Source organism: Symphalangus syndactylus, chromosome 3 (assembly GCF_028878055.3).
Source record: "Symphalangus syndactylus isolate Jambi chromosome 3, NHGRI_mSymSyn1-v2.1_pri, whole genome shotgun sequence".
Classification (NCBI taxonomy): Eukaryota; Metazoa; Chordata; class Mammalia; order Primates; family Hylobatidae; genus Symphalangus; species Symphalangus syndactylus.
The window spans coordinates 15,063,994-15,201,941 of record NC_072425.2 but is presented as its reverse complement, the minus strand read 5'-3'; the positions used below and the strand labels follow the sequence as shown (position 1 = coordinate 15,201,941).

At 54.7% G+C, this 137,948-nt stretch overlaps 4 protein-coding genes and 2 long non-coding RNA genes across 23 annotated transcripts; 3 read left to right on the top strand and 3 right to left on the bottom strand.

The window, feature by feature from the left end:
* Positions 1-16,598: 16,598 nt before the first annotated feature.
* On the bottom strand, positions 16,599-25,957 carry C3H9orf50 (chromosome 3 C9orf50 homolog). 4 transcript variants are annotated; one of them, XM_055270747.1, is made up of 8 exons: positions 25,855-25,957; positions 24,109-24,806; positions 23,781-23,871; positions 23,561-23,677; positions 19,553-19,716; positions 17,806-17,968; positions 17,479-17,623; positions 16,599-16,830 (listed from the first exon to the last, which is right to left on the bottom strand). In XM_055270747.1, the coding sequence occupies exons 2-8, from the start codon at positions 24,611-24,613 to the stop codon at positions 16,723-16,725; spliced, it is 1,293 nt and encodes a 430-aa protein (XP_055126722.1). In that variant the 5' UTR covers positions 24,614-24,806; positions 25,855-25,957; the 3' UTR covers positions 16,599-16,722. The 4 variants fall into 4 exon arrangements, with proteins under 4 accessions (XP_055126722.1, XP_055126723.1, XP_055126725.1 ...); XM_055270748.2 differs by having other exon boundaries at positions 19,553-19,713; XM_055270750.2 differs by lacking the exons at positions 16,599-16,830; positions 17,479-17,623 and adding an exon at positions 19,001-19,222 and having other exon boundaries at positions 17,914-17,968.
* On the top strand, positions 24,235-39,543 carry NTMT1 (N-terminal Xaa-Pro-Lys N-methyltransferase 1). Of its 9 annotated transcripts, XM_063636810.1 has the most exons (5): positions 29,760-31,982; positions 32,191-32,295; positions 36,587-36,802; positions 37,994-38,246; positions 39,151-39,543. In XM_063636810.1, exons 3-5 carry the CDS (start codon positions 36,641-36,643, stop codon positions 39,405-39,407), a joined length of 672 nt encoding a protein of 223 aa, XP_063492880.1. In that variant the 5' UTR covers positions 29,760-31,982; positions 32,191-32,295; positions 36,587-36,640; the 3' UTR covers positions 39,408-39,543. The 9 variants fall into 9 exon arrangements, with proteins under 9 accessions (XP_055126731.1, XP_055126735.1, XP_055126732.1 ...); XM_055270756.2 differs by lacking the exons at positions 29,760-31,982; positions 32,191-32,295 and adding an exon at positions 24,235-24,359; XM_055270760.2 differs by lacking the exons at positions 29,760-31,982; positions 32,191-32,295 and adding an exon at positions 26,286-26,302.
* On the bottom strand, positions 38,541-46,104 carry ASB6 (ankyrin repeat and SOCS box containing 6). 6 transcript variants are annotated; one of them, XM_055270752.2, is made up of 7 exons: positions 45,818-46,097; positions 44,475-44,656; positions 43,340-43,446; positions 43,140-43,248; positions 42,511-42,597; positions 41,687-42,395; positions 38,541-41,273 (listed from the first exon to the last, which is right to left on the bottom strand). In XM_055270752.2, the coding sequence occupies exons 1-6, from the start codon at positions 45,928-45,930 to the stop codon at positions 41,728-41,730; spliced, it is 1,266 nt and encodes a 421-aa protein (XP_055126727.1). In that variant the 5' UTR covers positions 45,931-46,097; the 3' UTR covers positions 38,541-41,273; positions 41,687-41,727. The 6 variants fall into 6 exon arrangements, with proteins under 6 accessions (XP_055126727.1, XP_055126726.1, XP_063492879.1 ...); XM_055270751.2 differs by having other exon boundaries at positions 38,541-42,395; positions 45,818-46,104; XM_063636809.1 differs by lacking the exon at positions 44,475-44,656 and having other exon boundaries at positions 45,818-46,092.
* Positions 46,105-46,142: 38 nt separating this feature from the next.
* LOC129478797 (uncharacterized) lies at positions 46,143-48,340 on the top strand. Its single transcript, XR_008656474.2, has 2 exons — positions 46,143-46,542; positions 47,963-48,340. It is a non-coding gene; the product is annotated as an uncharacterized lncRNA (long non-coding RNA).
* A 22,590-nt stretch (positions 48,341-70,930) lies between these two features.
* Positions 70,931-127,549, top strand: PRRX2 (paired related homeobox 2). Of its 2 annotated transcripts, none has more exons than XM_055270745.1 (4): positions 70,931-71,410; positions 124,306-124,493; positions 125,474-125,652; positions 127,092-127,549. In XM_055270745.1, exons 1-4 carry the CDS (start codon positions 71,152-71,154, stop codon positions 127,225-127,227), a joined length of 762 nt encoding a protein of 253 aa, XP_055126720.1. In that variant the 5' UTR covers positions 70,931-71,151; the 3' UTR covers positions 127,228-127,549. The 2 variants fall into 2 exon arrangements, with proteins under 2 accessions (XP_055126720.1, XP_063491989.1); XM_063635919.1 differs by having other exon boundaries at positions 71,041-71,410; positions 127,097-127,549.
* Positions 109,350-123,794, bottom strand: LOC134736160 (uncharacterized). The gene is made up of 3 exons (XR_010119958.1): positions 123,654-123,794; positions 115,146-115,251; positions 109,350-109,445 (listed from the first exon to the last, which is right to left on the bottom strand). It is a non-coding gene; the product is annotated as an uncharacterized lncRNA (long non-coding RNA).
* Positions 127,550-137,948: the final 10,399 nt, after the last annotated feature.

The following is a 137,948-nucleotide window of genomic DNA, read 5'->3' as shown; positions in this document are numbered from 1 at the left end:
TTATGCTCTGTTGAAGCTATGGGCAGGACAGTTTTGAGACATGGAAACTTGATACTTTTAAGATGGTGGAGACTTGTGCAGATGGCGGCACTCTTGTCCTATTAGACATAGCCTGTTGGGGGCCCCTCTCTCTTGGCTCCTCAGGGGCCAGCACGGCCACCTCAATCCCACCAGCTTCGAGACCTCGACTTCTCTGTGGGCCTCAGTGTCCTCATCTGCAACTTGGAACAAAAACTCTGTCCTCAGCCAGCAGCCCTGGGGAGCTGGGAGAAACCAGGCAATCAGCCCACCAGGTGGGCAGAGGAGAGGGTTCCAGGAGACAGCTGCAAAGCCTCCTGGGACTCTGAGAACAGAGAACCCTGGGGGTGGGGCTGGAGCTTTCTAGGGGCTGCCAGTGGTTGAGCTCAAGGGCCGAGGCAGCAGCTGGGGGCCCTCTGCAGTGAGGAGGAGGTCCCGGCTGGAGGTGGGGAGAGGGGTCACCCAGCTTTGCAATCTGATGGGCAGGGAGAAGAAAGAGGCTGTGGTGCGCCTGCATGGGTGCATTGGAAGCTATAAGGCTCCAGTGCGCAGGGCCGATGGGCTCTAGGACCCTGGAATTCTCTCAGCAGCCGCCCACACACTGACCAGTCCCCAAGGCTTATTAGTATTGTGATCGCTATTATCGAAGGACCCCCTCTCCCTGCTTCTGCGCCCACCCACAGCTGTCCAGACTGGGGGATGCGAGGATGCCCTCCAGGTGTCCACAGCTGGGGTTCTGGGCCAGGGATTACCAGAGTCTGAGCAGCCTTGGGGGACGCTGAGGCAGGGGGCCGGGGAGGAGGTCACCTGGGAAGAGGGTAGGGCAGGCGGTTTATGGGAGGCCCCACAGGAAGAGAGGACGCCCTTCCCTCCCATCCCCCGCAGGGAGGAGCTGAGGCTGGAGCCTGGGAGGGGAAGATGGTAAAGGCGCTCCTGGCAGAAGGAACAGCGTGTGCTAAGGCAGTAGCTGAGAACCAGTTCTGTCTGGCCAAGGGGCCGGGAGGGAGGAAGGAACGGGTGGCCCGCAGGGCACCCATGGCAGGGCCTTGAATGCCGGGACAACTCATTTCTCGCTCCTAGCGCGGGTCTGGGCCGCCCTTGGGCCCCTCGAGAGGGCGTCAGGCGGGACCCTTTGTCCCTCCCTCCGCCCCCTCCCCGTCACTCTCCCCCTTCTCCCCCTCCCGCCCCTCCCCTCCTCCTCCCCGCTCTCCCCGACCCTGTCCCGGGAAGGCTGGACCGGCCCGCGGCTTGCCCTTTCAAGTCGGCCTCCCGGAGTCTCCGGAGCCGTCCGAGCGCAGGGGCCGCTGGCGCGGACTTCAAAGCCCGTCGCCCCCAGCCAGATCCGGTTGCGGGAGGGGCGGGCGAGCTGGGGAGGAAGGCGGGTTTCGGCGGATTCCCCTTTCATCCCGCGGCTGCAGCCAGGCGCAGACCTCGGGGAGGCCCGGCGCGTCCCCGCTGGGCAAGTCCCTGCAGGGCAGCGACCGGGAACGGAGGGCTGGGGACGCCACGAGGCCGCGCCGCAGGGCGGGGGAGGCCTGAGCCCAGACTGGGGGCTTCGGACCCGCCTGCGCTGTGGGACCTCAGGCCAGCGCCTACCTGCCGCTGGGCCTCAGCTTTTCTAAATGCCCTACTCTCTGCCCAGGACTCCTCGGCACGGGACCTTTCTGGGGAGGGGCATTCGGGAACATTCAGTGGCCCTTGGACAGCTGAGATAGGAACAGGAAGCTAAGCTGGGAGCCCGGGCTCTCCTTGGGGTACCTGTCCGACCCCACCCATCCCACCGGAGAGGAACCGCTTCCTGCATCAGCCAAGCCCTGCCCGCAGTGTAACCCGTGGTCCAGCCTGGCCTTCTCTGGGCCTCAGCTTCCTAGAATGCTGAGGGGGTGGCGGCTGAATGCCCTCCCTCCGGGTTGAAATGTAGCGCATCCCTTCTTGACATCCTGTTTCCCAGTCCCTAAAGTAAGGGTGGAGGGAAATGGCTCTCCCTTTCTGGTGTAACCATAAGGAAGTGGCTGCCTGACATTCTGTAGCCATCCGCGTGCCCCATCCAAGCGCCACAGAGCCCTATGCGTAGATTAAGGACATCCTTTTTTTAGGCGAACAGCCTGAGGCAGAGGCGGTGTCACTTGCCCCAGGTCTCAGCTGGCAGGGAAACTAGGACCTGACACCAAGTTCCTTGGGCTTTCCTCCACCTTCCTGCCGATGGTCCCCACTGATTGCAAAACAGTCATAGGGGAGGTGAGTCCAGGCTGGGAATTTGGAAAGCAGACACTGACATAACGTGGGGTGCAGGCACAGGAGTAGTATCAGCCCCGCTTTACAGACCCAGAAACGGACACCGAGAGGTTGCGAGGCCAGCCAAGGGGCAGAGCTGGGTATCGACCCAGATTTTTGGGGCCCCAGAGACTTGAGGTTTAGCCACTGCCTCTGGGGTGAGAGGGGCAGGGCACTTACTGTGTGTCAGGTCCAGGCTGGGAAGCATCTTGATCAACACAAGAACCCCAGCTGGGAGGTGGTTTTGTAGGAAAGGGGTCCAGATCCAGACCACAAGAGAGAGTTCTTGGATCTCTCGCAAGAAAGAATTCAGGGTGAGTCCATAAAGTAAAAGCAAGTTTATTAAGAAAGTAAAGGAATAGGCCGAGCATGGTGGCTCACGCCTATAATCCCAGCACTTTAGGAGGCCAAGGTGTGCGGATCACGGGGTCAAGAGATCGAGATCATTCTGGCCAACGTGGTGAAACCGCATCTCTACTAAAAAATAAAAAAATTAGCTGGGCGTAGTGGTGCACACCTGTAGTCCCAGCTACTCAGGAGGCTGAGGCTGGAGAATAGCTTGAACCTGGGAGGCGGAGGTTGCGGTGAGCCAAGATCACACCACTGCACTCCAGCCTAGCAACAGAGTGAGACTCTGTCTCAAAGAAGAAAAAAAAAAAAAAGAAAGTAAAGGAATAGGCCAGGCACGGTGGCTCACCCCTGTAATCCCAGCACTTTGGGAGGCTGAGGTGGGCAGATCACCTGAGGTCGGGAGTTTGAGATCAGCCTGGCCAACATGGAGAAAGCCCATCTCTACTAAAAATACAAAAACTAGCCAGGCATGGTTGCATGTGCCTGTAATCCCAGCTACTCAGGAGGCTGAGGCAGGAGAATTGCTTGAACCCAGGAGGTGGAGGTTGCAGTGAGCTGAGATCGCACCACTGCACTCCAGCCTGGGCAACAGAGCAAGACTTTGTCTCAAAAGAATGACTACACCACAGAGCAGCGCTGAGGGCTGCCGGTTGCCCATTTTTATGGTTATTTCTTGATGATATGCTAAACAAGGGGTGGATTATTCATGTCTCCCCTTTTTATATATAGGGTAACTTCCTGTCATTGCCATGGCATTTGTAAACTGTCATGGCGCTGGTGGGAGTCTAGCAATGAGGTTGCCATCTTGGTTTTGGTGGGTTTTGGCCAACTTCTTAACTGCAACCTGTTTTATCAGCAAGGTCTTTATGGCCTGTATTTTGTGCCGACCTCCTATCCCATCCTGTGACTTAGAATGCCTTAACCGTCTGAGAATGCAGCAGCCCAGTAGGTCTCGGCCTCATTTTACCCAGCCCCATTCAAGATGGAACTGCCCTGGTTCAGACACCTCTGACAGTGATATGACCATTGCACAGGCCTGGGACTGAGACACAGAGAAGTGAATGGTGAGGCCAGGCACAGTGGCTCATGCCAGTAATCCCAGCACTTTGGGAGGCCGAGGCGGGTGGATCGCCTGAAGCCAGCGGTTCGAGACCACCCTAGGCAACATGGTGAAACCCCATCTCTACTAAAAATACAAAAATTAGGCCAGGTGCAGTGGTTCACGCCTGTAATCCCAGCACTTTGGGAGGCCAAAGCAGGTGAATCACCTGAGGTCAGGAGTTCAAGAGCAGCCTGGCCAACATGGTGAAACCCTGTCTCTAATGAAAATACAAAAATCAGCCAGTCATGGTGGCAGGCACCTGTAATCCCAGCTACTCTGGAGGCTGAGGCAAGAGAATCACTTGAACCGGGGAGGTGGAGGTTGCTGTGAGCCAAGATCGCGCCACTGCACTCCAGCCTGGGCGACAGAGCAAGACTCCATCTCAAAACAAACAAACAAAAAAATTAGCTGGGCATGGTGGCACGCCCCTGTAATCCCAGCTACTCTGGAGGCTGAGGCAGGAGAATCACTTGAACCAGGGAGGTGGTGGTTGCAGTGAGCTGAGATCACACCACTGCACTCCAGCCTGGCGACAGAGCGAGACTCCATCTCAAATAAAAAGTAAATGGTGGGCCCCAGTCTCACGAGAAGTGACTGAGTCAGAATTGGAACCCAGTCTGTCTGGCTCCTATGCCCCTGCACTTGATTTAGAGCTTTGCCCAAAGAGAGCTCTACTGCCTACCCACTCGCGCCAAACATTGCATGGTTCCAGAGCCCTGGAAGGGTGTCTCTGCGTGGGGCCTAATCTGTCAAGAGGGGGCAGTTTTAATGGGCCTCCAGCATGATGCTGAATGTACCCAGGCTGGTGGGCTGGGACAAGTGCCCAGGTATCTAGCAGATGCCACCCCAGCCCAGAGAATTAAAATTCCTCCCTGGAAAATCAGATAATCAAAGAAGTCAAATACCGTGAAATGAATGTGATCCTTGCCAGAAGGCCAGAGGGAACATCTGAGAAACATTGCATTGCAAGTGCAGGCACGGGACCCTCCCCCTTGCCGTATAGGCGGGGAAACTGAGGCACGGTATGTGGCAGGGAGATGTTCACAGATAGGATCCCCATCCCTTTGCGCAGCGTTCATTCAGGGCCTTCTCTGTGGCAGGCTCTGTGTTAGGGACCTGTCCAGTCTCTGCATTCTTGGAGCTCAGGGGCTACTGAGTATGGTCCATGTGTGCCAGCAATGCCACCACTGTTCTGTCATGATTGTGGTAAGTGCCACACAAGGAGAACTGTGGGGAGCTTGCTTCATTTGGGAGGGCTTCCCTGAGGAGGTGACATCTGAGACCTGATGTTAAGTGGGAACCCGTGAAGCTGGTAGAAGAGCATTCTGGGTAGAGAGGAGGGCATGTGCAAAGGCCCTGGGGTGTGAAGGAGTTTGGTTCAGGAGCTAAAGGAGAAGCCAGAGGCTTACTGTAGAGTGTGAGGGGAAGCATGGAGGGGGAAGAAGGAGAGAGGAGGGAGGAGGCAGAGGGGCCGGGGCCTTGGGGCTCAGAGGAGTCCCCAGGACTTCAGTGCTGGGGTGCCGGGGGGAGGGACAAGCAGGGGGAGTCAAGGCTGGCAACCAGGAATCCTGCTGGACGGACGTGCTCAGGGACACTCCAGGACTGCAAACCCCAGGAGAGTCCTGATTGGGAACAGGAGAGCAGAGGGAGCAGTCTCCAGTCTTGCTCTAAAGCCTGCTCTGTTCTCTCCTAAAAGAAAAAGGAGATCAAAAAGAAAATTTGCAAGTTAGATTTACCCTCAATTCTATTAAACCACCAAAAACAGTCAGAAAATAATATTAAGGTGGCTGGGCGTGGTGGCTCACGCTTTTAATCCCAGCACTTTGGGAGGCCGAGGCGGGCGGATCACGAGGTCAGGAGATCGAGACCACAGTGAAACCCCGTCTCTACTAAAAATACAAAAAATTAGCCGGGCGTGGTGGCGGGCGCCTATAGTCCCAGCTACTGGGAGAGGCTGAGGCAGGAGAATGCCGTGAACCCAGGAGGCAGAGCTTGCAGTGAGCCGAGATTGCTCCATTGCACTCCAGCCTGGGCGACAGAGCGAGACTCTGTCTCAAAAAAAAAAAAAAAAGAAAATAATATTAAGGTCTTTTTTTCTTTTTGAGACAGAGTCTTGCTCTGTCACCCAGGCTGGAGTGCAGTGGCATGATCTCGGCTCACTGCAGCCTCCGCCTCCCGGGTTCAAGCAATTCTCCTGCCTCAGCCTCCCAAGTAGCTGGGATTACAGGCGTGTGCCGCCACGCCCGGCTACTTTTTGTATTTTTAGTAGAGATGGGGTTTCACCATGTTGACCACACTGGTCTCAAACTCCTGACCTCAGGTGATCCGCCTGCCTTGGCCTCCCAAAGTGCTGGGATTACAGGCATGAGCCACCCTGCCCGGCCCATAATATTAGGGTCTTAACTCCACAGATGCTAGAAATTTCAGCCTAGAAGGCCCATGGAGGCCATTCCCTGTCCTCTCAGCATTGGGGATGGGGGAGGGGAGCCAAGAGGCTCTGGGTGAGAAGGTCTGGCCAGGTCTGTTCAGCCAGTGGGCCCCTCCCCATCCTTCTTGGGCAGGCCCCCAGGTAGATCCAGGGGTATCACCAGGTGTGGTCTGGTCCTTCTCAGAAATGCACTGTTTACAGGGATGGGGCTGTTCCTCTGGTAGGATGGACAGCTGCTTGGAGGAGGGAGGTGAACATCTTTTTTTTTTTTTTTTTTTTTTGAGAGGGAGTCTTGCTCAGTTGCCCAGGCTGGAGTGCAATGGCGCAATCTCAGTTCATTGCAACCTCCGCCTCCCGGGTTCAAGCGATCCTGTCACCTCAACCTCCCGAGTAGCTGGGATTACAGGCACGCGCCACCACGCTTGGCTAATTTTAAAAATATATTTTTAGTAGAGATGGGGTTTCACCATATTGGCCAGGCTGGTCTCGAACTCCTGAGCTCAAGTGATCTGCCCGCCTCAGTCTCCCAAAGTGCTGGGATTACAGGGGTGAGCCACTGAGCTGGCCAGGGGTGAGCAACTCTTATTCCTTGTCTGGGGAAGGAGGGAAAGAGAGTGGAGGGAGAGGAAGGACAGGGAGGAGGAGGGAATCAGAAGAGAAGAAAGCGGGAAGGAAGAGGAAAGAGAGAGGGAAAAACAGAGAAAAGAGGGGGAGAGAGGAGGCAAGCAGAAGGGAGGGAGAGAAGGGAGAAGAGAGGAAGGGGGAAGGGAAAACAGGGAGGAAGGAGGGAGGGAGACATGAGGGAGTTAAGGGGGAGGGAGGAAACAAGTGGAGAAAGCAAAGGAGAGAGAAGGGAGGGAGGAAGGAGGAGTAAGAAGGGAGGAAGAAGAAAATTAGGGGGTAGAAGGAAGGGGGCAAGAATGTGGAGGGAGGGGAGAAATGAGGGAGGAAGAGGGAGGACAGCGGAAAGGAGAGAAGAGGAGGGGGAGAATGAGGGAGGGGAGGAGAGGAGAGGGGAGAGGAAGAGGGAAGGGGGAGGAGGCTGTGCCGAGTGGCAGTCACTGGGAAGGGGTGTCCCCACTGTCTGTCACTTCCCTCATAATGGTATCAGCTCCTCCCCGCTGCTGGCCTTGGGCCAGGGATCTCCAGGTGGTGCCCACCTAATCCTCACAAAAGGAGTTGACCTCAGTCACCCAGCTCACCAGGCCCCAAGCCTGGGCAGTTCGCCTGAGGTCTTCCACCCCAGGCCCTCCCTGGGCCTAACCCACGGGTTGACTCAGTAGCCAGGTGCCGTGCGTGTCCATGCGTTCATGCATGTGCTCTGTGTGTGTGTGTGCGCGCCCGTGTGTGGTTAGGAGTGCAGACCTGGGCAGGACTGGCTGGGCTTGGATCCTGGCTTTGCCACTTTCTGGCTGTGTGACCTTGGGTGAGTGACCCAACCTCTCTGTGCCTCAAGTGTGAGGAGTAAATGAGTTAATCAGAGAAATCCCACAGGACAGTGCCTGAAATACAGTTAGTGTTCAACTTTATCTACTATGATTATTATTCCAAAAAGGCTGACCATGAGATTTCTTTAGGAATGGGCTCTAAACTGGAGGAAAGGGTTTGTGGATGGGTCTCAGAAGGTCCTAGAAGGGCCTAGAACTGGTTGTAAAGTTTTTGTGGTTGGGTGGGGTGTTTTTCTGGACAAAGCAGGTCCTCAGCTTACACTGTTCTCATGACCCCTCAGGTTGTGTCCCTTGCACCAGGGTGGTGGCACCTCCAGTACTTTGGAGGTTTTATCCCACACAACTTTTTATTGATTATTTTAATTAATTAGTTTATTTTTTAAAGAGATGGTTGTGGGGGGGTCTCACTTTGTTGATCAGTCTGGTCTCAAATTCCTGGCTTCAAGCGATCTTCCTGCCTTAGTCTCCCGAAGTGCCGGGGTTACAGGTGTGAGCCACACACAGCTTTTGAGGGGCTGTTGTCACCTGCCCCCGGCTAGTCAAGACAGGACCCAAGTTGTCCTGCAGACCCCACACATGGGGCCACACGTGCTCAGGTAAAGTGAGCCCCTTCACTTGGGAATTCTTTAAAGGCTGAGACAGCAACGTGCTTTGTAACTAAACCAGCGCCCTTCTCCAGGATGGGGAGGCACAAAACCAGATTTCAAAGGCGAGCTTTGGATAAACAAACACAATAAAAATAATGCTTCGAACCCAAATGCTGAACTGAGCAGCAACCCCAGGCATGTTCAGCCAGCTGATGCCCGTCCTCCCTGGCGACCAGACAGGCCCAGGGGGCATTCCAGGAGCCTCAGTGGTACAGCTGGAGCCTAGGAGACCAGGCACCCACATCAGCCCGGTCCTCTCAGCGAGCCACCTGGCCCCACCCCACCCTCCAGGCCTAGCTGGGACTCCCACCAGCTCCATCCTGTGGCTCTGTCAGGCTGAGAGGGTCCATTGCCCGAACCTCACCTGCTGAAGCTGGGGGCTTTCCCATCTGGTATCAGGGAGATTGTAAATCTGTGGTGAGGGGCAGTGCCCGCCTGGGGAACATGAGCCTGCTCCTGGGGGGGCCACTGCAGCTTGGTGAGTTCCAATCCTGGTTCTGCTGTGTGGCCTCAGGACAGTGGCTGCACCTTTCTGAGCCTCATGTAGAAATGGGGATCATCACAGTACCTCCTTGGCTCCCTCCTTGGCAGCCCTTGCAATTAGGGCAGGAGAGAAGCTGTGGGGAGGCCGAGGGGTTTTGGTGAGCACGCAGAAGGACATGGATTCCACTGTGCCAAGGCCAGGCTCTGCGCCTGGACCACCAGAACACCCACACTTGCTGTGGGACTCTCTGGGCTCCGGTTTCTCCATCTATACAATTCAGTGGCCTTGAGAGAGCCTTTTATGATTTCCTGCTTGGATTGTGAAGTGAGAAGCTAAGTGCAGATGAGTGTGTACAATACAGAATGCATGTGAAATCCACACGAAAATTTGAAAACCATGCAGGCGCACGCCTCCTTGTATATGCACAGAATACCTCTGGGAGGTACACAGGAAACTGGGTTACCCAGTGGGAGGGACCAGGGCTAGGTGAGAGGCCGGGGGACGGGCTTTCTTCCCACTGGTTTCTTGTTTGTGCCTTCCAAATGCTGTGCACAAGCATGCTATCTAGTCAATACACAGGTGTTTTTTTTGTTTTGTTTTGTTTTTTTGAGGTGGAGTCTCGCTCTGTTGCCCAGGCTGGAGTGCAGTGACGCAATATCGGCTCACTGTAACCGCTGCCTCCCGGGTTCACCCCATTCTCCTGCCTCAGCCTCCTGAGTAGCTGAGACTACAGGCGCCCACCACCACGCCCAGCTAACTTTTTGTATTTTTAGTAGAGACGGGGGTTTCACTGTGTTAGCCAGGATGGTCTCGATCTCCTGACCTCGTGATCTGCCTGTCTCAGCCTCCCAAAGTGCTGGGATTACAGGCGTGAGCCACCGTGCCTGGCAGTGTAGGAGTATTTTTAAAGGCCTCTCTGGTTGGGCGCAGTGGCTCACGCCTGTAATCCCAGCACTTTGGGAGGCTGAGGCAGGTGGATCACTTGAAGCCAGGAGTTCAAGACCAGCCTGGCCAACACGGTGAAACCCTGTCTCTACTAAAAATACAAAAATTTCCAGATGTGGTGGCACACGCTTGTAACCCCAGCTACTTGGGAGGCTGAAACAGGAGAATCGCTTGAACCCGGAAGGCAGAGGATGCAGTGAGCCGAAATGGCACCACTGCACTCTAGCCTGGGCAACAGTGCGAGACTCTGTCTCAAAAATAAAAATAAAAGTCATCTCAGAGCTTTGCTGCTCCTGACCTGCCTGAGGCTCGCCCAGCTCCCAGGGAGCTGCCCTGAGGGGTCCTGGGGATCCACGGCAGGGTTTTGGGGTCAAACAGGACAAAGCTTACTCCTGACTGTCATCTCCAGGGAGCTGCCCACCTGACCAGCCTCACTCCAGCCCCTCAGCCTCTCTGCCTGGCCGATTCTTCCAGGAGACCCTCTGCGACCCTCTCACAAGCCCTCCGCCCAGCCGTAGCTCAACATTGCCATAATTTAGTGTCTGTGTATGGGGTAGCTACAGTCTGTGGGGCCCAGGGCAAAATGAAAAGCAGGACCCCTCGTGCCTGATGTATTGCAAATTTCAAGATGGCAACCGCACAGCATGAAGCCTGTGCAGGGCCCTTCTAAGCCTGGGGCCCTGCACACCTGCAGGAGTCACACACCTGTGCAGCCGGCCCCATCTATGTCTCCCCAATCCAGACACGGGCTCCCCGGGACAGAGTTTGCCAGGATAGCCAGCCTGGACGCACTGGCTATGGCCCTGCCGTCCATGGCCTTGCTGGGCTAGTGGAAATCTAGGCCAGCTTCCTGGAGGAAGAAACCTCAGCCTCAGAGGAGGCAGCTGCTCTGTGCTCCCCTGCACAGCTGCCTGAACCTCCCTTTCTTATATGATTTCTTATCTGGAGCTCAGCTGTGTGACCCTGGTCAAGTTACTTAACCTCTCTGTGGGCTGGTTTCTTGATCTGCGGGATTGGGCCTACTCCCCAGAGACGTGCCCTCCTTCCAGGGGAGGTAAGCTTTAAGCACGGAAGTGTTTCGAGCAGCATCTGCAAATAGCACTTGCTCGATAGCGTTCGTCCTAATTCCTCTGCGATTTCCTGCTGGACTCTGAGCTCCATGAGGTCAGGGCCCGGGTTCATCTTGCTCTCACGGATTCCTGGTTGCCCTGATTAACGTGGCCAGATAACCAACATGACCAGAACAGCTGTGGGCTGTGTTAGAAGTTACTAGTTACTTGTGGCCGGCCTGGGGAGGTGACGTCCCCTAGAGAACATGCTTCAGGTCACTGAGATGGCTGGAAAGTGTATGAGCCAGGACGTTCCTATTGGAAGATTCTTTTGGGGTTTGCTGCGCTCTTCAGCCATGAGAGAAGTCTTCCCAGAGCCAGGCAGGGGGGCTCCCTGGGAGTTTGGGGCATCACTGAAGCCCCCTCAGCTGCCAGGTGCAGTAAATAAGCCAGGGCAACATTGGTGAGTGAGTCTTTAAGGGTGCCCGGGCTCCATGATGGCAGAGACAGAGGAGCTGCTCCAGGCTGCCTTGCTTGGGATCTGAGTCTGACTGGGAGGATCCAGAGCCCTAGAGACACCTGGCCCAGCCTGGTGAGTCCAATCCCTCCCAGACACCATCCAGCATCCAAAGCTGGCTCCGATGGGTCTAAACAGCAGTGAGCATCCCCCTTCTTGGTGCTGTTCATAGGGGAATGTTGAGGCTTGTGGGGCTGCCCAGAGGTGGTGTCACATGTCCCCATGGAAGGGTTTCACTGCCTCCAACAGGAAGGGGCAGACCATCTGTCACTTAGGGTGTATTTGGGAGGGAAGACAGAAGGACCCAGAGAGGCAGAAATGATGGGAGAGGGTGGGCAGGTGGTGGGGGTGGGGTCGAACAAATGGCCCTGATAAAGGCAGAGCAGCTGGAATGAGCGCTGGGCAGCCCCACACGGCTGGGAGGCAGGGTGTGTGGTGTAGTGTGTGTGTGTGTGTGTGTGTGTGTGGTGTGGTGTGTATGTGTGGTGTGGTGTGGTGTGGTGTGTGTGTGTGTGTGTGTGTCTATCTTGGCTAGGGGAACACCAGCCCTTCCCTCTGCCTGCTCAACAGCCCTCCCATGTCTGTTTCCTCCCCTGGTCCATGCTGAGAATTGCATCACCAGCCTTCCTGTGGGACCGGAAAGGCAGTAGCAGTCACTTGCCTTTCCCTGTGTTCCTCTGTGTTCTGACCACGCCCCCACCTGGCTGCTGTCAGAAAGCCCAGGTGTCCACCCCATGCCCTGCACAGAGGATTAAGGTCCTGCTCTCTGCTCCCAAGGCCTCTCATCCCAGCACTTGTCACTGCATCCTGGAACTGCCCAATTTGAGCGACGTTCCCCATGACTCTAGGCTCCCAGGGGCGGGGCTGCCCAGGCAGGTACCCACTCAGGGCCCAGCACGGGTGTGGTACTTGGCTGAGTCTCTTTGGGCTGCTTAACAGATGACCAGAGCCTAGACGGCTCCGAAGCAACAGAGTGTATTCCTCCCAGGCTGCAGGCTGGCAGTCCGAGACCAGGGCGCTGGCATGGTCAGGTTCCGGTGAGGGCCCTCCTCCGGGTTGCACACTGCTGGCCTCTTGCGGTATCCGCACAAGGAGGAAGGCGCAAGGCCTTTCTGGGGCCTCTTTTTCTTTTCTTTCTTTTTTTTTTTTTTTTTTAGACAAAATCTTGCTCTGTTGCCCAGGCTGGAGTGCAGTGGCATGATCTCGGCTCACTGCAACCTCCGCATCTTGGGTTCAAGTGATTCTCCTGCTTCAGCCTCCCCAGTAGCTAGGATTACAGGTGCCCACCACCATGCCTGGCTAAGTTTTGTATTTTTAGTAGAGATGGGTTTTTACCATGTTGGCCAGGCTGGTCTCGAACTCCTGACCTCAGGTGATCCACCCACCTCGGCCTCCTAAAGTGCTGGGATTACAGGCGTGAGTCACAGCGCCCGGCCTTGGGCCTCTTTTATAAAGGCAGGAATTCCACATGTGACGGTCCACCCTCATGACCTGATCACCCCTCAACGGCCCCACCTCCTCAAACCATCACATCAGACCTGGGGTTCCAGCATATTAATTTTGGGGGGACACGTTCAGTCCATAACAGAGCCGAATGAGCCGCCTGCAGAATGGCAATCGGCCCGTGGGGCAGCTCCCATCCCTGGAGCCCCACTTGGGCCTGGCTTCCCTTGGGCCTGCATCTACAGCGCTCCCTGGCTCCTGGCTCCTGCCTCCCTCCTCTCCCTCCCACCAGGCTCCTGCCTGGAGCCAGCGCCCTCTTCCCCACTCCAGTCGTGGGTCCTGCCCACCAGCCTTGAGGCTTCCAGCTCCTTCCGGACCCTGTGCACCTGCCTAGTTCCACTCTCTCCAAATAAACGCCTCTCCTTCCTTGACCTTGCCCTGATCCTCCCTGCTCCGAGGTGCCCCGTGTGCGGCAGGAAGAAGCAGCCTCCACAGGACTGCGTTCAGCGGGAGACGGGGCTTCCCCGTGAAGAGGTGCTGAGTGCGAATGCCCACTCCAACACCTGGTAACTGTGTGATCTTGAGAAAGAGTTGAGCCTCTCTGGGCCCTGGCTTCCCCAACAACCAAAGGCTTTCTACAGAGAGCGGCTTAGGAGAGAGCTCCTGTGTGTGCCGCCGAGGGCTCTGCTGGTGCAGGACATCTGTAGGACCAGTTCCAGCTCCAGTCGGCACCGCCAGCACGCCCAGGTGAGACCGCCTGAGCCCTCAGGGTTTCAGTGTCCTTATCAGCAAACGGGCTAAGGAGCCAGCTTGCAGGGGTGCAGAGGCGTGGGGAGGTGGGGACACCTAGAAAGGGGCAGTGACCTGCCTCTCCCAGCTCTGCCTTCTGCCTTGGGTCAGAGTCATTCCTCCCCCGCCACCCAACTAGACCGGGCTCCCACTCTCCCCTGCCCTGGCTGGTCACAGGACTGCCCATGGCCAATGGTGGGGGTGGGGGTGCGCCTGCCTCGATCCCAGCTGCTCAGATGGGTCTGAGTTGGGGGGAGCAGAGCTTTCCCGGCCTCCCCGACATGCTGCTTCCTGAAGCCCAGGAGGGGCAGCCGCCCACACCACAACTCCCCCAACCCCGCCAGCCCTGAGTGGAAATGCCCCATGGAAAAGGGCCCTGTTGGGGCCCCTGGGGAGGCCCCCAGTCTGGGGTCTCTGCCAAAGAGGGTGAGAGATGGGCCCCCGGAGGGCCCCCGGGGAACAGCTGGGAATGGGTCCATCCCCTGAGTGCCTCGCTCCCTCTCCTCCTCATCCCCTCCTTGGTCACCCCAAGTTCATGGTGGGGGACATGCTGGTGCACAGACAAGTGGCTACAGAGGGCCAGGGGGAGACGTCTGGGCCTCCAGGGCAGCAGGTGACCCCGAATGTGGGGGCTGCGGTTCTGGGAGACCCCGTGAGAGGCCGTGTATGTGTGAGGTAGGCCTGTGTGCACCGGCTGTTTGTAGGGCAGGAGTCCGTGTATGTGTGTGGTGTGTATGTCTGAAGGGGGTGTCTGTGGGGCCTTGTTTTGTCTGTGTACCGTGTGGGTGTGGCCCTGTGGTGTGCCTGTGTGTGTCTCGGGGTGCGTATCTCGGTGGTGGGTGTGAGTGCCAAAAGCGGCGGGACTGAAGCTTCCGTCCTCCGTCTGTGGTCTGCGGGGAGGGAGCGGGCAGCGCAGAGAGCGGACAGGAGCGCTGCGGGATCCCGGCGCCTTGCGGGCCGAGCCACAGGGGAGAGGTGGAGGGGAAAGCGGGGAGGAGGGAAGGGAGGGGGAGGGGAAAGGGGGAAGGGGAGGGATAAGCGGGAGGCGGGGGCCAGGTCTCCCTGCAGGCCCCGCCCAGACCCCCCACCGGCGTGGTGCCCCCGGCGCGAGCAAGGGCGTGGAGTCCGGGGTCGCGGGGGGGCCGCGGAGGCGTCGAGACCCGCCCCGGGCGCTCCACGCGGACTCCGGCTTCAGTGCTGGGCGCTGCCGCACGGCTGCAAGCCTAGCAATTTTGGGCTGAACAACAAAAGCGAGAGAGAGGGAAGTTGGGGGGCGGGGGCGGCGCGTTTCCCCCCACCCGCCAGGGCCGGCCGCGGGCTCGGAGCAGGTGCCAGGAGGTCGCGCGGCCGGAGCGGGGCTATGCGGAGCCAGCAGCGCGGAGGCGGAGGCGGGCGGGCGCGAGCGCCGCGCGAGGGGAAAAGTTTCCGACCCTGGAGCGAGAGGCTGAGAAGTTTCGGCCGCGCCAGGCGGCGCCAAAGCCAGGCCAACACTGCCCCCGTGTGGGCGCGGCGCGGCGCTGCAGCCGGCGCGGGGGCCGGGGCCCGCTGCGACCCTTGGGGGAAACTGAGGCTCAGAGAGGGCGAGGTGGGCTGGGCAAGGCCACCTGGAGGAGGGGCCGTAGAATCAGGCCTGCTGAGACCCGCAGGCTCTCCAGGAAATAGCCTGGGTCGGGGACGGGCCGTGAAAGTCCAGAAAGGGAGACAGAAGGGAGGGGACGTCCCAGGGACTGAATCCCACTCCTCGTCCTGGATGTGTCTCCACCCCCTTCCTTCCAGTTACCCCCAGAGTCCAGCAATCAGGTACCCAGTGGAGGGGCGGTGGCAGTGCTGTCTTCTTCCCATTCCCGCAGAGTTTGTCTAAACTAAGCCTAGCTCTATTGCCCTTCTTCTGGAGTCAGGGCGCCTCTCCCAAAACGCCCCCCCCACCCCATCCACAACCCATCCGGGCCCTAAGGACCCCCACCAGCCACCGCCCAGCCCAATCCCACCGTTTGCAGCCCATTCCTTTGCCATTAAACAAGGCGTCAGGGTGTGGATTCCCTGCTGTTTCCTCAGCGGCCAGGAGGTGGCGGGAAAGACCCGGATCCTGGGCAATGGCGCGGGGCTGGGGGCCACTGACAGCTTAAGGGAGAGACGCGGCGGCTCAAACTTTGTCCAGGGGGCTGGAACGCAGGTGTGGCAGGGGCAAACCTGGTGGGCAGGGGCTTGGCGGTGGCCTGGGGGTGCTGGGTCAGTCAGTGCCTGCCACCTTGTCTTTCACCACCTCCTGATGCAGATTTGAACATCCACCCCCTCATCCCCAGACTAGGAGAGAAACAGTGGGCCCCAACCCGTCCCACACAGGTGCTTTGCCTTCTGGGACCAGAGGGTGCCAACCCTGCTGGGGAAACGCATGAGACTAACACAGGGCTCTCTTCCTTAGGCTGGAGTCTGGACGCCCTCACTCCATAGTGGATGTCAGATGGAGGCTTGGAGCGGGAGGACAGAGGCTTGGAGTGGGGGTTCTCCACCCCTAGGCTGAGTTTCCAGCAGGTGCCTGCTTCGGGTATGGGCTGATCTAGGTCAACAGAGGCTTGGTCCCAAGTTTTTTGGGTTTCGTTGTTGTTGTTGTTGTTGTTTGTTTGTTTTGAGACAAGTTTGTTTTTTTTGAGACAAGTTCTCACAGTCTCACCCAGGCTGGAGTGCAGTGGCGGGATCACAGCTCACTGCAGCCTCAATCTCCTGGGCTCAAGCGATCTGCCTGCCTCAGCCTCCCAAGTACCTGGGGCTAGAGGCGTGGACCACCACGCTCAGCTATTTTTTTTTTTTTTTTAAGAGACAGGGTCTATGTTGCTCAGGCTGGTCTCAAACTCCTGGGCTCAAGCCATCCTCCCACCTCGGCCTTCCAAAGTGCTGGGATTACCGGCGGGGACCATCGTGCCCAGCATGTTCCCAGGTTTGAGGTATGTGGCGGGGTCTCCCACCTTCCAGAAGAGGGGTTCACTTGGTACAAGTCCTGAACCCCAGGGATGCCCTGTCCCCACCCCTCAGCCTCATCCTGGCTGTGTCTCCATCCCCTTCCTTCCAGGAACCCCCAGAGACCAGCAATCAGGTGCCCAGAAAGGCTTGTGGTGTGAGACCTACTGGCAGGTCCCAGCCACCTGGGATGTGCCTTTATTTGTGGGGCAAGGAAGGACGCTCCTCACTGCCTGGCCCCTGTGTGCCCCTGGCCTTGGCCTCGCGAGTGTTCACCTCTGATCTGGCTGCAGTGTTGCGGAGGTCAGGAGGAGCTGGTACCCCTTAGGGCGGCCTTGCTTCAGGACCGACTGCAGCACCCGGTTGGGCAGGAGGGACTCCTAGAGTGAGACAGAGGACCAGCTGGCTGCTACCAGGACCTCGGGGCAGGGGACTGGGCTGCCAGCGGGATTCTATGCTGAAGCCCTGTTGGGCAGGTAGTGCTGTCAGCCCCATTTTAAAAGATGAGGAAACAAATGCAAGGTTGAGCACAGTGGCTCATGCCTGTAATCCCAGCAGTTTGGGAGGCCGAGGTGGGCAGATCACCTGAGGTCAGGAGTTCAAGACCAGCCTGGCCAGCATAGTGAAACACCATCTCTACTAAAAATACAAAAATTAGCTGGGTGTGGTGGCGGGTGTCCCCATTGCAGAGGTTGCAGTGAGCCAAGATTGCACCACTGCACTCCAGCCTGGGCGACAGAGCAACACTCTGTCTCAAAAAAGCAAAGGGGGGGGGAGGGGAGGGAAGATGCAGAAAGGAACTGTGATCGGAACCCAGGCACCTGGCTTAGAGCCACCCCTTGACTGCTGCCCTTTGAGGGAGATGCAGGAACAAAGGGCGTGGCCACTGCAAGCGCCCACGGTGACTTGGCTTGCCGGGAGGGTCCACTCCCAGCCCCAGCCACCCCACCAAACAGGGCTGCTCCCGGGGCCAGCTGCCAGCAGGGGCTCACCAGCTTCTGGCTCTGAGAGCAAGACCATTTGCCCACCTGCTCCAGGTGGCCGTGGGGGTCCAAGAAGGCTCGGAGGCCGCTTCGCGGCCTCTGAGCAGCGGCCTTCTTCCATGAACAGAAGGGCAGGCTGCCGTTCACGGAGGTGTCCTCAGAAAGATAGCCCTGTGGCTTCTGGGTGGACCTGGGGAGACAGGACCCCATGAGCTTCCTGGGCTCTGAGTCCCCAGCCCACCCATGGCTGGCAGGGCCCTTGAGGACCCACACTGGCAACCCGCCTGCTGCTGGGTGGCGAGGTCTGTAGGCAAGGGGGGTGGGGAGCCCTGGCAATGTCCGAGAGTCCCATCCCCTTCCCCGGAGCCTCACAGGCCAGTGCAGTCCCAGGACGAGGAGCTGGTCAGGGTCTCCTCCTTGGCCCCAGGGTATAGGGCTTTGGGCAAACTCTCCAGCCGTTTTCCCACACTCCCAAACACCCGCTCTGACGCCACTGGCAAGGCGGCCTTCCGGTTCACAATGACGCTCTGTTGGACTGCAGGAGAGAGGGCAGGGTGAGATCTCTGCCCGGGAGGAGGGCACTGGTGCCCCCACCCTCTTTTCCTCCCTGTGGCAGGCAGGGCTGGTCAGGGCCCTGTCTCCATGGCAACCCCAGGCTCCCCAGCGCCTTCTGGCTGCCTCCAGAGAAGGCTTGGGTTTTAAAACCACCTGGCGTGACTGTTTCTGTTATACCCAAGCTGTGCCCCTGCGCACCCCCACTCACGCTGCAGCCGGAAGCGTGCCCCCTTTCTCGCAGTGGGGAGACCGCTTACCCCATCATAGAAATCCCAGAAACCACGCTGAGAGTGCTGAGGGCTTCAGGGAGGGCTGGCTCAGGGCTGGGGGCTCTTCCTGTCTAACAGCAGCCATATGAGGTGGTCCAAGGACCCTGAATTCCCCAATGGCTGCCCCAGGGTGGAAAGGGCTGGAAAGCAGCGGGCTGGAAAGCATCAGGCTGGCCCCCACGTCTCCTCGGCACCCTGCTGGCCTGGACACCATGATAGCTCGTTATGGCCAGTGGCTGACACGGAATCATCTCCTGTATGCACCAACTGCTATTCACGTGAAATTGTTTCTCCTGGGCTTGTCCTGGCCTTGGAATCCCAGGAGGGGCCCGGGGGCACTCTGGCTTCTATTTGTGGCTCTGTGTCACCCACACAAGCCCATTCTGCTTCTGGGGCCTTGGTTTCCCCACCAAACACACAGAAGTTGGGCAAAAATCACAGCTTCTAACTCCGGCTTCCTGTGATGCTAAGGGGATTGCATCAGATCCCTCCCAAATCAGCGAAGGTCCTAGGTTTGCAGGGCATCGCCTACAGCTAGACCTTGAGGCAGACATTTCCTGAAACTGCACATAGTAGGTGCTCAATAAACAGCTAGAGGACGTTGACTGTTGGGGGCCCTGGGGGCTGCTGGATCCTGAGAAGAGGCTGGGCACACAGAAAAAGGTGGAGCTTGGTCAAGGTTATACCAGAGTAAGAACAGGGACTTCTTGCCTGCTTCTCAAAACACACTTCAGAAAACTCACTGGGAACTGCAAAACGGACACCATTACATCCAGGGTCTGGTAGCTCTTAGCTTCCTTGCTGGACCAGGCAGTGCCAACTGTCTCCAGGAGAGAGAAAGTTTCCTCTTCCCGGCTTTTCTGGGCACCTCCTCAGGCAGGCTTCGAGGTCTGCCTTCATGGATGTCGAAGGAAGATGCATCCAATGGCATCTGGGCCTCCTCCAGCCACTGTAGGCTGTGGGGACTGGGGAGGGGAGCAAGTGTGGGCTCTGGAGGCTCTGGCGACGGGTTTCAAGGTGGGCAGATACAGCATATGGGAACCCCTTGGCAGCCAGCAGTCCAAAGTGCCGCCCGCATTGGAACACCTCCACTGGACTCTGGACCCTCTACTTGGTCTTTGAAGGTCAACCTGACATCCTCCAGGGAGGCTAGTTCAGGCACATCCTCTGCAGGATCACTGATCTCTTGGCCTTTGCAAGCCAGTCCCTCACTCTGGGGGCCCAGAGCTACAGCCTCTCTGCCCTCCTGGCTAGAACTTTCCGGAGTCTCGAGGCTCCCCATCCTGTCTGCTTACCTGAGCATCTGCGCTCCCAGTAGCGGAGCGTTGTGTCCTGCAGGGTCTCGTCAGCGAATCGCACCCGGAAAGGGCAACGCCGCCTGCAGGGCCTAGAGCCTTTCCCCAAGGGGTTGTGGGCCAGGGCAGCCTTGAGCTTGGGGACCTGTGCATCGTGGGGCCTGCTGAGAGAGGGGAGAGAGGCCTATGCTCAAAGCCCCCCGCTGTACCCCAGCACACACCCACCAGCCCCAGACTCGCTGTGAGATCCTGGACGAGTGCCCTACACTGGTCTGTAAGAATGGATAACGCCAATCACAGCAGCCAGCCTTAACGGAGCACTTCCTACCCGCCAGGCAGGCTCCAGCACGCACATACACCATCCCACCAAATGCACACAGCCCCCATGAAACGCTGTTATCATTCTCATTTTATAGTTGAGGAAACAGAGGCACAGAGACTATTCCAAGGTCATGCAGCTGTAAGGCATGGAGCAAAGACCTGCATCCTGGTTCCAGAGCTGGCACCCTCACATGTAAAGCAATTTGGCAGAGAGAATAAGAATGCCAGCCCAGGAGTCATGCAGTCCTGGGTTTCAGTCCTGACCCTTTTGAGCCTCAGTTTTCTTAGCTGTAAAATGGGAATCATTGTGCCCACTCTACAGGGTTGTGAAGAAAGGAAATGGGCTGGAGAAGCATCCAGCCCAGGGTCTGCAGGACCCAGAGCAAACATCACTAACTGGGAGCTGTTTTTGTTTTTGTTTTTGTTTTGTTTTTGTTTTGTTTTTGAGACAGATTCTCGCTCCGTCACCCAGGCTGGAGTGCAGTGGCGCCATCTCGGCTCACTGCAAGCTCCGCCTCCCAGGTTCACGCCATTCTCCTGCCTCAGCCTCCTGAGTAGCTGGGAATACAGGCGCCCGCCACCATGTCTGGCTAATTTTTGTATTTTTAGTAGAAACAGGGTTTCACCTTATTGGCCAGGCTGGTCTCGAACGCCTGACCTCAAGTGATCCACCCCCCTTGGCCTTCCTAAGTGCTGGGATTACAGGCGTGAGCCACCGCCAGCCTGCCTGAGCTGTTCTTATTGTAACTCTCTATCTCAATCATGCCCCATCCCAGCCACATGACCTTTGGCAGACTGTCTCCAAGTCTCCATTTGGCAGTTTTTTTTTCCCTTTAAATTATAGGCACAATAATACCATCCTCCTGGGTTTGGTGAGTATCAAATGATTTACATGAGGCATCGAGGACATGGCCTGGCACAGGGTTTGGCCTTAATCAAGGGTATCTGTTATATGTATATTTCATAGATAACATTGTTCCATTTATTGTTATTAATTTCAGCCTCAACCGGGTGTGGTGGCTCACGCCTGTAATCCCAGCACTTTGGGAGGCCAAGGCAGGCAGATCACAAAGTCAAGAGATCGAGACCATCCTGGCCAACATGGTGAAACCCTGTCTCTACCAAAAGTACAAAAAAATTAGCTGGGCACGGTGGCGTGCGCCTGTAGTTCCAGCTACTCAAGAGGCTGAGAATCACTTGAACCCAGGAGGTAGAGATTGCGGTGAGCCAAGATCGCGCCACTGCACTCCAGCCTAGCGACAGAGTGAGACTCCGTCTCAAAAAAAAAAAAAAAAAAATCAGCCTCAAGGACAAGGCTGCGGGAAGGCCTGCTTGACCCACCTATAGCTCTGTTACTGAGGAAGGTCATGGCTGACCGCTAGTATGCACATATTTATGTCTGCATCTGTTCATCTGACCACATCTGTATGTCTGTGTAGATGCGGAGGGAATGCTTTTCATCAGCCCCCAAAGAGCCAAGCAGTTGAGAGATGTCAGGACAGTGCCTGGGTACATGCCTTGGGACCTAGTCATCCAACAGTTGTCTGCTCAGGAACCCCTGCTCTCTGCTGGCTGCAGGGCCAGGCAAAGGCATAACCCAGCTCTGCCCGCCTGCCTGAAATCTCAGCATCTCCACTCGAGGGCCACAGGAGCCTGTTCTGAGGCACCCCAGTGTCCCCTGCAGGGGGCCTACCAGGGAATCTCACACACAGTAAGGTGCTCAAGTATTTGCTCTTGAATGTGAAAGTCTGTGTTTGTCTTTGCTTTTGCTCACATTTGAGAGAATGAATTCCATACTTTTATTTATTATGTCTTGTGAGAAGTCATGTGTATATTTGGCCTGATTGGTTGAAAGTTCTGAGGTTGGTAAATATGTTTCACTTTTTTTTTTGAGACAGGGTCTTGCTCTGTCACCCAGGCTGGAGTGCAGTGGCACGATCTTGGCTCACTGCAGCCTCAACCTCCCAGGCTCAAGCAATCCTTCCGCCTCAGCCTTCCGAGTAGCTGGAACCACAGGCATGCACCACCACGCCCAGCTATTTTTTTGTAATTTTTGTAGAGACAGGGTTTCACCATGTTACCAAGGCTGGTCTCAAACTCCTGGGCTCAAGCGATCCTCCTGCCTCAGCCTCCCAAAGCACTGGAATTATAGGCATGAGCCACCATGCTTGGCCATGTGTTCCATTTCTAGTTCCTACTCTGATCCATCAGGGGTATCTGCCTGGAGTACTGTGTGACGAAGGGTTATGAGGCTCAGTGGGGAAATATGATCCATTAGTTTTGTCTGCTGCAGGTATGAGATGAGGAAGAATGATATGTTTGTGATGTATTTACTCTCCCTGGTCTTTAAACTCATGGGCAGTGCCGTTCACCCTTCAACCCTGCTTAAGCCTGGAGGAATTTTAACCTGGAGGAACTGTTTCTGTCTTCTTTTCCCCCTGTGTTAAAACTATGGTGTCTAGGCCCAGGTAGGTTCCATTGCCTGGGCTCTTCTCTTACCTCCATCCCTTATTTTTCTCCCAATATTCAACATATAGTAAAACCTAATAAAAGTTAGAGTAAGAAATGGACAAATGATGGTGGGATGGGTAAAAAGATGGAAGCCTGGGTGGGTGGGTTGATGGGTGGATGGACTGATGGGTGAGTTAATGAAAGGGTCTGAATAGAACTGAACTATGAATGTATGGGTAGAGGGACAGATGCGTGGCTGGATGATTAACGTAGATGGGTATGTAGGTTTGTGGATGGCTTTATGACTGGATTAGCGATGGACAGTGTCCTGGGTTTACAAGTGGGTGGAAGGATTTGTAGATGTTTGATCATTGGATCAATGGATGGATGGACAGAAGTGTGGGAGTTTTATTTTTTATTATTTTATTTTATTTTTATTTGAGACGGAGTCTCACTCTGTTGCCCAGGCTGGAGTGCAATGGCACAATCTCTGCTCACTGCAAGCTCTGCCTCCTGGGTTCACGCCATTCTCTTGCCTCAGCCTCCTGAGTAGCTGGGACTACAGGTGCCCGCCACCACGCCTGGCTAATTTTTTGTTTTTTTGTATATTTTTAGTAGAGACGGGGTTTCACCGTGTTAGCCAGGATGGTCTCGATCTCCTAACCTCGTGATCCCGCCTGCCTCGGCCTCCCAAAGTGCTGGGATTACAGGCGTGAGCCACCGTGCCCTGCCGAAGTGTGGGAGTTTTAGATGGATGACTGGCTAGCTGGTTGGCCAGGTAGATGAATGGATCCACTGGACACCTGATTCATGGGTGGGTGGGTGAGTGAATGTATGGATGGATGGAGTCATGGGTTCGTGATAGATGAATGGGTAGACAGAAGGATGGATGGATAGATGGAGATTCATGAACAGGTTGTAGAAGACCTGGTTCATGGATAAGATGGATGCAAGGATGGATGGGTGAATGGGAAAATGAATATATGAATGGATTCATGGATGAATTATGTGTTGGTAGAAGACCTCATTAATCGATGGGTTGATTCATTGATGAACTGGCGAATGAATCTTCAATGGGTTCGTAGAAGATCTGATTCATGGACAGACGTATGTAAGGATGGATGAATGGGTAGATAGGTGGATAAATGAATACATTCCTGGGCGAAAGAGGAAAGAAAGGAGGAAAGAAATACCCCTTTCCTCCACTACCCTACCCTTATCCCGCCCATCACTCACTGGTTGGCCTTTCTGACAGTGGTGAATTGTGAGTGATCACCCTTCAGGGGCCCCAGAGTAGGTGTCTGCTGGAGCGAAATCTTCGTAAGACTATCCTGGAGTTGCGATGACTGGCCCCTTAAAGACAAACAGGCCACATCTGGCATGAGTGGCCAGGCTGTCCCGCCCTGGAAACATCGATGGCAACCCCGTCCCCACCAAGAAGCGGACTGACGCTTACCACACGTCTGGGAGGAACGAACAGCTGGGACACCGCGGAGACCCTGGGCAGTGCTCTAACACACCCCTTTGATGTTGCGGTGCTGGGGATGCTGGAGCCAGGAGGAAACAGTTGTGAGCCTTGGCGGGGGAACGGTCCTTCCTAGTCATATGGCCTCGGGGTGATGGCAGACCAGCCCTCAAGGACGGGTTGCGAGGGCTCTGAGATACTCAGCTAACATTAGCATCCTTCTAGCCTGGGTGGTGGGGGTGGTGGGTGCGGGGACACAGGGGACCACCCCCCACTGGCAATGACTCGGGCCCGCCCCCCGGGCCCCGCGGGGCCTCACTCAGTGGCTCCGGCTCCTCGGCGCACTTCTGGAGCTGGTGCAGGAACTCGCGGAACCTGCTGGGGAGGAGCTCTCCTAGGAAGGCGCCCAAGAAGTCGGGGTCCTCCCTGGCCACGCCCCTCCGGGGGTGCTCGCGCTCTCCAGGCCCGGGCTGCCTGGGCGCCGATTCCCGGGACGCGCCGGCCGACAGCAGGAGAGGCAGCAGCAGGGACCGCAGCAGCCCCCGCTTCCGCACGGCCCGCCGGGTCTCGGTGAGCAGGGCGGGCAGGCGCGGCGGGAGGAGTCCGACGCCCACCCCGGGCTCGGCGTCCCCTTCCGGCCACCACGCGGCGCCGCCCTCCGGGATCCTCGAGCTTTCGGAGCCCCGCGCGCCCAGGGCCGCTCGGAGCGCGGGCGGGGTCATCTTGGGCAGCCGCGGGTCGCTGCTGCGTCGGAAGTCGCCGTCGCCAGGGAGCCTCTTGGGCGCCATCTCCTGGGCCCCTGGGCGAGGTCGACGCCGGAACATGCTTGGCCCGGCACTCAGCTCACCGCACCCTCAGCGCGAGTGGGTGGGGGGCGCCGGGTGAGGTGGGGAAGGCATAGTCCAGCCCCAGGCCATAGTGCCCCGGGCGGGGCAGCGCGGTGCGGGGTGAACGCCACCGGCCCGGCGGACAGCGAGTGGCTTCAGGAAAGAGCTCCCAGAGCCTCTGTTTCCTCACCTGAAAAATGGTGACAGCAAGAGTAGCCAACTTTGGCGGTTGCTGTGACGTTTAAATGAGCAAGTACATGCCAGTCTTAGAACAGCAAGCTCGGAACAGTGCCAGGCACGCTGGCCAAGCTTACCCATAGACTAGCTGCCATTCTTAGTATTTAAAAGTTATTATTATTTAGGATTTAGTCCTAGCTCCACCACTTACTAGCTTTGTGACCTTGGCCAAGCCAATTAACTTCCCTCTGCCTTCCCTGGGGGCTCTGGTCTGCAGAATGGGGATAATAGCAGCACCTGCCTCTTTGCAGCCGTGAAATGGCATCACCGCTGGTAGAGAGAGCACTTAGCCTGCCTTGCAGTGTTCAAATCGTTTAAGCTGTTACCGTCATTAGCGCTCTACTGGGAATTAGGAAACCTGGAACCAGCTTGAGGGAAGAGAGACCTGACCAGCAGCCTCCCAGCCCTGGTGCTGCCTCAGAGACCCCTGGGTGGGGAGCCTGTTGAAAATACAGATGACTTACCCCCAGCCCCCATTCTGATTCAGTACGTCTCTGCTGGAGCCAAGACAGTTTTTTGTTGTTGTTGTTAAAGAGATGGGGTCTTGCTAAGACGGGGTCCCGCTGTCGCCCAGGCTGGAGTGCAATGGCACCATCATAGCTCACTGCAGCCTCAAATTCTTGGGCTCAAGTGATCCTCCTGCCTCAGCCTCCTGAGTAGCTGGGACTACAGGCACACACCACCACAGTTGGCTAATTTTTGTATATTTTGTAGAAATGGGGTAGAATTTTTTTGTATTTATGTTGTGCAGGCTGGTCTTGAATTCCTGGGCTCAAGTGATCCACCTGCCTTGGCCTCCCAAAGTGCTGGGATCACAGGCGTGAGTCCCCACTTCTGGCCAAGACACAGACTTTTAACAAACTCCCCCTTTGGGAGGCAGAGCCCCAGTCTTACTCCCAGCTCTGACACTGAGGGGTTTCTAAGCCTGCTTCCTCCCAACCACACCCCACTCCCAGATTGTTGTCAGCTCTGAGCTGGCTCTTGGGCAGTGTCACACTCACCCTGGTGGGCTTCTGGGCGGGGCCTGAGAAGGTCCTGTGAGTTTAGAGCTCTCTACAGGCAGGCTGTAGAGCCCATCTTCCCTGCCTGGTGCCTCTCCCAGCCCCTCCCGGCTGCCTCTGGGCTGCCTCAGGGTCATTGTGATCCGCCCCTCACCCCGGGCATCTGAGTAGCAATGGGCACTGAGGCCTGGGGACTAAGGGTGGGGCTATTGTGCCCTGGATGCCCTGGCCGCAGCTACCTGGGGCACTGGGACTCTGACCAGGGCAGCCAGGCCTACCCCTTCCAGATCTGGGAGGCTCAGGCTGGGTGGCTCTAGAAGTAGAACTTCCACCCCAAGACCAGGCGATCAGAATACAATGGACCTAGAAATGAACAGACCCTGCGAGGCACGGTGGCTCACGTCTGTAATCCCAGCACTTTGGGAGGCCGAGGTGGGCGGATCACGAGGTCAGGAGATCGAGACCATCCTGGCTAACACGGTGAAACTCCGTCTCTACTAAAAATACAAAAAATTAGCTGGTCGTGGTGGTGGGTGCCTGTAGTCCCAGCTACGTGGGAGGCTGAGGCAGGAGAATGGTGTGAACCCGGGAGGCGGAGCTTGCAGTGAGCCGAGACCGCAACACTGCACTCCAGCCTGGGATAGAGAGCGAGATTCCATCAAGAAAGGAAGGAAGGAGGGAGGGAAGGAGGGAGGGAAGGAGGGAGGGAGGGAAGGAAGGAAGGAAGGAAGGAAGGAAGGAAGGAAGGAAGGAAAGAAAGAAAGAAAGAAAGAAAGAAAGAAAGAAAGAAAGAAAGAAAGAAAGAAAGAAAGAAAATTAACAGACCCAGGCCGGGCGTGGTGGCTCACGCCTGTAATCCCAGCACTTTGGGAGGCCGAGGCAGGAGGATCATGAGGTCAGGAGATCAAGACCATTCTGGCTAACACGATGAAACCCCGTCTCTACCAAAAATACAAAGAATTAGCCGGGTGTGGTGGCGGGCGCCTGTAGTCCCAGCTACTCAGGAGGCTGAGGCAGGAGAATGGCGTGAACCCCCGAGGCAGAGCTTGCAGTGAGCCGAGATCGCGCCACTGCACTCCAGCCTGGGAGACAGCGAGACTCCGTCTCTCAAAAAAAAAAGAAAGCAAAAAACAGACCCACTTTCAAGTCCATGGTCCGCTGTTTTGCTGTGTGATCCTGGATAAGTATCTTCTTTCTCAGGACTCCCTGGGCCTTATCACTGAATGTTGGCTGGGAGAGGGCCGAGAGGAAGCTCATAGTATCGTGAAGCTGGGGTGGGAGACAAAGGTCATTTACATGAGTATTTCACTGGTGTGGCATAGTTTCATAATTTGAAAATGAAGAAACGACTTTGTAATTCAGATAACAGAGTGACTCACTAGAGGACACGTCACCAAAGATATATTCTATTTTCTGTCAATGCTTCTCACCAGGGATGGAGGGACATACTTTCCTGGAGAGCTACAATATTGAGTGGGGGAGGGAGATATTTTTGTATTTATTTAAAGGGTATGTGACTTTTTTTAATGGCTGAGAAACACCAGATTAACTAGATGGTTTCTTTTTTCTTTTTTTTTTTCTTTTTTTTTGGAGACGGAGTCGCGATCTCGGCTCACTGCAAGCTCCGCATCCCGGGTTCACCCCATTCTCCTGCCTCAGCCTCCCGAGTAGCTGGGATTACAGGTGCCTGCCACCACGCCCGGCTAATTTTTTTGTATTTTTAGTAGACACCGGGTTTCACCGTGTTAGCCAGGATGGTCTCCATCTCCTGACCTCATGATCCGCCTGCCTCGGCCTCCCAAAGTGCTGAGATTACAGGCGTGAGCCACTGCGCCTGGCCTAACTAGATGGTTTCTAAGGAGCCCTCCAGCCCTTGCACTCTGCAAACATTTATCAAGCAACTACTATGCGCTAGGCTTGGGAATTCAGAGATGCCAGAGGCTTTGAGGTCAGGGAGCTGGCCAGTCCTGGGAAGGCCTTGGAGCGTGGGTGTGGGGAGAAGGCTTGCTCTTCTGTTGACAGGAAATAAGACGGCTGGATTTTTAGGCATGCAGAGCTTGGATCAGAGCTGCCCCCTGGCGGAGGATTCCGGACACCCCCACCGATTGAAATTGCCCAGGATCAATCCCTTTGCTTAGAGACACACAAAATGAAGCCTGGGAGAGGGGCTCAGACCAGGGGTAGCAGTTGTGACCTAGAATAGTCTAGAGGGGATGCCAAATAATATGCACATACACACATCCTGCGGACTCAATGCAGAAGGGGCTTTTTAGCATCCCCTTTCTCCTGTAGCTTTCAGCACATTTAGAGCAAACACACTTTAAGCACCTTCTGTGTGCATCGCCCAGAGGAAGGAACACCAGGATAGTATTATTATTATTTTATTTATTTATTTTTGAGACAGAGTTTCGCTCTTGTCACCCAGGCTGGAAAGCAGTGGCGCGATCTAGGCTCACTGCAACCTCTGCCTCCCAGGTTCAGGCTGTTCTCCTGCCTCAGCCTCCGAGTAGCTGGGATTACAGGCATGCACCACCATGCCTGCCTAATTTTGTATTTTTAGTAGAGACAGGGTTTTGCCATGTTGGCCAGGCTGGTCTCAAATTCCTGACCTCAGGTGATCCACCTGCCTTGGCCTCCCAAAATGCTGGGATTACAGTCATGCACCACCGCACCCTGCCAACACAAGGATATTATTAATAGTATAGGAAAAATGAACTTAAGGTGAATATTGTCATTATAACAGCTTCCATTTCCTGAGAACCCACTGCAGGTGCTGAGCTGAAGGTCTGACATGCAATGTCCCACAAGTTTAACCCTCTCACAGCATCAGAAGTTCAGTAATTATTACGTTGCTCAACTTCTTCTTCTGGCAGGAGACTGAAGCTTGGAGATGTTAACAGGCTCTACCCACCCGCAAGCTCGCGTTTCCATCACTGCTGCCTCGGAGATAGCTCCAGAATTTCTTTGCACGGGAGGAGCCTAGGGAAGGGCCATGCTTTTGGAATGGAAACGTCATGGGCTTGTTTTGCTCATTTCAGTGGGAATCCCATGGCACTGCCAAGAGTATTTCTTTTTATTTTATTTGTTTTTGGGGGTCGGTATTATTTTAAGATGCTATTGGAGATGGGTGGATTTGAGGACCAATGGCTTCTTTTTCCCTTTTTACTCAAAGCCCGCACAACACTCGTTTTTAGAAGTCCGGCCTGCAGCCTCCAAACGAACTGTTGTACGTGCTGGGGACGGGGAGAGGGCGACGCTGCGGCTCTTTTCAGTTCGGGAGGTCCTTCTAGATTCCCAAAAGTCAATTTAGTCAAGTTTTGAGCTGTAACCTCTGTTGGGCGCGGTGGCTCACGCATGTAATCCCAGCAGTCTGGAAGGCCGAGGTGGAAGCCTCACTTGAGGCCAGGAGCTCAAGATCAGCCTGAGCAACAGGGTGAGACCCCGTCTCTAATTTTTTTTTAAAGAAGTCAAATTAGGCCGGGCGTGGTGGCTCACGCCTATAATCCCAACACTTCGGAAGGCAGAGGCGGGCGGATCACTTGAAATCAGGAGTTCGAGACCAGCCTGGCCAACATGGTGAAAACCCGTCTCTACTAAAAATACAAAAATTAGCTGGGTGTGGTAGCTCACGCCTGTAATCCCAGGTACTCTGGAGGCTGACGCAGGAGAATCGCTGGAACCTGGGAGGCGGAGGTTGCGGTGAGCCGAGATCGCGCCACTGCACTCCAGCCTGCTTGACAGAGCAGGATTCTGTCTCAAAAACAAAATAAATAAAATAAGTTAAATTACTTTTCAAAAGAAGTCAAGTTAAATCCTGAGCCCGCGGGGGGGAGGGGCGAGCTGAACTAGGGGGTGGGGCCAGTCATGGTCACGCCCCTAAACGCCCGGAAGTGATGTTAGCGGACAAAGGCAGCGCGCGCAGCGAGCTGTCGCGTCTGGTCGTGGTCTGGCGGAGCTGCGGTTGGCTTGTGGAGTCTCCGCCGCCGCCGCCGCCCTCCCTTCCTCTTCCCCATCTTCTTCTCTCGGTCCCGGGAGCCCCCACCCGGAGTGAGTAGCGCGAGGCGGTGCGAAGGGTGGGCAGCCGCCAGGAGAGGGGAGGCCGCGACCCCTAACTGCTTCGGCACCCTGAGGTTCCCCGGCTCGTCACGTGAGCCGGCGCGTGCGCGCGGGCCGGCACAGGCCCCACGTGCGCGTCCCCAAGAGGTCCACTGGCCGGACCTGGGCAGGGACTACGGAGCAGTCCATGGGTCGGGGTACAGGAGGAAAGTCAAGGCACTCAAAGCCCAGGCAGGGCACTCCCCCACCCCGGTCCCCAGACCGCAGCAAATCTCTTTCTCTGAGCCTGTTTACTTCCGAGAAACAGGGATATGGAGAGCGCCCACTCGGAGGATGGATGGGAGGAATTGGTAAAATGCCCAGTTCAGAGCCTGACACAGTTAAGTGCCCGTTGCACAGAAGTTGCTGTCGTATTTAACCTTGGGTCCCGCGCGAGCGCCAGCCCGACACAGGTGCAGCTCAAAAAAGACAGCCCGAGAGCCCTTGCGGCCAAGGTCAGCCTGTCTGCAGGGAGGCTGCCATATCGAAAAGCCCAGGCTTTGCTGCCCACCAACTGTGTGATCTCTCCCTCTGGACTTTGGTTTCTCCTCTGTACTATAAGTGATTGCCACAGCTGGTGTCAGAGACCCTGACAGCGGGGAGGAACAGTGTAACCGGTGGTTGTGGTGTGTAGAATTATTGCCCAGTGAGATGGGATGAGTTGGGAGGAACCAGGGCTAGTATAAGGAACCTGGATTCCCTCCTTAATTCTGTTCTCGGCTTCCTGTTTGTATGTTTAAAGACACATCACTTCCTTTAGTGTGCTGGTTTTTCTCTATGTAAACTGAGGACTGTGCGGGGGTTGGAAGTACGCATGGAGTGTTTTGGTGGAGGCCGGAAGCCCTAGGATCACAAGGATAGCATCTGAAAGATCTCGGTGGGGGTTCTGTGCTTAGGCAGAGGAAGCTCACTCCCCACTCTGGCTGATTTGCAGAGCTGTTTGAGTCTGCTGGATTGGCCACCCAGCATACCAGTAACAGTCCCCTAGGTGTGTCCAACAGTACAGCTTCTATGGCATTCTAAGGCAGTTTTCCCATTTGATCCTCATAGGGGGCAGAGTTGACAAGAATCTCATTTGACAGAGATTTCTAAGCTCAAGAGAGAGTATGTGCCTGGCACTGTGCCAAGCACTTTAAGCTTTTCGTATGCACTTTTAATCACAGCCTTTAAAGTCGGTATTACTGTTCCATTTTATAGATGAACTGAGGAATGGTGAGGTTTAATGTCTTAATCTGTGCTTACACAGCAGGTGTGCAGAGCCAAGATTCAGATCTGGTTCATCTGACTCCATCAGAGCCTTTGTTAGTTTTTAAATGTATCCCCTGTTTTGTCTTCTTCCCTCCCTTTCTCACTTCCTTCTTTTTCTTAGAGCACTCTGCCGTTTGCATGTGGCCTGCTGCTGTCCACAAAGATCCAGGGAGGATGGACTCTGTCCACTAGGCTGCTAGAGGGTGGAGGTAACTTTTAGGCAAGCTTTTCCGTAGAGACTTACGTGAGGAGGATGAGATGACTGCAAAAGTCTGCCGCTGACAGTTTCAGCACTATTTTCTTCCATGGGTTGTGGGAGAAGAGATGCAGTAGCCTGGGTCTGAACACCTTGGCGGGGAGGAGGAGGCAGCAGCCAGGTGACCGTGAAGCATGTAGGATCACATTTACTGGCTGAGCAGGCATTTACCAGGCATGAGGGGTTTCTCTTCCTCTCTGAGCTAGCCTAGGGTGCACACAAAGCCAGTGTGCTCCTGGCCGCCCCCGCCCCCGCCCCCCCGCAGGCCCTGCAGCCACAGATGGCATCTGTGCTCTGGAGCAGAGTGTAGCAGGACCTCCTGCTGTTGGCCGACCGACCTTGCTGTTCCCTCGGGCTCTTAGGGACCTCCTCCTGCCCCACTCCAATCTGGACACTGGGAGGCAGAATGTAGCCAGGACCCCAGGAATCCCGTTTATTAATGAATCAGCTGTTAGGGCAAAAGTCAAAGTCAGGCTTGCCATTTCCCGGCCAGGATGTGCCTCCCCTGGCTTGTTCCCAGAATTTGCGTGTAAGTGGAATTCTTTCTTTTTTTTTTTTTTTTTTTTTTTTGAGACGGAGTCTCGCTCTGTCGCCCAGGCTGGAGTGCAGTGGCGCAATCTCGGCTCACTGCAAGCTCCGCCTCCCGGGTTCACGCCATTCTCCTGCCTCAGCCTCTCCGAGTAGCTGGGACTACAGGCGCCCGCCACCACGCCCGGCTAATTTTTTTGTATTTTTAGTAGAGACGGGGTTTCACCATGGTCTCGATCTCCTGACCTCGTGATCCACCCGCCTCGGCCTCCCAAAGTGCTGGGATTACAAGCGTGAGCCACCGCGCCCGGCAAGTAAGTGGAATTCTTGTAAATTAGATTATTCAGGGGACCCTGACATTTAAAGGAATCATGTTACAAGGCTTTTGGTAAAGCACAGAATTATATTGTCGGTAGCAGCCTTCAGGCCTTCAGTATTTACCAGTTCTGAATGGTTGGACTTTTGTCTAGGATTTTCTTAGGAGTGGAAAATGGCTATAGCTGCACAAAGGCCATTCTTGCATTGTTTGGCAACCAATTAGTCAACGCCCACCTGGTATCAGGCACTGGGCTAGTGGTATACAAGGTAATGTCTCTACCCCCAGGAAGCTGCATGCTGGGAGAGGAGACGGATGGAGTCCAGCCTGGTACGTGTTTGCCCCCAGATTTATTCTGTTCATTTGACCAGAGGTGAACTTTCTGTTGAATATTTGTGTTTCATGGGATGCAAGAGAAGCATGGTGATCAATCTCAAATGTTGCCACTGCTCTCAGGAGCTCTCCGGCCAGGCGAGAGATAGAACTGAATACAAAACCTTCAGTTTGCCAAGTTGGGCGGTGAGAGGGAGACAGGCTTGCTCTCGCCGTGCTCCAGTCTGAATGGGAGTTGTGCCAGCATGGTGTGGAAGAGTAGTAGTTCGTTTTTTAAACTTTGTCTTTAATTTTCCCAGCCACCAGGTGTTTTTTGTTTTTTGAGACAGGGTCTCGCTCTGTTGTGCAGGCTGGATTCAAACTCCTGGGCTCAAGCAGTCTTCCCACCTCAGCCTCCCAAAGTGCTCAGGTTATAGGTTATAGGTTATAGAGTAGTTTTGAATGCCATCCTCTCTGAGTGACTGATGGAGGGCTGTGACGTGGTTGCTCTGGTGCCTGCTGGCAGAGGGGCAGACAGCCCACCTGACCTGGTCCTTACTCCATCAGACCATAGCAGCCACCAAACCCAGCTACATGGCGACATTCAGATTGGTGGCCCTTTTTCCTGTCAGCCACCCTGGCACATCTAGCAGTCTTGAGGATTGGCAGGTCTGGTGGGAAGAAGAATTCATTCTTCTTCTTCTTCTTTTTTTGACACAATGTCTCACTCTGTTGCCCAGGCTGGAATGCAGAGGTAGGATCATGGCTCACTGCAGCCTTGACCTCCCAGGCTCAAGTGATCCTCCCACCTCAGTCTCCCTAGTAGCTACTAGAATGTGTATATTTTTGATAGAGATGGGGTTTCTGAGCCGTGGGCTTCTTTCTCCTTCCAGCGCTGTTATTCCCAGTGCTGGGACACCAGTGTGGGAGCTTTGTGGTCAGCTTGCGGGGAGGCTGTTATGTGCAATATTTAGAACTAAGGTCCTCCCCAGCCTGTTACCCCAAAGGGCTCCCTGACTGGTGAAGTGATTGCTGCCTTTCTTCATTGTGGCCCAAACCCTTGTGCGTGAACAGTAAAGTGAGAGGTCAGTCTGCGAGCGGATTCAGGAATCTGAAGAGGGAAGCCAGGTGCAGTGGCGGATGCCTGTAATTGCAGCTACTTGGGAGGCTGAGCAGGGAGGATGTCTTGAGCCCAGGAGTTTGAGGCCAGCCTGGGCCACATAGTAAGACCCCATCTCAAAAAAACAAGAATCTGAAGAGAGGTTTAAGCAGGCTTCTCTCTAGGCACAGCCAAAGGGTTCTGCTAAGGGTGAAAAGACCCAATCACGGATCTAAGAAGAACCCCGTTGCATCCGTTAGAAGTATTCTTGAGCTGGCTGGCCGGGGTAGGCCTGCTGCTTCTGGAAAGTTCCTTCTCTTTCAGGACAGGTTCAGAATATAGTAGTGCAGAATATAGTTCTGGGGCCAATAACAAATTTGACCAATGAAAAATCTTGGCTGGGTGCAGTGGTTTCTGCCTGTAATCCAAACACCTTGGGAGGCCGAGGCAGGTGCATCGCTTGCAGCCAGGTGTTTGAGACCAGCCTGGGCAACATGGCAAAACTCCATCTCTACAGAAAATACAAAAGTTAGCCGGGTGTGGCGGTGAGTGCCTGCAGTCCCAGCTACCCTGGAGGCTGAGATGGGAGGATCACCTGAGCTGTACTCTAGTCTGGTGACAGTGAGACCCTTTCTCAAAAAAAAAGAAGAAAAGAAAATTCCCCAGCTTGTCTTGTGTTGAGTTTCCCTTCTCTTTCCTCATAGTTGCTTCCCGAAGGCCTCGTGCTCCTTCTCAGGGCGTTTTCCCGTTTCCCTCTGACCACTTCTCTTGAAGCCCTAGAGTGTTCCTGGGTCTTAGGGTTTTAAGCTTTGAGTTGTGTTTGAGGACTGTACCCGAGTTCCATATGTGGACTCTTCCGTGTTGACCCTGTAGCTCCAGGGGTCAGGCAGACAGTCTTGGACATACAATTTGTCAACTTTGGCGACAGGCATTTGCTAGAAGCCCCCTGCTCTCCTCGTGTGGAGGCAGCACCTGCGAGGCAGTGAGCTGCAGCTCCCACTCAGCTGCGCTTGTTCCACCGAGGGTATTTTCCCTTTACCATGGGTTTATCAGATGTAGCAGCTGCTGCTGCTGGGATTCCTACCTCCTACTGTTGCTGTTTGTCCTGTGACAACCAGCACGGCCACTGCCATTCTCACTCTGCCTCCATCAGGTTAGGCCTTGGCAGTGTGGGAAACACATCAGCCGAGAGTTGGTGCCCAGCATGCACTCGAGGCCGCCCTCATCCAGGCCCCATCTGCCTTTCCCAGCTTACCTTCTACACTGTCTTCCCCGGCTCCACTCTCCGCCCTCTGATGGCCCACGCTGTCCCACGGCTGCTCCCTCTGTCTGTGCCCCACCCCCTCCAGCACTCCCTGTCCTTGGCTGCCCAGCTTGGGCTGCCTCCTCCAGGCCGCTGCCCCTGTCTGCTGTTGGGAGAGGATTCCTCTGCCCTTTGAGTTTCCTCAGCACTTTATGGTTCTGTGAGAATCCTTATTTTTCTGCTGTGTATTTTCTTTCCCTTTGTTCTTTGTTTGTCCTCCTGGACTAGAGCTCTCTGAGGTCTTGGCAAGCCTCACAGTAGCTAGAACAGCCCTAAGTGTGGTGCGCCTTGGTGCACTGTGCCTATGGGAAGCTTATGGCAGGCTGGCCGCCCGTGGAGCGTGGAGCCGCCAAACTGTCATCCCTGTCCTGAAGGGCGAGGTGGGCCTGGGCTCTGCTGCCAGGACCCAGCTGAGGCTTTCTAGTTCCCTCTCCTTCTACCATGGCAACCATCTTCTCATCCCCCTGCCGTCTCCACCGCCGCCAGCAGTCTTCAGAAGCGCCAATCTTCCCGGGCCACTCTCTGTTGGGCCTCAGGGTGGTTCACTCATTGCTCTGTAGGATGCAGTCAAAACTGCTAGAGTTGACTGTGAGACCAGGAACTGGCAGCCGCGAGGACTGTCTGTCCTTCCCTCCAGGAGCAGTGCCATCACCCTCCACCTACTGCGCTTATTCTTGCCCATCCATCGGTTTCAACTTACGCGTCCCCTCCTCAGGGATGCCTTCCCTCGTCCCCGCACCCGAGTCCACTTCCTCCCTCCATGCTCTGCTGGCACTGGCGCTTCTCCTCTGCAGCCCTCCCTGCAGGTGTGGTTGTGTCTGTAGAATTGTTTTCTGCCTGGCTGTCTGCCTGGTTCACAGCCCGGTGCCTGGCACAGAGTCCCCACTCCTCGTTAACGGAGGACTGGACCCCACCGTGAGTTGTTGCTGTGCTCTGAGCCAGAGAAAGGGAGGCGTGGAAACTTCCCTGGCCCTCCAGGGACTGCTGGTGCTCTCTGCTTTGTGGTCGTTTTTTATTGATCAGGGTTTTCTGTGCGCAGAAGCCACTGAGTCAGGTGTCATATAGAGCATGTCAAGAACTTGAAGCCAGGCCAGGCACATTGGCTCACACCCGTAATCCCAGCACTTTGGGAGGCCAAGGTGGGAGAATCTCTTGAGGTCAGGAGTTCAAGACCAACCTTTGTAACGTAGTGAGACCCCATCTCTACAAAAAATAATCAGCCAGGCATGGTGGCACACAACGGTAGTCCTAGCTGCTCCGGAGGGTGAGGTGGGAGGGTCTCTTGAGCTCTGGAGTTGGAGGCTGCATTGAGCTATGATCACACCACTGCACTCCAGAAAAAATGAAAATGTAAAAGAACTTGAAGCCAGGACTTGGGGCGGGTGCTCTGAGTGCAGAAGACAGAAGATGCTGTTATCCAAGGGGTAGAAGCAGATTTGGGGACCCTGGACTTCTCTCTGCACTTAGCAGGATGTGTGACTCCTGTGTGAAGCCTGGTGTGAGGCTGGCCCTCTGTCCTGGGGGCCTTCCTGCCGGGTCCCTGGCCCGCTGACTCACACCCCCTTCCTTACCCAGGAGAGTCGCGGTTGCTGATCGTGGTGCTTGAGCAGAGCCGTGGTTGGTGACAGCATGACAAGCGAGGTGATAGAAGACGAGAAGCAATTCTATTCCAAGGCCAAGACCTACTGGAAACAAATCCCACCCACGGTGGACGGCATGCTTGGGGGGTATGGCCACATCTCCAGCATCGACATCAACAGCTCCCGGAAGTTTCTGCAGAGGTTTTTGAGGGTAGGCAGGTCTGGCGTGCACTCCAGGAGAGGTTGTGGCTCTGGTGGCACTGCCGAGTCCATGTGGGGTGCCACCTTTTACACATGTAACACTGCAGGGTCGTTGGCTATCTCTTGGTACCTACCCCAAAGCCTTGAGGAGCTGGGCTGGGTGGGCACAGTGGGGTAACTTCTAGATTGTGGACTTAGCCTCAAGGTTACCAGACAGGAGCCGGCTGTTAGGCAGAATTGAGGTGCCCAAATTGGGCAAACTTCTCTTCAACTGTTGGGTTTTGCCAGGGACGAAACCCTTGCTCTCCTGCCATGTCTACGGATGTTTGGGCTAAGGGTGTTGGCTATTCTGGATGTAGACTCCCAGTTACGTGCCATGGTTTCCACCCTCTGCTCCACCCCCAGCCTTTTCTGTACCAGGCTGGGACCCCCAGCCCTGGAGCCCCCACCTTCTTGTCTCATGGCTGGCACTGGAGGCTGCTGTTGGCCACCTGCACCATCCAGTGCCTCCCCTCCCTCCGCATTCCCTCTCCGCACCCTTGTTCACCCGTTGCCCCGCTTCCATTCTCCTCGTTCTTCTCTGCCGTTGTTTACCTGGAGACTCAGGAGAGATTAGTACACCTGTTTAAGTTATCACCTTTAAGTGGAAATTAGCTTTCATTTAGAAATGTGTGGCCCAGGGCAGGGGCAGTGGCTCACTCCTGTAATCCCAGCCCCTTGGGATGCCAAGGTGGGAGGATTGCTTGAGCCCAGGAGTCTGAGACCAGCCTGGGCAACAGACGGAGGCCCCGTCTCTACAAAAAATACAAAAAAAAAAAAAAGAGTTGGGCATGGTGGCGTATGCCTGTAGTCCCAGCTACTTGGGAGGCTGAGGTGGGAAGATGGAGGATGGCTTGAGCCCAGGAGTTGGAGGCTACAGTGAGCCATGATCCCACCACTGCATTCCAACCTGAACAGAATGAGATCCTGTCTCTACAAAAACTTTCAAAGATAAAGGAATGTGTGGCCCAGCAGTGTTTCCTCCCACGCTTATCCCCTCGACTCCGTACAAGCTGGCAGCCAGCACAGACCTCCCTACCAGTGCTCAGCTTGTGCGGAGTCCTGGAATCCTGACTTGATTCTAAGTCCTAGGGCTCGTGAGGAAGGGCCCCACGTGTGGCGACAGGGTCCCTCTGATAGGTTATATGCCTCTGCTTTTCAGGAAGGCCCGAACAAGACAGGAACATCCTGTGCCCTGGACTGTGGAGCTGGCATTGGAAGGATCACCAAGCGGCTGCTCCTGCCGCTGTTCAGAGAGGTGGATATGGTCGACATAACAGAGGACTTCCTGGTTCAAGCCAAGACCTACCTGGGGGAGGAGGGCAAGAGGGTGAGGAACTACTTCTGTTGTGGGCTCCAAGACTTCACCCCGGAGCCGGACTCTTACGACGTGATCTGGATCCAGTGGGTGATAGGTGAGCGTCCCGCTGCCCTTCCCTGCCCCCCTGTACGTCCCCTGCCACTCGGGTTCCCCATAAGTTGTCGGGACCAGGGCTTTGCACTCCTGCAGCAAGTGGACCAGTGAGGATTCCCCAGTCCACCCAGGCCCACCCCCACCTCGTACTTCCCAGGACCGAGGGACAGGCTCGGCCTAAAAGGCAGATTTCTTCCTTCTAGGTTTTGTTTCAGTTGAATACCTGCTACCATCCATTTGGGTGCAGTTTTTTGTTGAAAAAATTTTAATGGCCAATAACTTACTGCATTCAAAGTGAGAGTTTTATAAGGGTTTTATTTTTAATAAGATGAAAAGTTTAAGCTTTGTGTCTAGCCCTGCACCCTCTTAGCCTAACAGCACAACTCGAGCGCTGTGCCCTGGGCTGCTGACCTGGCGGCAGGCCACTAGCAGCAGTCAGCCACCTCCTGAGGCGGGCAGCACAGGCCTGCTGTGGACACTCTAGGTCTGGCCTTGTATTTGTGTGGTCTCAGAAGCCTTTGTGGGGACTTCTAGTGTAGGGAAGGCAGTCTGTCCGGGAGCTCCTGCGATGCCAAACTCTTAGCCCAGGTTCACTCCTCTGATCCAAGCCTGGCAGGGGTGGGGCATCATGATGTGTAGATATCAGGCAGGACTTGGAAGTCACCCCGTCAAGTTCAATTCTGGCTTAATGTGTGTCTTTAGGTAGATGACCTCTGAGCCAGTTTCCTATTCTATGAATTGGGGTTTAGTGAATCTCTCGGGACTGCTGAGAGCCAGTGAGGCCATGTGTGCACACAAAATGCTGGGCACAAATGAGGGGCTCAGCGGGGCTGAGAAATACATCCCATCCAGTGGCGACATCTGCTTGCATTGTGCCCTGGTAACCTTGCCTCTGCCCTCCCCAGGCCACCTCACCGATCAGCACCTGGCTGAGTTCCTGCGGCGCTGCAAGGGCAGCCTCCGCCCCAACGGTATCATCGTCATCAAAGACAACATGGCCCAGGAGGGCGTGATTCTGGACGACGTAGACAGCAGCGTGTGCCGGGACCTTGACGTGGTCCGCAGGATCATCTGCAGCGCAGGCCTCAGCCTCCTGGCCGAGGAGAGGCAGGAGAACCTCCCCGATGAGATCTACCATGTCTATAGCTTTGCCCTGAGATGAGCCGGGGCTGGCAGGAGAAACTGAGGAACCACAGTCCTGGTGGGGGGAGCCGGCAGCTGGGCAAGATCCAGGTGCCACACTGGCAGTTCGTGAGTGTCGAGGCACCACTAAATATAGCTGTCTGCCGTCCACTCATTATGCGGGCTCTTCTTCAAAAGGCAAGGTGGGACCCAGTGGGGAGGGTGCTGCTGAACCAGCGGTGAGGCAAGAGCCCAGGCCCTGCTCTCCTGCGAGATGGGATTGGGTGGAAGGGGCTCCAGGGCTCCGGGTGCTCCCCATGTGGGAATAGGGTGGTCACATCAGTAGCCGATTCCCTGGGCCTCCAGCCCGGCCTTCCAGCCATGGGCCTGGCTGCCTGAAGAGGAAGGAAACCACCTCCAACTTGGTTGTTGGGGACTTGAAGACTTCAGTGTGGTCTTTACCTGGGGGAGGGACAGAGCTGGGCTGGTGGAGCCCATGGGTGCCGCCTGATGGTGCTGTGTGGGGGGTGCTCACATGCCAAGTCCTGCTTGGCAATGGAGACCTGGGGCCCTTAAAGTGTTACAACAGCCTGCAGCAAGGGAAATGCCCCGTAGCCTCACTCTTCTCTGGGCTTGAGGCTGCTCCTTGGCAGGCATTTAAAGTAAAAAATAAAATGGGGCTGGGCGCGGTGGTTCACGCCTGTAATCCCAGCACTTTGGGAGGCCAAGGCGGGCAGATCACGAGGTCAGGAGATCGAGACCATCCTGGCTAACATGTGAAACCCCGTCTCTACTTAAAATACAAAAAAAAAAAAAAAAATTAGCCGGGCGTGATGGCAGGCGCCTGTAGTCCCAGCTACTCGGGAGGCTGAGGCAGGAGAATGGGGTGAGCCCAGGAGGTGGAGCTTGCAGTGAGCTGAGATTGCGCCACTGCACTCCAGCCTAGGTGACAGAGCAAGACTCTGTCTCAAAATAAAATAAAATAAAATGGGGGCCGGGCACAGTGGCTCATGCCTGTAATCCCAGCACTTTGAAAGTCCGAGGCAGGCGAATCACTTGAGGTCAGGAGTTTGAGACCAGCCTGACCAACATGGCGAAACCCCGTCTCTACTAAAATACAAAAATCAGCCAGGCATGGTGGTGGGCACCTATAATGCCAGCTACTCAGGAGGCCGAGGCAGGAGAACTGCTTGAACCTGGGAGGCAGAGGTCGCAGTGAGCCGAGATTGCACCATTGCACTCCAGCCTGGGTGACAGAGTGTCTCGAAAGAAAATAATAATAAAATGGGACCTCCACACTGTGGAGGCCCTTGCCAGTCTAGAGTGGTGCTTCTTTGCAGGGACTTGGAAACAACCCCCTAAACACAGCATCTCCTCACACCTGCCCCACCCCCTTCCTTACCGGCTGCTGTGGGAGCCTCTATCCTGGACTGTGGAGGGGTGGGGCGGAAATTTTATACAAGGACCTTGTTAAGGCCAAGAAAGTTTAATCTTATAATATAAATATATCATTTAGTAACCTCAGCTTATCCCCAGAGGTGTTTACACAATTCCCAATGACCAATGCAGCTTGGAAGGGACTGAGGCTCGCAGGTGGGTGGCACAGTCGGCTCATCGGTGGCTCCAAAGTGAGCCCCTCGCAATAGGAGACACTTCAGAGAGGTCTGTCCCCAGCCACGCACTCAGGATTGCTTTTTAGCAGAAGTCATGGTCGCTGAGGCCCTGGGTTTGGCAAAAACAGCTGCCAGCAGAGCACATTTCTGGTAGGTGGGGCCACGGCTGACCTGGCCCCAGAGCTACAGGAACAGGCAGAGGCCAGCTTGGCTTTCAACACCATGAAACAAGCCTGTGGGGCCCTTAGTGTCCTCTCCCGCAGAGCTCACCAGAAACACTTCTGTAACAGAACCTGGAAGGAAAAGGGGCAGGGGTGGGGCCTTGGTGGCACCGCACAGGACGTGCCCCAGGCTGCTTCTCCAGCTGCACTGCCACGTGCAGCCAACAAGAGCCCCGCAGCCCTGGGGATGCTGAGGCTTGGTCCTTCCCAGCTTCTGCAAATGCCCTGGCACTGCCCTCCAATTCAGAGGGTATAAACCTCAACCCAAGCCCTGTTCCTCTTTCCAGCATGGGGGGCACTTGGGAGTGCCGCTGGAGGGAAGGGGGCAGTCTCTCTGGAAGAACCAGAGCCGCACCCTTCACCACTGGGGTGATCACAGCCTCAGGCTCTACCTGGCTGCCTTTTCTCATGAAGGATCCCGTCTCATCTCCCAGATCAAAAAGACCCTCCTCTAAGGCTGCCCCAGGCTCTACCAACAGGCTGACCTGAGCTGCCCATGTCCCCCATTCCTGTAGCCTGAGACCTGTCAGATGTCATCTTCCATGGAGCCACTGTGCTCACTAAGGAGGTACCACTTCAGTCTGTCGGGCAGAGGCAGGGCTTTGACCTTCACATCCACAGGCCACGGCTGAAGGTAGCGCCGGATGGCCACACGGCACAGGTGCTTGAGGGGCGGGGGATAGCTCTCCAGTTGCCTCAAGGAGAAGTAGAGGGCCTGGATCTTTTCCGCCAGGCTGCCCACAGGGTGGATATCGAAGTTTTCGGGCAGCTGGAGTTTCTGAGAGTTGGTCACCATGAGATCCAGGACAGTCTCGGCTTTGCGCAGGAGGTCCGCATGGCTCTCGTCTTCCGTGCAGCCTGGGTGGGAACAGAGCCTCTCAAAGATGATGTGAAAGCCAGACCAGCAGGACGCACCGTGCAGGGAGCAGTTGTAGGCGGCTCCGGACTCCAGCAGGAAGCGCAGGAGAGGGAAGTGCAGTTTAAAGCTCTTGAGGCAGATGTGGGTGAGGGACTCGTGGGCTGGGCACTCGCTGGGGTCGGCCCCGTGTGCCAGCAGCAGCCGTGTGACTTGGAAGCAGAAGCGGTTGATCATCTGGGCCTCCTCTTTGTCCCCTCCCACGGTCTCACCAAGCAGGAAGATGATGCAGGTGAACACTGTGTCCCCATCTTTGGTGGTGGCCTTGACATCTGCCCCTAGAAGAGCCATAGAACAAGAGATGCTGGGAGAAGGCCTTCAACCCTGGCAAAGCAACAGCACACATTGAAGGGGCGGGTGAGAGGACGAGGCCTAGGAGCACGCCAGCCTCACCTCCTTCCAGTAAGAGCCGGATGTTCTCAGTATTGTGGATCTGCACCCCGTCGCTGCTGGCCAGAGCATGCAGCAGAGCAGTTTTTCCTAGGGAGGGAGGGAGAGCGAGGAGGAGCAGGAGGCCAGGAAGCCCAGGTCAGGGCAACCCAGAGGAGGTGGCAGAAATCCAGACACTCAAAGGATCAGAAGATGAACTTTCAGAGACAACTCTCAGCTCAGGTGAGGGCTGAGGGTGACGGGCTTCTGGCCATTCCTTTTCTACCCAGAGAACTGGGAGCGGAAAGGCCAGGAAAAGTAGGATTTTTCTGGACCCCGAGATGCTACCTGAGATGTCGGCTGGGCCTCTCCCAATGGGAAGCCATTGTTTCTTGGAAGCTAAGTGCACACATGCCCTATTTCTTCCTACAGAAGGCCCTTGAGGGCCAGCACGGGGACAATGACTGCACTGCCTCTCTAAAGCCTCTGAGCTCAGCAAGTCAGCAGAATCCCTGTGTGCCCAGCCATGCTGTGTCACCAGCCAGGGCCAACATCCAGCCTGCCCACCTAGCTGTTGTCCTGGGGCACCCTGGGTGTCCCCCACAAGGTGCCTGGGGGCCCGGCTGTCCTGCTTTCCTGCAGGAGGCACCCACCATGTTTGTCAGCAGCATTGACGTCAGCTCCAAGGTCCAGGAGGCGCTGCAGGCAGGGCAGGCGCTCGGGCTCCTCGCTGGCCAGGTCCAAGGGGCTACTCTCGTGGATCTGAGCCAAGCAAGCACAGCCAGGTTGGCTTGGGAAGCTGCTCAGGCCGCTGCTCAACCCCACTTCAAAGCAAGCTGGACCTGGCACTTACCCGGTCCCTCCGATTAATGTCGGCCCCATGATGCACCAGCAGCTCCACCATGTCCGGCTGGTTCCGCAGGACAGCGATGTGCAAGGCCGTGTAGTAGGTGACTGGGTCTGAAGGCGCAGACACCGCTCATGTGGGTCCTACCTATCCGCATTCTTATGGGGCCCCCGGACCCAGAGCCCAGCCCCCAACTCCCACCTGAAGTGTCCAGAAGCACAGGCCCAGCCTCCTGTCACCATCAAAGGTTAGGACAGAGCTGTCCTCACCAGATACTAGAGGGCCCTAAGGGTGTTCTAGTGGGCACGCTACTGAAGCTGTTGGGGGCTTTAGTTTCCTCTTCTATAAGAAGGGACCATAAAACGCGGCACACTCTCAGAATGGCTGGGAGGCCGCACTATGTAGCAGTTCTGGCTGCTCCTCTTTGTAGGCCTAGTGGTAGCAGCCAGGTTCTCCAAGCTGGTCTCCAAGTCACTGGCTTCAGAACCAGCCCTCCCGTCTCAGCTCCTTGACCCTCCAGGAGCCCAGCAGCCTCCAAGCCCGTCTTTGGATGGGGAAAGGAGATGTGCCTGGCTGTCTCAGGCCCCTATTAGGTTCACAAGGCAGCCCTGCCTGTCTCCTGACTAACCCTGCCCTCCCCGGGGTGAAAAACAGAGAAAGGAGCACGGCTCCATCTCCATCCCTGGCACTCAGGAGCCAGGAGCCAGGGTGTCCTGTGGTGATTTATGCCTAATGCAGCGTGTTTTCCCCTCTCCCTACAGCATGAGAAAAGAAACACAAATTGGCTCAGAGTAAGTGGCAGAAAATTACCTTCCCTTAGCTCTGGGCACAGTGCCAGCAGCCGCATTTTTGCATTAATGGAAGTGGGGATTAATCTGGGAGCTGGGAAAAGTTTGCTAATCAATCACATGGTAGAAGCTGCAACACTCGCTCTTGGAACAGAGGTGGGAAGAGCCATGTGAAAACCCGCAGGGGGTAGGAGGCCACCCAATGGGAGTTTCCTTAGTTGCAGCCACCCAGGAAATAAAGGGGGGGAAGTCACTCCTCAGAGGATGGTAGAAGCCAAGGCTGGGGACATGGGCGCCCACCCAGCGCCGGGCCACCTTTAAGCCACCTGCCCACCCGCGGGGCTCTCGCTGACCTTCAAAGCTGAGATTGGCCCCATGCCGCAAGAGAACGTCGGCCGCCCGCGTCAGCCCCAGCTCAGCCATCTTGAGCAGGGCGTTGCTCACGCCTTCCTGGTAAAAGGGAGAGTGGGCTTTCCTCTCCAGCAGCTCAGTGAGAACAAGGATTCGGCTCTCCTCACTGGCGACATAACTGGGCCTGGGACAGGAGAGAGGCTGAGGGTAGGCACAGCTGTGGGACCGGGTGACCGTGCAGCCTGTGGGTTCGTGGGCTTTAGTGTCCTGCTATAATCATCAGCAAGCAGGGCCCTGGCTCTCTGGGTCACAGGGGCTTGGGAGAAGCTCTGAAGTAGAGAAAGGGCCACGCTGCATCTCTTAAGACGGGAGCAGACTCGGATTTGCGGAGAATGGGCTGGGTCTGTCTGCGCTCTGCTCCCGCTTTGCCCAGAGTCTGGTCGCAGACTTGGGTACAAAGCCTCACACACCTGGGCTGCTGGGACTGAAGGGACCACCAGCCTGGAGGCCAAGAGCCCAGGCCCGACTTTGATGCTTCTTCCTCAGAAAGCCCTTCCATCCTCAAACCTGCAGGACCCCAGCCCCAGCAACCCCTGCAGCCAGGACAGCAACACAGCCTCCTCTCTCCCCTCACACTGAGACCTTTAGCTGATATTGATGAAGAAAGCCTACGTTCCCACCAGACTCCTTGGATGGAGAGACTCATCATTACCACGTGTTGGAAATTCCAACTGACAACCCCCTCAACACCTGAGCCCCTTCCCACTGCTCTCCCCTCCCTTCCACCTCGCGTGCCGCCGTACAATTACTTGTCAGTCTCTCCTCTGGAGCACACGCGCCAAGAAGGCGGGGATTTTGCTGAGCCACTGATGGACCCCAGGTGCCTAGTACCATGGGCAGTGAATGCGGATTCGCTCCCGACACCTTTCCTGCAAGTCCACGACAGACCAGCTCTTGTCTATAAAAACGCAAACTCTGCTACAAAAGCCCACCTTCACACTGCTCTGGGGTAACATCTGAGGCCTCACGGATTCCACACTGCTCCCCTGCCATGCCGGGGGCTGGCACAGAACAGGCAGGCGACAGGGTGGGGCTGAGGCGCAGGCCCTGCGGCACCCCGCGGGCCTCCGCCCTCGGGCCCTTCCCGCCCTTCGTCTCCGCCATGCAAGGGGCCGGAGTGGGGTCGGCGCGGGGCAGCGCGCACTCCGAGCCACGCAACCCCGGCTTCCGCCAGTCCCTTCCTCTCTCAAGGGGGACGCATCCACCCCGCCCGGCTTGTGGTGATAAAGTGGGACGCTGCGGGGTCGGAGCGGCCTCGGCCAGCTCACGGGAGGGGGTGAGTTACCGGTCCAGAGACTCCTGCCGCTCGGGGTCCTGGATCCCCAGGGAGCCCAGAATCGCATCCACCAGCGGCTGGTACTCGAAGATGATCCTCCGGAAGCCGTGCAGGAACGGCATCGCCGCCGGCCCCGCGCAGCAGGGCGGTCGCGCTTTCTGCCGAGGCCGAGATGCCCAGACGCCGACCGGAACGCTCCGGCGGCCGCAGACCCCACCTGCTCCACCAGTCCAGCCCCTGCGCCCGGCCGGGTCCGCTGCTCAGCCCAAGCCGCGCCCCCGCCGGAAGTGGCCCTCGTACTTCCTGCCCGCTCCGACTCAGGGTGGTCCACATGGCGACAGCGCCCCCTGTGGGCTCGGAGGACCTCGGCGCGTCCCGGGGCACGACCGCCCGGCCGACTCGGGCGATGTCCAGTGGGCGGCCCCAGCGGAGTGGGGCAGTCGGGGATCGAGCCAAGCCAGATCCGAGACTAAAGCGGGCCCGCCCCTTCCTGCCAGGGCCCGGCCCGGCTCGGCTTCGCCCTGCGATCCCGCCCGCGACCGCTGGGCGCCGTCCGAGTTCCGCCGGTCTTGCTCCCCGGCCCTGCCGCTGCCCCACTGGCGCTGGGCGCCCCTGAGAGCTAAGCTCATCAGACACTGCCCCTTCCGGCTCGGCCTGGCCCTCGCCTTCCCTGAAGAGGGGCCGGGCCACCTCTGTCACCACCCGGCCCGCTGACTGGAATGATGAGGACCAGGGTACTCTCACGTCCCGTCCTCAGTTTCTTATTCTCTGTCCCAGGGAGCACCTAGCCAGGACGGTTGCCAGCCCTCTCCACCTCTGCCTTGATGGACTCAATGAATCTTGTTTTTTGTTTGTTTGTTTGTTTGTTTGAGACGTAGTCTCGCTCTGTCGCCCAGGCTGGAGTGCAGTGGCACGATCTCGGCTCACTGCAACTTCCGCCTCCCGGGTTCAAGCGATTCTTCTCTCTCAGCCTCCCGAGTAGCTGGGAGTACAGGCGCTGGCCACCATGCCCAGCTAATTTTTGTATTTTTAGTAGAGACGGGGTTTCACCATTTTGGCCCGGCTAGTCTCGAACTCCTGACCTCGTGACCCTCCCACCTCAGCCTCCCAAAGTGCTAGGATTACAGGCATGAGCCACCGTGCCCGGCCCGAATCTTGTGTATTTTTTTTTTTTTTTTTTTTTGAGACGGAGTCTCGCTCTGTCACCCAGGCTGGAGTGCAGTGGCGCGATCTCGGCTCACTGCAAGCTCCGCCTCCCGGGTTCACGCCATTCTCCTGCCTCAGCCTCTCCAAGTAGCTGGGACTACAGGCGCCCGCCACCACGCCCAGCTAATTTTTTGTATTTTTAGTAGAGACGGGGTTTCACCATGGTCTCGATCTCCTGACCTCGTGATCCGCCCGCCTCAGCCTCCCAAAGTGCTGGGATTACAAGCGTGAGCCACCACGCCCGGCCTCTTGTGTATTTTTTAGAGACAGGGTCTCACTCTGTCTCCCAGGCTGGAGTGTATTGATCACGACTCACTGCAGCTTTGAACCCCTGGGCTCAGGCGATCCTCCTGCCTCAGCCTCCCGAGAAGCTGGGAACACAGGAGTGTGCTACTGCCTGTCTCTGAACTTGGATTTCCTCATCTGTAAAATGGGTAGAATCCCCAGCACTTTGGGAGGCCAAGGCAGGTGAATCACCTGAGGTCAGGAGTTTGAAAATGCAGACCGGCCTGGCCAATATGATGAAACCCTGTCTCTACTAAAAATACAAAAATTAGCCGGATGTGGTGGCGGGCGCCTGTAATCCCAGCTGCTCGGGAGGCTGAGGCAGGAGAATCACTTGAACTCGGGAGGTGAAGGTTGCAGTGAGTGGAGATCGCACCTCTGCACTCCAGCCTGGGCAATAAGAACGAAACTCTGTCTCAAAAAAAAAAAAAAAAAAGGTATAATCACACTCACCTGAGATGCTGGAGCCAGCGCACTGTAATTGTTGGTGGAAGTGGAATTCAGTGGCAAGGAACCAAAACCCTCTGGTTCAGGAAGGAGGGGCGGAGTGGGCAGCCGGGTTTAAGCCCCTTTAGGGCAACACCAGCTTGGGCTTCCTAGAAGCAGCTCCAGGCTGCAGAGTCCACGGCTGCCAGCACGTTTCTGCCTTGGTTCTCGCTGTAGGAAAGAAATTTCTCCCTGGGTGCAATCGGGAAATTCTGCTCACACGAAAATGGACATTTCCAGCTTGCCTTGGAAAAACCACTTTTCTGGAGTCGAGGCACCTCCCCTTGGGCCACACATTTGAGCCTCCTCTTTCATCTGGAGTCTGCGGGGGAGCCTTGATGCCTTTTTGGTTCTGGGAAGCTGACGACGAAGAGGGATTTCCTGCCCCAGCAGTCCACATCGCAGCGTTGGCCTCCTGGGCCTTGCTCTACCAAGTTGGGCCCCTCTCCCTGGAACCTGCCAGACAGCGAGAGTTGCCCAGCCCAGGAAAAAAACATTTAAAGGCGCATTTCAAGACAATCCGATGGGTCTTAGGAGTAAACATTTTTATATTTATTTATTTATTATTATTATTATTTTTCAGCTGGAGTCTCACTCTGTTGCCCAAGCTGGAGCACAATGGCAGGATCTCAGCTCACTGCAACCTCCAATCCCTGGGTTCAATCCTACCAGGTAGCTGGTATTACAGGCATGTGCCACCACGCCAGGCTAATTTTTGTATTTTTAGTAGAGACGGGGTTTCACCATGTTGGCCAGGCTGTTCTCGAACTCCTGACCTCAGGTGATCCACCCGCCTCAGCCTCCCAAAGTACTGGGCTTACAGACGTGAGCCCACCACGCCCAGCCAGATGAAACATTTTTAAATGGGCAGAGTAAGGCCCTCTATCATGAGCAAAACAAACTGTACAAGAAAACCCAAAGCATGTCCAGGTCCAGCAACGAGCCTCGACCAGCAAGGTTGAGGGTGCGGCAGCAGCAGCTGGTAACTGCTGGCTCTGGTTGTTAAAGCTGTTGTCAGATCCAATGACAGGCTCTCGGAAAACCGCCCCCAATGCCAGGCATTCAGAATGCCTCAGTTTGCTTCCTCTTCCAGTACCTAAAGGAGCAGGAAGGAGGGGTGGGGGTGGGCAGCTGGGTTCAAGACCCTTTACGGCAACACTAGCCTGGGCCTCCCAGAAGCGACTGCAGACCACGAGGGTCCACAGCTCCCGGCACATGTCTGCCTTGATTCTTGCTGAGGGAAAGAAGTATCTTCCCGAGGGAAATCGGGACATTTTGCTCACAGGGAAATGGAGATTTTCCAACTTGCCTTGTAAAAATCAGAAGGGCCCAAATTCTCACCAGACAGCGATTTGCATCTGGATGGGGCGCTTGCCCTGGGTGCACCTGCCTGGGCATGACTCTGAGGGTTTGGAAGCGTCTGCCCCTTCTTGAAGGGTCCCCCACCCTCTCAATGGATCGCAAAGCCCTGAACGGTACAGCCGCTCTCAGGCGACCCAGGTCTTAGCCCCTCTCTCGTTTGATCACACCACACATTTGATCACATGACACCATGCCCGTGTTGAGTCAGGCCTTGGTCTCCTCACCTATGTGATGGCCCTCAGCCCTCAGGAGATGGAGGCCTGACTTACCCAAGGGCACATGGCGAGTAACTGGGGGAGGTGCAGTCCCGTGGGGTCCCAGTGGAGCTGAGTGGGCTGACTTCGTCTGAGCCCTGCTTTTGCCCTAGGGCCGCTATAACAAGGTGCTACAAACCTGATGGCTTAAAACAACAGAAATTCACTCCTTTACAGTTCTGAAAGGTCAAATTCAAGGTGTGGGCAGGGCCACACTCCCTCCAAAGACTCCAGAGAAGGTCCCTTTCTTGCCTCTCTCACACCTGGTGACCACAGGGGTACCTCGGCTTGGGACAGCAGCACCCCAGTCTCCACCTTCCTCTGTCTCCACAGAGCCTTCTTCCTGCTGTCTGTGCCACTGTCCAAATCCCCCGCTCCCTTCTTTTTCTTTTTGTTTTGTTTTGTTTTGTTTTGTTTTTTGAGACAGAGTCTTGCTCCGTCGCCAGGCTGGAGTGCAGTGGTGCGATCTTGGCTCACTGCAATCTCTGCCTCATGGGTTCAAGTAATTCTCCTGCCTTAGCCTCCCGAGTAGCTGGGACTACAGGCGTGTGCCACCATGCCCAGCTAATTTTTTTTTTTTTTTTGTATTTTTAGTAGAAACAGGGTTTCACCATGTTGGCCAGGATGGTCTTGATCTCTTGACCTTGTAATCTGCCCGCCTCCGTCTCCCAAAGTGCTGGGATTATAGGCGTGAGCCACTGTGCCCAGCCTTCCCCCTCCTTTCTAAATGGGCATGGGTCACTGGATTTATAGGGCACACCCAAATCCATTATGGCCACATCTTAATTTGATTACATCTGCAAAACCCCTTTTTCTGAACAAGGTCACGTTCCAGGCACCAGGACTAGGACTGGAACATACCTTTTTGGGGAGCACACGTAAACCCACTGTCACGAGTGACCCTAGGCATGGCCCTTCTGGTCTCTGGGCCTCAGTTTCCTCACCTATAACCTGAGGGCCCTCCCAGCTCTGACAGTCTTGGAGCCAATGACGAACTCCTTGACGTGGCTGGTGGGCTCTGCCGACAGAGAAGGAGTGAGGGGGGCCATTATAGTAACAATAACACGAGTCTACTTGTATATACGGAGACCCTTGTACGTGCCAGGCACTAGATACGCTGAATGTTTGGTGCACTGATCTCCCTAAATCCTGTTAAGTAGGTGATATTGTTACACCATTTTACAAAGAAACGGGCTCAGAGAGGTTTGGGCGCTTGTCCCAGGCTGCACTGTGAGGTTGGGCCTCCAGCCCCGGTCGGTGCAATCTTTCCACGCTTCTGGCCTCCGAGACTTGAGTGTTCTCAGCTCCTCCAGCTCTGGGCTCACAAGTCTAGACATTCAGGAGGGGGAGCTGACCCCGCCCTCTCACAGCCCTAGGGCACCATCCCGTGGGGCCGGCCCTGCTGCCTGCTCGCCGCCGCCCAGGCTCCTAACTTTAGAGGGCTTTGTGCCCCCTGACCTCCCTCCTGTCAGCAAGGGCAGACTTGTTTCCTCCATCTGCCTCCCATTAGGGCTCTGTCACTCAGGGCCCCTGGTTCCAGCTCTCCGCTTCTCTCTCTTTTCCTTGTCACTGCCACTCACTGCCTGGCCAGCCCAGCCCCTTCCTGCCACCCACCTCCAGAGATCTTCAGCAGGATGGGGGTCCTGGGGACAAGGACCCAGAGCTCAGCTCTGTCCCTGCCTCCTACTCCTCAGGGAGTTTGGGAGTCACTCTGACTCGCCAATGTACAGAGGGGGATGACCTTAATATATAAAGAGCTGCTAAAAATCAACAACAAGAAGGCAAAAACACCAATAGAAACATGGGCAAAGGACATGCACAGGCAAGTCACAAAGGATGAAAAATGGTCAAAAAACAGGGATAGACGCTCAGCCTCTCCTGCGGTCCAACAATGATGGTAGCTGGTAACACGTGGGGTCCTTCTCTATAACAATCCAACAGAGCCCATTACAGAATAGCAGGTACCATATGGTCCCATTTAGGAAAACGTGTGTGTGCGTGTGTGCAGGAATCATTCTTGAAGGCCCCATGCTGAGATGTTAATGGTGGTTGTTTTGGGTGTTGGGATCTGGGAATTTTTACTCTTCTTTGTATGTGGATATATTTCCTCTTTTTTCTCCAATAAGTGTGTCTTACCTGAGACTTATTAATAAAACATTATGTAAGCCCAGGGCAGAGAATCAGGCTCTGATACCCCTCCTGGGGTTGAAGGCAGGCCTTGAACACCAGCGGGGGGTCCAGGCCTGTCCATAAAGCCTTCTCCCTCTCCCAGCCCATGGAGTGACAGCCTCCTCCTCAGCACGCAGGCCACTCACCCTGGAGGTCCCCTCAGCCTGGACTAGCGCTTCGCTCACCTTCCCCCCGAGTGGCCGTGAGTCCACCGGCCCGCCCGCCCAGGCTGGCTGTAGGAATGGCCAATCGGCTGCAACTGTGGCCTCTGCTCGAGTGTGTCCCGGTCCCATGCGTTCAGTAAGAAGCTCAACAAGTCTCATCAGCTCATCGTGACACCCCAGGAAGTGACCCCAGGACTCCGGTGTCATAGTGTAGGAGAGATGGCTGACCCAGCCAAGGTCGGCGAGTGAGGGGCCCAGGGAGGGGGCTTCACACCCAGGGCCTGGCTTCCAACCCCTACTGCAGCCCCGCGAAGGGCATATTCACACTTGCACACACACCACTCAAATACACTCACACACGCTCACACGCACCACACACACCACTCACACACACCACTCACACGCACCACTCAAATATTCACACATGCTCACATGCACCACTCACACTTGCACACACACCACTCACACACACACCACTCACACACACACCACTCACACTTGCACACACACCACTCAAATACACATGCTCACACACACCACACACACCACTCACACACACACCACTCACATACACTCACACACACGACACACACCACTCACACACATCACTCACACACACCACTCAAATACACGCTCACACGTACCACACACACCACTCACCACCACTCAAATACACTCACACACGCTCACATGCACCACACACACCACTCACATCACACACACACCACTCACACACACCATTCACACACATCACTCACATACACTAGCACACACACCACTCACACACTCACACGCACCACACACACCACACATACACATCACACACACACCACTCACACACACTAGCACACACACCACTCACTCATACGCACCACTCACACATACCACTTACACACCACTCACCCATACACACACCAACGTACCCCACAGACACTCATACACCACTGTAACACACACTACTCACACACACCACTCACAAACCACACACATACACCCCTCACACACACACACCACACACACCCCTCTCTCACACACACACACACACATACGTGCCAGGCTGGGCAGCTCCAGGGAGGAGTGGTCTGGCCCCGTCCCAGCACCTTCGCCCTCCACGGTGCCTGCTGTCTCCCCAGGAGGGGCTGTCGGCCACCAGTCCTGTCCCTTAGAAGGCCCTGGAGGGGGAGAATTAGGGAACTCCCGCCTTTTATTTCTTCTCTTTTTTTTCGATTGGCAGCGTTTCCATAAAGTGAGATATTTAGAAACATAGACATCACCACACGGACCATTTCAGAGCCTCCAACTTCAGCCCCCGGGGCAGGTCCCCAGGGCACTGGGACAGATGAGGGCCGGGCATATTTCTGAAGTTTGGTCATGGAAGTGCCGCCCTCCACTTCCCTCCCTTCTGCCCGTCTTCTCCTGCCTGGTTCCCCACTCCTTTCCTTTCCTCCTCCCCCCACACCCTGACCCCACCCTGACCCCCGACCCTCATGACCCAAGAGTGTCCCTGCAGGAGGCCCAGTCTGCCTGTTCCTGCCACAGTCCTCAGGCTGGAGGGACAGGGCCTGGATTCCTGGGCTCCCAGAGGCGTGTCTGTCGGCTCAGGGGAGAAACTGAGGTAGCAGAGGCTGGAGCAGGGGCCGTGTGGCAGGACAGTGGCCGGGCCAGCGAAGGGCTTTTCTGTCCCCTCCCTTACTCTGTTTACTGTCCTAAGAAGCAGCAAGGAGCATTTCGGGGGCCCCAACCCCCAGGGCGACAAGCCCCAGAGATCTCTGTGCTTCTGATGGCCAAGCTTGCTTTCCCCTCCCTACCTGCCCCCACCAGGAAGCCTGCCCTGCCGGCCAGAGCCCCTTACTCCTGGCACAGACACTGCCCGGTGGTTCCTGGTGCTTGGTCCAAGGGTGGAGCCTGTGACAGCCCGGTAAGGGTGGGGCCAGGCCCCAGTGAAGCCCCCAGGTGGGCAGCCCAGAGCCTGGGACGGGATGCCGCAGGACCCCTCTTTCTCTGCTGTTCCCCCGAGCCCACATGGAAAGCCCTGCCTGGCCCCCGCCTCTCCCAGGTGAGGTAAGTCAGCAGCCCAGAGCAGGGTGGGAAGGTGCTGAGCACCCCGGGGGTCTCGTCCTGTGTCTGGAGGGAGTCTGGGGCCTGGACTTTGGCCTGGGCCTCTCTCAGCCTCACTGCCCATCTGCACACGAAGGGGTGGGCTCAGGGTTCCCCTAAATTTCTTTCCGCCCCAGAAGTCAAGGGTCGTACTGAGGGCCTAGCAGGCAGGGATTCTGCCCATGGTGATTCTTCCCATGGAGGAACCTTCCGAGAAAGGCTTCTTCACCTCGGCCTGTCCCGGAGGCAGATCCTCACCTTCTAAACGCGGGTCGGCCTGCCCCCACTTCTCCCAAGCCCAGCGAGTAGATCCTGGCTCGGGCTTGCCTTCTCTAAACCTTGCTCATTCTGCCCAGGGGAGGCCAGGGAGGGTGCCCAGTAGGTCTGAGCCTGCCCCAGCTCTGGCTGGTAAGTGGGCCCAGAGTCCTGATCCCAAAGATTCCCCCATCTCACCCCTGCTGGCACCCACTTGGCATCAGTCGCTGGCAGGCCAGCCCCAAGGTCAGAGCTCTGGGGCGGGGGTAGCTGGGGCCCCTCCAGCCACTGCAGCCTGACCCAGGGTGGGTTCAGGAGCTCTCAGACCCCTTTGGAAGTGGCAGAGGCAGGGGGCCAGAGTCCTTTGTGCTCCCAGGGAAGCCCCCCACTCCACCCCCACTGGCCCTGCTTGGCAGAGCCGACAGCAGGAAGAATCCGGTCGGCCATCCGTCAGGGAGATGGAGTGGGCCTGAACGAGGGCTGTTCGAGGAGGAGAGCTGGGGAAATTTGATCATTAAGAAACCCTCCTGGCTGTCTGGGGGAATTTAATTAAATTGCTGGAGAGGGCTGAGAGAGAGGGCCACATCTGGAACCAATATGTGGGCTTTGATTTTTTTCCCCCTTCTCTCTCGCTCTCTCCCTCTTCCCATCTCACTGCTGGGAAAGGGAATGTAGTCGAGCCTTGGAGTACTGGCTCCTCTGGGACAGAATTCCAGGCAGATCGAGAGGGAGGGAGACGAGGCAGACAGAAACCAAAAAATGAAGACAGTGAAATCGTGATGGACACAGAGAGAGGCAGAAAAACAGACAAGAAGGACCGAGAGAGGCAGAGGCAGGAAGGAGGGGGAGGTGGGCCAGGCTGGGCTTTGGGATGTGGTTATGAAGGTGTAAGCGATGACAAGGGTTAAAGACCCATTTTACAGACAGACAAAGGAAGTCAAGTCCCAGAGAATTGCAGAAACCAACATACCAGGCCAAGAATCCCTTGGGTGGCCAGCATTGATCAAGCCCCTACGTTGCTTGGTACATGCGTCGTGGGGTGAACTCTCCCGACACACCTAGGTCATAGATACTGTCATTATCCCTGTTTGCAGATGACAGGGGATATGACTAGCCCAAGATGACAAGGTATAGGAGTGGCAGTGCCGGGATCTGGTCCTCAGTCTGACTGGGTACTGTCTAGACATGCTGCATGGGTCACTTGGGTTGCGATGACGTCATTTGGCAGCTGTGGAGTTCGTGCTTGCTGGTGCCAGGCACTGGGCTAGGCTCTAGGGAGGCAGCAGCATGGTTGTTGGGCCCCAAGCTCCCCGCAAGTGTGGGGCGTGCTAGGTGCCGAGTGCTAGTGGAAGCCAGGGCAAGGTGGCCTCGCCTGGGCAGTCAGCGGTGGTTGAAGTGGGCCCTCCACCTGGGCAGGAGTGAACTGAGAGAGGAGGTGGGGGCAGAGGCAATGGGGCCTCTCTCTCTGCCCCTCCAGAGGAGGAACCCTCCCGGCCCCAAGCCCCAGCACCAGGCTGGGCCAGGGTGGGTGTTCATGGCCTGGGAATGGCAGATGGTCTTCTCCCCTTGACCCCCAAGGCCGAGCTATCTGACACTGGCCTGGTCCCCTCTTTCAGCCAGTTTCCAGCATATGACATCAGCCATCTGTCCCTGGTCTCCAAGCTTACTGTTTCCTCCCAGGTTCCAGAGCGCCCAGGCCCACACGAGGCTCCCAAAGGCCTTTCAGCCAGGCCTGCAGGTGGAGAACATGGCCTCTGACCTGGGCAAGCAACCTCTTGCGGGGTGACCCTCTCCCCTCTAAGACCCAACACCGGCTCCGAAAACCCAACCCCAGCCCCTTGCTACCTGCTTCAAAGCTGGCTTCAGCCCCTGCAGAGACTTCCCCCCAGAGGAGCCCTCGTCCCCGGACAGCCAGGGGCCCCTTCCCTGCTCCCATCCTGCCAGGATGACTGATGTCCAATCCTGCTTCTGCCGTGGCACCTGCATTCTCCTCCACTGAGTGAGTGGAACGGCTGACTTCAGTCTTCCTCTCTCGGCTGTGGCCCCAAGGGCAGAGGCCACTCCACCTGGTCCCGTGTCCAGCCCACGGTGAGCAGAGGAAGGAGCTTGTACATTTTTAGTAGAGATGAGGTCTTTCTGTGTTGCTCAGGCTGGTCTCCAACTCCTAAGCTCAAGCAATCCTCCCACCTCGGCCTCCCAAAGTACTGGGATTACAGGCGTGAGCCACCGTGCCCAGCCGAGCCCACTCTTGCAGGTGGAGCCGCATTCAGTAGGTGTAGGGGGGCCAGGTCTAGAGATGGCCAGGCACCTATGGATGTCCCGTAACCTTGGTGCGTGCAGAGTTTAAAAATATAACTTGAGGCTGGGCGCAGTGGCTCATGCCTGTAATCCCAGCACTTTGGGAGGCCGAGGCAGGCAGATCACCTGAGGTCAGGAGTTCGAGACCACCCTGGCCAACATGGTGAAACCCTGTCTCTACTACAACAACAAAAATTAGCGGGTCATGGTGGCGCACACCTGTAGTCCCAGCTATTCAGGAGGCTGAGGCAGGAGAATCACTTGAGCCCGGGAGGCAGAGGTTGCAGTGAGCCAAGATCATGCCACTGTACTCCAGCCTGGGCGACAGAGTTAGATTCTGTCTCAAAAAAAATATATATATGTAAATATATATACTTATATATTTTTATATAAAATTTATATATATAATTTTTATGGAAAATTAAAATTTATATATTGTGTATATATATAAAACTTGAGCTCTTGGGCATGCAGGGGAAAGTGAGGCACAGTGATACCAAAAATGCCACCATGAGTTGCAGCCCCTGGGAGCAGGTAAGGCCAGGTGCTCTGAGGATCCTTTGCACATGCTGGGTCTCCTGCCTGGCCACATCTAGACCTGGCCTTCCTACAGCTACTGAATGCGGCTCCACCTGCAAGAGTGGGCTCGGCTGGGCACAGTGGCTCACGCCTGTAATCCCAGCACTTTGGGAGGCCGAGATGAGAGAATTGCTTGAGCTTAGGAGTTGGAGACCAGCCTGAGCAACACAGCAAGACCTCATCTCTACTAAAAATAAAAAATAAAAAAATTAGCCAGGTGTGGTGGTGTGTGTCTGTAGTCCCAGCCACTAGCGAGGCTGAGGTGGGAGGATCGCTTGAGTCCGGGAGACTGAGGTTGCAGTGAGCTGTGATTGCTCCGCTGTACTCCAGTCTGGGTAACTGAGTGAGACCCTGTCTCAAAAAAAAGAAAAGAAAAGAAAAAACAGGCCGAATGCAGTGGCTCACACCTGTAATTCCAGCACTTTGGGAGGCCAAGGTGGATGGATAGCCTGATGTCGGGAGTTCGAGACGAACCTGGCCAACATGGTGAAACCCCGTCTCTACTAAAAATACAAAAATTAGTTGGGCATGATGGCGCATGTCTGTAATCCCAGCTACTCAAGAGGCTGAAGCACAAGAATCACTTGAACCTGAGAGGTGGAGGTTGCAGTGAGCCAAGATTGTGCCACTGCATTTTAGTCTGGGTGACAGAGTGAGACTCTGTCTCAAAAAACAAACAAACAAACAAACAAAAACACTGGGCTGAATGCCTCTTCCTCAGGGAAGGCCTCCCTGATACCCCTCTCTCACCCTCCCTTACGGTCCCTGATCTTCTTGCTCCTACATTCTCTATCAATATTGGCTCAGTGACTTCCCTGCATTTCTGGGCCATCTGATCACAGCTTTATCCCCAGTGCCCCAACCCAGTCCCGGATGGTGGCCGCTGCTGTTTAGTGGACCCCACTCTTGTTTGTCAAGACACGAAGGTTTGAGGAAACTGGGGGCTGCCTCAGTGAGTGGGTTGGTGAGAGGCAGGGCTGGGACTCGAACTCAGATCTGTGTGGGGCGGAGTCACTGGCATCACCACTGAGCGCTATTTCCTCCTGGGGCAAAGGAGGGAGGCCTCCAGGAATCTGAGGATTCAGGGCTGAGCAGCAGGAGGCAGGTGGGGTGTGGGTCGGAGAGTGGAGGACCCAAGGCCAGGATCCGAGGCCAAACTTGCTGTACTGAGATCTGGGTGATTTGATGGGGCAGGGTATGGTGGGGCATAAAATACAGCTACCTGCACTGAACTCCCCGGGAGGGAGAGGGAGAGGGAAGACCAGTGGCTGGGAGAGCAAGCCAGACTGCAGGGCCATTCACACATCCCGCTAATCTGAAACAAACCAACGGGGAGGCTCAGGGTCCTGCTTGGAGGCCCTGACAGGGTGATGATATACAGATATTTAAATAAATGTATCTCATTAGGGACGCGTTGTCTGGTGAGAGAAAAATGATGTCCTTCCCCGCCCTGCCTCCTATTTCCAAAAAAAAAAAAAAAAATCCAATGCTACAGCTAAAAAGGAAATTGCATTAATACAGATTGTTTTATTTAAAAAACCTTGACCTCGACTTCAAAAAAAGTCATTAGACATTCTCTTTCTCAAAGGCTGCCGGAGTGATTATGGGGAGGCCTGTTCCTTTCTCAATGACTTACTGTTCCTGCGCTGCTCAGGGAAATGTGTGAGGGATCGGGGAGTAATTTAAGGCTCCCTGCAGAAAGGTGTGTAAATCTTTGCATGTCTAAAGAAACTTTACCAGACCACTAAGTCAGAGGAAAAGAAAACTGGAAGAGTCCGCACCCCCTCCTCCTTTTTTCCGTTTCTTTCCTTTGGAACTCTGATCTCTTTGATCGTAAACATGGTCATATTTCACCCCCAAAATATCAGCAATCAGCGGACTAAGGAAGTGGGAGCCCATGGGGAGTTTCGCCGCCGATTAGGCCCTTGGTTTAATTATTTAATGCCTGCCTGGATCGTGCAGGCTGTGAACACACCCTCCTGGCGCGGGTTCAAGAGTAAGTTATAAATAATAATAACTATTATATCCCCAATTAAGCCCGTGAGCTGAGAGCCTGGTCCCAATCCTCAGCCCCGCCTGGTCCTCAGCCGCTGTGCTCCCCACCGTCACACGCCCCCCCCCCCCCATGCTGCGTGCAGCGGACGGCCTTGCACAGCTCCACTGCACCGCAGGGTAATCGCAGCAAGATGTTGCAGGGCCGGGGGAGGGAGGAAGGCAGGGTCTGAGGGCTCCGGAAGGCTTTGGGAAGGCTCAGGGCTCCCCCAGGCCTCAGCCTGTGCCCCTCGCCTCAGGCATCCTTCCCATGACTCCCAGGGAAGGAACGACAGGGGAGAGTGGGGAAAGTTTTCCAGGAGATAATTTGGAGAGCAGTAGTGGGGGTTGGGTCCCAGATTTGCGGTTTGTCCTTTCTCCTCCGAGCCTCAGTTTCCCCATCTGTAACTGGAGGGAGTTCTCCAGCAAGGGTCATCCTGGGAGCTGTGTCTGTCCCAGAAACCCAAAGCCCACAGTTTGGAAGATGTCTTTGTTGGAAGAGTGGTCAAGCCCGTTCGAGTTCGGTCTGCAGTAACCAGGCTGCCGCAGCTGGACCGTAGCATCTCCTCGAGAGGCCCACTGGGGTTCACGGCCCGGTGCACACCCGGGATGCCTCAGTGTATAGTAGGTGCTCAATAAATCACGGTGGTGTGAATCATTCAGGATTGTTTCCCATTGGGCTCCCTGTGACGCCTGCAGCCCCTGAGGGGTAGCAAGGGGGTTGCCTGGCTTACAGTCCTGCTCTCCTGGAGCCCTGCGCCAAGTAGGCGCCCAAAAGTAGCTTGTCATTTGTTTCCACACCCAGATCTGGGCCTGTCCTTTCTCTGCTGGGTCTTCAGGATTCCGACCCACCTAATAGCCCCCACAGCATTGGCCAAAGCACAGTCCACCACCCTGGTGCCCGGCATTTCCTGCCAGGTGGGCAGTGGAGATCCTGACCACCAGCATTTGACCAGATGCTTGCTCTTGATCTCGCTATGTAGGGAGCCCTGCTATGTGCCAGCTGCCCCCGCCTCCTGTAGCGGCTTCTCCTGTGTAAGGCTTTGGGGACTTCATGGTGAAAAGAACACACAAAGTCTCTGGACTCTCAGCTACAGCGTCAAGAGGGCACAGCAAGCAGGCTACAGTGAGGAAGCTGAGGCTCAGAGAGGGAAGCGAGTCACCTGAAGTCACACGGCAAGCCCACAGTGGGACCGGCCTTCAACCCAGCAGGATCTTCCCACTTAGGACAGATTCTCTCTCGATGTTGGCTTTCTCGAAGCCTTTCTTCCCATCCACAGGTGATGTTCACGGAATATTTTCAACATATGGGCTCCTGCTAGGCTTTTTATTTACATGAATAATTTCAACTGATTCTCAGAACCCTAGCAGGTAGGTGCTACTATTACCTATGGCTTCACAGGGGTGGAAACTGAAACCCAGAGAGGTGAAGTGACCCAATCAATGTCCGGCAGCTGGAGAGTGTCGAATGCGGGGCCAGCACCTATAAAAGATTTAAAACAAAAACAGGAAAACAAAGAACCATGTGGGAGGGGAAGAAAAGGGGGGCTAATACACTGACTTGCCACCTGGACAGATAGAGCTACTGTGATTACGTCGTAACACTAGCTCTGGGTTTCCTGGTAGCCAAGGCAAAAAGGGGAATACAGCAGGTTGCCCAGGTCTCATTATTTGGTTGTTTTTTTTTTTTCCTTTTTTAAAGGAGAGACTATAATTCTTCAAGAAAAAAAGATAACTTCCTGGCCCTTAATTCTCATGGAACAACTTGGCGTGATGGTTGAGAGGCTGACAAACTTACTGGGACACAGAGCTTAAGCTCTCTGAGCCACAGTTTCCCTTCCTTGCACGAGAGTCATAAGGAGGCTTTGAGACAATATGGTTTAGTATTAATACATTGCCTGGCTTACAGTAAGACTGAGTAAGTGGGACTGCTATTGTGGAGCACATCTTTATCTTTGAATTTGCAAGTAGGTCAGAACCTTTTTCAAAGGGATGTACGATTTCGACCCTCACCAAGAGCTGAGCGCCAGTCACCGACTTCAGCAGGGTATCCCAGTCAGGAGATCCTCAGGAAGGAAACCAAGGCTAGGAAAGGTTGGGTAGCGAGGCAAGAGAGATAGCCAGATATTCTACCCCCCTGAGCTCAGCCTCCACTTCCCAGGGGGTAGACTGGGGTCTGGGATGAGCAGGGAGCCCTGCCGTAATCTCAGCCTGACACAATATTTACAGAACGCTGTGATCTGTCACAGTCACGCCTAGTCACATCTGAGCCACATCAGCCTGCGGTGTTTACGATTCCCCAGACATACAGCAGCAAGCACGACTTTGCCCGTGCGCCTTTGTGTCCCCTCCCTGCTCAATTGCCCTCTTCAGAACAGGCTCTTGGGTCTGTGGCCGCAGGGGCTGATCACCTGAACCAGAAGGGCTGCAGGATTCCATCTTGTCCTTGGCCTCTGTTTCCCCACCTGTGAAACGGACCTAGCTCTTGAGTCATTGACAATCAAGTGTCTTGCAGAGGTTGTGATGGTTTAAAAATGACACTAGGCCGGGCGCGGTGGCTCATGCCTGTAATCCCAGCACTTTGGGAGGCCGAGGTGGGCGGATCACGAGATCAGGAAATCAAGACCATCCTGGCTAACACGGTGAAACCCCGTCTCTACTAAACATACAAAAAATTAGCTGGGCTTGGTGGTGGGCGCCTGTAGTCCCAGCTACTTGGGAGGCTGAGGCAGGAGAATGGCGTGAACCCGGGAGGCAGAGCTTGCAGCGAGCCCAGATGGCGCCACTGCACTCCAGCCTGGGCGACAGAGCGAGACTCCGTCTCAAAAAAAAAAAAAAAAAAAGAATGACACTAATATAACTCAGTAAGAAATAGAGAACTGTTCCAGTGGAAAATCAGTAGTGAGGCCGGGGGTGGTGTCTCACACCTGTAATCCCAGTACTTTGGGAGGCCAAGGCAGATGGATCACTTGAGGTCAGGAGTTCAAGACCAGCCTGGCCAACATGGCGAAACCCTGTCTCTATTAAAAATAAAAATAAAAAAAATAGCCAGGCGTGGTGGTGGTGTGTGCCTGTAATCCCAGCTACTCAGGAGGCTGAGGCACAATAGTCGCTTGAACCTGGGAGGTGGAGGTTTCAGTGAACTGAGATTTCCCTTCTGCCCTCCAGCCTGGGTAACAGAGTGAGACTCCATCTCAACAAAATAAAATAAAATGGGTAGTGAATATAAACAGACATTTCACAAGAAACGCAAGTGGCCATTACAATTTCAAACACTTACCTTTAGCAATAACTCCAGATATGCAGATTGAAACGGAGAAATATCTTTTGAAATTTAAAGTAAATTATAGTACTTTGTGCTAGCAAGGATACAGAGAAGCTGCCAGGAGTAGAAGTTGATACAACCTTTCTGAAGACAAAGTGGTAATATTATCAAAAGTCTTCAATCTGTGCAGAATCTTTGACTCAGTGTGTTAGTTTTTTGTTGTCGTTGTTGTTGTTTTGAGACAGAGTCTTGCTCTGTCACCAAGCTGGAGTGCAGTGGCACAATCTTGGCTCACTGCAACCTCTGCCTCCCAGGTTCAAGCAATTCTCCTGCCTCAGCCTCCCGAGTAGCTGGGACTACAGGTACATGCCGCCATGCCCGGCTAATTTTTTGTATTTTTAGTAGAGACAGGGGTTCACCATATTGCCCAGGCTGGTCTCGAATTCCTGAGCTCAGGGAATCCACCCGCCTCAGCCTCACAAAGTGCTGGGATTACAGGCGTGAGCCACCGCACCCAGTCCAGTATGTTAGTTTTCTATTTGTTGTTACAACTTATCACAGGCTGGTGAGGTGGCTCACACCTGTAATCTCAGCACTTTGGGAGGCCGAGGTGGGTGCATTACTTGAGACCAGGAGCTTGAGATCTGCCTGGTTAATGTGGTGAAATCCCATCCCCACAAAAAATTAGTCGGGTGTGGTGGCCTGCAACTTAGTCCCAGCTACTCCGGAGGCTGAGGTGGGAGGATGGCCTGAGCCCGGGAAGTCAAGGCTGCAGTGAGCTATGATTGCACCACTGCACTCCAGCCTGAGCAATGGAATGAGACTTTGTCTCAAAACAAAACAAAACAACTTATCACAGACCTATGATTTTAAAAACACAAATTGGGCCAGGCGTGGTAGCTCAAGCTTGTAAGCCTGTAATCCCAGCACTTTGGAAGGCTGAGGCGGGTGGATCACTTGAAGTCAGGAGTTCAAGACCAGCCTGGTCAACATGGTGAAACCCCGTCTCTACTAAAAATACAAAAATTAGCCAGGCATGGTGGCATACACCTGTAATCCCAGCCACTGAGGAGGCTGAGGCACAAGAATCGCTCGAACCCATGAGGTGGAGGTTACAGTGAGCTGAGATGGTGCCACTGCACTCCAGCCTGGGCAACAGAATGCTCGCTCTGTCTCAAAGATAGATAAATAAATAAATAAATAAAACACATTGATTATCTTAGCTTTCTTGGAGTCAGAAATCCCCAGCTACAATCCAGGTGCTGGTGGGGCTGCATTTCCTTCTGGATCCTGTTTCCTGTTTTTTCCAGCTCCTGGAGGCTACCTGCATTCCTTGGCTTGTGATTGCCTTCCTCCATCTTCAAAGCCAGCAACAGCCAATAGAGCCTTTCTCACATCACAACACTCTGACACCAACTCTGCTGCCTCCCTTTTCCACTTGTGATTACTACATGGGGCCCAGCCAGATAATCCAGAACAATCTCCCAGTGTTAAAGTCAGCCGATAGGCAGGCTTAATTCCATCTGTTACCTTAATTCCCCTTTAACACATTCACAGGTCCCAGGGATTATGATATAAACACCTTTGGAAGGTCATTATTTGCCCACCACAGCCTATTCTAGGTATTTATTCTTTTTTTTTTTTTTTTTTTTTTGTGACGGAGTCTCGCTCTGTCGCCCAGGCTGGAGTGCAGTGGCGTGATCTCGATTCACTGCAAACTCCGCCTCCCGGGTTCACGCCATTCTCCTGGCTCAGCATCCCAAGTAGCTGGGACTACAGGTGCCCGCCACCACGCCCGGCTGATTTTTTTGTATTTTTAGTAGAGACGGGGTTTCACCGTGTTAGCCAGGATGGTCTTGATCTCCTGACCTCGTGATCCGCCCGCCTCGGCCTCCCAAAGTGCTGGGATTATAGGAGTGAGCCACCGTGCCCGGCCATTCTAGGTATTTATTCTTAAGAAAATAACTGTGCGGTTGGGCGCGGGGGCTCACGCCTATAATCCCAGCACTTTGGGAGGCCGAGGTGGGCGGATCACCTGAGGTCAGGAGTTCCAGACCAGCCTGACCAACATGGAGAAATGCCGTCTCTACTAAAAAGTACAAAAATTAGCTGGGCGTGGTGGTGTATGCCTGTAATCTCAGCTACTCGAGAGGCTGGGGCAGGAGAATCACCTGAACTCGGGAGGCAGATGTTGCAGCGAGCTGAGATTGTGCCATTGCACTCCAGCCTGCATGACAGAGACAGAGTGAGACCCTGTTAAAAAAAAAAGATAGAAAGAAAGAAAAGAAAAGGAAAAAGAAAACGGGGAAACTGAAGCCTGAAGAGTTTAGGAGACTTAATGAAAGCCCATAGTGGCCGGACGAGGTGGCTCACGTCTGTAATCCCAGCACTTTGGGAAGATGAGGTAGGGGGATTACCTGAGGTCAGGAGTTCAAGACCAACCTGACCAGCAAGGAGAAACCCCATCTCTACTAAAAAATACAAAAATTAGCTGGGCATGGTGATGTATGCCCGTAATCTCAGCTACTCGGGAAGCTGAGGCAGGAGAATCGCTTGAACCTGGGAGGCAGAAGTTGTGGTGAGCCGAGATTACACCATTGCACTCCAGCCTGGGCAACAAGAGCAAAACTCCTTCTCAAAAAAAAAAAGGAAAAAGTCTTGAATGCCTCCTGTGTGTGTTAAAGCCTTTTCGGAATGGGTTACAGGTGATTTTTATTCTCTTAATTCTAATGATGCTTTCTAAAATCTCAACCATAACATAATACTTTTGCAATAAAAAAAGTTACCTTTTCATTTTTAACATGTGAGCTTTTGAGACTGGGGCAAATATGAGTTTTCACTGAAGGTCAGACTAGAACTTAGCCTCAGACGGAACCACCAGTGAATAATCAGCTCCTTCTCCACGAATCCCATCTGGTGAGCAGGGGCCCTCTTGGTTTCCCTTCCCTTTCTCCCTGGCCGGCTGCAGTGCCCAGCTCAGTAACCACAAGTTGATCTGAGAGGTTCTGAATGGGAATCTTATTTGCCCTCTATTTCCTCTTCTGAATTAGCCTCTCAGATTTATCAAAATCATCATGAAATGATTTATTTTTAGCCATATCCCTTTGGGGTGATTAGTCCCTGAGTTCTGCCCTCTTGGGGTTCCCTGGAGTTTCCTTGGGTGTATTCCCAGGCTGGATCAGAGCTGACGCTGATGCTCAGGAGGTTATAAAACAGGAGGTAAACATACTTCCACTTTTATAACATAGGACTATAGTATACTACCCTAAACATAAAACTATATATAGGACTGTATACTATGGGACTTTCTTCATCTATCTAGATATATAAAGTACAAAGATATATTCGAATTATTTTTAGTTCATTCCTTTGTCTTATTGCTTTTTTGTCTTATTGCATAGTGCAGGAGCCTGTGCCCCTTGTTCCACCCTTCCATCCCTGCCCCAACCCCAACCCTCATCCCCAGGTTGGGTAAGGGAATGGGCAGCAACAATAATGATGGTAAATCCACAAGAACCCTTTGGATTGGTTCCTCTACTATCTCTATTTTACAGACGATGGGACAGACTCAGGGAGGATGAGCAAGTGACACATTCAAGGCCACGCACCTCGTAAATGGCAGTGGGTAGATTCATACCCATGTCCCTCAGCTGCAGAGTCCAAGTTCACCATTCTTGCCCTGTCTACTTCTCGCAACATATGTTTATTTATTTTATGCATTTATTTATTTATTTTTTTGAGACGGAGTTTCACTTTTGTTGCCCAGGCTGGAGTGCAATGGCGAGATTTTGGATCACTGCAACTCTGCCTGCCGGTGTGTCCGGAATTGGTGGGTTCTCGGTCTCACTGACTTCAAGAATGAAGCCGCGGACCCTCGCGGTGAGTGTTACAGCTCTTAAGATGGCGCGTGTGGAGTTTGCTCCTTCTGACCTTCGGATGTGTTCGGAGTTTCTTCCTTCTGGTGGGTTCGTGGTCTCGCTGGCTCAGGAGTGAAGCTGCAAACCTTCACGGGGAGTGTTACAGCTCATAAAGGCAGTGTAGACCCAAAGAGTCAGCAGCAGCAGAATTTATTGCAAAGAGCAAAAGAACAACGCTAACACAAGGCCGAAGGGAACTCGAGCGGCTTGCCACTGCTGGCTCAGGCAGCCTGCTTTTATTCTCTTATCTGGCCCCACCCACATCCTGCTGATTGGTAGAGCCGAGTGGTCTGTTTTGACAGGGCACTGATTGGTGCGTTTACAATCCCTGAGCTAGACACAAAGGTTCTCCACGTCCCCACCAGATTAGCTAGATATAGACTATCGATTGGTGCATTCACAAACCCTGAGCTAGACACAGGGTGCTGATTGGTGTGTTTACAAACCTTGAGCTGCATACAGAGTGCCTATTCGTGTATTTACAATCGCTTAGCTAGACAAACGTTCTGCAGGTCCCCACCAGACTCAGGAGCCCAGCTGGCTTCACCCAGTGGATCCCGCACCACACCGGGGCTGCAGGTGGAGCTGCCTGCCAGTCCTGCACCATGCGCCCACACTCTTCAGCCCTTGGGTGGTCGATGGGACTGGGCGCCGTGGAGTAGGGGGCAACTCTGGTCGGGGAGGCTCGGGCCGCACAGGAGCCCACGGAGCGGGGGAGGCTCAGGCATGGTGGGCTGCAGGTCCGGAGCCCTGCCCCGCGGGAAGGCAGCTAAGGCCTGGCGAGAAATTGAGCAGAGCAGCTGCTGGCCCAGGTGCTAAGCCCCTGACTGCCCAGGGCCAGTGGGGCAGGCTGGCCGCTCCGAGTGCGGGGTCCACCGAGCCCACGCCCACCCGGAATCGCGCTGGCCTGCAAGCACCTCGCGCAGCCCCGGTTCCCACCCGTGCCTCTCCCTCCACACCTCCTCGCAAGCTGAGGGAGCCGGCTCCTGCCTTGGCCAGCCCAGAAAGGGGCTCCCACAGTGCAGCTGTGGGCTGAAGGGCTCCTCAAGTGCCGCCAAAGTGCAAGCCCAGGCAGAGGAGGCGCCGAGAGCGAGCGAGAGCTGTGAGGACTGCCAGCACGCTGTCACTTCTCACTGGGTTCAAGCGATTCTCCTGCCTCAGCCTCCTGGGTAGCTGGGATTGCAGGCGCTCACCACTATACCCAGCTAATTTTTTTTATTTTTAGTAGAGATGGGGTTTCACCATGTTGGCCAGACTGATCTCAAACCCCTGACCTCAGGGGATCTGCCCGCCTCAGCCTCCCAAAGTGCTGAGATTACAGGCATGAGCAACCGTGCCCAGCCAGATGTTTAAAAAAAAATAATTGTTAACATGTATTAAATGCTCACTAGGTGTCAGGTGTCCTTTACTTATACATCAGTTTATTTAATCCTCCTAACAGCTCATTTTCTTTTTCTTTTTCTTTTTTTTTGAAATAGGGTCTCACTCTGTTGCCCAGGCTGGAGTGCAGTGGTGCCATCACAGCTCACTGTAGCTCAACCTCCCAGGCTCAAGCAGTCCTCTGATCTCAGCCTCCAAGTAGCTGGGGACTACAGGCATGCATTGCCACACCAGCTATTTTTTTTTTTTCTAGAGATGGGGTCTCACTATGTTGCCCAGGCTGGTCTTGTACTCCTGGGCTCAAACGATCCTCCTACTTCAGCCTCCCAAACTGCTGGGATTATAGGCCTGAGCCACCACACCCAGTCAGCTCATTTTACATTTAAGGCCCCCAAGAGAAAGAGGCTAAGTAGATTGATCAAAGGTCAGGCAAGGGCTTGATCTGCACGCAGGAGGCTGGTGCCAGACAGCCATCATGCTACAGAGATGGCGTTACCTCTCAACATGTGTAGGATGAGTAATTGCAGGAGTGAGTGGAAGAAGCCACTGTGGCCACTGGCCATGCCGAAAGATTGGAACACTGCACTTCCCAGCTCTGGGCCTCGCATTGCCAATCTATAAAACAAAAGGGCTTAGACCAAACAATTTCCATGGTTCTCCCAGCTCTAGAAGAGCTTTCGCCTTTTTTTTGGCCTCAGTTTTCCCATCTGTCTTCCAAGGGAATGATCTAGATGATCCCTCTGACCCTTTGACTGCACAGGCCAATGTCAACAGTGCCCTCTGTGTGTTCCAGGCCATGGCCCCAGGAGTTCACCTACTATGGAGTCCCCATTGTGCCCAGAAGACAGGCTCTTCATTAGGCGCCTTCTACTGGCAGGGAGCTGGGGCTTAGAGAGGGGAGGTGTTGATTTTTTTTTTGTTTTTGGAGATGGAATTTTGCTCCTGTTGCCCAGGCTGGAGCACAGTGGCGCGATCTTGGCTCACTGCAACCTCCTCCCGGGTTCAAGCGATTCTCCTGCCTCAGCCTCCTGAGTAGCTGGGATTACAAGCGCATGCCACCATGCCCAGGTAGTTTTTGTATTTTTAGTAGAGATGGGGTTTTGCCATGTTAGCCAAGCTATTCTCGAATTCCTGACCTCAGGTGATCCACCTGCCTCAGCCTCCCAAAATGCTGGGCTTACAGACATGAGCCACCAAGGTGCTGAATTTGAGGCCACATGGCAGTACGGGGCATAGCTGGGGCTGGAACCCCGTCTCCAACACAAAACTGTTCTGCCTCTGGGATGAAGCCTCCACTCGGTGGGCTGTGCTTTTCCTGGGTAAGACCCCTCCACTCTGTGTGTTTTGCTGGGTGCAGGGGCAGGGTCCTCCCAGACATCCTGAGCCCGGTAGTGGCCCCACCCTGCTTGGTTCCTCAGAAACTGGTTCAGCCACACACACTGTGGGCAGCATTGGGTATGCCCTGGTGCCCAGACTGGGCTCCTGCCAGCCGCCTAGGATGAGGGACACTGGCGTCTCTTTGCCGGCCTTTCTTGCTGGACACTCCTTGGAGCAGAGGTCCAAGGAAGGAGAACCCCATCACCTCCAAACCCTCCCTACCCATGTGTGCACCTGCACGGATTGCTGTGGCTAAAGACACTTCAGGGACACTTGGCCTCATTTTTTATATTATTATTTTTTATTTTATTTAATTTATATATTTTTTTGAGATGGAGTTTCACTCTTGTTGTCCAGGCTGGAGTGCAATGGCGTGATCTCGGCTCACTGCAACCTCCGCCTCCCAGGTTCCAGCGATTCTCCTGCCTCAACCTCCCCAGTAGCTGGGATTACAGGTGCCTGCCACCATGCCCAGCTACTTTTTAAAATTATTATTATTATTAGTAGAGACAGGGTTTCACCATGTTGGCCAGGCTGGTCTCGAACTCCTGACCTCAGGTGATCCACCCCCCCCCCCCACCCCCCTCGGTCTCCCACAGTGCTGGGATTACAGGCGTGAGCCACTGTGCCTGGCCTACTCAGCCTCATTTTGAAGTCGATTCCTTTCCAGCGGGGGGTGGGGGGGGACACAAACAACTCACGCTGTGAGGATTAATCTATTGCTAGGCTTTCCTTAAAAATAGTGTTCCAGGCTGGGTGCAGTGGCTCACACCTGTAATCCCAGCACTGTGGGAGGCCGAGGCAGGTGGATCACCTGAGGTCAGACGCTGGAAACCAGCCTGGCCAACATGGCGAAACCCCTCTTCCACTAAAAATACAAAAATTAGCGGGGCATGGTGATGCACACCTGTAATCCCAGCTACTCGGGAGGCTGAGGCAGGAGAAGCGCTTGAACTCAGGAGGCGGAGGTTGCAGTGAGCCGAGATCACGCCACTGCACTGGTCTACACAGCCAGACTCTTGTCTCAAAAAAATAAAAATAAATAATAATAAATAAAAATAATACATTAAAAAAATGGTCCGCAGGCTTTCAGGGATATGTGCGGGCCGGTTTTCCATGTGGGAGCTGGGAAAGGATGTCCTGAAGGCTTCCTCCGGTGCACGTCTTTGGCTGATGTGATTTTATGCCTCGTAGTGAGGGCAGGGCGACAGAGGGACGGGCCGGTGAGCGGCTGTCCTGGAGAAAGAGCAGTGGCACCCGGGGGGCTTAGGGTCTCAGGTCTGCTCACTCCGCACATCTTTTCTGTGCTTTCATTGAAAAACAAAACAAAAACAAGAGGGGACACCTAAGTTTGCCTCTCTCTTTCCTGTCACCCGTCTCAGGCTGGCTGTCCTCTGTGTGTGCGCTAGGAATTCTGCAGCGAAGCGCCTGCCTCCCTGCTTGGTTTTCCTTGGGGAAGGGCCTGGTGCCTCCTGGGGGGTGGGCACCGGGTGTGTGGGTGTTGGGGGGGGACCTGGCAGAGAGCAGGGGGGGAGAGGCGGGGTGGGGGGTCGCGTACACCCCAGAAACCTGAGGATGCGCTGCCTGCTGGGAGAGACAGCCTTGGGGGGGGCTGGTGTGCACAGAGCTCTGTCGGCCAGCGCGGGCGGGCGGGGCCGTTGTTGGGGGTGCTGGGGGGGGGTGAGGCTGGAGCTGGGAGTGGGGGGCTCTTCCTCGCCGTCTCGGGGCCGCCCCCTCCACCTGCGGAGGCGATTGTAAAGGGAGCGGGGGAATCCCTGTACCATCACCTCCCAGACACTTGGGGGATGGAAAACGACAAAACACGGAACCTCCCACTCCCTAAAAAGTGGGTGGGGAGGGTGAAGGGAGGACACCCCTTCCCCGCCCCCAGCGCCAGCAGCCGGGGTGGGGGCGGGCGAGGCGCGCGGGGAGGAGAGGGCGGAGGAGAGGACGGGGGGCGAGGTTTGCTTCAAGAAGGGGCGTGTGGCCGGCGCAGCGCGTGCACCAGCGGCTCCGGAGCGAGCGGCCGTGGCTGAGAAGGGGAGGGCGGAAAGTTTGTTTCCCCGACGTCAGCGCCGGGCGGGCCGCGAGGCCAGGAGGCGGCGGGAGCTGGGCAGAGCACGGGGCGGCCGGGGCTCTCGCTCCGACCCGCGCCCGCGACCCTTCCTGGGACCCGAGCCCCAGACCCCCGCCGGGCCCCCTGGGGCCGCTCGCGGGCATGGACAGCGCGGCCGCCGCCTTCGCCCTGGACAAGCCGGCGCTGGGCCCGGGGCCGCCGCCGCCTCCACCCGCGCTGGGGCCCGGCGACTGTGCCCAGGCGCGCAAGAACTTCTCGGTGAGCCACCTCCTGGACCTGGAGGAGGTGGCGGCGGCCGGGCGGCTGGCGGCGCGCCCCGGGACCAGGGCCGAGGCGCGGGAGGGCGCAGCACGGGAGCCGTCCGGGGGCAGTAGCGGCAGCGAGGCGGCGCCGCAGGACGGTGAGTACGGCCGGCCAGGGACGGGGGCGGCGGGGCCGGGGCCGGGACGCGGGGCCCGGGGCCCGGGGAGCCGGCGCGGGGCGGGCGAAGATGCAGGGCGCGTGGTCGGCGGCAGGACCTCTGGGGGCGCGTGTAAGCGACGGTGGGCGGCGGTTGACCAGCACTCTGGGCTGGGGGAGGGGGACCCTCTTTGGGTCTTGGGGTGCGTCCCCACGGGGAAGTGCGCTGCCTTAGCTCCCCAGTGTTCGGCTCCCGAACAGCCTGGGAAGTGGGTGTGGCTGCTGCCGCGTTACAACTGGGGAAGCAGAGACCTGAGTCGGGCAAAGCCGCTGAGCTGCACGTTGGGGTTTCAAAACCGCCCCCTCCTGCGCGAGCGAGCGCCGCCCCAGCTCCTCCTCGGTCTTAAGTTGAGCTCTTTGGGGGGCGAGGGTGCCTGCCCACCCCCACCCTCCAGTTTGCCCCGGGAGCAGCTGCCTCGGTGGAACGGCCCAGCCAGGCCTCTCTTCCCCTGCGGAGGTCAAAGGTCATCAGGAAGGGGCTTTAAAAACAAACAACCCACCCAAGTGGCCTTTTTCAAAAAGTGACACAGGATGGCAGGGTCCTGAGCCCTTGGTAAGAAGGGGAGGGACGGGGAGAAAATGGAGAAAAAGCAAAGGCCCCAGCCCTGGACGGTTCAGTGGGGGAGGGGAGGACCGGAGTCCTCGCGGCTCAGCACACACTAAGGATCCGGGCCGGGTGATCTGAAACCAGGCCCCTGTCCCCTAGCTCTGGGGATGGGCCGGCCTGCTGGGGGCTCTGGGCCCCTGAAGTATGCCCGCCTGACTCCAGCAGCCGTCCCACCCGCCCCTGGGGACCCTGTTCCCGGCATCAGCCTCCAGGTCTCAGGGTGTCCATGCTGGTGGTTGCGTTCTTTGGCTTTTCAGAGACAGGAGGTGTAGGGAAAACAGAGGTGGCTGCAGCCTAGTCTGAAACTATGTGCGTCCACGAGGACGCCTGCGACACGCCTGCCTTTCATGGGGCACCTTCTGAGTGCACCCAGCTACTGCCAGCCTAGAGCTGAGATGAAGCCACTGGCTCCCTCATGGCAGCGGCTGCCACTCACTGGCCACAGTGGACTGGCCACTGGCTGCACCCTCCGGGGTGAGTGTGAAGCCAGCAGACCTCCCAGGAGTTGGGGTTTAGCTCCCCAGTAGAAAAGGGGAGGGAGATGTCCACTCTGGCCTGGAGGAAAGCAGGTGCCCTCTGATTTGTGCTGGGGGAATGCCCTGCCGGCCCAAGGTCATTTGAGGACCTCAGCGGCTGTGAGCCGGTCCCCCAACCCCAGGACAGAGGAGAGGTCCCAGTTTTACCCTGATGAAGGGAGACTCCAGGGGTTGGGAAGAAAAGGAGGAACAACTTGAAGGTGAAGGGAAAGAAGGAAAGGAGAAGGCAAGGAAAGGAGAGAGGGAGGAGAGACAGAGGAAGAGGAAGGAAGGGAGAGGAAAGAGGGGTGAGGAGGGAAGGAAGGGGGCCAGGGTGTCTTGTACTCCAGTCCTGGCCAGGGGACGGCATGCCCATTTCTGCCCTACCCCTGCTGTGGGGACAGCCAGGGAAGGCCGTGCTTCTCCCAGACACAGGTTGGAGGTCTCCGGTGGCGGGTTTCCCCGGGGATCCCAAAACAGCTAGTGTCCGCTGGGGATGTGGGCGCCTAGACAAGGCCCTTGGCAGCCTCTGGGCAGCTGGATGTGCAGTGGGTCTCCCCAGCAGCTCCCTGGGGCTAGCCACCCTCCTGGAGAGCCTGTGAGGCCTCCAGGCCTTCTCCTAAGAAGGAGCATTGGCACACTGGGAGTACCCAGGCATGCTTGGGACACACTGGGTGTGGTATCAGGTGGGGTAGCGTCTGGGCCAGGCTCCAGGAGGCGCTCGTGGGATGGCCCCTGTCTTGGAAGCTGCCTAGCTCTGCCCTGAGGATGATGGAGCTCTGGCAGGGAGAGTCCCTGGGCTCCGCCCGGGGTGTGGCCTGGATCTGGGTCTACAGGCAGAAGGTGGAGAGAGGGGACTGCAGGGCAGGCGCCAGTTTCCAACTCATCCCTCTGGGTCAGGCGGCCCCACCACTGCCGCTTGCTGTGGACTCCCAAGTCCTGAAGGCTCCAAAAGTGGGGGAGATGGGATCCCTCTTTCACCATCCTCGACCCTTTGAAAGTGGGCAGCCAAACCTTGCTGGGCTTGCCGGGACTGCAGACCCCAGGCCAGTGGGCTAGGTCTTGGGCTGTGGTATCATCCTCCAGTCCTGGACATACAGGAGCCCAGTCCCCTCACCAGGGATCCAGACATGCTTGGAGGTGGGTTTTCCTGTGGCTCTTAGAGTTGTTTTCGGGTCCAAAGAAAGATGGTCTGGCCAGGGGCAGTGGCTCACACCTGTAACCCCAGTGCTTTGGGAGGCTGAGGTGGTTGGATCACTAGAGGTCAGGAGTTTGAGACAAGTCTGGCTAACATGGTGAAACCCCATCTCTACTAAAAATACAAAATTAGCCGGGCGTGGTGGTGCATGCCTGTAATCTCAGCTACTGGCGAAGCTGAGACAGGAGAATCCCTTGAACCCGGGAGGCGGAGGCTGCAGTGAGCCAAGATTGCACCACTGCACACTCCAGCCTGGGCAACAGAATGAGACCTCATCTCAAAAAAAAAAAAAAAAAAAAAAAAAAAAAAAAAAGAAAGAAAAGAAAAGAGAGATGGCACCAAAGAGAGAGTGCCTCCATTAGAAAAATAAGGGTTAGCCAGGCACGGTGGCTCACGTCTGTAATCCCAGCACTTTGGGAAGCTGAGGCAGTTGAATCACAAGGTCAGGAGTTCAAGACCAGCCTGGCCAAGATAGCGAAACTCCGTCTCTACTAAAACTACAAAAATTAGCCAGGTGCGGTGGCAGGCGCCTATAATCCCAGCTACTCGGGGGACTGAGGCAGGAGAATCGCTGAACCCGGGCGGCAGAGGTTGCAGTGAGCAGAGATTGCACCACTGCACTCCAGCCTGGACAATAGAGTGAGACTCCGTCTCAAAAAAAAAAAAAAAGAAAGAAAGAAAGAAAAATAAGGGTTAATGGGGGACACCAGGGAGTTAGGAATTAATATGTGTTCAGTCTGCTGGGAGAGCAGGCTCAAACTTTTTTTTAATTTAAAATTTTTTGTTTGCACAAAGCCACCAGTAGATAAAGCCCGCTACTGCCAATGACTTTCTAAGACCAGGCTCCCTCCAGAAATGGCCGAGAAGACTGTGGCTTCGCCAGTGACTCAGAACAAACCAGGGTCGCGGGTTCCTTCCTCCCCAGTCAAACGCTGAGGGCTGCACCAGGCGCTGAGCTATGCCAAGCACGTTAGGAAAGCAAACCCTGGTTTGCTGCCTTTGCAATGACTTACAACAAAAGAAACCACATTAATAACTGAGATTTTCTCTAAAGCATTCCCTCCTGTGGGCAGGGCGGAAACAGGGACGTGGACACACTGGGAAAATAAACAAAGCCCCTAGAGCCAGGCAGGGGTGAGGCCTCTGGCCAGGAAAGGCTGGGCGGCCAGTGCTCAGGCTGGTACCTGCTTTGGAAAACCCCAGGATTCACTGCAGGAGAAACCTTGGGATCCCACGTGGATTCACTTTCCAGAGATTTGGGAAGATAAAGTGCTTGCATCTAAGGCACGGGGCAACGTAGGGTGAGGTGGGAGCCCTGGGGAAGGGGGGCGGCTGTCGGTGCATCTGTTAATTGGGGTGAGTCTGGTTTGTGGTGGGAGTCCCCAGGGCTCAGTGCGGGGCCTGAGTTGAGCGACTGAGTTAAGAGACTGGCAGACCTACCTTCAATTATTTTTTATTGAGGTAAAAGATGCCTAACATCAGATTGACCATTTTCACCATTTACAAGAATGCTGTCCGGTGGCATTAAGTCCGTTGACATTGTCATGAAGCCGCCACCACCATCCATCTCCAGAACTTTCTCATCTTCCCAAACTGAAACTGCACCCCCTTGAACACGCATTCCCCCTCCCCCAGCCCCTGGCACCCAGCAGTCCGCTTCCTGTCTCTGTGGATTTGACTACCCTAGGGATCTCGTATGTAAGTGGAATCCTACAGTATTTGCCCTTCTGTGACCGTCTTATTTCACTTAACGTGACGTCTACAGGGCTCACCCATGTAGCATGCGTCAGAGTCTCCTTCCTTCTGAAGGCTGAATCACATTCCACTGTACGGATGGACCACATTGTATCCGTTCACCCATCTACAGACATATGGGTTGTTCCCATCTACTGTGAACAGCACCACTGTGGACGTGGACGTACACAAGTCCCTGCTTTTAATGATTGGGGATATCTAGTCAGCGTTGGAATGGCTGCATTCTATGGTAGTTCTACCTTTAATTTTTTTATTTTTTATTTTTTGATGGAGTCTTGCTCCATTGCCCAGGCTGGAGTACAGTGGTGCGATCTCGGCTCACTGCAACCTCCGCCTCCTGGGTTCAGGTGATTCTCTTGCCTCAGCCTCCCAAGTAGCTAGGATTACAGGCGGGTGCCACCATACCTGGCTATTTTTGTATTTTTAGTAGAGACAGGGTCTCGCCTTGTTGGCCAGGCTGGTCTTGAACTCCTGACCTCAGGTGATCCGCCTGTCTCAGCCTTCCAAAGTGCTGGGATTACAGGTGTGAGCCACCGTGCCTGGCCCTACCTTTAAATGTGTTAAGGGACCATAATACTGTTTTCCACGGCTAACTTCGGTTTTTAACCGGCCTCCCTGTAACTGGTGCTGAAACAGGGCATCATCACAAGACCAGAGCCAGACTTTGGAGGAAGAGACAAAGGGGTCCCTTCAGAGCCCAGCCTTTGAAAGACAGCTTGCATTCCTTCCCCTCCCCTCTCCCCTTGCTTCCCCTTTCTCTATTTCCTGGGAGCCCAGCCTTTGAAAGGCAGCTTGCGTTCTTTCCCCTCCCCTCTCCCCTTCCTTCCCCTTTCTCTGTTTCCTGGGACAAGGGGAGTCATGCAGTCAGTGCGCACTTGTGCTCCAGTTGGGGTCCTTGCTTTTGCCATCCTCTCTGTGTGTGACCTTGGGGGTGTCATGTCCCCTCTCTGTGCCTCGTTCACCACCTGAACAGTGGGAGATGGCGTACAAGGGTTGGGAGGCCCTCCCGACTGAGATGATGATTTGACTCAGGCTTAGGAACCCCGTGATGGGCGTGTCTCCCCGGGATGTGGGGTCTCTGAGCATGGGTCTGAGCTGGGCCTGGTGCCTGGACCCTCAGGTGATCACGTCTCAGCAGGAGCCAGGGAGCAGGGAGGGAGGAGGAGTGAGTGAGAGGCTGAGTGCCCAGGGGGCCTTCTGTTTGGGAACTGCTGGGCCTCCCAGCGTGGCTGGGGCGGACAGTGGCCTGCATCTCGGCCTTCTTTTCGCCAGGGAGGGTTGGTTCATTATTCGTGGTTCCAGGACCTCGTGTTCCTCTGTCCCGTAGATCATCTGGGTGGAGCTTGGGGGCCTGGCACGGGGGGCTTAGACCGGCTTGCCCTTCTCCGTGAGCAGAAACTCAACAGGCTGGAGCCACCACTGTCCCCTCCCAGAAAACTCCAGAAAAGTAGCTTGGAGCAGTAGTGACAGCGCCGGCTTACACACCTCCCTTGAGGCCTGAAAAGAACCCTGCGAGTCAGTGTTGCCACCTGTGGGATAGGAACAAGGGCTGTGGTATCCCTCCTAGGGCGTGGCGAGCCCTGAGTGGATGAGGGTCCTGGGTACCATGCCTAGTTCACAGTAAAGCATCTCCACCGCAGCTTCTGGAGATGCTCTCTGAGGGCCTGTGAGTCAGGCGAGGCTGGTGATGCCATCCCTATATTTCAGAGGCCCTGACAGGCAAAGCAACCTGCCCGAGGCCTCACAGCTGGGAAAGGAGAGGAGGGATTTGGTTTTGGATCACAAGTCCAGGCCTTCCTGTCCTGCACAGTCCTTGGGCTGGAGGAGTCAGGGAAGGGGAGCTTGCCTGGCTGTTGGGGAGATTCTGGCTGAGGCTTGTTGGGGACTAAAGCGGGTGGGAGGGACAGGCCCTGAGGGGCGGCACAGAACGGGCTCTTCTTCTTCTACAGGAATGAAAACGGTGTGACCTTGACCTAACACCTCAGTTTCCCTCTTCATAAAATGGGCTTCACACGGCTGGCAGGAGGACAACTCCAATGAGGCCTGTGATGCCCCAGCCGACACGCAGAGCACACGGCTGCTGTGCCCACGAGGCTTCCCGGTCACTCGCACAGAACGGGCCCTGTGCATATGTTAGGCGTTTCTGAGTGGGTGGGGGCAGGAAGGAAGGTTTGGGGTGGCTTGTCCCGGGCAAGGATGTGGGGTCAGGCTGGACGTGGCAGAACTTGGGGCACTTCTGTGGTTTTCTGGACCCTAAAGGACAGTGGCTCACCCAGGGTGGAAGGGGACCTTGGGGGTGATTTAAGGGGACCCAGTGCTTTACTGAACATACCCTACAGCAGTGAGCCACCCTGGGCCAGAGGCTGCGCCAGTGGAGCAGAAGGGGGTGGCTGTGGTGGAGCTGAAGGAAGGCGTGAGGGGACGTGGTGCGAGTGACCGGGAAGCCTCGTGGGCACAGCAGCCGTGTGCTCTGCGTGTCGGCTGGGGCATCACAGGCCTCATTGGAGTTGTCCTCCTGCCAGCTGTGTGAAGCCCATTTTATGAAGAGGGAAACTGAGGGGTGAGGTCAAGGTCACGCCTTCCCATTCCTGTAAGATTCCAGCCTGGGCTTCCTGTTCCAAAGCCCCTGATCTCCACCACTGCCCGAAGCTGCCCCTGGCTCCCGGGAATGCTGGGGTGGCCTGACCAGGGATGTCCACCCCCAGGCAGGCGCGGGCTGCATTCAGGAGGCCGTGAGGTGGCCCGGGGTTGGGGGGTTCTCCTCAATATCTCCAGCAACCTGGCCTGGGTCACGTCCCAAGTGTGAGGGAGATGGGTCAGGCCTGGAGAGTGGGGACTGCCAGGGGCTGGGGTGTTTGAAGTGGGAGTGTGGGGGGGATGCCCTTCCCCTCCTGCCCAGAAACAACTGGAACGGCCTTCCTCACCTGTCTCCAGCTGCCCGGATGCACGAGAGCAGTGGAGGGTCCCTGTCTCTGTGTAACAGCCATAGGACAGGTTCCCTTTCCCCCTCCAGCTCCCGCACTTGTTCATTCATTCATTCATTCATTCTACAGTCATTTTCTGAACACCTATAATGTGTCAATCCTTGAGTTCCACTGCCAGCCTGTGGTTCCCAGACTTCCAGTTTTCAAGTCCAGTAAAATTTCCAGTAACTGAGAGGAACTGGCATACAGTGGACAGTGTTAAAGTTTTGCCAAGAAAAGCCATTTACTCACAGCCCTTATGTCCCCACCCTTTCATCCAAGAAAGAACTTTTTAGTGTCTTCATCTCTGAGTAAAGAGAGGTTCTTGGCTGGGCAAGGTGGCTCAAGCCTGTAATCCTAGCACTCTGGCTGAGGCCAGAGGATTGCTTAAGACCAAAAGTTCAAGACCAGCTTGAGCAACGTAGCAAGACCTTGCCTCTACAAAAAATAAAAATTAAAAACAATTAGCTGGGCATGGTAGCATGCACCTGTAGCCCCAGCTACTCGGGATGCTCAGACAGGAGGATCCCTTGAGCCCAGGAGTTCAAGGCTGCAGTGAGCTGTGATCACACCACTGCACTCCAGCCTGCGCAACAGAACAAGACCCTGTCTCCAAAAATAAAAAAACGAAACAAACAAAGGTTCCCAAAATTGACTTCATTTAGCTTCATAAAAAGCTCACTCATTGCCCCTATTTTCCTCATTTTGTCGGTGAAAACTTTGTCCTAGGCTGGCATTTGGGAACCACATGGTCTGGCTTTCCCAGACTCCCAGACACAAAGACACACACAGACCCACACCCCCCATGCCACACACACACACACACACACACACAACAGGCACACACACACCCCTCATCATGAGGGTTCCAGCCCGGCCCCCTGATAGAGCCCTGGCTATTAGTGGTCAGGGCGGCTGAAGCGGCTGGAGAGTGGATGGGCAGACACATCTGCACCTGTGTGGGCCAAGGGTTAAGTGCCTTTTGTGAGGTGGTGAGTAGGAGAGAGTCGTGGGAGCTTCCTGTTTAGACAGAGAGAGGTTGGGGAAGTTATCTCGCTGGCTCCCACACTGAGCAGACGAAGAAATGGGGTGCCTGGCGGTCAGCATCCAGCAGGTAGGGAGGTGACACGGGGCAGGGGGGCAGGTGGCAGAGCATCCCCAGCCTGGGAGAGGCAGAGCTGGCCACGGCTGCCCCTCCCAGGGAGCATGGACTTGCCGGGACACCCCGCTATGGCCAGAACCCAGGAGCCACGGAATCGCACCAAGTCTTGGAAGTAGAGGTTGTTACGAGACCCAGAAAGCACTGGGTCCCCGGTTGCTCTCGCTGCCCTGAGCCCGGGTCCAGCCGCCCTGCTCTGTGTCCCTTCCACATCACGGAAGCTGTTTGTGCCTAGCCAGGCTCTGGGGGGCCACCAAGATGACAGAATGGGTCCACATGGGGCCCTTGATGGCTAATGATATCTTTTCTTGTGTCCTAAAAATGAAGCAGTCTCTGGAAGATATTATTTTGGTTTATCTCTTGATCGATTCTGCTTTTCTGTGGGTGGGATGGGCAGCCTGGACCTTCCAGTTTGGGGGCGGTAGGAGAGGCTAGGAGTGAGTGGGGGCAACGGGTCATGGAGCAGCCAAGGAGCTGAGGCCTGTAGGATTGGGGACCGGGCAACAGGCTGGGGGCTGCAAAACTTGTAGTCTTTGGAGAAGGCTTGGGAGTGAGACAGTGACAGAGAAGGAGGCCCAGGCTGTGAGGACTGGAAACTTCCACAGAGGGACCCCCCGCCCCCAGAGCTGAGCGAACACCTCAGTTGCTTGAGATTTGACAAGGTGAGGGCAGGTGACCTCCTGTAACACTGCTGCCCAAGACGCAGTGAGAGGGGCCCCAGACTAGGAATCAGGACATGGGGTTCCTGCCTCACCTTGCCCAGCTCTACAGCTTGAGACACACCCTGTGGCTGGTCTGAGCCTCCATGTCCCCATCTGCAAGACAAGAAGGTTGGACATTTGTTTATGGACATATTTAGTGTGGTCCCAGGAGTCACTGCGTTAGAATCACCCAGGGAGCTGGTACGTGTTCCCAGGCCCCACCCTGACCCACCGGATTGGATTCAGAGCCTGGGCCTGTGCATCTGCATTCAGTAGCCCCCTGCCTAGCGATTTTTGTACCCTGCTGCGGGCTTCTTCCAGAGCTGACTCTTCCTCCATCACCCTCCTCAGTTTACCCGAGTGGAAAGCAGTCCCCTCGAGGGGACGGAGAGGCCGGGCAGAGCTGCCGCAGGATGCGTAAGGCTGGCTGTGGACCTGGAAGTGTCCAGTATACAGGAGAGGGAGGGGGCTGCGCTGAGGCTAAGCCCCAGCATCCCCAGGGACTGGATTTTGTGCCGAAGCTGCACTGCGGGGTCTAGGAGGAAGTATTTGCTCTCCACCATCCGCCAGCATCCGTTGAGCACCTACTGAGTACCAGCCCAAGGCAGCCCAGCGGGTTGGAATGCAGGGGTTATGTGATAGGGACGATTCCTGTCTCTCCCTCACCAGCATCCTGACCCCCTCTAGCTTCGGTGGCCAGGGTCGTGGTGTAGGGGGGCAGTCAAAAGCACCCCCGCTGAGCTGGAGCCACTGGACAAGCCCCCTCCTGGCATCCTGCCGGCACCTCCTGTCCCCCTGCTACCCTCCCTCCCCCATGGGCTCCCCTCAAAGGGCTCCCTTGGGGATGGGGATCCACTGCCCCCAGGGGGCGGCTGCCTTGCCCCAGACTTTGTCCTCCTGCCCCCACCCCCGCCTCCCTGTCTGTCCTCCCCCACTGCTGGTCTCCCCCTCGCTGGCCTCCCTTCTTGCCGTGGGCGCAGACGTTTACACGCCAGAAATGGCGTTATTAAAAATGACATTTAACCAGAGCTGGAATTACCACGCGGATGGCTGCAAACCTCGGAATCAAAGTGGGAGCCGCCGGGCGGGCGCGCCTGGCAGGGGCCTCGCGGCCTCTCTCGCCGCCAGAGCTCTGCGCGGGCCTCCCATATAAAACCCCGCAGAACGCCGAGGTCTTGAAAGCCAGTGCACCTCCTTTCATTAGACTAACAAATAACACGTAACCGAAAACAGCTGTTAACAGCAGCCCCTAATGCTCTCAAGATGGTGCCTCAGGCAGCCGGTCCAGCCAGTGGGCAGCCGGTGGGCAACTCAGCCTCAGGTGGAGGCTGCCCCCACCCCAGGTGGGTGTAGAATGTCTGGCACCCTCCCGTTTTTCCAGGGCTCGGTCTGCACCCTCTGGGACCTGGGAGCCTCCTTCTCTTTTTGTCCTTCCTCCTGCTCAGTCATTCACCCCCCTTCTTGCTGAGAGCCCGTGTCTGAGGGTCTGTTGGCAAGGGATTGGGCCCTGGGATGGTGGGAATCAGAGGTGGCATGGCCAAGAACATGGGAAGCAACGGCCAGATCTTGAGCTCCAGCCGCGCCTCTGGCCCGCTGAGGGACCATGGCCAGTTTCTCTCTAAGCTCCTCATTTGTCATCTGGGGAGGACAAGAGTCACATCTTCTTGCAGTGGAGGTTTTAAGGATTTGGGAGATGATAGAAGTGGAGTTCTCAGCAGGCAGCCAGACAGTGCTCAGAATAAAGAGTGTCTGCAGTCGTGGTTACAGCTGAGGAACCCGGTGCTCAGAGGGGCAAAGTGACTTGCCCAAGGTCACACAGGGGGTGGAGAAGCCAGAGCCCATGTGCTTTCAGGACACTGTAAAGCAGGGACTGAGGCATTCAGAAGTGGGTCTGAACCAGCCCCTGCCCTCAGGCGGCTTCCAGTCCACAGCCGATGCAGAGGACGAGCTCCCTAGCCCTCACTGAGGCCGGGCAACCCCTTGAGGCCCCCACCACGAACGCTGTGGGCTTGGAAGCCAGAGGGGCCTCCAGATGCAGACATCATTCCAAGTGTGGGTGCTGGGAGACCCGGGGCCTCCCCAGAAGCCGAAGCGTGATCCCCGCAGCTCAGAGGGGCTCTGTCCTCAAACCTGGAGAAGGAACGGCTGCATCCTAGGCTAGGGAGAAGAATCCAGAGAAAACCTCCCTAAGTTGGGAAAAAAGACAAATGGGCATCTTGTTTCATTTCGCCTCTTGATGAAGCCACAGAAAAGAGACCCCTTTGCCTTCTCCTTGAGAGACTGTATGTTAAACTCTGTGCCTCCCCACTTGCCACCAAGATCCTGCTCTGCATTTTGCTTGCAAGAAAACTGCATAGGATTCTCTTCATTTGCTCATTTGTTCAGCGCATGTGCATGTTGTTTTGAGGCATGGTGCTAGGAAAATCCCAGTGAACAGGCCAGCCCTGGTCCCAAAGGGCATAATCTCAGCACAAAGCACTCCCAGCGATCCCGTTCTTACCATCTGCCAGTCTCCGAGCTCTAGGATTTATGCAGAGCCTCTCACTGAATCACTCAGCAGCCTCATGAGAGAGGTGAAGCTTTATCCTCATCTTACAGGCGAGAAAACCGAGGCTCAGAAGGATAAAGTGACTTGACCCAGGAAATACGCAGTGATCCCCAGAGCCCAGGTATCACACTGGCCACCTCACACCGGTGCCTCAGATGGCCAAGGAGCTGCGTGGGGTTCTCTTGCTAGAAGCAGCCTAGGCTCTGCCTCTGGGGGAGGCCCAGCAGGGTTGGGGGGTTCCTTCCCACCTCCCGGTTCCCCGCCTGGAGACCTCTGCAGTGTCCTGAGGAAGGCCCCCCTCCAGGGCCCCTGTTTGCAGGGACACACCCACGCAGACACTGGCCCGTGGCATGGTCAGGCAGGGAGGCTCCAGGCCTCGCTGTGATGGGGAGGGGGGTGACCAGGGAGGGGCCCTTGCCTTAGGGAAGCTCATGTTTCCTAGAGACATCATGTTTTAATTGGAAGGCCAGCCTCTCCCGCAGAGCGGGCCGCCCCACCACCACATCCCTGGGGGAGGAGAGTGTCAGGGCTCAAAGCGGGAAATTGCTAGAGACAAGAAGTAAAAACGGACTACTCTGGTTTCACTGGGAAGGAAGAAAGAAAAGGCAAAGATCTAATACCAGCCGAAAGCAGGGTTGCTGTTTAAAGAAAACTGTTGCTGTTGCAGCAAATTTAAGGCTGGGGCTCCTTTTTTTTTTTTTTTTTTTTTTTTTTGAGACGGAGTCTCACTCTGTCGCCCAGGCTAGAGTGTAGTGGTGCGATCTTGGTTCACTGCAACCTCTGCCTCCAGGGTTCAGGTGATTATCCTGCCTTAGCCTCTCGAGTAGCTGGAATTACAGGCACGTCCCACCATGCCTGGCAAATTTTTGTATTTTTAGTAGAGATGGGGTTTTGTCATGTTGGCCAGGCTGGTCTCGAACTCCTGGCCTCAGGTGATCTGCCTGCCTCGGCCTCCCAGAGTGCTTGGGTTACAGGTGTGAGCCACTGTGCCTGGCCTAGGGGGCAGCTTTTTCAAGGGGCTGCTTTCTCTGTCAAGGGAGGAAAAGTCGGGGAGGCATTCTGTGACCCCTTCTCTCCTTCCACAAATATTGTTGAGCACCTACTGCACACCAGGCCCTGGCCAGGCACAGAGGCCCTTGCAGGAAACAAGGGAGCCGTGGTCCTTGGTGTGAAGGAGACATGCTGGATGCTGTGACAACACACGATGGGGCCCCTACATTGTCTGGAGGTTCAGGGAAGGCTTCCTGGAGGAAACAGAATTTCAGAAGGGACCTCGAGAGTGAGTGGAGTTGTCCAGTAGAGGAGGTCAGGTAGGGCACGCCGGGTGGAGGAAACAGCAGACGGAAAGGCTCCGAGTTGGAAAGAGCATGGCTGTTCTGGAGCAGAAAGGGTGGGAGAGAGCACGATGGGGGCCTGTGATCTGGCAGACCTTGTTTGAGATGTGTGACTTTTGTATTAAGAGCAGTGGGGATGCGTTCTGTGTGTCTGTGAGCGTCCAGAGTGGCCACTCTGGTCCTCTCTGGGGGCTCTCTCAGTGAGCATCTCTTCCGGTCACATGGGAAGCCAGTGTCTGATATGGGGGTTACAGTTGTGTCTCAGTTGCCCAGAGCTCGCTGGGCTGCCCCAGTCTCCAAAGGAGCTGACCACAAGCCCCTAACTGGCTGCCCCCAGCCCTGGCTGCCCCTGGCCCAGCTGCTCTGAGACCTGCACTACCTGAGAAGCCCAGATCCTGAGCCAGGGAGGGAACGCTCCAGGAGCCATTTATAGCTAGAGGTGGGGCAGGTGGCCGTGCCCCACGTCGCAGTCCACCATGTGCAGGACGGCAGCACCAATCGGGGAGGTGGGGAAGGGGGTGCAGATGGCCAGGCACTGGGCAGCCATAGCTGGTGATGAATTCGTGGTGTCAGGGACCCAGGACCAGGGCTGTGTGTCCCAAGTGCATGACGACCCTGGGGTGGAAGCTTTGTTCACAAGATGAGGAAGGAAGGCCATCCCAGGCTATCTGACCTTGAATCCTGTATTCCACAAGGAATGGAGGGAGTCCGGGGTGCTGCTGCAGAGTCAGGACAGTTGAGCTGGGTGACGGTGGCAGGGGGGAGGTGGCTGTGAGGTCCCACCTCCATCATCATTGGCCCCATGATCCAACAGGACCATTTATTGTGCACCTGCTAAGTGCTACACCCTCTGCATGGATCATCTCATTAAATCCTCCCAAACATTCTAGAAGGCAGGCAGTTTTATGACCCCATTTTCCAGGTGAGGGAACTGAGGCCCAGGAAGCCAAGTTACACAGTAAGTACATGGGGGCACCAGGCCTTGGGCCTTGTTCCCCACCCCTGCCAACCTGGAGTCCCTGGATTGGGCTGACTGCGACCTTACCCAGCCTCTCCAGGCCTGTTTAGGAAGGGAAAGGTAAGAAGGTTCCATAACGCTGGAGCAGGGGCTGCTGAACGAAACCAGAGGTGATACCTGACCCAGGCAGGCGGGCTAGGGCAGGGGCAGCCCCTGTTGTCCCCCATGCAGCTTAGTGGTGACGCAGACAGAGAAACGCAGAGCCAGCTCCAGAGAGCTCCCAAGGGCACCCCTCTAGGGCCTCCTTTTCCCAGGGACAGGACACACTGGGGAGTGGCCCGGCTCTGCTGTGGAGATTCTGGTCCAACCTCAGCTCCACTTGCTGGGTGATCTTGGCAAAGCACTCATGTCTCTGAGCCTCAAATTCCTCACCTGCAGAATGATCACCATAATAGTACCTGGGGTTTGGGCTGCTCAGAGGAGTCAATAAGACCAGGGAGGTAGGGGCTTAGCTTTATGCCTGCCTCGCCCCTGAAGAGTGCTCAGTAAACACCAATTTAGCCAGGCACGGTGGCTCATGCCTGTAATCTCAGCACTTTGGGAGGCCGAGAAGGGTGGATCACCTGAGGTCAAGAGTTCGAGACCTGCCTGGCCAACATGGTGAAACCCCATCTCTACTGAAAATATGAAAATTACCTGGGCGTGGTGGCATGCACCTGTAATCCCAACTACTCCGGAGGCTGACGCAGGACAATCGCTTGAACCTGGGAGGCGGAGGTTGCAGTGAGCTGAGATCATGCCACTGCACTCCAGCCTGGGTGACAGAGCGAGACTCCGTCTCAAAAAAAAAAAGAAAAGGAAAAAAAATTGGCTTTCTCTCTCTCTCTCTCTCTCCCCCCCTCCCCCTGTCCTTGACACCTGGGAGGAGGGGCAGATGTCCCATTTAGGACCATCACATTCACTTCACAGATGGAAAAACTGAGGGAGAGGTCTCCCCAGGCCCCACAGGAAGGGGAGCTGAGATTAGGAACAGAGTTCTGGGTGTCAGGAGCTTGCCTCATGGCTTTGCTGGTATCTAACCATGCTTTCCAAAAGGGAGATAAGTTACCCAGCCCAGCACCCTGCCCCCAGCCCGCACACAGGACCCAGATCCCTCTCCCCTGCCCAGCCCTGCCTGGTGACCTGGGATCCCCTCTCTGGAAGGACAGTGCGGATCCGCTGCACTGAACCTAGCTTCTGGCTGGATGTGACCGCCACTCCTGTGCAGAAGGAGGCATCTTGCTTTATTTTCCACAGCACAAATGGTAACCGTACATAATGGCAGATACCGTCTATAAAACACAGCTATTTTTATAATGTGGTGTTTGAGGTTAAAAATTCAAATTAGAGATTAATTACAACGTCTAGAAGGTCTGTGGCTAAGATGACTTTGGGGAGGAAGGCTGACATATTGAGATTTGCAGCCTGGAGCATTGCAGGTGGGTACTCCCTGTGTGCCTAGAGCATGCACACGCACTCGTACCCACACTCTGAGCCAGTCCCCGGGCTCCGGCAAAGCTGGGTTCGATGTGTCATTGGCATCCCTGGGAGAGCTGGCTTCAGTGCTGGCTCGTTTTCTGCCTAGGACACTGAGGTCCAAGCAGCCATCAGAGAGCAGTTTCCCTGGTTGGGTGTGGTGGCTCATGCTTGTAATCCCAGCACTTTGGGAGGCCGAGGCGGGTGGATCACCTGAGGTCAGGAGTTCGAGACCAGCCTGGCCAACATGGCAAAACCCCGTCTCTATTAAAAATACAAAAATTAGCCAGGCATGGTGGTGTGCACCTGTAATCCCAGCTACTCGGGAGGCTGAGGCAGGAGAATTGCTTGAACCCGGGAGGTGGAGGTTGTAGTGAGCCAGGATCATGCCACTGCACTCCAGCCTGGGCGACAGAGCAAGACTCTGTTTCAAAAAAAAAAGAAAGCAGGTTCCCTGATGATAAAGCAGCCCTGGGGGTTGTGGATGTGGCAGCAGGTGGGGAGATGTCAGTGTCTGGGGCACCTAGAAAAGTTGTGACTGTCTTGGGTTTGCCTCCATCCGGTGCCCCCTCTCTGCTCCTCCCTAAACCCGCCCTCCCTCCACCCCCCAAAACCAGAACCAGATGGAAACCCAAAGTGAATAGTGGGTCTGAGCGTGGGGCAGATGGTGTGGGACGGGAGCCCTGGTGTGGGGAGTGAGCCCCATTCTAGAAACACTAAAGGCCAATTTGTCTCCTTCAGCACAGGGACAGCTTGGAGCCTGCTGCAGAAGAACCTCCAGGTTCTGGCGGCTTCTGGGCTCCCTGGGGATCACGGGCACATGTTTGCTGCTTTATTCAAAACGGGGAGCCACAGCAGTGACTGGAAGCGTAGGGCTGCTTGTGGCGCCAAGAATTTTCCTCCCTCCACCTTCCCACGGTACAGGCTGGTCCCTGAGGAGGAGGCGTGGGTCTTAGGAAGAAAGTAGCTCTGGGGAGCTGTTGGCCAGATGCCCGTGGCCGCCTCCTGTGCCCAAGGTGCCCCAGGGAGAGGAGGTCCAGAGTGGGGCCAGGATGTCACATGGATCCCACCTGGCTCCCTGGGGCAAGGGGCTTCTTTTCTCTCAACCTCAGTTTCTTTGTCTGTGAGGTGGGGACAGTGACAGCACCTACTCAGAGGCGTGGGTGCTGAGGATGCAGAGAGATAGGAAGCACTTCACAAAGTCCTGGCACAGATGGCCCCGCCACTGCTGCTGTGCCCCCTATGTTACTGTTACTGCCATCGCTATTACTCGCAACTCCTGTGAGGGCCCCTGAAAGAGGAGGGGCTGAGGACCCAGCCATACCCCTGGCAACCGCAGGCCCCCAAGGACGCTCATCTGCGTAGCATGGGGTTGGAGAACTGTCCCAACCCAAACTAGCTCCATATTAAGGCAAAAACTCCATCCCTCCACCCCTAGCCCCACCCTGGGGCGGGGCAGTGAGAGTAGGGGCTTGTTTATTCCTTTGTCTCTTGACTGGTCCAGAGTGAAGCTGGAGGGAGGAGGGCAGGGAGTGTCTCTACCCCTCTCTCAGCAACAGCTTCGCCCCATCCCGGAAACAGCTCAGGTATCTTTGGCCCTACCCAGTCTTTGGCACAGCAGACAAAAGCCTGGGCCCGTGGCGAGGTCAGGGACAGCCCCAGAGAGGGGCTCCGTCCTCAGGTCTTCCAGCACCACCATGGAGACCCCAGACCCATCCCTCAATCTTCCCCTCCTTGGTCAGGCACGGTGGCTCATGCCTGTAATCCCAGCACTTTGGGAGGCCGAAGTGGGCAGATCACCTGAGGTCGGGAGTTCGAGACCAGCCTGACCAACATGGTGAAACCCCTGTCTCTACTAAAAATACAAAAATTAATCCGGCATGGTGGCATGCACCTGTAGTCCCAGCTACTCGGGAGGCTGAGGCAAGAGAATTGCTAGAACCCGGGAGGCGAAGGTTGCAGTGAGCTGGGATGGCGCCACTACACTCCAGCCTGGGCGACAGAGTGAGACTCTGTCTAAAAAAATTATATATATATTTCCCTCTGGCTATGCCAGTTTCTGCCAGGCCACCATTAAGTCTTATTTGGGTGAAGTCACTGCCCATCAGGAGCCCCTCCTGGGACCCCCTTCATAACAGTAATTAATCATCTCCCTTTTAGGAGGCCCCCACTACAAACTAAGCATATGACACACATGGTCTCCCCTCATCTTTATAGACAGATATTGACATTTCCATTTTACAGATGAGAAACAGAGGCTCCTTCCTGCAGCACATATTTCCTGAGAGCCCCTGCTCTGTGCAGGCACTGGGCACACATCCACCTGCCAGCCCTTAGGGAGCTTACAGATAACTGATAAAGACACAGGCAGGTAATTTACTACAGTGCTGGTAAGTTCCACCGAAGAGAAGCACGGGGCCTCTGGGGCTCAGAGATGGGAGCGCCACCCCCAGGCTGCACAGCCAGCACCTGCGGAGGTAAGGCTAAAGCCCAGGATCAGACTTCAGAGCCCTCCCATCCCTACCCTCTTCCTGTACACGGCTGTGGCTAACAGGAGCCCCTCCCAACAGGCTGCAGAGACCCACATCCCAAATTCGCCCAGAGAGGGACCCATGACCCTGGACCCCATGTGGTGGAGGCAGCGATGGGAGCAGAGGAGAGAAGATTCCTGAGGCAGGTCCACCAGTCCCTCTGGCACTGTGCTCTCCGCAGACCTGGGGGTGAGGGGTTCCTGGAGTGTGAGCCACACTACTCTACTTCTGCCAGGGTGAGGACAAGGGTACGGGTATAGTTGGCCTTTGGCATTGTATCAGTCAAGGCTGTCACCTATGATGGGTAGAAGACTGGTCCCAGCTAGCTTAAGCAAAACTAGGATATATTCATTAGCCTAATTTAGAAATCCAGGGTGGGACTTCAGGCACTGCTGGATCCAGGTTTAAGCAATGACACTGGGGCCTGGGTTCTCTCTGGCTTCACCCTTTCCTACAGAGGAGACACACACACACAGAGAGAGACACACACAGATACAGTCACAACACACACACGCACACACACACACACCCCCAACAGAAAAGAAACCAGAAATCTCTGAAAAAGTCTCGCTGTGCCATGATTGGGACCCTGCCCACTTCTGAACCAATCATAGTGGCCAAGAGAAGCGGAGTGCTGATTGGCTGAGGCCTGGGCTGTGTGGGGTGGGGCCTCACTGGCACCTCTTGGACGGAGAATGGAGGGAAGTTGCTCTCCGCGTGGTGCTCCCGGGTGTTAACAGAACTCACGTTTATAAAGGAAGAGTTCTCTAAACAGCACAGGCAGTGCTTCAAGTACATGTCATGTATTGTCTCACCTAATCATGGAGGGACCGTTATTGTGCCTGCTTTATAGATGAGGCAGCCAAGGCTCAGAGAGGTCAAGAAGCTTTCCCAAGGTCACCCAGCTTGTGGGTGGAGTTGAGGGAACTCATTCCAGGGTTCCTGTGTCAATCATGACTCTCAAAGCAACCAGGAGGCCTGGACAGCTGGCACTGGGCCACCCTTCCACCATCTTGTCCCCTCTACCGGGGCAGGCAGTGTGCCACTGATGCCCCTCCTGACCTCTCCCTGGGCTGAGGGCATCACTCTGGCCAGGGTGGGCCCCGTGGGCTGAGTGGTGCTCAGGAAACTGTGGAGGGGTCATCGCCACCCTAGCTGGTCCCAAGCACAGGCCCAGGAGGGACTGCCCAGGCCAGCGAGCGGGGCCCCCTACCAGTAGCAGCATCCCCCTCACGTTACATTAAGCACTGTGGCAAGTATGCTGGAGCCAAAAGCAGGTAGACTGTGGTTGTCCGCTTGCCGTGCCATCACAGGCAGTCCACATTTCACTCACTGTTCATTTCCTTTTTCTTTTTTTTATTTTTTTTTGAGGCAGGGTCTCACACTATTGCCCAGGCTAGAGTGCAGTGGCACGATCACAGCTCACTACAGCCTCGACCTCCTGGGCTGTTGATCCTCCCACCTCAGCCTCCTGAGTAGCTGGGTGACATGTGCCACCACCCCCACCTGGCTAATTCTTTAAATTTTTTGTAGAGACGAGGGTCTCGAACTCCTGGACTTAAGCAATCCTCCCACCTCAGCCTCCCAAAGTGCTGGGACTACAGGCATGAGCCACTGCGCCTGGCCAGTTTCCCTTCTTCACTGTACTTTGGAACTAGGTTAAAAACAATTTCCAGTCTCCCATTTTCCTGGGCCTTTAAAAAGCTCCAGGGCCTTAGGTATTGTGCACCCAAAGACTGAAGGGCGTAGTTTGTGAGTCATTCATTCATTCATCCATGCAGTGTTTACTGAGCACCTACCATGTGCCAGGCGCCACTGCTGACACAGCCCTGAGGGCGCGGAGGGAACCCGGTTCTTGGTGCAGTGTAAGCAAGTTGAGTTAGTGATGGTGGAGTGGCTGGGAGGCGCGGCCAGACCCCCATGCCTTTCTGGACCAGTGAGGGAAGGGTTCCTACAGGAAGTGTTGTCTAAGAAGAGAGGTGAGGGCTGGGTTGGGCTTTGTGAAGAGATGGGAAGAGCCTTCCAGCCAGGGGGAACTGCATGTGCAAAGACTGGAAGCAGCAGAGTACCAGCATCCAAGGAGCACAAGGAAGGCCAGGATGGCTTGTAGCGGGTGGGGCTCGTAGGGGGCGGGCACCCAGTGAAGCTGGAGGGGGCAGGTCCTGGGAACTAGACCCTGGGCTGGCATGTAGGCTCCCCTCCTGGTGTCGCTTAGAACCAGAGTCAAGACAAGGGTGAGGGGAGTGAGATGCCTCAGGAGCAGAGGAAAGGAGGCGTTGCTGTTAGAGCTGGGCCCATGAGGGGTGGGTATCTGGACACAGGCCTCCTTACTTTTCTTTTGTTTTTGAGACGGGGGTCTCACTGTATCACCCAGGCTGGAGTGCAGTGGTGCGATCACAGCTCACTGCAGTCTCCATGTCCTGGGCTCAAGTGATCCTTCCGCCTCAGCCTCCTAAGTAGCTGGCCACAGGTGCACGCTGCCACACTGGCTAATTTTTTTAAAAGGAGTCTTACTGTGTTGCCCAGGCTGTTCTTGAGCTCCTGGGCTCAAGTGATTCTCCCACCTCAGCCTCCTAAAGCTCTGGGATCACAGGCATGAGCCTCCCACCTCAGCCTCATAAAGCACTGGGATTACAGGCTACAGCCACCGCACCCAGCTGACCCTCTTACTTTTGCAGCCTGGGTGCCTCCCTCGCCTTGCCCCACACCAGGACCTGCTCAGAAGGGGGATCCCTGATCATCTGCAGCCCCCGGATTCGCCCTCACCACTGGCCACCCCTCCTCCACCCAGGCCCCTCCCCTCCCTCCCGAAAAAACTCCAATGTCCTTATTTTTTCGGGGGAGGGCCTTGATGGGTCCATCAGGGGAGTGGGGTCTGGGCAGAATGCTAATGAAATCAGAGGAGCCCGGGTTGGGGGCAGGCCCTGGGCAAGGGAGAATTAAGCAATTGCAGGCAGGCTCTTTTCCATATTTGATTGGCGCTGGCTGAGGGACAGCCACCTGCAGGGCAGCCCCCTGCAGAGGGGGTGGGGGAGTAGTGAAGGGGACAGATCTGCTTCTTCAGATGCCCTCCTCCTCCTTGGCTGAGGCAGCCGCAGGCCAGGCACGGTGTAATCCCAGCACATCGGGAGGCCTAAGTGGGAGGATCACTTGAGGCCAGGAGTTCAAGACCAGCTTAGGCCACAAAATGAACCACCGACTCTATAAAACATTAAAAAAGAAAAGAAGTGGGCTGCATTCAACATGCACAGATGCTTCATGGAAGGAAAGGGGCAAAAGTGGCCTCGAGGCGTGGTGTTGTTCAGTGGGCCCCTCGGGGTTGGTGAGGGGTGTGGAGGGCCCCAGGGACCCCTGTGAGTCCCGCCACCTGACCACCTTCCAGGCATCATCTCAGAATCCTTACGATGATCCATGAGTGGCCGGGAAACTGAGGCATAGAGAGGAGGAGCCGTGTGCCAGAGGAAGGGCCAGCAGCCACTCCACCGTCACTAACTCAACTTGCTTGCGCTGCACCAGCCGGCTTCCCTCTGCACACTCAGGGCTGTGTCAAAGTGGCGCCTGGTACGAGGGTGGTGCTCAGTAAATGCTGCCTGGATGAATGAGTGAGTGACTCACAAACTACACCCTTTTGGTCACTGCGCCAACTCCGTGGAATTCTAGCAGCCTGGTTGGTGTGGGAACTCATCACACCTGAGATTTGGGGAGCAGAAAGGTAGCATGGCCCAGGAGACAAGGGCAGGCAGACAGACTGGCTCAGACCCTCGTCGGGCAGGCCTAGGCAGGCAGCATCAGCTCTCTGAGCCTCAGTTTCTCCTTTTCTAAAGCAACCTGATGACAGTAGCCCCCTGGCACAGTGATTGAGGGTGGATGAGAAATGGCTTTTCTGGAGGTAGAGGGGACAGGGTCTCTCTCTGTCACTCAGGCCGGAGTGCAATGGTGCAATCACTGCTCACTGCAGCCTTGACCTCCTGGGCTCAAGCGGTCCTCCTGCCTAAGCCTCCTGAGTAGCTAGGATCACGAGCGTGCGCCACCATGCCTGGCTAATTTTTGTCTTTTTTGTAGAGATGGGGGTCTCACTCTGTCACCCAGGCTGGAGTGTAGTGGTGCTATTTGGCTCACTGCAGCCTCCGCCTCTGGGCTCAAGCCATCCTCCCACCTCAGCCTCCCAAGTAACTGGGACTACAGGCATGCCACTACCATGCCTGGCTAATTTTTGTCTTTTTTGTAGAGATGGGGTCTCACTCCGTTGCCCAAGCTGATCTTGAACTCCTGGGCTCAAGCGATCCTCCCACCTCAGCCTCCTAAAGGTGCTGGGATTACAGGTGTGAGTCACCGTGCCCGGTCAAGAAATGGCTCTGAGGACTGGGAAGAGCCCTGTGATGTAATGGGGGTCGTTTGAAGAGCTACCCTGGACCTGTGTCTACAGTGTGCTCTCTGACCATGAACTCCCTCCCACAGTCTCTGCCCTGAGTGCCTTCCTTTCCCTACCCCCCCAAACACACGCAGTAGCACATCGACCTCACGTTTCTCCCAAGAAGCATCATCCATGTCAGGACAAGGTCTCTTGACTCTGAAGGAGAACGGCCAGGAGGGCTCACTGGGTCCACATTTCTGTCACTCTGTCTCCTGCCATTCAATGGCATGTGCCCCAAAGAGGCACCTGAAACCTGGGAGCCTAGCAGAGCTAAGACAGGAGACCAAGCCTGGAACCCAGTGTGAGGAGGCTGAAGCAGATGTGCATAGGGGCTCTGGGCATCAGGAGAGGGCTTTTCCAGTTGGGTCTTGTAGGATGAGTAGGAGCCATTGTTTACTCTCTTCACCAGTTCACGCAGCACCACCCTCTGGTTGGGTGGCTCTAGGCCTAGCATCCTCCCCTCTGTGGCCTCAGGCTTCTCATTCATAGAATGGAAAGGAAAGGAAAGTGCCTGCCCTGTTGCTGGAATCATACAGAATAGAATCTTTTCAGGTTGGGTCTCACAGAAAAGAGGTGAAGTGTGCACGAGGCCAGGAATGTTCTGTGTCGTTGGCTGCAGGTAGGCTCATGGCTTCGGGGTGCTGGTTTGGCTTCATGGCGCAGAGAGACACTCCTGTGCTCCTGAACACACTCCCGTCTTCTCTCCACTTCTCTCCTCCTTCAAGCTTCCCTGCCTTCTCCACCCCCAAGCTCTTCTCCTAGCTCCCGGAGCACGGGATCTTCAGTAAGAAGCCTGCCTGCTTCAGCTGGAATCCTGCCTCTGCCACTTGTGCAGGTCACCATGCTCCCTGAGCCAGGGCTTCCTCGTCTGGAAAAGGGGAATAAGTGATAATGCTTGTCTCCCAGGACTGTCAGATTTCGGTGTGACCAGGCATTTGGCTTAGTGTTCCGCTTGAAGGAATTGCTCCACGCGAGTTAGCGGCATCCATCATCATTTCCCATTCTCCCACCTCCCACTGCGCGTGGTAGCTTGAGTTATCACCAATACCAACCCTGTAAGTAGATATCACTTTTGCAGATCAAGAAACCGAGGCTTATTTGAGGCAAGTGGTCCCTGGACATAGGGCTGGGCCTCAACTCTAGGCTGGTCTGATGCTCAAAGACCTTGTACTTGGTGTCGCCAGTGAGTGGTCCTCAACCCTGGCTGCACGGTAGCATGAGCTGGGGAGCTTTCAATGAATGCTGATGGCCAGGCCTCACTCCGAACCTGTGGAGTCGGACTCTCCGGGGTGGGGGCGGGGGCTTGGCATCTTATTTTGCTTATTTATTTATTTATTTATTTATCGAGACAGAATCTTACTCTTTTGCCCAGGCTGGAGTGCAGTGGCACAATCTTGGCTCACTGTAACCTCTGTGTCCCAGATTCAAGTGATTCTCCTGCCTCAGCCTCCTGAGTAGCCGGGATTACAGGTGCCTGCCACCACGCCTGGCTAATTTTTTGTATTTTCAGTAGAGATAGGGTTTCACTATGTTGACCAGGCTGGTCTTGAACTCCTGACCTCGTGATCTGCCCGCCTTGGCCTCCCAAAGTGCTGGGATTACAGGCACGAGCCACTGTGCCCAGCCGGTGCCAGCTCTTAACTCTCAAATGGGCTCTACACCATGAGGCCAGCTCCAACAAAACACAGCTGCATATGGGTAAGGATGAGAGGAAAGAGGCAAAAATAAGACCCCCTCCTTTAGGTGGGCTGTAAACTAGAGTGGTGTGCTTGTGCCCGCTTATCCTACTGCACAAGAGCCCATTGTTAAGTTTTCAGAATTTTGGAAGCTGGTTGTCAAACACAGATATTATTAAAAATTAAGGCCCGGACACGGTGGCTTATGCCTGTAATCCCAGCACTTTGGGAGGCTGAGGCAGGTCGGTCACTTGAGGTCAGGAGTTCGGGACCAGCCTAGACAACATAGTGAAACCCCGTCACTACTAAATATACAAAAAAAAAAATTAGCCAGGCGTCATGGTGGGCACCTGTAATCCCAGCTACTTGGGAGGCTGAGGCGGGAGAATTGCTTGAACCTGGGAGGCAGGGGTTGCAGTGACCCAAGATCGCACCATTGCATCCAGCCTGCATGACAAAGCGACTCTGTCTAAAAAAAAAAAAAAAAAAAAAAAAAAAATTATATAAACTTACAATCACAGAAATTAAATTTAAAACACAAGCAATAGATACTCAGATCTCATCTCTTTCTCATAATTTTACATTTTGCTGTTATTTATGCTTGAGGTTATTTGCACTGTGGTATCTGGATGGTAGGAATACCACACACTGGTGGGCTTTAGGGCACCTCTTCTCAATTTCGTCTTCATTGATGTTATGTTGTGGCTTGAAATTGGCCATGGTAGAAGTATTTATACCCCCAGAAATGGACAAACACTATAAATTAAGGATCTCCTCCCCCACAGAGAGCCAGTTGTGAAATTTATTTTTTAATATTCTTTTCCCTTTTTAAATATACTTTTTTTTTTTTTTTTTTTTGAGACAGGGTCTAGCTCTGTCATCCAGGCTGAAGTGCAGTGGCATGATCACAGCTCATGGCAGCCTACATCTCCTGGGCTCAAGCCATCCTCCCACCTCAGCCTCCCTAACAGCTGGGACTACAGGCACACACCACCATGCTCAGCTAAGTTTTAAATTTTTTTTTGTAGGGACGAGGTGTCACTGTGTTTGCCCAGGCTACAGGTATGACCCATTGTGCCTGGCCTAGACTTTATTTTTTTATTTATTTACTTATTTTATTTTTGAGGCAGGGTCTCACTCTGTCACCCAGGCTGGAGTGCAATGGTGTGGTCTCGGCTCACTGCAATCTCCACCTCCTGGGTTCAAGCGATTCTCCCACCTCAGCCTCCCAAGTAGCTGGGACTATACAGGTACACACCACCACGCCTGGCTAGTTTTTGTATTTTTTTTAGAAGTGACAAGGTTTTGCTATGTTGACCAGGCTGGTCTCGAACTCCTGACCTAAAGTGATCTACTCTCCTCTGCCTCCCAAAGTGCTGGGATTACAGGCATGAGCCACCACGCCTGGCCTAGACTGTATTTTTTTTAGAGCAGTTTTAGATTCACAGCAAAATTGAGTGGAAAGTACAGAGATTCCCCATCTACCTCCTGTCCCTACCTCCACCCCCACCATCCCCCACCAGAGTGGTACATTCGTTACAGTCAATGAGCCTACAGTGACACACCATCATCACTCAAAGTCCATAGTTTACATTGGGGTTCCCTCTTGGTGTCATTCATTCTGTGGGTTTAGAGAAATGCATAATGACAGGCATCCGCCACTGCAGTATCACCCAGAGTAGCTTCACTGCCCTAACAATCCCCTGGGTTCTGCCTCTTCATCCATCCCTCCTGCAGCCCTGGCAACCACTGATCCTTTTTTTTTTTTTTTTGAGACGGAGTCTCACTCTGTCGCCCAGGCTGGAGTGCAGTGGTGCGATCTCGGCTCACTGCAAGCTCCGCCTCCCGGGTTGACGCCATTCTCCTGCCTCAGCCTCCCGAGTAGCGGGGACTACAGGCGCCCACCACCACGCCCACCTAATTTTTTTTTTGTATTTTTAGTAGAGACGGGGTTTCACCATTTTAGCCAGGATGGTCTCGATCTCCTGACCTCGTGATCCACCCGCCTTGGCCTCCCAAAGTGCTGGGATTACAGGCGTGAGCCACCGCACCCGGCCAGCACTGATCCTTTTACTATCTCCAAAGGTTTGCCTTTTTCAGACTGTCATGTAGTTGGAATCATACAGTATGTAGCCTCTTGAGGTTGGCTTCTTTCACTTAGTAAATATCCATGTAAGTTTCCTCCACATTTTTTCATGGCTTGATAGCTCCTTTTTTTTTAGTGCTGAGTAATATTCCTTTGTCTTGATGTACCACAGTTTATCCATTCACCTACTGGAGGACGTGTTAGTTGCTTCTAAGTTTTGGCAATTATGAACAAAGCTGCTATAAACATCCCTGGGCAGGCCTTTTTGTGGACAGAAGTTTCCACCTCATTTGCGTAGGAACTGAGGAGTGCGATTGCCAAATCGTACGGTAAAAGTATGTTTAGTTTTGTAAGAAGCTGCCAAACTGTCTTCCAAAGTGGCTGTACCATTTCGCATTCTCGCCAGCAGTGGATGAGACTTCCTGTTGCCCCACATCCTCGCCAGCATTTGGTTGTCAGTGTTCTGGATTCTGGGCATTCTAATAGCCGTGTAGTGGTATCTCACTGTAGTTTTAATTTGCATTTCCCTAATGATACACAATACGGTGTATCTTTCATATGGTTACTTGCCATCTGTCTGTCTTTTTGGTGAGGTGTCTGCTCAGGGCTTCCGTCCATTTTAAAATCAGGTTGTTTATAATTTAACTTGCGAAAAAAGTTTTCTCATGGTAGAGAGTCTTTAAAAAAAAAATAGATTGTTCTCAGCTGGGTGCGGTGGCTCACACCTGTAATCTTAGCACTTTGGGAGGCCAAGGCAGGCAGATCACCTGAGGTCAGGAGTTCAAGACCAGCCTGGCCAACATGGCGAAACCCTGTCTCTACTAAAAATACAAAAATTAGCTGGGCATGGTGGTGGGTGCCTGTAATCCCAGCTACTCGGGAGGCTGAGGCTGGAGAATCGCTTGAACCTGGGAGGCAGAGGTTGCAGTGAGCTGAGATCACACCATTGCACTCCAGCCTAGGCAACAGGAGCGAAACTCTTTCTCAAAAAAAAAAGAAGATCGTTCTTTTGTGGCAAAACTCGCCTTGCCATCATTACTGGCTAATACAGTATTTATGTGCAGGAGACAGAATATTGTCCCTATTGGAAATATGTCCAGAGAGGTTGGATAATTTTTCCTGCTACCACCAAGGCCCTGGAAGAGGGACGAGGGTTTGCCTCCGAGACGAGGGTTTGCCTCCTGGCAATGCCAGATTGCTGCTTGTTTATTTTAAAAGGCAGAATTGAACATCATTCTCTTCAAATGTCTTTCTGTGGTCTATGTGGAACTTCCCAAAATGAGCGTGTCAAGGGACAAGGGATGGTAAGACGATGCCACACGTGACATAGTTTGCTGTGTCCTTGGAGGTGGAAAGGGCCCCCAGCAGGGAGTGAAGGCAGAGTCCCCACTTGGGGTTTTTCTGGAGCTCTTCCTGAGCCCATGGCAGACAAAGCTCATCAACCAGAGACCCTCCCAATCCTCCGTAACACAGGGTTCCAAGCAGCTACCAGCAGGCGATCAGGAGTGGCAGGGAGATGACACCGTGAGCCAGCCCTGGCCTGAGTGTGCTCACAAACACCCCACCTCTCCCCTTTAATTTTTTAAGACATAGTCTCCCTCTGTGGCCCAGGCTGGAGTGCAGTGGCCTGATCCTGGCTCACTGCAACCTCTGCCTCCTGGATTCAAGTCATTCTCCTGCCCTCAGCCTCCCGAGTAGCCGGGACTACAGGTATGTGCCACCATGCCCAGCTAATTTGTGTATTTTTAGTAGAGATGGGTTTTTGCCATGTTGGCCGGGCCGGTCTCGAACTCCTGACCTCAAGTGATCCGCCCACCTTGGCCTCCCAAAGTGCTGGGATTATGGGCATGAGCCACTGTGTCCAGCCCTTCAGAAGTCCCTTCTGCGTCTGACATTCTGGGGAGAAGGTGAAGGCAGACTCGTGTGCTCAGCAGGGAGGCAGCGTGGTTCAGGGGTTAGGAGCTTGGGTGCTGGAATCTGGTGCATCAGGATGTGGATGAGTCCCAGTTCTTCCACCAACTGGCTGTGTGGCCTTAGAGAAGTCACTTGACCCCACAGATCCTGTTTCTTCCTCTTGTTAATACTTGCCTCCTGGGTTTGCAGGTGTGAGGATTCCTCCAAGCTCTCTCTGTGTGTGTCTGTGTCTGTGTTTGTGTGTGTGTGTTTAAAGTACCTGGCACATAGGGGAGTCCATGGGGGGCAGTGGAGGGAGCCCCATTCAGAATAGTGATAAACAGTATGGTGTGTGCCATGACCCTGGTGGTCCAATGAAGGCTTCATGGCTGGGCCAGGCCTCTGGCCTGGGAGATTCAGCCACCATCCCCTCTCATCAGCCCCCCACAAAGACCCACTTGCCTGCAGCTTCCAGATGAAAGGGCTCACCATGGAGGAGGAATGGGGCGAGCTGCAGGCCGGCTCAGAGGGGTCTGGGGGCAGGGTCCCAGTACCCACTGGTTAATCTTTTGGGATCACCTAGCAGTCCAGGGAGAACCCCAACACCCCACAGGCAAGTGGCCGGACCTGGCCAAGGCCAGGGCCTCATGAAGATCCAGGGTCATTCTAGAAGTTCTAGGAGGATTATTCCCTTCTCCACCCCACAGTCCGTGAGTGTGGATAGGTGGCCTGTAATCAACACTCCCTCCAGAGGTTTCTGGCTAAGGGGGACAGAGGAGAGGCCATGGAGGAGAAGGAAAGGCAAGAGGACAGAGTTCTGTGACCGGAAATTGCCAGCAGCTCTCTTTAGCCCCAGAGGAAACTGTCTTTTCAAAGAGAGAGGCTGCGGAAATGGCAGATGCTTGGAGAATCAGCTTCCCTCCAAATTCCCGGTCTCTTGCTCTGCGCTTTACTTGACCAATGTGCTTGTTTCGTTTGGTTTTTATACACCCCACAACCTTGTTGTGTTTACCCCCTTTCAGGCCTGCTGGTGAAAGGCTCAGTCTTAGCCTGGCACAGAGCTGGGAGCCGGGCTGGGAGCCCTCAGTTGGCAGGCACCTCCCTTTCCTGGCCCACGCTGCTCTTCCTCCAGGCCCCCGCCACCTCAAACCTTTAACAGGAGACTTGGCTGGAAAGTCAAAAGGACTTTCCCGCTGCTTTCAGATGCCTGGGCACATTCACCAGGCCATTATGGGCCTTATTACCTTTAGGCTGGGAACTTTTTAAAAGAGAGTTTTTTTTTTCTAAAATCCAGAATTTCTGACAGCCCAAGTTAACAAGCCCCCCCAAGTGAATTCAGAGAGCATTAATGGGAAAGTTCTAAACAGAACCTCTGCTGTCATGTAAGCAGCTCAGAAAAAAACACTCTTCTCCCATTTTAAGGGTGAACATGGCACTTTGATGTAGCCCCATTTCCTTATAAAGCCCCCTCTGAGAAGGCGGAAAGCTGAAGTTTAATCTGAAGCCAACAAATTACTTGCAATTTGCAAGCACACATGCTTAGCCGATAGGGGCTAAAGTCCACAGTAAAAGAAAGAAAACGAAAAAAAAAAAAAAAAGATGGGGTAGGGGGGCACAGAAGAAGAGAAAGGGAGGAAGACAAAACCTGCCTTCACTCACGAACTGGCTAAGACTCAGATGTATTATCATGGAATCTAGTGTGGGGAGTCCTAATGCTCACAGCCCCCTTTTCAAAACCAAAACAAGCCACATACCCCTGAATAGTAGAATGGAACTTCTAAAGCAGGGCACCTTGGCTGGGCACGGTGGCTCACGCCTGGAATCCCAGCACTTTGGGAGTCTGAGGCGGATGGATCGCTTGAGCCCAGGGGTTAGGGACCAGCCTGGGCAACATGGTGAAACCCCGTCTCTACAAAAAATACAAAAATTGACCAGGCGTGGTAGTGGGTGCCTGTAATTTCAGCTACTCTAGAGGCTCAGATGGGAGGATCGCTTGAGCCTGAGAGTTCAAGGCTGCAGTGGAGCCCGGATCGCGCCGCTGCACTCCAGCCTGCGCCACAGAGTTAGACTCTGTCTCGAAAAAAGTAATAGTAATAATAATTTTTTAAAAATACATTTTAAAAAGCAAAGCTACCCTCGGTTCCCGGTTTGATAAGGGGTGGATTCCAAATAAGCAGCTGTCTTGCCGCCTTGCCAAGGGAAAGGAGTTGGCCAAATTCCTGCAGAGTCCCCACGAAGCCTCACTTCCCCCAGATGCTTGGGTGGGAGGACCCTTGCTAAGGGATCAAGGTTGCAGGTGCAGAGGGGGTCCCTGACAGAGGGCGGGCAAGGGAGGGGCGCCCCGGGTGAAGGTGACCTTAAGTTCCAGGTGTGTGCGCTAGCAGTTGAAGAGGGGGTGCAGCGCGGACCCCCCTGGGGCCGGAGTCCGGTAGACCAGCTGAATGTCCGCTCTGCAGCTTTCTCGCTGTGTGACTTTGGGCGACTGACCTCCCTCCCTAGTCTCAGTTTTCTCGACTGTTAAACGGGGACGGTAGCAGCAGTACCTGCCTCATAGGGTTACCGTGTGTGGAGACACGCCCATGGGCGCCCGGCCCGGCCTGGCCCTTGGCCTTGGCCGGCGCTGGGCACGTGGGAACTGCCTTTGTCACTAACCGGGGGTTGGATTCCCTTGCACTCGGTGCCAGGATGGGAAAGAGCAGTCAGTCCTGGCTCCCACCCGGGACCTGCCTGGAGAGCGGGGGTGGAGAGGGAGGTGTCTGAGCTGGAAGGAAGGCGAGGAGGGAGCGGGCTGGGCTGGAGGGGAGCGCTGCGCCCCGCTCCCCCTCCCCCAGGCCGTGCCCCCTCCTGCCCGGCTGGGGCGCGCACCCTCGGAGCAGCTGGGCGGCGGCGGCGCGGGCAGCGCGGGGCTGGGCGCGGGATCTATTAACGTCTGTGTGTCTGGACCGCGGGACTGCGGCGAGGCAGGCGCCAGGGGCTCGCCTGGAACCAGATGTGCCGCGGCGCCGCTCTGACCGCCACCGGCGCGGCGCGCTCGCACGCACTGGCTGGCGCGCACATGGCCGGGCTGGGCGGCGGCGGCTGGCGCGCCGGCCCCGGCATCCCCTGGATTTCGGACCGACCCCAGACCCGCGCGTGCGGAGGGGAGACCCCCGCCCAGCAAGCCAGCTCCCCGCCCAGATGGGAAAGCCACCCACGAGACGGGTGGGGTCCGCCTCGCCCCTCGGCCCTGTCCCGGGGGAGGGAAAGATGGCTTCTCAGAAACCTGCCCCCCTGCTAGCGCCCCCGCTGTCTCCACCCCACAAAGGGCTGGGGACGCTTCCCCGCCCCCCGGAGTTTGTTTTCCTAAGTTTGTGCGTAAGATTTTTCAAAATTCTGAGTCAGAGCTTCCCCTAAGATGAGGCCTTTGGGGCATGCGAGAAACGCCAAAATGTGGGTGGGGGAGGGGAGCGTGGGGGTTGGAGGGTTTTAAGCGCCGGGATTCGGAAGGGGGCTTTTCACCCACTGGGTGAGTACAAGGGCTGCATTGAGGCCGGTCCCAGCTCCGCACCAAGTCTGTCTTAACCACAAGGTGGTCCCTGGTCCTGGCTGCTGTCAGCATCAAGCCTTCCCGTCCCCAGGCAGCCTCGGGGTGCTCTGCCTCTCCGAACCAGCCCCTTCAGCTCTCTGGGCCTCCTCCCGGGGCCTATAAAGTGAGCAGTGGAGCTGGGAGCTCCCAGCAGGGGAGCTTAGGGGAAAGGGGTGGTTGGATGGGGAGGGGGCACTTAGGCTCCGTCTCCATGGTTCTCCAGCAAAACGAAGCGTAAGACCAGGCGGTCGTGCTGCCAGTCTGGGCTGGGCCAGGCCAACCCAGTCTGGCTGCAGAGAAGAGGGCCTGCCCAGGGCTTGGGACTCAGCAGTTCCCCGAGTTCCCCTTGGTGTGCAGCCTTTCCCCATGCTTGGGAGTTGGGTGTTTGGTAAAACACACGTGGCAAGAGCGGGTTTTTCCCGCCACGCCTGCCTTCCTTGTTCCGGAAAAGGGGAGCTGGGATGCTGGGTAGGGTGGGGGTGTCAGCCATGCACATCAACGCAGAGACTAATCCCTGCTAGGCGCGTGTGGGCAGAGGTTGAGACAACCCAGACTGGGCAGCCAAGGCTTTGGCCATTTGTCAGTACTGGGTGGACGCCCCCTCACGTCACTACCATCCCATCTGAGGCCTCATGGGCCTACTTCACAGGGAAACAGGCCCAGAGAGGAGCGGTCACAGGCTCAAAGTCACAGAGCTGGAATGTAGAGAAGGTAGGATTCCCACCCTGCCTGCTGGACTTCAGAGATGAAACCTTGGGCTTGGGATCAAATCTCCCTGGCGTCTGGAGGCTCAGGAAGCAAGGTGGTTCGTTCCTAAACTCTAGGAAGTAGAGGGAGGACGCTGGCCCAGATGGAGGATCATCAGGATAGCCTGACTGTCCCTTCCCTCCCAGGGCATGCTGGAGGCCCCTCCCCACAGGAAGGCCGCTGTGCCTGTTCCTCTGACTGTGAGCACCAGCAAAGCCAGGCTGAAGCCTTTCCCTGTGGGAGGCGATTTCCCTAGCCCATTCTCTGGCCTGTCAATTAAAAAAATCCATCAATAGGCTGGGCGCAGTGGCTCACGCCCAGAATCCCAGAACTTTGGGAGGCCGAGGTGGGCGGATCACTTGAGGTCAGGAGTTCGAGACCAGCCTGGCCAACATGGTGAAACCTCGTCTAAAATATACACATACAAAATTAGCTGGGCGTGGTGGTGCACACCTGGAATCCCAGTTGCTTGGGAGGCTGAGGTGGGAGAAACACTTGAACCCAGGAGGCGGAGGTTGCAATGAGCCAAGATCACGCTGTTGCTCTCCAGCCTGGGCAACAGGGCAAGACTCTGTCTCAAAAAAAAAAGAATATATATATGTGTGTGTGTGTGTGTGCACGTGTGTCTGTGTGTATACATATATCCATCAATATATTAGTTTCTGCAGATAGGAGGGTCCAGAAGTGAGAAGGCTTGTAATGGTGTATAGTGCATACAAATTTTCAGGTGTTTGGGCAAGCAGAGAATTGAGATTATGTTCCCATCAGGAGCCAAAATCCATTCATTCATTCACTTACTTATTCATTCAGTATTTATTGAGGACCTGCTATGTGTCCATCCAGAATAAAGAATATCCAGTGTGTGACTGTGCCATGGCTTTCTGCCTGGTTCAGCCCAACTTTCCGGGAAGCGTCCACGAAGGATGAATTCTTTCCTTGGGCACCTTCAGGGCAACCTCTGCTCTGTGTGTGTCAGTGCAAGCTTTGGGGATGAAGTGTCCCAGAGAGCAGAGAACTTGGTCTCTGAGGCACCGACAGCAGTTGTTCAGGAGAGAGACCTCAGCGTGCCAGGCATATGGTTGCTTCTGCCTCTCAGCATCCCAAGTCTCCACCAGACGGTTACAAACTGAGGTCTAGAGAGGTTAAGTAAATTGCCCCAAAGCTGCACAGCCAATATACAGCAAGTGTGGGATGGGAATGCACACGCACCTAACTCCAGATAAATATACTAACGGCTAACGTGATTTAGCACTTACTATGTGCCAGGCACTGCTTTAAGAACCTTATATATATTCATTTATTTAATTTTCACAACAACCCTGGGAGGAAGATCTTGTTATCTCCATTTTCTGGATGGGATAAAACTAAAGCACAGGCCGAGCGCGGTGGCTCAAGCCTGTAATCCCAGCACTTTGGGAGGCCGAGGCGGGCGGATCACGAGGTCAGGAGATCGAGACCATCCTGGCTAACACAGTGAAACCCTGTCTCTACTAAAAATACAAAAAATTAGCCGGGCGTGTTGGCGGGCGCCTGTAGTCCCAGCTCCTCGGGAGGCTGAGGCAGGAGAATGGCCTGAACCCGGGAGGCGGAGCTTGCAGTGAGCCGAGATCGCGCCACTGCACTCCAGCCTGGGTGACACAGCAAGACTCCGTCTCAAAAAAAAAAAAAAAAAAAAACTAAAGCACAGAGAGGTTGTAACTTCCTCAGGGTCACACAGCAGTGAAGCTGGGATTTGAACTTGGGCAGCCTGCTGCTGGAGTCCAGCTCTTCCTCACTGGGGTGCTGTATCTTTTTTTTGGTTTGTTGTTGTTGTTGCCTTTTTTTTTTTAGATGGAGCCTCACTCTGTTGCCCAGGCTGGAGTGCAGTGGTGCAATTTCAGCTCTCTGCCTCCCGGGTTCAAGCGATTCTCCAGCCTCAGCCTCCCGAGTAGCTGGGAGTACAGGCACATGCCACCAAGCCCGGCTAATTTTTGTATTTTTAGTAGTGACAGGGTTTCACCGTGTTGGCCAGGCTGGTCTTGAACTCCTGCCCTCAAGTGATTTGCCCGCCTCAGCCTCCCAAAGTGCTGGGATTACAGAGCCACTGCACCTGGCCATTATTGTTGTTTTGAGACAGGGTCTTAATCTGTCACCCAGGCTGGAGTGCAGTGGCACAATTGTGGCTCACTGTGACCTCCACCTCCCTGGGCTCAAGTGATCCTCCCACTTCAGCCTCCTGAGTTGCTGGGACTACAGGTGCGTGCCACCACGCCCAGCTAATTTTTTAATTTTTTGTAAAGATGGGGGTTTTGCCATGTTGTCCAGGCTGGTCCCAAACTCCTGGCCTGAAACGATCCATCCGCCTCAGCCTCCCAAAGTGCTGGGATTACAGGCGTGAGCCATGGTGCTTAGCCAGTACGCCACCTTTTACTCTTTTGTGGACTGGCCTGTTCTGACCAACTTGGTGGCAAGAAGGTTCCTTCTGGAGAGGAGAGCACTGTTGGAAGAACTTCTGTGAAGCATTTGGGGTCCTGAAATCCAGCAGAAGGACAAAGAAATGAGACGTTTTTCACAGTGTTTACAATAGAGGAAAATCGCAAGAGACCTAAATATCCCACCAGAGGGGAGGGGCTGGTGAGGCCGTTTTGGCATCCCCACTAGGGGAAGTAATGCAGCCACTCACACTAACGTGAGGAATAAGATAGGAAATAGAGCAGAAGGTTTAGAATGGAGCTTGAGGGACCATCATTCACTGTGTGTCGCTCACGGCGGGAAGCAGTCTACCTGCACCATCACATTGACTTTGCTCCATAAAATGGTGAGGTCATGGCAGTCACCAATGCAGTAGCTGATGTTACTTGACCACTAACTGGGTGCCAGGTGTTATCGAAGCACTTTAGGTGTTGCTGTTCCCACTTATAGTGGGGACACTGAGCCTCACAGAGCTCACAGAGCTGGCATGGGAAGCCAGAACCAGAATGCAGCTATTTCCAGGAAAGCAGGATATGGTTGGGCAGGTTGTCCACTGCATAACTGCAGGGGACACCAGTCACACTGGAGTCTGTGGGAATGGCATCCCTGAAGCTGTACAGTGCACAGCCTGTGCAACCGTACGCAGCATCCCTGGGTGTGTCTGATCACAATCCTAGGCTCTTAATCCATGCCCCATCCAAAACAGAAAATGATATTCATGCACACTGTAAATGGAGTCATGTGATAGCTAGATACATGTGGACATGCAACAAAAAGTATGCAAAGAATTAGACGATATGCTGGTGTCGTGGGATTTGTAGGAGATTTTTTTCCTTTCAAATGTCCTTACGCCAGGCACAGTGGCTCACGCCTGTAATCCCACACTTCAGGAGGCCAAGGCAGGCGGATCACTTGAGGTCAGGAGTTGGAGACCAGCCTGGCCAACATGGTGAAACCCTATCCATACTAAAAATACAAAAAAATTAGTCAGGCCTGATGCCGGGTGCCTGTAATGCCAGCTACTCAGGAGGCTGAGGCAGGAGAATCACTTGAACCCGGGAGGCAGAGGCTGCCGTGAGCCAGGATCGCACCACTGTACTCCAGCCTGGGCGACAGAGTGAAACTCCATCTCAAAACTTTCTAGAACTGCCGGGCGCGGTGGCTCACACCTGTAATCCCAGCACATTGGGAGGCTGAGGCGGATGGATCACGAGGTCAGGATATCGAGACCATCCTGGCTAACATGGTGAAACCCCGTCTCTACTAAAAATACAAAAACATTAGCTGGGCATGGTGGCGGACGCCTGTAGTCCCAGCTACTCGGGAGGCTGAGCCAGGAGAATGGTGTAAACCCGGGAGGCGGAGCTTGCAGTGAACAGAGATCGCGCCACTGCACTCCAGCCTGGGTGACAGAGCGAGACTCCGTCTCAAAAAGAAAATAATAATAAAATAAACTTTCTAGAACTCTCTGTAATGAGGGAAATGTTTCCTATCTGTGCTGTCTGACGTGGCGGCCACTGGCCATGTGTGGGTATTGAGCCCTTGAAATGTGGCCTGTTCAACAGAGGAATGGAATTTGTATTTTTTCATTTTAATCCATGAGAATTTCATTGAGATGGCCACATGCAGCTCGTTGCTCCCATGTTGGACGGTACAGAGCTAGAGTGTGGATTGGTGCCTTTCGTTCTGAGCCATGTCATTTCCAGATGTCTGCTCTGAAGCTTGTGGTTCCTAAACTTGTGGGTGAGGGAGCGTCTACTGCAGATTCCCAGCTGGACCCTTGGGATGGGAATGTCTGTCTTTAACAAGTTTCCCGGGGAATTCCCAGGCAAATTATCAGTGGACTCCCCTTTAAGAAATGCGGAAGATCTGGTGCCAGCCTCTCCACGTGGCAAAGTGTGGCAAGGGGGGCGGGGCAGCTCCCAGAGCTGTGGCCGAAGGCTCCAGAACAGCTGCCCTCAGAGGTTAGCAAGGTGGTCGTTGAGGAATAGAGTCCTGTGTGCTGCCCCTCAGAGTGTAAGCACAGCATATCGTTGGGACCACAGGAAGGTGGACTAGGACCCACTGTACTGGAGAATTTTCTAGAGCCAGGCTTGGCTGTTGTGCGAGGATGTGATTGGAAATATGTTGGAGATGTTGAAGATGGCCTGGTGCCCAGACTCTGAGCATGCACCCCACTGGTGAGGCTGTCCTGGGTGGGGCACAGCAGCTGGTGGGTACCTGGTGGAGGCTGAGACATAGGGGAGCCAGGTGGGTGGGTGTGGGCCGAGCATTCCGACTTGTTCGGGTAGAGAAGGGTGGCCAATTAAGCCACAGAAGTCTGAACGGTCTCTGCCTGGCCACCAGCACTCGCCCTGGCTTCCCTGCAGGTCCTGGCTGCAGACTTTGAGCAGCCCAGGAGCTCTTAAATGGGGAAGAGCTCATTTCCCACACAAGACCCTTAGCAGCAACTTCGCCTGGTGTGGAAATGGTTAACTTTTCCAAGGGCAGCTTTCATCCAGATACCAGCCACTTTGGGGACAGACAGTCTGGACATAAATCACCCCTGATCACTGGCAGTGGGACCTGGGTTCGATGCTTTGCCTCTCTGAATCTCATTGCCCCTGGCTGTGAACAGGGCTTAATAACAGTGCCCTCTGCATTGTACGAGGCAGGGCTCCATAACCCAGTGCCAGACGCATCATAAAGCGGGGTAAATGGAAACCAAAAAAGAAAAAAACATTAAGGGTGTGGAAGAAGTCCTTCTCGCCTCACCACAGTCCCACGCTGCGGCAAGGGGCGCGGCAGAAACACTCAGGACGCCCTTGGAGCTTTGCCGAGCGAGGCTCAGACTCACATTTTCCAGCACTGCCCGGAACTCACAAATGGGTCATAGAAACCTCCAGCGATGTTTAAAGTTGAGCCTCTCTGGGAATGCAGCACTGCCCAGAGCCAGGGTCACAGCAGGTCCCGTCAGCCTCGCAGGCACTGCCCTCGTCTGGGCTGCTCGCCATGAAGGGCTGGCCAGGGGACCCCAAGATGGGGCAGAGGGGCAGGTTCTTCCAGGGCAGAGAGAACTGACTTTCCATAGAGCTGGTGCTTTAGGGTGGGGTCTGTGGACAGGATTCAAAGTGTGTGAACCACCTCTCCCCACAACGTCGCATGCAAACTTTTCTGCACGCCTGTGTTTTTCTAGGGAAGGGTTTGTAGAGTTCGTCAGAGTTCTCAAGGGGGGTTCATGATTAAAATGGGGAAGAACCACCAGGCCAGGCCTAGCCTTTATTTGGGATGAATAATAGTGGGGTTAGCAGTCATTTCTGGAGCACCACGTGAAGCATGTCCTCGGGAGAGCCCTGGGCCGCGTCATCCTCACTGAGCCACCTGAGAGGGAGGGAGAGATACTGTTTTGTCCCAATACAAATGGTGAAACCAAGAACCCAAGAGGAGAGACCTCTTGTCTGAGGACACACAGGGGGCAATTTTTCTCATTCTCAGATGCTCAGGGGAGGCAGGCGTTTGCTGTCTGGGTGGGCTGCTGGTAGCCCCCCTAACCCAATTGCTGGGTCGGGAATATTCTCTCCTGCATCGTCCCAGGAAACCCGGGAACAGAGATGGGAGCAGGAAGGAAGCGCATGTGTGTCTGCAGGCATCACATCTCAGCAGACAGAACTTGGGGTTCCACTGCCTTGCTGTGAGCGCATGGCCGAGTCACTGCCTCTCCAGGCCTCAGTTTTCCTATCAGCAAAATGAGGGGCCTTGACAGATGACCTCTAAGGTCCCTTCAGACCCTGAGTCCTCGAGACGACAAGAATGACAGGTTTGAGACTGCAGAGCTGTTTGCAGGTTTGTTGCAAAACCAAGCCACACGAAGTCAGAAAGTCTTTGTACTCGGGCCCCAGCCTTCACCCCAAGTTCCCAGCTGGCTCTGGGCTTTGGGAGGCCCAGGAGCTCTTAAATGGGAGAAAAAAACCCACCTTGGGCCCTGAGCAGAAAACTTTATCGTGGTCTGGAAACAGTTAATGGGGCAGCTTTCCTCCCGATACCAGCCCCTTATTAAAATGTAGGCTTTACAATAAACCTGGCATTTGTCCATCAACCTTAGATTAAAACCAGACGGGACAGACACGAACTGTCTCTTAGACCAAATTTCGAGCAGAGGGCTGCTCCCCTTCCTCCTGGGTGACTCCCTGCCTCCCACCAACCCCTCACCCCATTCCAGCAGGTGCCCCCACTCTCTGGAGCTTGGTTTTGGGGTCTCAGGAGTAGAGGAGAGACTGAGATGGACTTAGGACCCCCGGCTCCTAGTGCAGAGGGAGGCAGCCAGGCACCAAAACCCAGGGCCACGCTGGAGAGCCAGGGCCTCGGAGCCACTCGGCTGCATCTGGCCTTGGCCCCCCTGGCCCTTTGATTGCCTGTGAACAGGAGGCAAATGGAGTTCAGTGGCTCGATCCCAGCCCACGGCAACCTCCGCCTCCCGGATTCAAGCGATTCTCCTGCCTCAGCCTCCCAAGTAGCTGGGATTCCAGGCAGGTGCCACCATACCTGGCTAATTTTTGTATTTTTAGTAGAGACAGGGTTTCACCATATTGGCCAGGCTGGTCTTGAACTCCTGACCTCAGGTGATCTGCCCGCCTCGGCCTCCCAAAGTTCTGGGGTTACAAGCGCAAGCCACTGTGCCTGGCCCTGGAGACCCCTTTTCTCAAGGATCCTGGGCTCAGAAGAACTTTTGGCCTCACCTGTCCCCAACTCTGACTCCCCCCTACCGTGAACCTGCTGCTGTGACAGCGCCGCATGGGGACATTCTGTGCGAGAACCACTCCTGGCTGGCCGCGGTGGCTCATGCCTGTAATCCCAGCACTTTGGGAGGCTGAGGCAGGTGGATCGCCTGAGGTCAGGAGTTCAAGAGCCACTCCTGCTGGCTCTCTCACTGAGGGTTCCCCAAAGACCCTAACCCAGAGGCCCCTGACCTCTTGGGGCCTCCCTGGCACCCCAGCCCACCCTCCTCACCCCCTGTCACCCCCTGTCACTCCTCACCCCCGTCACTCCACTACCTGTGGCACCCCCAGAGACTCAGGAGATATCCTTTGCTTGCCATTCTCTCCAATCTCAATGCTTCTCTCGACACCACCTCCTTTTTCTGTGTGTTTTTAGAAATAATTTTATTTCGTATATTTCACATAGTGTACAATCACCCATTTAAAGTGCACAATCCAGGGCCGGATGTGGTGGCTCACACCTATAATCCCAGTGCTTTGGGAGGCCAAAGTAGGAGGATCACTTGAGGCCATGAGTTTGAGACCAGGCTGGACAACATAGTGAGACTCCCATCTCTACACAAAAATTTTTTAAAAAATTAACTGATCGGCTGGGCATGGTGGCTCACACCTGTAATCCCAGCACTTTGGAAGATCAAGGCGGGCAGATCATTTGAGGTCAGGAGTTCAAGACCAGCCTGGCCAACCTGGTAAAACCCTGTCTCTACTAAAAATACAGAAGTTAACTGGGCGTGGTGGCATGTGCCTGTAATCCCAGCTACTCAGGAGGCTGAGGCAGAAAAATCACTTGAACCTGGGAGGCGGATGTTGCAGTGGGCCGAGTTCACGCCACTGCACTCCAGCCTGGGCGACAGAGTGAAACTCCATCTCAAAAAAAAAAAAAAAATTAATTAATTGAGCATGGTGGCACATGCCTGTAGTTCCAGCTACTGGGGAGGCTGAGGTGGGAGGATCACTGGAGCCTAGGAGCTTGAGGCTGCAGTAAGCCATGATCGCAACACTGCACTCTAGCCTGAGTGCAGAGGAGGACCGTCTCAAAAAATAAAATTAAATTAGAAAGATAAAATGTGCAGTCCAGTGAATTTTTAGTATATTCAGTTGTACAACCATCATCACAATATTAAAACATTTTCACACCCCCAAAAGAAGCCCTGCACTCTTTAACTGTCACTCTCCAGCATCCTCACTGCTGTCCCCCCAGCCCCAGCAGCTGCCGGTCTACTTCCCATCTCTATGGATTTGCCTATTCTGGACATTTCATATAAAAGAAATCATGCACTAGGGCCCGGCGTGGTGGCTCACGCCTATAATCCCAGCACTTTGGGAGACACAGGCGGGCAGATCACTTGAGGTCAAGAGTTCCAGATTAGCCTGGCCAACATGGTGAAACCCCATCTCTACTAAAAATACAAAAATTAACCAGGCATGGTGGCGGGTGCCTGTAATCTCAGCTACTTGGGAGGCTGAGGCAGGAGAATTGCTTGAACCCAGGAGGCAGAGGTTGCAGTGAGCTGAGATGGCGCCACTGCACTCCAGCCTGGGCGACATAGTGAGGGAGACTCTGTCTCAAAATAAATAAATAAATAAATAAAAGAAATCATGCACTGTATATTCCCTTCTGACTGGCTGCTTTGATTTAGCATCATGTTTTCAAAGTTAATCCACAGTTACCATCTCTAAGTGTTTCATTTATTTTTATTGCTGAATACTATTCCATTGCATGAATGGACCACATTTTATTTATTCATTCACCAGTTGAGGGACATGTGGGTTGCTTTCACTTTTTGGCTATTATAAATAATGCTGCTATGGCCGGGTGCGGTGGCTCACACGTGTAATCCCAGTACTTTGGGAGGCCAAGGTTGATCTGGTGGGTCACCTGAGGTCAGGAGTTTGAGACCAGCCTGGCCAACATGGCGAAACCCCGCCTCTACTAAAAATACAAAAATTAACCTGGTATGGTGGTGTGCGCCTGTAGTCCCAGCTACCAGGGAGGCTGAGGCAGGAGAATCGCTTGAACCCGGGAGGAGGAGGTTGCAGTGAGCCGAGATTGTGCCACTGCACTCCAGCCTGGGTGACAGAGGGAGACTGTGTCTCAAAAAAAAAAAAAAAAAAAAAAAATGCTGCTATGGACATATGTCATTGTGTACAGGTTTTTGTGTGGACATATGTTTCATTTCTCCTGCGTCTGTACCTAAGAATTGCTGGGTCAGATGGTAAGTCTATGTTTCACCTTGTGAGCAACTCTCGGACTGTTTTCCACAGCAGCTGTACCTTGCATTCCCACCAGCAGTGTATGAGGGTTCTAGTTTCTCCACTTCCTGGCCAACACTTGGTGTTATCAGGCCACCTGCCCTGGCTCTGCCTACTGGAGTCTCGCTCTGTTGCCCAGGCTAGAGTGCCGTGCGTGATCTCGGCTCACTGCAACCTCCACCTCCCAGGTTCAAGCCATTCTCCTGCCTCAGCCTCCCAAGTAACTGGGATTTCAGGTGCCTGCCACCACGCCTGGCTAATTTTTGTATTTTCGATAGAGACGGAGTTTCACCATGTTGGTCAGGCTGGTCTCGAACTCCTGACCTCAAGCAATCCACCTGCCTTGGCCTCCAAAAGTGCTGGGCTTAGAGGCCTGAGCCATCAAGCGCGGCCGTTATCTGTCTTTTGATTCTAACCATCCTAGTGTGTGTGAAGTCCATCTCATCATGGTTTTGATTTGCATTTCCCTGCTGGCTGATGATCTTGAGCATCTTTGTGTCTATTGGTCATTTGTGTATTTTCTTTAGAGAAATGTCTATTCAAATCCTTCACTCTTTTAAATTGGGGTATTTGTCTTTTTATTGAGCTGTAAGGGTTCTTTATATTTTCTAAACATAAGTCCCTTACCAAGTATGGAATGTGTAAATAATTTTTCTATTCTGTGGGTTGTCTTTTCAGTTTCTTAATGGTTATAACAGTTACAAAACTGGTTAGTTTTCATGAAGTTCCATTTATCTTTTCTTCTTTAGTTGCTTGTGTTTTTGGTGTCACATCTAACAGCCATCGTCTGGCCCTTTTGAAGATAAAGCGACCTAGCTTTGGAAGTTAAGACTTCAGATCCTTTTCTGGAGTGAGCCGCTCCTTCGTTTATGTAGTCATTCATTCAGAAATATTTTTGAAACCAAACTTCTTGCCTGGTCCTGGATACAGCATTGACAAGGAAAACCCAGTCCCTGCCCGTCTGGATCTTAGAGTCAAATGTGGGATAGACAGGCATGAAGCAGATAACCAAAACATGTCATTTCTCTGTTTTAGTTAATTACAGATGTGCAGGAGAGGGAGAAGGCCTAGGAATCCATAACAAGGAGACCTGCGCTTGTCTGGGAGCCGGGAAGGCCTCTCAGGGCTGGGCACGTAGGCTGAAATCTAGGGCTGGGTCAGCTTTAGCCAGTGCGGTGGGGCTGGGGGAAGGGTGCCCTAGCTAGAGGGAACAGCAGATACCAAGGCCCAGAGGTGGGAAGGTGCTTGTGCTCCCTTCCAGGGGCAGCTCCTGCTGGGTCACTGGCCCCTCCACTTTCTTGTGGGTCTGGTGGCCCCATGGAAATGTGTGCATGTCATGTATTTAGGGGTGAGGCTCCTGACCCCAGAGAGACCCAGATACACCGCAACCGCCTCCAAGCAAGGCTCTGCTGAGGTTTGTGGGGGACATGAGGGAACCTCCTCCAGCCTCCTCCAAACTCCAGGGTCATCCTGAGCCTGCGGAGGCCACACTAGCCACCGGCCCCCAGGGCTGGGAGCAGATCAGAGCACGGCAGTCCCAGGTTGGATGGCCCATGCCTCTCCCTCTTCTGTGCTGTGCTGAGGCTTGGGGAAGCCATGGGATGGGGCCCCTTGGGGACCTGTCTGACGCCTCGGGCCCCACTGCAGCTTCCATCATCACCTTCCTTCCCGGGATGTGTTTCTCCTTCTCCAGGCTGGTAGCTATAAAAATGTGTCAGCGTCACGGGTTTTTGTTCAAAATTAATGAGGTGAAACATTCTTAAAAGTGTGGCAGGGCAGTGGCTGGTGGTGGCCAGCCTCTCCCAGCCCCTTCCTCACTCGGAGGACGTGTCCACACCAGGCCTCCATGGCTCCAAGGGAGGAACTTAGACCCCTGCACAGGAGGGCGGGCTCTGCGGGCTCACCCGGCCCTTCCCATGCCTCCTCCTTCACTCAACACTCAGCACTCAACGCAGATTGATGAGAGGTTCCCTGTGCCAGGCCCTGTGATGCATTCCAAGGAGACAGAAAACAGTAAGTCCCAGCCCCTACTGGACCGATGACCCACACTTACCCTACAGTGTGACAGAGCCACAAGGGGAGAGGCACAGGGCTTTTTGGGAGCTTAAGCCTGTGGGTCCAGGATGGCTTCTTGGAGGAGGAGGCATCTCTGCTGAGACCTGAAAGTGGGCAAGAGAGGGAGGAGACGTTGCCAGCTCAGGCAGGGGTCCATGGTGAGAGGGCGTGGTGTGTGTGATGCGAGCAGTGACCCCAAAGAGGCAGGGACCTGGAACAGTGGCCGGGCAGCCCTGAGGCCACCTGCCCTGGCTCTGCCTGCTGGAGTGGCCTTGGTGGCCCCATCCAGCAATGGTCCAGGGAGGTGAAGATGGACGTGTGCCTTGTAACTGGCACCAGAGGACCCAAGACCCTCCTTTGTGCCTTACCCCTGGTCCCTGAATTTCTGGGGCTGAGGCCAGCTTGGCCTGATTGAAAGCCAGTTTGGCCGGGCACAGTGGCTCACACTTGTAATCCCAGCACTTTGAGAGGCCGAGGCGGGTGGACCACAAGGTCAAGAGATCGAGACCATCCTGGCCAACATGGTGAAACCCTGTCTCTACTAAAAATACAAAAAATTAGCCGGGCATGGTGGCAGGCGCTTGTAGTCCCAACTACTTGGGAGGCTGAGGCAGGATAATCGCTTGAACCTGGGAGGCAGAGGTTGCAGTGAGCGGAGATTGCGCCACTGCACTCCAGCCTGACAACAGAGCGAGACTCCATCTCCAAAAAACAAAACAAAACAAAACGAAAGTCAGCTCTTGGGACCCTTGGTCAGGGTGCTGGCTGGGGCAGGGCTGCACTCCTGGGGTTGGAACAGCCTAGAAGCCCCGGGATCCTTCTCCATAAGGCCCCAGGGACCATGTTTCTTCTCTATCCTCCCTTCTCCGCTTCCTTCTTTTCTGTCTTCACATGTTGTTGGGCCCTTTCTGTGCCCGGCCTGACTGTGGCCCACCCTCACAGGGCTTGGGGCTGGGCCTGCATGCATCCCTAATGCTCGCTGCCCTGCTGACTGTGTGCCTGAAGCCACGTGCTGCAGCCCCAAGAATGTTTCTGTTGCCTTCAGCCCCCCTCCTTTTGGTTGTTCCATACACCCTTAAGCCACCAGGGAGACCCCCAGAATCTCAGCACCGCGAGGATCTTGGGCAGGGACTCTTGGGGCTGGCTGCCCCGTGCCAAGGTGACTCAGGCAGCAGTGTGGGGAAGTGGCTAAGACCCCAGCCGTGTGCTGCTCTCTGAGTTCCAATCCCAGCTCTGGTCTTTCCTGGCCATGTGGCATCAGCATGTCATTTAACTCTCTGTTCCTCAGTTTCCTGCTGCATAAAATTGAACTAGGAGCCAGCCGTGTCGGGTTGTTATGACGGTTAAATGAGGTAGTCCCTGTTATTCCCATTTTTCAGGTGAGATTCTCTTTTTTTTTTTTTTTGAGACAGAGTCTTGCTTCGTTGCCCAGGCTGGAGTGCAGTGACACGATCTCGGCTCACTGCAACCTCTGTCTCCTGGGTTTAAGCAATTCTCATGCCCCAGCCTCCCAAGTACCTGGGATTACAGGCACACACCACCACACCCGGTTAATTTTTTTGTACTTTTAGTAGAGACGGGGGTTTCAACATGTTGGCCAGGCTGGTCTCAAACTCCTGACCTCAGGTATTCCACTCGCCTCGGCCTCCCAAACTGCTAGGATTACAGGCATGAGCCACGGCACCCGGCCTCAGGTGATTCTTGAGGCTGGGAGTGGTTAAAGGTTCACCCATGGCACTCTGCTAGTGAGGCGGACCGGCCTGAGAGCCAGACCTGGACCGGCCACCTCCTTAACCACTAGGCGGTACTGCCTTCCATTCCTTACTGGGAGAGGTGAGAATCCTCCCTCAAGCCTCCCTCAGGGCCACTTGTGTCCTTGCTGATGCTGCCAGGCAGTGGCTAAGGATGTGGTTTCAGAGTTCATGTCTGAGCCCTTCTCCCAGGTGCCCTTCAAAGGAACCCAAATCTCTACCAAGAAATCTCAGGGGGAAACCGAAGCCTCCACGGCCTCTCCACCCTACCCCACCTCCACTTCCTGCCTAAGACGTTCCAGGCTGTAAATATTTCTCCAGCTCCGAGGCTCCTCTGAGAAGGCCCAGTGTTAATTTGTTAAATCCACATCGAGGTCCCAAGGACCCGTTGTTTGTTTTTGCGATCCTGTTGGCAGAGATCACGTTGGGGGTGGTGAGGAGGGCTGCTTATTTGCTCTGAATAAATGCTAATTAATAAAAGTTATTTATTTGGGTTGGAGCTCACCTCAGCCCTGGGGTCAGGCGCAAACTGACTATTTGAAGCAAAAACAGAGTGTATCTCTCAACAGCTTGAGAAAGGCAGGAATGAAGAGGCTGAGTTTATTTGTCTTAGGAAGAATTTGCAGTTAATTCCCTCCAGACTATTTAGACCCTTAAATTACACGGAATAAGAAAAACCGTGGGCACAGGGGAGGGCGGTGGGAACACTTGATCATTTGGCTGAGAGCAGAGTTTTTAAATGTCTTTGGCCCCCAGTCAGCCAAATAAATGGTACGTGTGAAATAATTTAATGGCAGAAAACCGTGCACCAGTCATTTTTTCATTGTAATGTAATCGGGGACGATGTCATTTTGGTTTTAAGGAGAAGAGAGTGCGAGACAGGCCTCCCCCATCTGAGCTCGTTTCTCTCCTCCTGGATCCAGGCCCCCACAAAAGCAGCTAAACAGCCTGGTCAAAGGGAGGCGGTTTCATGCTTTGTTTCAGTCTCAGGGAAAAGCAGAACTTTTCCTGAACAAAAAGAGACTCTGAGCACAGCCCTCCTTGGAGAGTGCAGACCCAGGGCTTGCTGGCTGGAGGAGAGGGGCCCTGTGAAAAGGCGGGGACCCTATGCCAATGGCCTGAGGCTTAGAGAGTATTTATTTTATTTATTTCCTAAATGCTTTAAGCCCAAGCACGGAGTCCCCAGAGGAACACACACGCCCACCACGATGCATTTCTCAGGAGGTGATTCAGGAACTTAGGGCAACAAATATCCGGCACATCCGCTCGGAGGCGGAGGCCAGCGCCAAAGTCCAGAGCTGTGGGTTTGAGTTCTGGTCCCTGGGGAGGTGTTGCCTGGGTCCCTCTCCCCGTCCGCGTTCCTTCCCAGCCTCAGCCCATGGCAGGGGTGCAGCCCCATCTTTCTGCTGTAGGCTGGGCTACAGGGACGAAAGGGCCAGGGAGAAAGGTCCTTGTCTTCTCATACAAAGCTGGCTGCACAAAAGCAATCATGTTAAGTGGAGTGAACATTTATTGAGCAATTACTATGTCCTTGGCACTGAGCTACACTCAACTCCTCACAGCAGCTTGGTGTGTCCTTCAGCAAGGTGCTGTCCCACACCCTCCCAGGGGTGAGGGCTTCCTTTAGGACGAAGAGGTGATGTGAGGCTGGAGGCCTCCCACCGTGTCATCTCCTAACCCCGCCCACCCATGGGTTTAGAGTGCTAGGACCACGTGTGTGTGACAGGCCCGCTACGCTGCTGAGCCTGGGAGCGAGGTAGAAGAGGGAGGAGACCCCATGAGAAGGGTTCGCAGCCTTCGCTTGGCCAAGCCTCCCAGCAGACATCGATTTATTTATTTATTTTTTAGACGGAATTTCACTCTTGTTGCCCAGACTGGAGTGCAGTGGCGTGATCTCAGCTCACTGCAACCTCCGCCTCCCGGGTTCAAGTGATTCTCCTGCCTCGGCCTCCTGAGTAGCTGGAATTACAGGTGCCTGCCACCATGCCTGGCTAATTTATTTATTTATTTATTTTGTATTTTTAGTAGAGATGGGGTTTCACCATGTTGGCCAGGCTAGTCTTGAACTCCTGACCTCAGGTGTTCCACCTGCCTCGGCCTCCCAAAGTGCTGGGATTATAGGCATGAGCCACTGCACCTGGCCAACAGACATCGATTTCAATCCCAGATGTACGACCTTGGGCAAGACACTCTCACAGCTTCAGTTTCCCTGTGTGTAAAATGATTCAGTTGGTAGCTCATGCCTGTAACACCAGCAGTTTGGGAGGCCAAGGCCGTTGGATCACCTGAGGTCAGGAGTTCGAGACCAGCCTGGCCAACATGGTGAAACCTTATCTCTACTAAAAATACAAAAAAAAATTGGCCAGGCATGTGGTGGACACCTGTAATCCCAGCTACTCGAGAGGCTGAGGTAGGAGAATCGCTTGAACCCAGGAGCCGGAGGTTGCAGTGAGCCCAGATCCTGCCACTGCACTCCAGCCTATAATCCCAGCTGCTCTGGAGGCTGAGGTAAAAGAATCGCTTAAACCCAGGAGGCAGAGGTTGCAGCGAGCCGAGATTGTGCCACTGCACTCCAGCCTGGGGGACAGAGCGAGATTCTGTCTCAAAAAAAAAGAAAAAAGTAATAAAATAAAATGGCACAGTGCCTCCTAGGGTGGATGCAGGGGACGGTGGGTGGCCACACGTGGAGCACTTGGCACCTCTCCTGGCCCAACCGGCTCTGGCTGAGCACATCCCATCCCAGCTGCCTTGGCACGACCCTGGGCAAAGCTGACTTAGGAAGCAGTGAGGACGCCAGCCAGTGTTGGGGCGGTCTGGGGCTGGCTGGGGTGGGGGTAAATGCCTTTGCATGAGGGTTTTGGCTCCACATCGCCACACAGCTTAACTGGCATGAAAGTGGAGCTGTTTCTTCGGGCGCTCGCTCGGCGAGGCGAAGGCTGCAAAATGGTTTTCATTTAAACACCCCCAGGTTTGAATTGCTCAGAAACTTCCCGAAAATGTCTCCTTTTTTGGCTGAAATGCCTCCTGTGTTGGGTGTGTGCCCAAGAGGAACTGCCTGAAAGGGGGTGGAAATGACCCCTGCAATGACTGGGTTTCCAGAAACTTCCATCCCAGTTTTCAGGCTATTGATCACCACCCAGTTTTCAGCGCAAGGGCTCTTGTTTCGGTATAAAGTTTCTTCCTCATTGAGGTGGTGGGGGTGGAAAGACACTCACAGGCAGCAGACATTCTCATCCATCCTCGCCTTTGCTTGAGGAGTGAAGAGTGAAGCGGTCCCGGGAATGAGACCAGCTCGCACAGGGCCACCACGTGCTCCCTCCCCACTGCCCCCCAGCCCCTGCCTGATCCTGTATGTTTGCAAGTATTTCCCAAAGGGGGAAACTTCTGAACATAACCTCCTAGTCATCCCTCTAAACCAGGGTTTCTCAACCTCAGTGCTATTGACATTTTGGACAAGGTAATTCATTGACGTGGGGGCCTGTCCTGTGTATTGAAAGATATTTAGCAAGGCCAGGCATAGTGGCTCACGCCTGTAATCCCAGTACTTTGGAAGGCTGAGGCAGGAGAATTGAGGTCAGGAGTTTAAGACCAGCCTTGGCAACATAGTAAGACCTCATCTCTACATTAAAATAAAAATCAGCTGGGCATGGTGGCAGGCACCTGTAGTCCCAGCTACTTGGGAGGCTGAGGTGGGGGAATTGCTTGAGCCCAGGAGGTCGAGGCCGAAGTGTGTTACTATTGCGCCACTGCACTCCAGCTTGGGCAACAGAGTGAGACCCTGTCTCAAAAAATAAAAAAAATATTTAGCAGCATTCCTGGCCTCTTTACCATTAGATCCTAGTAGCACCCCTTCCCCAGTCCTAACGATCAAAAATGTCTCATAGGGGCAAAATTGCCCTCGGTTGAGAAGCAGTGGTCCAAACCCAGCTTCAGGGTCATCTTTGTCACACACACACACACACACACACACACACTCATTTACAGTCTCATGGAACAATTTAACCTTACATCAAATCAGTAGGTTGCTCAAGAGTCAGTAAGCTCTCCTAACCTGGGAACTGATTAAAAGCAGATATTCAGCAGTACCCATCACTGGGCCTGGCATGTTCTAGAAGCTCAGTAACAGTTCACTGAACAAATGCCCAGTACTGCGCAAAGAACATCGGGTATAAAATGGGAGCATGTAACTGGGGAAACAAAAATATAAGGTATGGACTAAAATCCAAAGCTCTTCTGTTGGCCGAACTGTAGGCAAAACACGTCGCCCCAAACCTGGCCCGTGGGAACGCAAAACAAGACCAGTTATACGGGGGAGTTTGGCCACATCTAGCATTCACTCATTGGCCTAGAAATTCCACTTCTAGAAATCTGTCCTAAATACGCACTGGCAAAAATAGAAAATCATATCTGCATGAGGTTATGCATTGTGGCATTCTTCTAGTTCCAAGAGATTGGAAACCCTCCAAATGCCCATCAGTAGGGCTCTGGTTGAATAAACACAGCAGAGTCGCACAGCAGACTGCTATGCAGCTGTGAAAAGGAACATGAAGGGCTCCGGTGTGCTGAATGGGGGAATCCCTGGGAAATATCGTTAGGTGGGGCAAAAAGTGAACAGTACATGCTATGCTTTCTTTCTTTATTTTTCTTTCTTTTTTTTTTTTTTTTTTGAGACAGAGTCTCACTCTGTCGCCCAGTCTGGAGTGCAGTGGTACGATATCGGCTCATAGCAACCTCCACCCCACGGGTTCAAGTGATTCTCCTGCCTCAGCCTCCAGAGTAGCTGGGATTACAGGCATGCACCACCACACTTGGCTAATTTTTGTATTTTTAGTAGAGACTGTTTTGCCATGTTGCCCAGGCTGGTCTTGAACCCCTGACCTCAGGTGATCCACCTGCCTCGGCCTCCCAAAGTGCTGGGATTACAGGCATGAACCACTGTGCCCGGCCGCTATGCTTTCTTTTGATAGAAGAAAGGAAGAAAATATTACACATATTTTGTTATATTTGCAAAAAGCAATGCTGGAGGGATAAAGGAAAAACTAACTCTTAAAATGGTTCCTGAAGGTAGAGGAGAGGGAACAAGAGGGAAAATACATTTTGGAAAAACAATCACAATAAAGATGGTTAGGTTTGTTTCACTGAGATGGAAAGGTATCCAGAATATTATTAAATAAAAAGAGGCAAGTTGAAGCCCCCAGTGTGTGCTTGTCAATTTTTAATTTTATTTTTAAATTTTATTTATTTATTTATTTATTTATTTATTTATTTTTGAGACAGTATTGCTCTGTCACCCAGGCTGGAGTGCAGGGGCATAATCTCGGCTCACTGCAACCTCTGCCTCCCGGGTTTAAGCGATTCTTGTGCCTCAGCCTCTGGAGTAGCTGGGATTTCAGACGCTTGTGACCATGCCTGGCTAATTTCTTTTGTTTTTGTTTTGTTTTGTTTTTAGTAGAGATGGGGCTTCACCATATTGCCCAGGATGGTGTCAAAATCCTGGCCTCAAGTGATCCACCTGCCTCAGCGTCCCAAAGTGATGAGATTACAGGTGTGAGCCACCGTGCCTGGCCATTTTTTAAACTTGTATTTGTAATCTTAGAAAATGTGGGCAGTGGTGCTGGGCATGGTGGCTCACACCTGTAATCCCAGCACTTTGGGAGGCCGAGGCGGGCAGATTGCTCGAGGCCCAGAGTTCGAGACCAGCCTAGCCAACATGGTGAAACTCTGTTTCTACTAAAAATACAAAAATTAGCAAGGCATGTTGGTGGGCGCCTGTAATACCAGCTACTCGAGAGGCTGAGGCATGAGAATCACTTGAACCCGGGAGGCAGAGGTTGCAGTGAGCCAAGATCATGCCACTGTACTCCAGCCTGGAGGACAGAACAAGACTCCGCCTCAAAAAAAAAAAAAAAAAAAGAAAATGTGGGGAGTGGGATAGGGGAGGGGAGAGTATTTTGTTTTACTTTATACCCATCTGTGTTGTTTGAATCTGTTACTGTGACAAGCAGTGTGATTACTTGGTTATTAAAATACACATTTTTAATGAGAAAAAATCAGATACAAAAGAAGTGCCGAACCGGCAGCATTGTTGATTCTAAGTGCTGGAGGGAAGGGGGTTCGGTTCCATGTGGACTCAGGTGGTCAGGGAGGGCCCCCTGGAGGAGTGGACAATGGGCTGGGCCCTAGAGGATGAAGGGTCAGAGGTTTGGCCCCTGGATAAAGTTTAAATGCGGAAATAGTAACTGGACGCCCCCCGCCCCATCTCCCAAGGTACAGGCTGGGCCCAGAGGTTGCCACTCCAGGACCTCCCCAGGGTTCTGCTGGGCCCTCCTTACCAGAGCTGCTAGTTCTGTACCACAGGCCAGCACCACCCTCAGTCAGGTCCCCTGCTGGGATCCTGCACCTCCCCTGCTGGGCCTTGGCTGGACACCCTCCCTCACTCTCTGGCTGACTGGAGAACTCTTGGGGATCCTTCAAACCCTTTGCAAGCTCCACCTCTCCTGAGGGGCCTTCCCGGCCAGCTCCTCATCCCCACCAGAGCTGAGCATCCTCCCGTGCCCAGGCCCACACCTGCCCCTGACCCACCCACGGCCCCACCAAAGCTTATTCGCGGCCTGCCTCCCCTGCCGATGGATCCCTCTGGTTCGTCTCTCCCCAGCCCCCAGCACAGCCTCTGGCTTAGTAGGCTCTCTGGAAAGGAAGGCTGCTCTCAACAGCTGCCTGATTGGCTAAAAAGGAGAGGATGAGGACTCTCGTACCTGATTGGTGGGTTCAGACCCCTCCCTCAACAATGACTCCACTGGGCTCTTGAACTTGGGCCTGAGACCGTAGCCTCCCTGACTCTTCCTCCTCAGGAGTGATGAGGATCGCGACATCTGTCTTTAGGGCTCCTGGGAGCTTCCTAGAATGTGTGGGTCCTGAGCCTTGACTCCCACTGCTCCTTGTGACATATTAATTATTATTATTTCATGTTAGCAACAGGTGTCCATGCAGAATGTGCCATGCTCCACAGCCTGGGCTGGGTGCTGGGGACACTCAGGTGTCTCCTGGGCCCTCCTTGAGCAGGTCACTTGTCCCTGGTGGAAGGAACACCTGTCCCCAGGGTTCTTGCCGTGGTCCCATCTCAGTTGGCTCAGACTGGGGTTTCCACAGGGCAGGAGTGTGGCTGCTTTTGTTCACCGTTATCTCCCCGGAGTCTAGCACTGGGCCTGCCACACAGGTGCTCAGTAAATACGTGTTGAAGAGTGAATGGATGGGTGGATGCCAGAAGGAAGGAATGAGGGAGTGAATTAAAGGGACGCATTCCTGGCGGCGGCACTAAAGCACTCAGAGCAAACTGCAGGAGTTGGGGGCTGAACCGTGGCGGTAGCCACTGGCCGCCCTGCTGACCATCCCCCACCACCTCCACAGGTGAGTGTCCCAGCCCGGGGCGCGGTAGCGCCGCCAAGCGGAAGAAGAAGCAGCGGCGGAACCGCACCACGTTCAACAGCAGCCAACTGCAGGCGCTGGAGCGCGTGTTCGAGCGCACGCACTACCCTGACGCCTTTGTGCGCGAGGAGCTTGCCCGGCGCGTCAATCTCAGCGAGGCGCGCGTCCAGGTGAGCGCTCAGTCCCGGGCCTCCCGTGGGAGCGTGCGCCTGGGAGCGCACAGCCACTGTTCACCCGGGATTACACAATTGCCCAGGAGGGGTGTTTAAGAGCAGGAGCATCTGAGGCCAGGAGGACGGGGGTTCAGATCCCAGCCCTGCCACTTACTGGCTGTGTGACCTTGAGCAAGTAACTTAAGCTCTCTGTGCACCTGCCTACCTGGAAAATGAGGATCACGTAGGTCTTTGCTATAGGGGTCCTTCGAGAATTAGAGTTAAAATTTTCATAAAGCAGCCAGGCACAGTGGCTCATGCCTGTAATCCCAGCACTTTGGGAGGCCGAGGTGGGTGGATCACTTGAGGCTAGGAGTTTGAGACCAGCTTGGCCAACATGATGAAACCCCATCTCTACTAAAAGTACAAAAATTATCCGGGCATGCTGGCGCGCGCCTGTAATCCCAGCTACTTGGGTGGCTGAGGCAGGAGAATCGCTTGAACTCGGGAGGTAGAGGTTGCAGTAAGCCGAGATTGCGCCACTGCACTCCAGCCTGGGTGACAGAGAGAGACACTGTCTCAATAAATAAATAAACAAATAAAAATAAATTTTCGTAAGGCGCTTAGAACAATGCCTGGCACAAAGGCTTCTGATAAAGAAGTCCTTTTCCAGTTTCAAGTTCTTTCTCTGTGCCAGCACTGAGCCGAGTGCTCAGCAAGCGCCCTCCCCCGAGTGCTCAGCAAGCACCCCTCCCCGCGAGTGCTCGCAAGCACCTCGCTCCCAGTGGCCGAGTGCCCCTCCATTTGTTCCTTCATTCATTGGTGTTCTCATTCTCCAACACATACCCAGTAGCAGGCGTTATTTGTCATCCCCATTCTACAGATGAAAAAACTGAGGTTCAGAGAGGTGACACTGCCAGCCCAGGCACACACCCAGGTCCAAAAGGACTTGGGTCCCCCCTGCCCATGCTGCACCCTGCTCACCCTCCCACCCACAGGTCTGGTTTCAGAACCGCCGCGCCAAGTTCCGCAGGAACGAAAGGGCCATGCTGGCCAGCCGCTCCGCCTCGCTGCTCAAGTCCTACAGCCAGGAGGCCGCCATCGAGCAGCCCGTGGCTCCCCGGCCCACCGCCCTGAGTCCAGATTATCTCTCCTGGACAGCCTCGTCCCCCTACAGGTGAGAGCGGGAACACCTTTAGGCCGGGAGGGGGCAGCTTGGGGAATCCCAGAGACGCTTTTCCAGCCTGGACTCCTCTGAGGGTCTGGAGAGAGCTTGAATGGTGTCCATGCGCCCCTGGGATCTGGGGTACACCAAGTGATGTGTGGTGAGTGTGCCCGTGAGTGGGTGTTCACAAGCACCTGCACGCTCATGTTATAAGAGTTTGCATGTGTGTATGTCAATGTACATGTGCCCACACATGACTGTGAGTGTGCATGCACGTGCCTGCGTATGCAAAGGAGCGTGCAAGCATGTGTGTCCACAGGAGCGTGAGTGTGTGCGTGAGTGCCTGAAGCCAGGAGAAAACAGGCCTATCTGGAGGGGGAGCAAAGTACAGGCATCACCCTGAGGGAGTAGAAAACCTGCAGGAAGATTCCTGGGCTGTCACGGGGGCCCCAGGGCCCTGTGTCCACCCTCCAGGTGAGAAACTGAGGCTGGGAAGGCTGAGGAAATGGTCTCCCTGGTCTGTGGGCATGGCTGGGGCCCAGAGCCAAGTTCTGGGGCAGTTTTGTCTGGATCAAAGCTGGAAAGACTCTGACGTGGTTGGCAGGAGGTGCTCGAGAGTCAGGTCACCATACCCCACAGCTCCAGAGGCACCGTCTGCTCCTTGGGCTGTGAGGGTGGCTCTGCTGGAGCCATGGTCATGTGGGGGAACAGGGATTTCGTGGGTCGGCTTCAGGGATCTTAGTCCTCACCACCCTCCTAACTTCCCTCCCTATTCATCATTTCATGGGGCAGGAAAACCAAGGGGCATCCTTATTTATTTATGTATTTATTTTTGAGACAGAGTCTTGCTCTGTCACCCAGGCTGGAGTGCAGTAGTGCAATCTCGGCTCACTGCAAGCTCCGCCTCCCAGGCTCAAGCAATTCTCCTGCCTCAGCCTCTTGGGTAGCTGCGATTACAAACACCCGTCACCCCGCCCAGCTAATTGTTTGTATTTTTAGTAGACAGGGTTTCAACATGTTGGCCAGGCTGGTCTGGAACTCCTGATCTCAGGTGATCCGTCCACCTCGGCCTCCCAAAGTGTTGGGATTACAGGCATGAGACACCATGCTTGGCCCCAAGGGGCATCCTTAAATCCAGGTGCCTGTTCATTCTGCCTCCATCCTGCTGTGAGCCAGGCCCAGGGTACGCATGGAGGGCGGCATGGACCCACCCAGGCCCTGCTGTCAGGAAGCTCATGGTTCATATGGAGGCTCCTGTGTCCCGGCACCGAGCTGGGGGGACTTCTGACTCCTGCCCAAACCCTACAGCTCCAAACCACCCCCAATCCTGGGTGAAGGCTGCCCAGGAGAGCAAGCTAAGTAGGGAAGTGGCAGGACCAGAGGCTGGGGTCAAGCACTGACACCCAGAAGCCACCCGCACCCATGTGACCTGTGTCTCATGTCGCCCCCAGCACAGTGCCACCCTACAGCCCTGGGAGCTCAGGCCCCGCAACCCCAGGGGTCAACATGGCCAACAGCATCGCCAGCCTCCGTCTCAAGGCCAAGGAGTTCAGCCTGCACCACAGCCAGGTGCCTACGGTGAACTGACGTGCAGTCCCACCAGGACCCAGCCGCCTCCCTGGGTGGACAGCAATAGAAAAGGGGGCAGACGCCCAGGAAGTGACCTTCTCCTGGATGGGCTCTCCTGGCCCGTCTCTCCAGCCTGGACTCCCGAGCCAGCGAGACTGCTGAGGACCCCACAGCTGGGCCCAGCTCTTCTGTCCTCGGCCACCAGAGACTGCAGCCCACAACCCTTGGAGAGGTTGGGTCGGAAGGTGGAAGAGCCTGCCAAGGACCTCATTTAGTTTGTGTATTAAAACCAAAAAGCTTTTGTCTTTAAGAAATAAAACCATTTTTTTAAGCCCCAAAAGGTTGCAGGAAGGTGGGTGAGGGCCGCAAACAATGTTGGTGGCTGAGATGAGAGCTGGGACACCACAGGGCTGAATGGCCTTCCTGGGCCTTTTTCTGGCCTGCAGCAGGCATGGAGACTGCCCCGGCCTGGCTCAGACCAGCAGCCATGGGAGGCCCACTGCCCTCATATTTGTACTGTTCCCAGGAATGAAGTCCTCGGTCACCCTGCAGGGCCCCCAGAAGTGGGGGCTGGGGGGTGGGGGGTGGGAGAGGAGGACAGAAACACACCCTAGACCCCATCTCCCATCTTGAGCCCCAAGGGGACACCCAGATGTTTGGGCAGAGCCTTGCTGTGTGACCCTGGGCAGGGATCGTCTCCCCGTCCTATTGCAGGGCAGGATGGGTGATCATGGATTCCTAGACTGGCCAGAGGGTGTGTGGGACAGATGCAAGGACATTCAGTCCCTTGCTTCTGGGCACACAGAAGGCGTGGGATCTCTCCGGCCATTTAACCATGAAGGGGCTGAGGAAATGGCCCAGAAAACAGGTGCAGACTGTAGGTCCCAGCCAGGATCCCAGGACAGTGGTGTGCTCCATGACAGTTGAGGCCAGCAGAAGACCCAAGTCCCTCAACCCACCCATTTGCAGCCAGTGACACCACTTACGAGGGGTCTGCAGAAAACAGGGTGAGGGATGGTCTGAGGCCAGCCCCTCTACCTGTCCCCACGCCCACCAGGGAAGTCAGGAGAGCCTTTCTGCTCAAAGTCACCCCAGTCCAGCCCCGGGGAGGTAGGACAACACTCCCCCATCCCAGAGGGCACAAAGACGGCCAGCCCTGGGCAGCGGTGGGAGGGAACCCTGGCCCTTGGGGTGGCGGGGTGGCAGGTGGCACAGCAAGGAATCTCGACGGAGTCAATGAGCTGGGCCAATTCTCCAGTATCCTGCCCTGCCCATGCAGCATGACTGTGCCCCTAAAGCGCCAGCCATGGGGCTCCACACATGAGTAGCCTGCATGGGGACAACCTACTTTATTTATTTATTTATCTATCTATTTTATTTTTTTGAGACGGAGTGTTGCTGTCGCCCAGGCTAGAGTACAGCAGCACGACCTCAGCTCACTGCAACCTCCGCCTCCAGGGGTTCAAGCGATTATCCTGCCTCAGCCTCCCAAGTGGCTGGGATTACAGGCGTCCACCACTACGCCCAGCTAATTCTTTGTATTTTTAGCAGAGATAGGGTGTCGCCATGTTGGCCAGGCTGGTCTCGAACTCCTGACCTCAGGTGATCCACCCACCTCAGCCTCCCAAAGTGCTAGGATTACAGGCGTGAGCCACCGTGCCTGGCCCCCACTTTAGTTAGAAGGTACAGCAGCTACACTTGTGAGTAAAGTGAGGACCGTCTCCCACCTGCCCCCAGTACACCCCTGAATACTCTTCCCCATACTCCATCCGGATTTCCACCACAGAACCTGGCCCCTTCAGATGTGCAAACACACCTGGGGAAGAGTGACCGCCCGGCGCTGCGTGACTTCTTCCTTCGGTGGCTGGACGGCTTCCTCCCTGGCCGCAGCAGAGACTCTGACCAGCAGAGTGCCTGGGGCACCAGTAGGGGCTGGGGTAGAGTGGAGGGGGAGTTCTACTGAGGTCTTCAGCTGCTCAGGCCCACCTGACTGTGAGGGCCAGGCCTGTGCCCTGGACTGGGGGAGGAGGGGGAGTCAGATTTGTGTTTTCTGGCTCAGTTTGGCCTCTGCCTCGGGTAAGTGCTTTCTGGACTTCCATTTGCCATTCTTGCACTGAAAAAATATGAAACACAAGGTTCCTGGCCGCAGAGGCTGCGCCATGCTACGAGGAAGCAAAGACAAAGGAATAATTACGGCACCACTAAGGCTGTGAGGGGGTGCTGCAGGGGCCCAGGGAGCACAGACGGGCCCCAAACCTTGTTGAAGGCATCGGGGCAGGCTTCCTGGAGGAGGTGTGCCTGGGAGGATGAAGAGTTCACCAAAGAGGGGGAGGGGCAACAGTGTTTCTGGCTGAGGAGACTGCGTCAGTGCAGCCCTGGGGCAGGCCAGAAGCTTCTCTTTGGGCCAGTGGGAGCTGTTCCTGGCTGGATCTCCTGGTGCCGGGTGAAGGTGGAGAGAAACAGGAACTGGCTCAAACGAGGTTTGTGTGGCCGGGACTAGATGTTTGGATGTCACCCTATCTGTGGGGAGCCATGGAGGGGATTTGCTTGGTGGAGGGACGTGCCCTGAGCCTCCATGAGAAAGAGGGACTGTGGGCTAAGAGTGAAGGAGAGAGCCCCTTGGGGAGGCCAGGGTAGGTGTCCAGGTGGGAGGGGCTGTGGCCTGGGCCAGATGGGGACAGAGTTGGTGGAGCTGGGAGATGTTTTGGATGCAGCAAAAAAAAAAACAGGAATTGGTGACTTGGTGATGGGCTGGGGAGACTGGGAGCCTTCAAAGCCAGTTTGGGGACCGGGCACGTTGGCTCATGTCTGTAATCCCAGCACTTTGGGAGGCCGAGGTGGGCAGATCACTTGAGATTGGAGTTCAAGATCAGCCTGGCCAACCTGGTGAAACCCCATCTCTACTAAAAATACAAAAATTAGCCGGGCGTGATGGGGCACACCTGTAATCCCAGCTACTTGAGAGGCTGAGGCAGGAGAATCACTTGAACTCGGGAGGTGGAGATTGCAGTGAGCCGAGATCAGCCACTGTACTCCAGCCTGATAGAGTGAGATTCTGCCAAAAAAAAAAAAAAAAAAAAAAAAGCCAGTTTGGGCTTAGACACACAGGAGTGCCCAGGAAGAAGAGACCCCGGCCATGGGACCTGCCTGGTGGAAGCCTCTGGAAGATGCAGGCCTGTCCTCCCACCCAGACAAGAGCTGGGGTCCAACCCGGCTTGAGCGTCCTCCTAGGCACAAAGCTTGCTCCCTTTCCCCATCTGGGGGATCTATGCCTGCAACTGGTCCAGAGCATGGGGGCCCAGAGCAGAGCACTCATGGGCAGCCAGGAAGAGCAGGCCGTTTTCCTCCAAGAAGCACTAACCTGGGAGCTCGTTTTCCCTTTCTACTTTTCAACCCAAAGGGAGGGCACCCTGAAGAATCGCCAGGCTGAGGCTGCCTGTGCAGTGATGAGGTCACACCAGGTGGGAGCCTGGGAGGCCAGTCCCAGGAAGGCCAGCTTCAGAAAAAGCCGGGGACCTTCCCACGGAGGTGCTGGCCCTGCTGTTGGACCACGAGGATGTTAATGTCACTTCCTCCGAGCGCTCTAGAGAAAACAAACCAGCTTAATCGTTTACACATGCTGCTCCGGGAAGCTGAGGGAGGGGTCGAGGCAGCCCTCCCTATAAAAGAGAAAATATTCAAACACTGCTGTAGCTATTGTAGCCCTAATTGCAGGGCTGTGTGGGCAGCTTCCTGGGCACCCGTCCCAGGATATCATTTTTCCATGAGGACAAGGTACCCAAGGCCTGCCCCAGGCTGGAGAACTTGCTGCCTTTGCCCATTTGGCCAAGTGAGCTTGAGTCTGGGAGAGGGCATTGCGTGTCTCTACTTTTTTTTTTTTATATGAAATAAAAGAACTTGAGAGAGAAAGGGAGGGGGAAGTAGAGAGATTGAAGGAAAGACAGTCAGCTCTTGCAAAAACCCAAACCAGAGAAATAAAGACTAGAGTTTCTGGTCCTGTGACCCTGGACAAGGCACTTCTCCAGAGAGAAGTTTCCTTGTCTGTAAAATGGGGATAATTACAGAACCCACTGCATAGGGGTTTGCCAACTTTGTTGGCACAAAGTTCCCGCCCATAAATGGATGTCTCAGTGTTTATGATGGAGGAGCACAGGGTGAGGGATGGAGTTTGAGAAAATAGATGTACTCCCCTTCCTGGGGTGAAATGGCACTTTCTCTGTCCAGAAACCCGGCATACCCGGTCCAGAGTCTCTTCCCCCGTTCCTTTGATGCCCACCCACCTTAGGAGCCCCAGCTGGGGACCCAAATCAACTTGGTACCTCCGGCTCCTGCACCTCTGCTTCTCGCCCCTGGAGGGCGCCGTGGGGCCGCTGCAGGGCCCTGGGCTGGGTTCCCGCGATGTGGCCGAACACACCCCATCCTCTGCTCTCCTGGAAGATCTCCAGGGCTGGCAACGGGCTCCTGACCCAGCCTCTCTGGAAAGACAAAGAAACAAGCAAATCCCAAACCACCAGCAGGGGTTACAGAGTAAAAGATCAGCACAAGCGTTAGGGAACAGGAACCAACAGCCGTGAAGACATTCGCATGCTTTCACCCAGCAAACCCATCTCTAAGCTCTACTTTGAAAAATAATCAAAATCTCAAAATCGGGGGGCGGAGGAAGCAATGTGCACATCAATGTTTATCACATATTTTATACGTGCAATGTAAAAAATCTGGAAAGACACAAGCCAAAATGTGAATAGCTTAATTTTTTTTTTTTTTTTTTTTTTTTTTGAGACTGAGTCTCGCTCTGTCACCCAGGCTGGAGTGTGGCACAATCTCGGCTCACTGCAACCTCCGCCTCCCTGGTTCAATTGGTTCTCCTGCCACAGGCTCTCAAGTAGCTGTGACTACAGGCCTGCGCCACTATACCCAGCTAACTTTTTGTATTTTTAGTAGAGACAGGGTTTCACCATGTTGGCCAGGCTGGTCTCAAACTCCTGACCTCAGGCAATCCACCTGCCTGGGCCTCCCGAAGTGCTGGGATTATAGAGGTGAGCCGCTCCGCCAGGCCAATTAGCTTAAATTTTATGGTAACTCACAATCCAGAAGTCTCCATATTTTTAAAATAACTTTATAGAAAAGCAAAACAATCTTTAAAAAGAAAGCAGGCCAATGTAACAGCCTCCAGTACATAATAAGGTCTTCAAAGGTTAAAAAAAAATGTGCTTTTGGCTGGGAATGGTGGCTCACACCTGTAATCCCAACACTTTGGGAGGCCGAGGTGGGCGGATCACGAGGTCAGGATTTTGAGACCAGCCTGGCCAGCATGGCAAAACCCCGTCTCTACTAAAAATACAAAAATTAGCCGGGCGTGGTGGCACACACCTGTAGTCCCAGCTACTCGGGAGGCTGGGGCAGGAGAATTGCTTGAACCCAGGAGGTGGAGATTGCAGTGAGCTGAGATCATGCCACTGCACTCCAGCCTGGGCGACAGAGTGAGACTCCGTCTCAAAAAAAAAAAAAAAAAGTGCTTTCTTCCCTGTGTTTTGTGTCCCCCTGGCCTCACACAGAGGTAGATGTGTCGTCTGGATATCTGCTGGTCAGTGGAGTTACTGGAAACTGTGTTTGAGAACATCTGTCTCCCAGGCTGGAGTGCAGTGGTGAGATCCTTGCTCACTATAACCTCAAACTCTTGGACTCAAGTGATTCTCCCGCTCTGGCCTCTCAAACTGCTGGGATTACAGGTGTGAGCCACTGCGTAATGGCTCTCCAAGAACTTCTTAATTCTTAGTTCACACCTTAGAAAAAGTGGGAATGGATTGAGCTTGGGATATAAGGCAGTCAGGAATGAGCACCTTAAAATCAGAAGGGGGACTCAAAAGAGAGACGGTGTGGTACACGCAATTCTAACATGGCGCCGCCAGCCGGGCGCGGTGGCTCACACCTGTAATCCCAGCAGTTTGGGAGGCCGAGGCAGGCAGATCACCTGAGGTCAGGAGTTTGAGATCAGCCTGGCCAACATGGCATCTCTACTAAAAATACAAAAAATTAGCCAGGCGTGGTGGCGCACACCTGTAATCCCAGCTACTCGATAGGCTGAGGCAGGAGAATTGCTTGAACCTGGGAGGTGGAGGTTGCAGTGAGCCAAGATCACACCACTGAACTCCAGCCTGCACCGCAGAGCAAGACTCCGTCTCAAAAAAAAAAAAAAAAAAAAGGTGGCCCTGTGATTCCCACCCCAGGTGGTCCCACCTTTGTGTAATCCCTTCTCCTTGAGTGGAAACTGTGGCTTGTTTCTGACAAATAGAGTACGGCAAAGGTGAAAGGATTTTTCAGATGTAATTAAGGTCTCCAATCAATTGACTTTGATATAAGCAAAAGGAAGATTCTCCTTGGTGGGCCTGACCTAATCAGACGAGCCTTTTGAAAGATCCAGCTTGTCCCTGAAAGAAGAGATTCCAAGCAGACAGCCACTTTCCTGCTGAGCTGGAAGACGCAAACAGCTATGCTGCCAAGTGCCTGTGGAGAGGGAGGCCACTAGGAGCTGAGGGCTTCAGTTTCAGAACCACAAGGAGCCAAATTCTGCCTACAGTTCAAACAAGCTTGGAAGAAGACACAGCACCAAGTGAGACTCCGCCTGGATGACACCTCGATTGCAGCCCTGGGAGGTCCTGAGCAGAGTACCCAGCTGAGCCTTGCCCAGACTCCTGACCTACAGAAACTGTACGATCATAAGTGTGTATAGTTTTAAGCCGGCAACTTGTTACACAGCAATAGAAAACTAACACAGGTGGGAACGAAGCTTGAAAGTTTACCTTGGCCGGGCGCAGTAGCTCACCTGTAATCCCAGCACTTTGGGAGGCCGAGACGGGAGGATCACCTGAGGGTCGGGAGTTGGATACCAGCCTGGCCGATAAGGTGAAACCCCATCTGTACGAAAAATACAAAAATTGGCCGGGCGTGGTGGTGCACACCTGTAATCCCAGCTTCTCCAGAGGCTGAGACAGGAGAATTGCTTGAATCCAGGAGGCAGAGGTTATAGTGAGCCGAGATTGCCCCACTGCATTCTTGCCTGGGCGACAGAGCAAGACTCTGTCTCCCCCACCAAAAAAAAAAAAAAAAGAAAGAAAAGAAAGTTCACCTTGAGCTTGGCCTCCCTTGGCCCACGGGACACCCACGGGACACCTGCCACAGAGCAGACTGGATGGTAGGCGCCTGCTCTAATTACCTGCCAGTCCACAGTAACAGCCTCTTATTTATCTCCTTCCTGGCCATTCTGCACAGTCAACAGGCCAATTGTCTAAAACACAGCCTTGATCATGTCTCTTCCCTGCCTAAAGCCTCCCTTGGCTCCCCAGGGCCCTTGCAGCAAAGATCAATCACCCAGGCCAGGTGTCTACAGTGACACCATCCAACCTTAACCCTTCCTCGTCCCTACCCAGATTTTTTTTTTTTTTTCTTTTTTTTTTTGAGACAGAGTTTCCCTCTTGTCGCCCAGGCTGGAGTGCAATGGCACAATCTCGGCTCACTGCAACCGCCACCTCCCGAGTTCAAGCGATTCTCCTGCCTCAGCCTCCTGAGTAGCTGGGACTACAGGCGCCTGCCACCACATCTGATTCATTTTGTATTTTTAGTAGGGACAAGGTTTCACCATGTTGGCCAGGCTGGTCACAAACTCCCGGCCTCAGGTGATCCGCCCACCTCAGCCTCCCAAAGTGCTGGGATTACAGGCGTGAGCTGCCGTGCCTGGCCAGATTCTTCAGACAGTACTAACAATTCGGTCCCCTCTTTCCACTGTATCCCTCCTCCCTGTCCCCCTGTCGCAACAGCTTCCCATCCAACCCCTTTGCCAGCAAAAATCCACTCCAATGAAGTTACAACGTAGTGTCACCTTTTACATTTATTTTTATTTATTATTATTATTTTGAGACATGGCCTCACTCTGTCACCCAGGCTGAAGTGCAGTGGCACGATCTGGGCTCACTGCAACCTCCACCTCCTGCCTCGGCCTCCCAAGTGCCTGGGACTACAGGCATGCGCCACCACACCCAGCTACTTTTTGTATTTATTTGTTGAGACGGGGTTTCACCATGTTGCCCAGTCTGGTTTCGAACTCCAGTCTCAGGTGATCCACCCACCTGGGCCTCCCAAAGTACTGGGATTACAGGCGTGAGCCACTGAGCCTGGCCAAGTTCAATTCTGGACAGTCAGCAAATATAATAAAAAATATATATAACTCTATGTTATGATTTTATATTTGGAAAATGGAAAAAAAGCCCTAGTTTCATAATTCAAACTTCTAAAAGTGAAGCTGCTCAAAGTCTTCTTGGCTGGTGTAGATACTGAGGGGGCAGCCACCGTCACCTGGGTGGCCTCAAACCTTCGTCTCCAGGGACCATCACAATAACATCATCAAAACGGGCTTAGAGGTGGAGAAACACTGCCTACCTCCCAGGCTCACTCTCTCTTTTAGATATATATATCCACATATATCCATATTACATTATATATGTTTAACATGCATAGTAAAAGAATCTGGAAAGTCATAAACCATAATGTGACCAGTGATTTTTTTCAGGGAGGTGGGATTCTGGGTGGTCCCTATTCTTTATATATATGCTTGTAAATTTCTCTACTTGGGTACTAAAAATTGACAACGCTCTAAAAAATCCTGTCCAAATTGGAACCATCTTTTTGGAGGACAATATGTACTACACGTCTTACAAACACACATGCCTTTTTGACCCAGCAGTTTCACTTCTAGAAACGTATTTTAGGAGGGGCACAGTGGCTCACGCCTGTAATCCCAGTACTTTGGGAGGCTGAGGCAGTAGGATCACTTGTGTCCAGGAGCTTGAGACCAGCATGGGCAACACAGCGAGACCTTGTCTCTACAAAAAAGTCAAAAAATTGGCCAAGTGTGGTGGTGCATGCCTGTGGTCCCAGCTATTTGGGAGGCTGAGGTGGAAGGATCACTTGAGCCGAGGAGGTCAAGGCTGCAGTGAGCTATGATTGTGCCACTGCACTATAGCCTGGATGACAGAGCAAGGCCCTGTCTTGGAAAGAAGGAAGAGAGAAAAGAAAGGAAAGGAAAGGAAAGGAAAGGAAAGGAAAGGAAAGGAAAGGAAAGGAAAGGAAAAGGAAAGCAAAGAAAGGGAGGGAGGGAGGGAAAGAAGGAAAGAAAGAAAAGAGAGACGGGGAGGAAGGAAAAAAAAGGAAGGAAGGAAGGGAGAGAAAGAAACATACTTTAACGAAATGGCTGTGAGGTAGGAGTGGGACTCAGCTCTGGAGGTGAGGCTCAGACACCGGACCAATTGAGGACTAGCCAAAACAGGGACGGGGGCAGAAGCGGCTTTCCATAACACAGGTCACCAGTGTGCCATGTCACTTTACTATCGCCATGGCAACACCAAGGAGTTACCGCCATTTCCATGGCAATGACCCAACAACCCAAAAGTGACTACCCCTTCCCTAGAAATTTCTGCATAAACTGCCCCTTAATCTACATTAATTAAAATATAATTAAAAGTAGGTATAAATATGTCCGCAAAACTGCCCTGAGCTGCCCCTCTCTACCCGTGGGGGTAGCCCTGTTCTGCAGGTGCAGTCACGGAGCTGTGACACCGTTGCTTCAATAAAGCTGTTTTCTTCTGCTCTACCATGGCTTGCCGTTGAATTATTTCCTGGGCAAAGCCAAGAACCATCACGGGCTAAGCCCTGCTTTGGGGCTCTCCTGTCCTGCATCCGCTGTGCACAGAGATTGATGTGCAAAGATGCCCATTGAAAGCATGGCGTGTGCTCATGCACCCTGATGAATCAATTATCCAACAACGAGGGCTGATTAAATAAATGATGAGGGTCTCCAGAATGATGGCGTACTGTGCCAGGGCACTGTCACAGTTCATGCTACTGACCACCGAGACCCCTAGGAGTATGTGCAGTTGTATGATCAGAGGAAATTCTCAAGCGATGACAAAAAAAGCAAGTCCGAGGGGTCTCTTCAAGGCTGTGAGCCCCGAGCACAGACAGCACTCACCGCTGTGACACACTGGCGTCTCCCCAATGCTGAGAAACCCTCTGTAAATATCTTTTGCTGTCGAATTCCATCCTGAATATAAACAACCCTCTAGCCTTCAATTTCAATTTGGTCCAGTGGGGGGAAAGACAACCTGAACCTCCCTGTGGCCCTCTGATTACATCCACACACACGTGCATGTACACACCCATCATTCACATCCATTTCTTCACTTAACAGATCTGCCCCAGGAGCCAGGGACACAGGCACGGCAGAGAACAGCACAGACCTAAATCCCGGTGCCCCTCGAGTGCACATCCTAGGGGACACGGGCAGTGAGACAAAGACACAGAAGGTAAAGGGGATCTGCACACTGACGACCTCGAGGTACCTTGCTGGCCTCTTGAGAACTTGGCCTCCCTCCAAGCAGGATCAAAGCCACCTGAGGGCTTTGCACACAGGGGTGATGGGGGCCTCTGACTCTAGGTGGGGAGTGACCGTAAGGGCCCAGGGTAGACTCAGGGATCCAGTCGGGAGGTACTGCAGTGACCCAGGGCCTCAATGCAAGGCGCTTGAACAGGAGTCGCAGAGCGCCCAGAGCCCGGCCTGGGTCAGCCTCCGCATGGTGATTCCTGGAGGAGTTGATTTTCCTCTGTGAGCTTTCCTGTAGTTTCTAAACCTGTGACATCGACCATTATGTGCAAGTACATATAATTAACAAGTTCAGAAACTTAAACAA

Bases quoted from the DNA above. Each gene is read 5' to 3' on its own strand.
- ASB6 (XM_055270751.2), bottom strand. From the start codon at position 45,930: ATGCCGTTCCTGCACGGCTTCCGGAGGATCATCTTCGAGTACCAGCCG. The intron at 43,447-44,474 runs GTCAGCGAGAGC...CTGCGCCTTCAG, and splicing joins GGCCAATCTCAGCTTTGAAG to ACCCAGTCACCTACTACACG. The intron at 42,598-43,139 runs GTGGGTGCCTCC...CTCCCTCCCTAG, and splicing joins CAATGCTGCTGACAAACATG to GAAAAACTGCTCTGCTGCAT.
- PRRX2 (XM_063635919.1), top strand. From the start codon at position 71,152: ATGGACAGCGCGGCCGCCGCCTTCGCCCTGGACAAGCCGGCGCTGGGC. The intron at 71,411-124,305 runs GTGAGTACGGCC...CCACCTCCACAG, and splicing joins CGAGGCGGCGCCGCAGGACG to GTGAGTGTCCCAGCCCGGGG. The intron at 124,494-125,473 runs GTGAGCGCTCAG...TCCCACCCACAG, and splicing joins TCAGCGAGGCGCGCGTCCAG to GTCTGGTTTCAGAACCGCCG.
- NTMT1 (XM_055270756.2), top strand. From the start codon at position 36,641: ATGACAAGCGAGGTGATAGAAGACGAGAAGCAATTCTATTCCAAGGCC. The intron at 36,803-37,993 runs GTAGGCAGGTCT...TCTGCTTTTCAG, and splicing joins TTCTGCAGAGGTTTTTGAGG to GAAGGCCCGAACAAGACAGG. The intron at 38,247-39,150 runs GTGAGCGTCCCG...TGCCCTCCCCAG, and splicing joins CTGGATCCAGTGGGTGATAG to GCCACCTCACCGATCAGCAC.
- C3H9orf50 (XM_055270747.1), bottom strand. From the start codon at position 24,613: ATGTTCCGGCGTCGACCTCGCCCAGGGGCCCAGGAGATGGCGCCCAAG. The intron at 17,969-19,552 runs GTAAGCAGACAG...TCTCTCCTGCAG, and splicing joins CTGGGAGCGCAGATGCTCAG to TCCAACAGAGCGTCATTGTG. The intron at 16,831-17,478 runs GTGGGCAAATGG...GTCTCACTCTAG, and splicing joins CCCACGGCCACCTGGAGCAG to GAGTCCCTCCTGCCCAACCG.